Below are 126,081 nucleotides of genomic sequence, written 5' to 3' on the forward strand. Positions count from 1 at the left end.
TATACTGATTTGGATATATTACGTGTGACTGATTTTTATTTCAAGATGATAAAGGGGACTTTGCAAGATATTTGTCATATAAAAGGAAAGTTTTCTCGGGAAAGCTGATAGCCTGTGAAGCAGGGCATCACTGAAGATCCAGAATTCTGCAGTGCTTCTGCGTCTGACGTTGTTGTTTATATCTATTTGGATTAGGCTCATCTACCCTGAACAAAATACCCCAATACATGGTTTAAACAAGATAGAGTTCTGTTTCTCTCTCCCATAAAGGAAGTCCAAAGATAGGTGTCAGAAAACAAATGATGGGCTTCCCTGGGGGCGCAGTGGTTGAGAATCTGCCTGCTAATGCAGGGGACACGGGTTCGAGCCCTGGTCCGAGAAGATCCCACATGCCGCGGAGCAACTGGGCCCGTGAGCCACAATTACTGAGCCTGCGCGTCTGGAGCCTGTGCTCCGCAACAAGAGAGGCCGCGATAGTGAGAGGCCCACGCACCGCAATGAAGAGTGGCCCTCGCTTACCACAACTAGAGACAGCCCTCGTACAGAAACAAAGACCCAACACAGCCATAAATAAATAAATAAATAAAGCAAACTGTCAACAAGTAAAAATAAATAAACACTATTATATTTAAGGGCAGTCTGTTCCTTTAAAAAAAAAATGATTCATGACACTTGATCAAGACTGTAAGGAAGACTCTATTCAAGGGGAACCACTACAATGGGGTTTTGTAGCAGGGGACTGAGATCAGGCTCAACTCTGAATACAACAAAGACAAGTAGGGATTTATACCTAAGGAGCGGGGTAGGAGGTAAATGGATGAAAAACTACTAAAAGCAAACATCAGGGATGAAGGAGGATTCTGGCTAAGATGGCCTAACAGTATTCCTGCTGAAAGCAGGCCAGTGCAATCAGACATCACCTGGACGATGGTGGAGGATGAGGAAGCTGATCTGATATCGAGGGTGATCAGATATTGATGGCTGGGGCACTGTTCTGGCTAAACTACTTCAGCAGGATTCTTGCTAAAATTGAACAATGCAGAGATGAACACGGGAAGCTCAAAAGTCAGGGTCTAATTGAGAAGAGAGCTCAGGGGAGACTGACTAGAGTCTGATCAAGTAGAGAATCTTGGTCATAGGCAGTCCCACCTGGCATGGCAATTCCTCATCATCAGGGACCCGGGCTCCTTTTATCTTTTTGTTCCCTTATCCTTATGACAGGTTTCCATTCTCAGTGCTGTTTTATGATCCAAGATGACGTTGGAGCTCCAGTCATCCTGGCCACAGTGTAAGCAGGAAGCTAGGAAGGAGGAGGGCAATGGCTACCCAGCAGCTGTCTGTTCCCTTACAAGGAGCTTACCCAGAAGCCCCAGCCAACAACTTCTGCTTATATTTCATTGGTTACTCCCTAACTGCAAGGGAAGCTGGGAAATGTAGTCTTTCAGCTGTGCACATTTTTTTCCAGAGTTCATAATAAGAAAGAAAGGGAGAATGGATATTGGAGTGACATTTAGCAATTTCAGTTGCTGCTGCTAGTGTTTTTGATATTGTAAAAGCACCTCCCTCCCCAGGTGTAGGGGGCTTCGTTCTGATGAAGTCCAAGAGACTTGGGTCACACTGTAACCCATCCACTTACTTATTATGTGCTGACCTTAACCATGTGACCTAACCTCTTTGAGCCTCACTTTCCTTGTCTGTACAATGGGGATAGAAATGGTACTTAGCTCTTAGGGTGGATGTGCGCTTTAATTTGTTTGTGTAGGCCTTACCAAAAGCCCTTGGGAAGTCCACCTCTCCTCTCCCACACAGACACAATTACATACTTCGCAGTAGCACCACTGAGTCCTCCATGAGGAAACTTGTCACTCTTTGTCTGAGATATCAGCTTGGTGAGCAGAGGAAGCGGGTCTCCAGGAAAACCCTCGCCTCACACCTGTCAGCTCTTGGCCAGTTGCTCTGCGGGAAGGATGCGAAGACAGCTGGGCTTGGTTTTTCTGGGCTTTTCTCCATTGTCCTTTCCGGCAGGGCCAGCCAGAGGCCAAACTCTTGAAAGCAGTGAGGTTTCTTTGCAGCATCTGTCTCTCCTGGCGGCACCAGAAAAGATCTGACCAGCGATTGTGGGAACTGCTTGTCTGCTTCACTTCCACAGGAGGAGAGCTTTTAAAATGATTGTGTTCTTCACCATTGTAAAGCAGTTATACTCCAACAAAGACGTTTAATAAAAAAAAATTAATTAATTTTTAAAAAATGATTGTGTTCTTTTAAGCACCAAAAAGGAATCAGGGCTCCCTGGAAAAATGATTAACCCCAGGGCTGGGGCAGGATGTGGACAAGATAAGCCTGGGACATCTTGTGCCAGAAAACAAGGAAGCTCTCAGGACTCCCTGGGTCCTATGGAAAGGAGATAAATCCACTTGAAGGGACTCTCTGTGGCCAAAGATGAGACAGTTTGAGCATCAAAAAGAATAATGATCGTAATTTATTGAAATATCGTATATACTTTAAATCCTCTTTAAATGATACTTACTAAGAATGTATCGTGGGGTTTTTGTTTAAGTTTGGTAAGGAGTAAGTCATTATTCTGAAAACAGGTAAATAAAACAAAAAGAAACAAGCACTTATCCTGTCTTTACTGGATAGACTATATTTCAGAGTAATCAAAGAGTTGATGGGGAAAAGTTTATCTTTAGAGAAGAATCATGGTGAATAAAAGCAAGAAACATGATTTGATTAGAAAACCACTATTTTAGCAACCCCTTTTGAAATAATGGATCTAAGCCACAGTCATCATTGCTGCTAAAACCATGCAGTGAAAAGCAAGGGGACTTTATGATGGTTAATGAACCCCCTGATCCATTTTCTTTTTTTCTTTTTTTCTTTTTTTTTTTTGCGGTACGCGGGCCTCTCACTGTTGTGGCCTCTCCCATTGCGGAGCACAGGCTCCAGACGCGCAGGCTCAGCGGCCATGGCTCACGGGCCCAGCCGCTCCACGGCATGTGAGATCTTCCCGGACCAGGGCACGAAGCCGTGTCCCCTGAATCGGCAGGCAGACTGCCAACCACTGAGCCACCAGGGAAGCCCGTCCCCCCTGATTCATTTCAACATCACCCAAAGTGCAGCACCCAGATGTGATATGCCTCTGGGTGCAATGCCATGGAAAATACACAGCACTACTATGAAGTATCCCTAGCCCCCAAACTGACCCTGAATAGAACCACACTTCTAGATCTTCCTACAGAAAACGCAGGGGACGGAGGAACGTATTAAGAAGCAGAGGATACGATCAGCCAAGGCCAGAATGTGGGAAATTCTACAGGATAAATGACTCTGTTTCTCCAATAAATAAATGATGTAGGGTAAAGAATGAAAGAGGCTATTATTATAGATTAAAATAAATTAAAAAGATATTAAAACACATAAGCTGTATGCAAAAGGAACATAACGGGATTCTGATTTGGACAAACCAACTACAGAAAGACATTTTAGCACAGTTGGGGAAACACAAACATGGATTGGGTATTAGATGATCTTAGGAAATTACCATAATTTTGTTGAGTGTGATAATGGTATTGTGGTGATGTTCTTTTTAAATAAATTTATTTATTTATTTATTTTTGGCTGCGTTGGGTCTTCGTTGTGGTGCACGGGCTTCTCATTGCGGTGGCTACTCTTGTTGCAGATCATGGGCTCTAGGTGCGAGGGCTTCAGGAGTTGTGGCACACGGTCTCAGTAGTTGTGACACATGGGCTCTAGAGCACAGCCTCAGTAGTTGTGATTCACAGGCTTAGTTGCTCCACGGCATGTGGGATCTTCCCAGACCAGGGCTTGAACCCATGTCCCCTGCACTGGCAGGCGGATTCTTAACCACTGCGCCACCAGGGAAGTCCGGTAATGTTTTTTAAGTCCTTATATGAGGCTCAAATGACAAGGTGTCTAGAATTTACTTTAGTATGATCAAAAAAAAAAAAAAAGATGAGTGGATAATGGATAGAATAGCTGAAAGAAGAATGGCTAAAACTCAGTCACGTCTCCTGCTGACTGCAAGGGAGGCTGGGAGGTACATCTTCTCCTGTGCCCATCCTGTGCCCCCTGAGACCTGCCAATGGCTGATGACAATGGATCATGACTGAGGAATAGGATCAGCCCCATCATCTGAACTTGAGGTTAAAAAGATGAGAAGGGGAGCTGGGGAAGCAAAAGGAAATAGGCAGAAAAAGAAAACCAATGGGCTTAATCAAAATTGGGTATTGCTTTGCTCACATACATGAAAGCCTCAAGCAATGCCAGACTCAGAGGACCCTCGGACTGGGTCTCACTCTTCTCTTGGTCCTGCTCTATATGGTTCAGTCTCAGGAAGGTTCTTATTCCACAGAACGCCCCCAGTCCAACCAACCACCTGTCGTTTCTGCCATTCCAGAGGAGAGAGAGCTCCTCTTTCCCAAGAAGCCAGCAGAAGCCCCAGGACTGACCGAATCTCCTTGGCTGACTTGGGTCACATGCCCACCCCTGAGCCAATCGCTGTGTCCTACGGACTGAATTGGTGAGGGGCCCGGCTGGGTCAGGTGTGCATCCCGGGAGCCAGGCAGCCTCACCTGAGTCATAGTTGACTGTGAGGGGGACAAGGGTTGCTATTGCCCGAAGAATGGGGATGCAAGCATTGGCAGAGGAGACACGAGATACCCCTTCATCACAGCATCCTCTTCGGCCCCCATTCCTCACTTGTAAAATGGAGATGATCCTGCCTACGTGAGGAGTCGATGGGATCTGCAAAATCGTGGCGCACGGTAATATGATCAGTGTAACTATGCTCACCTCCACTCTCTCTAATGGTTCTATTTCTATTCCTTTTCATGCAGACAGAGCTTGTGCTACAGGCAGCCCTCGAGCCAGCACGTGTGTGCTGCATGACAGCTACCTCCTGGCACCACCCTTCCTGCTCGGTGGCACCAGGGAGCCCTGCAATTTGCCACCCCTCCCAGGAGTAGGGCTACCCAGCAACTGGTCAGGCCACCTCCAGATATTTGCAAAATGTGTTCAGTGGAGCCAGTGGTGGTTCAGACTGGTTGCGCTTCAGCATATCTGTGTGTGGTCAAAACTCTCTCTTTTTGAAAACAATGATTTTAGGGCTTCCCTGGTGGCGCAGTGGTTGAGAGTCCACCTGCCGATGCAGGGGACATGGGTTCGTGCCCCGGTCCGGGAAGATGCCACATGCGGCAGAGTGGCTGGGCCCGTGAGCCAAGGCCTCTGAGCCTGCGCGTCCGGAGCCTGTGCTCCGCAACGGGAAACGCCACAACAGTGAGAGGCCCGTGTACCGCAAAAAAAAAAAAAAAAAAAAAAAAAAGATTTTAAACATCTGAAAACACACATTTTATTGTGATATGAATATCTCTAGACAAGAAACTTGGTAGCTTGATTCGTTTGTCCCCATGGAGATATTGCCTGGCTTCTGATAACACCGGTTGAGGAATTTTTTTTTTTTTATAAATCTATTTATTTATTTAGTTTTGGCTGCATTGGGTCTTTGTTGCTGCTACTCTTGCATTGGGCTACTCTTCGTTGCAGTGCGCAGGCTTCTCACTGTGGTGGCTTCTCTTGCTGCAGAGCACAGGCTCTAGGCGGCGGGCTTCGCTAGTTATGGAGCATGGGGTTAGCTGCTCCGCGCCATGTGGGATCTTCCTGGACCAGGGCTCAAACCCGTGTCCCCTGTGTTGGCAGGCGGATTCTTAACCACTGCGCCACCAGGGAAGTCCCAGTGTTTTGTCTTTCTGACCAAGGTTAGAAGTCGTGCAAGAGGCCAAGAGCTCAATACGTACCTTAGGGAAAGAATCAAGTGAAGCAGATCAAGAACATTGGCCTTGGAAACAGACTGCTTGGTTTAAATCCTGACGTGTGACCTTGAACAAGCATTTCTTAGACCCAGTTTCCTCATCTGTAAAATGGGAGTTAGAATTTGGCTGTGACACTTAAACGGAGAAACTCTTTGGGTCCGGCCCAGGCAGGCCAGCACGCAGGGCAGCTTCCATCCCCCAGTGTCAGGATGGTCTGAGGCAGCAGGTGTGTGTGAGTGTGTGTGTGTGTGTGTGTGTGTGAGTGTGTATGTGTGTGTGTGTGGTGGGGGGCTTGGTGAGGACCGCCCTGGGGCCTTCGCCACCTTTGTCTGTCCCCTTTGTTCGCCATCTGTCTGGCCAGGGTGCTGCCTGCTGGCAGGGTCCCACCTGCTCCCCTCCCCCAGCCGGGAGCTGCCCGGGGCCTCCCTTAGAACAATGCAGGACGCCTTCCGGGGCCTGGGTCAGGCCCCTGCTTTGTGTCCGCCTGGAGACCTCTCTTCCTCCCAGCTAAGCCCAGCCCAGCCAAGCCCAGATGGGCGCATGGCCGAAGCCCTTGCAGGGGACGTCAAAGGGGGGCTTTGTGGATAGAATGTGGGGGACAGAAGACAGGGATGGCCTCAGGGCACCACAGCCTCCTGGACTCCCTGGCTGTTCACCCCAGCCCTCGGTTTCCTCAGCAGGGATGGTTCTGAGCTTGTGCGGGGACCAGGCAGGTCTAGAAGCACAGGTGTGTCTGGATTTATGAGAGCTTTATGCAAAGTTAATTCTGTCTCCTGGGAACTATTTTCCCCCCTTTTGGGCACCAACCCATTCCGTGTGTTCAGGTGGCATTCTTTAAGGTAATTCTCTCTCTCCTATAATTTTCTTGCAATGACTCTGTGGATTTTTTCTCTTCCAGTTTTATTACGATATTGACATATCACATGTAAGTTTAAGATATACAATGTGATGATTTGATACATGCATATATTGCAAAATGATTACCACAACAAGGTTAGTTAATACTTGCATTTTCTCACATAATTCCTTCTGCGTGTGTGTTTAACATTTAAGATCTATTCTCTTAACAACTATCAATTATGCAATACAGTATTGGTAACTATAGTCACCATGCCGTACACTATATTCCCAGAACTTATTCATCTTATAGCTGGAAGTTTGTAGCCTTTGACCAACATCTCCCCATTACCGCCACCTTCCAGGCCCTGGTAACCACCATTCTACTTTTTATTTCTGTGAGTTCAGCTTTTTTAGATTCTACATATAAGTGAGAACATACAGTTTTGTCTTTCTCTGTCTCACTTATTTCACTTACACAATGCCCTCAAGATCCATCCATGTTGTTGCAAATGGCAAGATTTCCATCTTTTTATGGCTAAATAGTATTCCATCTTCTTTATCCATTCACCTGTCAATGAACACTTATCTTGTTCCTATATCTCAGCTATGATTAATTACGTTGCAGTGAACACGGGGTTGCAGCTATCTCTTCAAGATAGTGATCTGTTTTCCTTTGGAGGTATACCCAGCAGTGGAACTGCTGGATCATATAGGAATTCTATTTTTAATTTTTGGAGGAACGTCCATACTGTTTTCCATAGTGGCTGCACCAGTTTACATTCCCAACAAACAGTGCACAAGGGTTCCCTTTACTTTGGTGGATTTTTTCTGAGTTAGACTCAAGCACAGGGAGAACTCATGGACTGCGGGTGTCTGATGATGTACAGAAGACCAGGGGGAGGGAATAGAGGAAGGTAAAACAGAGAAGGAAAAGAATAGTCTCAAATAATCAGTGCGACGGGGAGACAGTTCCATTTTAATTATATACATAACATGAGGCTTCGAATGTTTAGGTTTTTTTTTTTTTGGCTGCATTGGGTCTTCATTGCTGCACACAGGCTTCTCACTGCAGTGGCTTCTCTTGTTGCAGAGCACGGGCTCTAGGCACGTGGGCTTCAGTAGTTGTAGCATGCAGGCTCGGTAGTTGTGGTGCACAGGCTTAATTGGCCCGCGGCATGTGGGATCTTCCCGGACCAGGGATTGAACCCATGTCCCCTGCATTGGCAGGCAGATTCCCAACCACTGTGCCACCAGGGAAGTCCAGAATGTTTAGGTTTTAATATTTCAAAATAAAATGAGTGAGTAAAGACACTCCCAAAGGAAAAAATCACAAATAAGCAGATTTGTCTTCACAGAGAAAGAAATCAAATGAGTTCCTTGTAGAAGGTTTTTTTTCTTTATTTCTTTTTGAATTTTATTTTATTTATTTTTATACAGCAGGTTCTTATTAGTTATCCATTTTATGCATATTAGTGTATATATGTCAATCCCAATCTCCCAATTCATCCCACCACCACCCCTCCCCGCTGCTTTCCCCCCTTGGTGTCCATACATTTGTTCTCTACATCTGTGTCTCTATTTCTGCCCTGCAAACCGGTTCATCTGTACCATTTTTCTAGGTTCCACATATATGCGTTAATATACGATATTTGTTTTTCTCTTTCTGACTTACTTCACTCTGTGTGACAGTCTCTAGATCCATCCATGTCTCTACAAATGACCCAATTTTGTTCCTTTTTATGGCTGAGTAATATTCCATTGTATATATGTGCCACATCTTCTTTATCCATTCGTCTGTCAATGGGCATTTATGTTGCTTCCATGACCTGACTATTGTAAATAGAGCTGCAGTGAACACGGTGGTACATGTGTCCTTTTGAATTATGGTTTTCTCTGGGTATATGCCCAGTAGTGGGATTGCTGGGTCATATGGTAGTTCTATTTTTAGTTTTTTAAGGAACCTCCATACTGTTCTCCATAGTGGCTGTAACAATTTACATTCCCACCAACAGTGCAAGAGGGTTCCCTTTTCTCTACACCCTCTCCAGCATTTCTTGTTTGTAGATTTTCTGATGATGCCCATTCTAACTGGTGTGAGGTGATACCTCATTGTAGTTTTGATTTGCATTTCTCTAACGATTAGTGATGTTGAGAAGCTTTTCACATGCTTCTTGGCCGTCTGTATGTGAGTTCCTTGTAGAAGAATTTTACCTTCGTTGTGCATTTGATCATCATTAATAATCCTGGGAGGCAAGTAGTATTATTACAACAGAGCACAGAAATTGAAAGCTCAGAGAAAGTAAGTGACTTGCCTAAAGTCACACAGCTGGCAAGTGGAAGCCAACTCAGACCTGAGTTTCTCGCAGGTTCCAAAGTCTGCGCTGGTTTCAGCACTCCTGGTCTCCCATGAGACATCGGACATTCTGTGAGCAAGGTGCTTGCTCATTTTGATGGCAGTGAGGGGGGCCCTCTGGGCCAGAGTCTCCTTCCCTCTAAAGTGAGGATTTCTCATCCCACTGCTCAAGGCAGTCCTAAGGCTTAAGTGAGATAATAGATATGGAGGAATTTTTTTTTTTTGCTGTACACGGACCTCTCACTGCTGTGGCCTCTCCCGTTGCGGAGCACAGGCTCCGGACGCGCAGGCCCAGCGACCACGGCCCATGGGCCCAGCTGCTCCGTGGCACGCGGGACCCTCCCGGACCGGGGCATGAACCCGTGTCCCCTGCATCAACAGGCAGACCCTCAACCACTGCACCACCAGGGAAGCCCTGGAGGAATTCTTAAAAGTATTAAGAGCAGTTGTTCTCTGTACAGGTGCTGCTTTTTATCCCGGGAGCCCTGTTACTTCTTTTAATTTGTGGCATTCGCAGTCCAGCCATGCTCCACAGTGGCTCAGGCATCTCCCCCGACAGATAAGGGGAGAAATGCAGCAGCTCCGGCTAGAGAGCAGGCAGCTGATTGTGATGGCCTCGAGAAGGAAGCGATGAAGATGAGGAGGAAGGAGCAGCCCCGGCCAGGGCAGGAAGGATGATGAGCATCCTAGAGGCAAAGCCAGGGAGGAGGCCTGACAGCAGGAGGGGAAAATACACACACAAATGAAAGAAAGGAAGCCACAGGAAAGAAGCTATCTTAGCATCTTGACCTGCCAGCGACCCTGGATGCCCACAACACACACCCACACACACACGCACACATACACACACACACCCCACTGGGTACCCCATCCACCCTATGGCCTAGAGCGTTTCCCAGCCCACACCCCTAAATAACGAAGATTTCCAAGATACCACTTTATTTTCCCTTAAGTATAAAAAAGTGTAGTTTATACTTCTATTAACATTTGGTATTTGTGTACAGATACATATTTTATTGCCCATTTTAATTTTTTAAATAAATTTATTCATTTATTTAATTATTTTTGGCTGCATTGGGTCTTTGTTGCTGTGTGTGGGCTTTCTCTAGTTGCAGCGAGCGGGGGCTACTCTTCGTTGTGACGTGTGGGCTTCTCAGCACGTAGGCTTCTCATTGCGGAGTGCGGGCTCTAGGCCAGCGGACTTCAGTAGTTGCAGCATGCGGGCTCAGAAGTTGTGGCGCACAGGCTTAGTTGCTCTGCAGCATGTGGGATCTTCCCAGATCAGGGCTCGAACCCATGTCCCCTGCATTGACAGGTAGATTCTTAACCACTGCGCCACGAGGGTGTCCCTGCCCATTTTTGAAACTGACTTATTTGTTTTCTTATTATTGAGCTGTGCAAGTTCTTCATAAATTCTGGATATAAGTCCCTTATCAAATATGTGTTTGGCATGTATTTTCTGTGCATTGTAGCTTGCCTTCTCATAATCTTAACAGTCTTTCAAAGAACAGAAACTTTTCATTTTGAGGAAGTCAAATTGACCAATTTTTCTTGTAGGGTTCAGGATTTTTGTGTCCCCTTTAAGAAATCTTGGCCTAAATGTTAGGTCAGAAAGATTTTACATTAACTCTATGATTCATTTTGAATTAATTTTTGTGTATGGTGCAAGTTTAAGGTCAAGGTTCTTTTTTTTTTTTTGAAAGATGATGTAGAAACCATTGAATTACCTTAGCAATTTTGTTGAAGAATAATTGACTATATATGAATTAGTCTATTTCTCAGCTTTGTTTTGTTGCATTGATCTATATGTCTATGCGATCTATATGTGTGCCAGTTCCACGCTGTCTGGATCATCACAGCTTTATAGAAAGTTATGAAACCAGGTAATGTGAGTCCGTTAACTTATTCTTCCTTTTCAGATGGGTTAGCTATGACAGATTCATTGTTTTTCCATATGCATTTTAGAATCAGCTTGTCAATTTTAAAAAGTCTCCTGGATTATTGATTGGGATTGTACTAAGTCTATACATCAATTTGAGGGATTTGAATTTTAGTAATGAGTCTTCTAATTTATGAACATGGCATATCTTTCTGTTTATTTAAGTCCTCTTTAATCTCTCTCATACAAAGCTTGCACATACTTTAAACACTTTATCCCTATGTATTTTAAGATTTTTATGCTCTTATTAATGGCACCGTTTTAAAATTTTCAATGTACAATTAGTCATTAATAGTATGTAAAAATACAATTGATTTTTATATTATGACTGTGGTTTCTGATTTCACTTATGTCAGTTAATAGTCTTAATAGATTTTTTGTTGATTCTTTGGAATTTTTTTACCTAGATGATCATGTCGTTGGCAAATAGACAGTTTTGTTTCTTTCTTTCCTATTTAAATGCCTTTCACTTTTGTTTCTTGCCTCATTGCTCTTGCTAGGATTTCCAGTATGATGTTTGTAGGAGTGATGAGAGTGAACATTCTTTTTTTTTTTTTTCCAGCCCAAAGGAACAAATTTATTCTTTATTTTTTATTGCGAGTGAACATTCTTGTTCCCATTCTTGGGGGAAAGCCTTCAATCTTTACCAAGGGGTATGAGCTTAGCTGTAGGTTTTTAATAGATACTCTTTCTCAGGTTGAGGAATTTCCCTTTGTCACCTTCTAATTCTTAATTTGCTGAGAGTTTTTATCCTAAATAAAAAGCAAATTTTCAAATGCTTTTTTTGCATCTATTAAGATGATCACATAGTTTTCTTTTTAGCCTGTTGACATTATGAATTATATTGATTGACTTTTGCATGTTCAGCCAATCTTGCATTCCTGGGATAAACCGCATTTGGTCATGATGTAGTCTCTTCTTTAATAGACTGTTGGATTAAATTTGCTAAAATTTTAAAGGAATGTTTATATCTATGTTCTTATTGGTCTGTGGTTTTCTTTTCTTGCCATGTCTTGAGCTTTGGTATCAGGGTGATGCTGGCCTCATAAAATAAGTCGGGAAGTGTTCTCTTCTATTTCCTGGAAGAATTCGTGTAGAATTATAGTATAGAGTTATAATAGCTGCTTTAAAATCCTTACATGCTCACTTGAACATCTGAGTTATCTCAAGATGGTCTTTTTTAATTTTCTTTTTTTCTTCATGATGGGCTAAATTCTCCTGATCTTTGTATTTCAAATAAATTTGAATTGTATCCCCAACTTTGTGCATCTTATTTTGTAGAAACTCAAGATTCTGGTTTGTATATTTATTCATTTGTTTCTTAGTAGGCGATTACCTTTGTTGGATTCCGAATGCAAATTCTCTTTAGTAGCAGCTCAAATCTCACTTCATTTCTTTTCTCTTAATGAGGCTGTTCACAGTCTGCCCTGGGCATGCACGGGCCAGTGATTCCGGAGATGTGAGTGGAGCTTTTGTGCGGAATTTGGGACTTCCTCTCTCTGACTCTCTCCTTTACAGGATCCACCTTCACTTTTCAGTGGCTACAGTTGCCCTGAACTCTGTCTTCTTCTTTTTCAGGCCAAAAAGTGCAGGTTTTCTAGCAGAGGTTTACCGACCTTGTGTGGAGTTAACTTAGGCTTATTTTAAGTCTAAAACCCATAAATATGAGTAACTCACCCTGTGCCATTCATTTTTTTCCAAGTATAGACTCGTCCCCAGACTCTGCCTGCTTTGGTTCATTCTTCAGTGTCTTCAGGTCTTTTTTTTTCTTTAGTACATTGATCCAAACTTTTCATTGTTTTCTCTGGGAGGATCAGGTCCTTTGGCCATATTGGCAGTGGAAATATCCTTTACCTTTGTTTTGTCTATATCATGTTCCTTTTACATTTATTTTAAGCTTTTTAAACCTATGTCTGACAAAATATTGTCCAATATAAAATGGACTTTCATTTTGCCAAATTCTAACAGCCATGACATCAACAAAACGTAAGATTATTAAAAGGAAGCCCACTGACACCCCTTCAAGCTCTCCACAAGAAAGTGTTCATTCCTGTGTGTTCTAAGAGCACTGGGGGAAGCCCTTTGAGGAATGCTTTTTTGTGATGAAGGCAAAGTCCTTAGCTCATATTGTGGGGGTAGGAAGGACAGGAGAGGGGCCGTGCTGGGTAAACAATGCCGCACTTCCACAAGGGGAGAGACCCCCCAGCTCTGTAAGTGATTCATTTACTCGTTAAATATTTACAGAGCACATACTATGTGTCAGATAAGGTGCTGGGTGACAGGAATATGATTGTCAGTGATTTACTAAGGGAGCCAGGCACGAAACGACCCACAGGTGTAGGATTTGAAACTGTGACTCATGCCCTGCATTAAAAGCATAGACAAGAGTGAATAATGGGGAGCTGGGTCCAGCCTGAGAGGTCAGGGGAGGCCTCCTTAGGAGTGAGAGATCATGGGAAAGAGGAGTAAACGTTAATTAAGTGTGTGTGCTCGTGGGGGGTAATTCCAGGCAGAAGGAAAAGCATGTGTAAAGACTCAGAGATGGGAGTGGGGATTGGAAATGTGCAGAAGGGAGAGACACAGGCGAGCCAGAGCGTGGAGGCCCGGGAGGGCCCGGAGCACAAGATGAAGCCTTTCAGCATCACGAAAGTGCCTGATCACTCGAACTCTGTGGTCCAGTTTAGGAGTTTGTTTTTCCTTCTCCTCCCCTTCCCCATCCTCCTTCCGCTCTTATCCCTTTGTTAAATTGTTATGAAAATGACTCATGGGTTATAGTCAAAGAAAACTCAGTGCCCTCCCCGATCCATGCCCCATGCTATAGAGATAACCACTGTCAAGGTTTCTCATATGTGCTTTCAGAGTGATTTCACACACACACACACGTGATATATAGCTTTTTCTAAGAAACAGCTGGTGTGTGAGGGGAAGGGAGATGGAGTTCTACTTGCAGTGTTTCATACCTTCATTTGTTCCTCTTGACAACACATGCAGAGACTTTTCCACATTAGCGCTGTTGGATATACATCAGTTTTTTCCAAGGGCTGCACGGTACCCCAATGCACGGATGTGCCATTATGTATTTACTCAATCTCTGACTGATGGATATTTTAAGTTCTTACTATTTTTTATTGTTACAAACAATGTGACCTCTTTATAAGAGGAACAATCTTATAAAGACATTTTTGGGCACATGTGTGAATATACGTGTAGGATAAATTCACTTCAGTGGAATTTCTTGGTGAAAAGTATGCACCTCTATAATTTTGAGAGGCATTACCTAATTGTCCTCTGAAGATGTTTGTCCAGGGCCCTTTTACCATTAAAATGTTCTATAGGCATAGTTTAGCATCAGGGGCCTAGGGAAACGTCTGGGCACTGAACAGTATGGATTAGCTTCCTGACACAAAGGGAAACTGCAAATTCGAGACCAAGAAATATTTAATTAAATATCTCTACAATGTATTACTTGTAATGCTGTTATTCATACAAAGTTCATTATATCTGAAAACAATTTGTAGGTTATATATTTTGCTTATTTTGCAAGAATTCACAAGTACGTGTAGTGACTGTTGAGAAATAGGCTGTTATAAATTAAATAGCCTATTATAAATTCAACAGCTCATCATAAGAAGTACTTACAGCCAAGTAACTTCAAAAGCAAAATTATTAGAACCTTTTCAATATCAGCAAAAGTTGTACTTAATATCGGATATACATGTATTGTAGTGTATGATGTAGGGCATGGCTTCTGACAGTAAGAGTGCCTGAAATCTGTAAAGGTCTTAAAATGGCCTTGATTATACAAACCATGTAGGGAATTGCCTGAACCCTTATACCTTCATTAACATTTTGTATTTTCAAAACTTTCAATCTATGCCAAGCTGATAGGCAACTTTTTTGTTTGTTTCTTAGTTTCATTTTTATTTAACTGTGAGAGCAGTTGGGCACATTTTTTGTGTACTTCTATGTCATTTTTCTCTTTATTGTGAACTAAATTGTTGTGTTCTAGATCCATTTTGCTATTAGAGGTTGATCCTTTTCTTGTTGATTCATGAGGTCTTTTATATAAAGGAGGAATATAGCTCTTTGTCACTCAAATATTTGTTGCAAATATTTCCCTCCAATTTGTTCTTTGCTTTTAGCCTGCTTTATGATAATTTATATGTATTCTTTTTTGCCTCAGAGAGTTTGATACATTTTTCCTAGTTAAATTTAAAGTTTTCCTTTATGGCTTCCTGCAGGAAGTCCAAGAACAAAAGGAAGCCTCGAATTGTTTTTCAGCGGGATTCGATCTTATTTGTGTTCTAAATGTGGCTGCTGCCCAAGGAACTGGAGACGGAGTCTCAGGAAGGAGAGATGAAATCCAAAGAGAGTGGTTAGAAGGTGAGAGGTGATGGTGGCTTGGCTTGAAGGGGACAAATGGGAGAGCGATCAGGAGGCAAAACCAATGCAAATTATGATGGAGAATTTCCCAGATTTCTCGTTCTGATACTGAAATGCAACAGGGCAGCCACTCTCTAATATAGCAAGCACTAAAGGAGGGCTAGGGACAATAGATATATTTATTGTTTGTTTATTTTGATGGGGGGCTGGAGCTCAGGTTGGTGAGAACGTGAGTTAGGATTAGGACATGTTGAGCTGAAGTACCACTGAGATATCCAGGGGGGAAGTAGAAGAAGCAGTTGGATCCATGGCGATGGGGTGTAGAGGTGAGACATTTAGCAGGTGTGTTTCCAATTTATGAGTCTTGGTTTCCACATTAAGCATCAAAGTTCAACAAAGACATTTGTGGGTTTTTAAAATTTAATTTAATTTATTTATTTTTGGCTGCGTCAGGTCTTCACTGCTGTGCACGGGCTTTCTCTAGTTGTGGCGAGTGGGGGCTACTCTTCATTGAGGTGTGTAGGCTTCTCATTGCAGTGGCTTCTCTTGTTGTGGAGCACGGGCTCTAGGTGTGGCACGTGGGCTCAGTAGTTGTGGCTTGTGGGCTCTAGAGCGCAGGCTCAGTAGGTGTGACACACAGGGTTAGTTGCTCCGCGGCATGTGGGATCTTCCTGGACCAGGGCACGAACCTGTGTCCCCTGCATCGGCAGGCGGACTCTCAACCACTGAGCCACCAGGGAAGCCCGAGTTGGATGTCTTATAGCAGCTCAAGGCCCCTGGAGAAAGCTTTCGAAGTAGCCCAGGTAGAAAGTTCAAAGCTTCTCATGACATAATCAAGAAAGCCCCAGAGCATCAATTCCCCCACAATCTAGTGGTCTAACAAGTCACTAAGACCAGCTCAGATTTAAAGACAGGCATTAGTCTGTCTCCCAATCAGAAGAGTAACAATAAGTTTGTGACCATCTCTACTGTACCACGATTCACCAATTGTTATCTTGCCATATTTGTGTCATTATTCTTCTCTCTGAACTAGTTGAGAGTAAGCTGCATACATCATGCTCCTTTACCCCTAAATATTTCCTTATATATTTCCTAAAAACAAAGAATTCTTTGACATATCCACATTACAGTAGGGATTTTAACATTGAAAACCACTATTATCTAATCTATAGTCCATATTGTAATAGTCCAAATAATATAATTTATAGCAAATTTTTTTTCTGGCCCAGGATCCAATGCAGGGTCGTATATTACATTTAGTTATCAGGTCTCTTTAGCCTTCTTTAATCTGGAAGGATTCCTCATCCTTTCTTTTTCTTTTATAACTTTGACATTTTTAAGAGTCATGCCAATTGTTTTGTAGAATGTCCCTTAATTTAAGTTTGTCTGATATTTCCTTGTTATTAGTTTTAGGTTATGTATTATACTTTGGTCCAGAACACCACAGAAGTGATGTAAGTGTTCTCCTCAGTGCAACATATCAGGAGGCAGTGATGTTGATTTGTCCCATTATTGGTGGTATTGACTTTAAAAAAATTTTATAAATGTATTTATTTTTGGCTGCGTTGGGTCTTTGTTGCTGTGCATGGGCTTTCTTTTGTTTTTTGGTTGTGGCGAGCAGGGGCTACTCTGCGTTGTGGTGCGCAGGCCTCCCATTAAGGTGGTTTCTCTTGTTGCAGAGCACGGGCTCTATGTGTGCGGGCTTCAGTAGTTGTGGCTCGTGGGCTCAGTAGTTGTGGCTCGAGGGCTCAGTAGTTGTGGCTTGAGGGCTCTAGAGCACAGGCTCAGTAGCTGTGGCGCACGGGCTTAGTTGCTCTGCGGCCTGTGGGATCTTCCCAGACCAGGGCTCGAACCCGTGTCCCCTGCATTGGCAGGTGGACTCTCAACCATTGCATCACCAGGGAAGCCCGGTGATATTAACTTTGATCATTTTGTTAAAATGGTGCCTTCCAAGTTCCTATTTTTGCTTTTCTAATTAATAATTACTTTTGTGGAGAGATTCATTGAGACTGTAAATATCTTGTTCCTTGGTAGACTTTTCAACCACATGTTTTAACATCCCCTGATAATTTTTGCCTGGCTCTTTTACTAGGCCGGTAGCAAAATGGTGGTTTTCTAATACCGTCATTTCTTCTGCGTTTATTAGCTGGCATTCTACAATAAGGAAGAGGTGTCCTTTAGGTATGTGTGTACAGACTTGGATGAACTTATGGATTCTTATTATACTCAGTTGGTTATAACCCATAACTGTCATATATTTGGATGTTTACTGCCTTTGGGTGTCTCCTTGTACTTTTGATCTATTCCTACTATTTCTTATTTTCTGTCACAGTCTGATGCTCCAGACTCATCTTGTACTTGCCCTGCCCCAGTCCTTGAATCAGCCATTTCTTCAGGGATCCCTGGTTCCTTTTAACAAAAAATGCCTTTTAGAAACCAAAAACTGTGTGCTGTACTGTGCTCAGTGCCAGTCATGTCAACTCTTCTAGGCCCTTTCACTGGACAAAACTAGAAATACTGATATCTCCAATTCCCATCGAACTCTGTAGGGATTTGCTTGCTTTGCCCTGTTTCAGGCTTGTGTCACCTTTCTTCCACAGTGAGAACTCTGATTCCTGACAACATTAGTATATTCATTTATTTGTTCAGATCTCAAAATATAGAAAGTAGTTTCAGAATTCTTGTACTCATACTACTACAGAAAACCAAATCTATTAAGTAAAATACAAGACATTGATTTATGTATGTAGTTGCCAGGAATGGCTGAAACCCATCGAGATTCATCCCTGAGGCTGGATATATCGCTACTGGATTAAAACTATTGTTCTGGTAACGTAAAAGGTATAGGGGAGCCTTTTCAGTGGGCAGCCAATAATAATTGCCACAATCACTCTGGGTGTTATTTGGAGACCACTAGGAAGTGAGATGAGAGAGAGGAGTCTAAACTGCCAAGATCCAGGGGAGAGATGATGAAGGCCTGAACCAGCGAAGTCTACCAGGGGCATGTTGCCTGTGAAATCAGCTGAGCCCTTCTGGAATCTTCACACTCTAGTCTGTACCAAGTCCCTGGATAATACATTTCAAATGTACATCCTCCAGTGTCAGGAGAATACTAGCTGTGTGACCTTGGACGAGTTATTAACCTCTCTGAGCCTCACACAGGTCACGCTGGCTCTATCAGAAAGGGTGTGGGCTTGCCCATGATGTTGCACAGAGAATTTTTCCAGATTTACTTCTAATCAACGGTTTGGGCCAATAAGCACACTTTTCTTTAATCGGCAATTACATATTCCTTTTAACGCTGCAGGAATCCCAGGTCCTTTCAATAGCTGGCGCTGTAATTACAGTTTTCATCTTAAACCACTTTATTTTCAGAGGGAATGAGAGACTATGTCAAGGACGTAATGAGATAATTCAGTGAAAATAATGAAATGCTTGACTACCACACAGGTAATAGCTGATAAAAAAAAGTCACCAGGGACAATAGATCAGGTAGCGTGGAGCGGGTAACTTTTAGTTGTGTGGGTGGAATGTATTCTGAGTTATTAATTCCCCATTTGCTCAAGCCCACCCATCCTCAGGGATGGCTTGACCAGGCTTCCCCTCCACAGAGGGTGTGCTATCCGTGTCAGTAGTGAGGTGTAGAGGCCGCAGTCGGGGCTTTGGAGTCAGCCAGACCTGTATTCAGATTCCAGCTCTGTTATTTATTGCTGTCTGATACTGGGGTGTTAAATGGGGTTAAGAACCATGACCCTATAAGATATCATGTGCCTTTGCTGAGATAATAAATGATGAAAGCCCAGTAGAGAGACACATTGTAAGTGTGAGTTCTCTTCTACTGTACCTCTGCAACTTCATGGATTTACTTCTGTGCCCTGACAGAGCCCTCTTATCTATACATCCTCTCAGCCACACAATGGCCTCAGCCAGCTGTCAGGATTAGACCACCAAGGAATGAGCGCAGAGGGGAGCAATACTTCCTCCTACACCACACCCGGTATTTCTTCCAGGACTCAAGGAGCATTAAGTCACCTGCTTCTCTCTTTAGAAAGACATTTAATAACGTTTTTAAATACCTAACCAGTGCTCAGTCTCTGTATTGGATTTTTGCGGATGATACGAAGAAGTATAAGAAGTAGTCCTTGTTTTCCAGGAACATAAAATCCCACTAAGGGCCCAAAATAATTACAATGCAAAGCACACAGACCTGGGTTCAAATCCCAGCTCTGCCACTTACAAGCTATGTGACCTTGAACAGTCACTTAACCTCTCTGTACCTCTATTTCCTCACCTGTGAAACAGAGTCACCAATACCTACCTGGTCAGGTCATCATGAGGTTTAGAATAGCTGCTACGTGTAAGGGACCTGGCACAATGTAGGCCCTGAGAGAATCCGAGTTCCTTTGTCTTCACACCATGTGGTAGTTAAATAATGTAACAGGAGACCTGTTACAAAATTGCCTGTAAGTCATTCGCAAGTGAGATGCCCTGAAATAAAGGCTCTTGGCGTTCGGTGGAGGAGAGAACCGTTCAGGCAGAGGTGGGTGGAGTAGATTCTTACATGAAGAAGGGAAGTGACTGGCATCCTCCACGGATGGGCTGATTTTCTCAGATGCATCATGGGAGCTTTGTTTCCTGCACCAACGATAATGAATAAAGACTTGGATGCCTAAGATAGGACTGGCACACTGAAGACTGAAGAAAGTCATCAAGTTATCCACCCAATGCCCAGACCACTGATACTGTTTGTCCTTGAACTGCCAGTTCTCACCATCCATGTGTCTCAATGGCCTTTGGGCCCACTGTGAATGAATCGTTCCAACTCCTGCAGTCATCAGAGTCCTCTGGGCAATAACAAACCAAGTGGAGGACAGATATATACCCAAGATAAAGGAAATGCTAATGGACAGAGATGTGTTCACCCCAATACTCTTTACAAAGTATAGCTTTGAACAAAAACATACAGGGAAACTTACTTGCAGAAGATGTGAATGACAATCACCAGCTGTTGTAAATTATGTTTTGTTCCCAGTTATCAGCTCCCTCTTCTGTATGAGAATCATACATCCTTTCTCTGCCAGGACTCTCTGAGGATGGAGTATAGTGGTCTCCCATTGATTTTCAGGATGGCCAATGGAATATGAGAGCACGCAACAGGCACCACATCAAAGCAAAACCATTCAATGCATTTCAGTGATTTATTTGGTCTCATGCTGTTGCCTTCTCAGATGATCCTACTGTCAGTCTGGGTCCCAGAATGAGAAAGCCTGGTGCTCAAGGTGAGCTAAGCATGGCTGAGTCATGACAGATAAAGACCAATAAACCAGAACACCCATGAGCTAGAGGTGTTTGTTCTTGTAAGTCACTGAGGTGTGGAGGTTGTTTGTTGCCACAGCAAAGGCTGACAAATACATCACCATTAACTGAACACTTGTGCAGTGCTGGCCGTTGTCCTGAGCAATTATATGTGTTCTCTCATTTAATCTTCCCATTAATCTTGCAAGGTAGAGTTTCACCCAGTGTTCTCCATTGTAAACATCAGAAAATTACTCTGCCTGTGTACAAAGGGAAGTACAAAAGGAAGGCTTCTGCTTCCAGCCAAGATAGAAAAACACAGGCTAGATGTGCCCTCCCACCTGAAAGAACTAAAAAGTCAGTGAAATATATAAAACAATGTTTTTTTTAAACAATGGTTTTTAAGATATTGTATAATGGGCAGTGAAGGACAGTAAGCTCTGAGATATGGGAGTTTGCAAAAAAAAAGGGGAAGACTGGCAGAGCTTGGTATTCTCCTTGGTTTGGGAATATGGAGCTGAGAGCAAGGAGGTCAAGGCAACTAAAATTTGCAGGGCAGAATCCTGGAAAGGAAAAAGCTGCACAGAGAGAGGACCATGGAGATGTGCAAAGGGTCCCCCTAGAAGATTCAGCTGAGCACAGATCAGGACGTACACAAGAGGAAACTATCCAAGGCATGGAAAGTAACTACCAATAAACTAGAGGGAACAATCTCTGGGGCTCACCTAGGACTAGCAATAGCATCTCTCTCTACCAGCCACAGTGGACATCAGGCAAGAGAAGAAAAGGGTCTTGCTCCACAGTGGGAAAAAATTACCAGGCATGCAAAAAAGCAGGTACATGCAACCCAATGTGAGGAGAAAAATCAATCCATTGAAACTAACCCAGAAATGACCCAGATAATAAAATTAGTGGACAAGGACATTTTAAAAAGTACTATGACTGTATCCTATACATTTGAGATACTATTTGAGATACCAAATATGTTAAATAAATACATGGGAGATATAGAATAAAAAAGGCCCAAGTTGAATTTCTAGAAACAAATCTACAGTGTTTGAGATGAAATCCCACTGGGCAGGATTAATCACAGATTAGACATGGTAGAAGGAAGAGTTAGTGAAGTTGAGGACATAAAAATATAGAAACTGTTGAAAATGAAGCACAGAGAGGAAACAGATGAAAGACATGAACAGAATAACAGGAAGTTGTGTGACCACTTCAGGGAGTCTGGGCATGTGGAGTAGGGGTCCTTGAAGGAAATGGAGGAGCAGAAAAATATTTGAAGAAATCATAGCACCCAAATTTCCCAATATGAATAAAACTCTAAACCCACAGCTCTAAAAAGCTTAAAGAAACTCAAACACAAGGCACATAAAGAAAATGACACTGAGGCACAACAAATTGAATTGATTAAAACCACTCATAAAGAAAAACTGTTGGAAGTAGCTCGAGGAAAGGAGGAAACACATTACATACAGAGGAACAAGGAGGAGGACAGCAGATTTTTTGTCAGAAACAATTCAAGCTAAAAGACCATGAAGCAACATCTTTAAAGCAATGAAAGAAAAACAATCCATCAACCTAGAATTCTTTACCAAGAGGAAAAGCTTTCAAAAGTGAGGGCCAACAAGGCTTTTTCAGATATACAAAAGCTTCAAGAACTCATTACCATTAGACCTGCTCTATAAGACCCACATAGTTTAAAAGGACGGAAAAGATGCATTGTGCTAACACTAATTTTAAAAAGAAGTGAGAGCAGATATAGCAATATCAAACAAAACAGATTTCAGGGCAGTGAGTATTAGCAGGCACAAAGAGAGTCATTTCATAAAGGGATGTAACAACCCAAAGGTATATGCACCTAAAACAAAGCTTCAAAACACATGAAACAAAAAGTGATAGAACTGCAAGAAGCAGATAGCTCCACAGGTCTAGTCATACATCCTTCTCTTAACGACTGACAGAACAGATAGATAGAAAATCAGTAGGAATAGAGAAGACTTGAATAACACAACCAACCTGACCTCATTGGTATTTCCAGAACACTCCACCCAACAACAGCAGAATACACGTTCTTTTGAAGTGCACCCAAAACATTTAGAAAGTTCAACTATATGCTGAGCCATGAAATGTTTCAGTAAATTGAAAACTATTTAAGTTATACAAAGAATGTTCTCTGACCACAATAGAAATAAATTAGAAATCAATACTGGAACGATGTCTGGAAAATCTTCAAATATTTGGAAACAAAATAACACAATTCTAAGTAAGCTATGCATCAAAAAGAAAAAAAAATTACGTTACAAAGTATTTTGAACTGAACGTAAATGAAAATGCTACGTTGCAAAATTTGTGAGATGTGGTACTTAAAAGACAATTTATGGCACTGAAGGCTTATATTAGCCAGGAAAAATGGTCTAAAATCAATGATCTCAGCTTCCACCTTAAGAAACTAGTGAAAGAGTAAATGGATGCCAAAAGTAAGCAGAAGAAAGGAAATAGAGCTAAAAAATAAACAAACAAAAACAAAAAAAAATAGAGAAAATGAGTGAAATCAAAAGCTGATTATTTGAGACCATCAATAAAATTGATAAACTGCTAGCCTGACTGAACAGGCAAAATAAGAGAGAAAAGACCCAAGTTACCAGTATCAGAAACAAGAAAGGTGATATCACTACAGATTTTTCATGTAATAAAAGGACAATAAGGAAAAATTATGAACAACTTAATGTCAATATATACAATAATTAGATGAAATGACAAATGTCTTGAACGATATAAACTACTATAGTTCATTCAAAAAGAAACAGATAAACAGAATGACTCTATATCTATTTTAAAGTCATTGAATTTCTATTTAAAACTCTCCCCATAAAGAAAGCTCCAGGAATTTCCCTGGTGGTCCAGTGGTAGAGAATCCACCTTCCAATGCCAGGGACACAGGTTTGATCCCTGGTCAGGGAACTAAGATCCCACAGGCTGCAGGGCAACTAAGCCCATGTGCCACAACTACTGAGCCCATGCACCCTGGAACCCACGCGCCACAACTAGAGAGAGAACCTGCACACCACAGCTAGAGAGAAGCCCGGGCGCCACAACAAAGTCTCAACGCAGGCAAAAACATAATAATAATAAAATAAAAAATAAAAAGGAAAACTCCAGGGCCAGATCACTTCACTGGTGAATTCTATGAAACATTCAAGGAGGAAATAATACCAATTCTATATAAACTCTTCTTTTTTCTTAGAAGAAAAAGGAACATTGTTAACTCATTCTTGAAAGCCAGCATTAGTTTGGTGCCAAAGCCAGGCAAAAGACATTACAAGAAAAGAAAAGCACAGACTGTATTCCTCATGAACATATATGCTAATGGAATCCAACAATGTATTAAAAGGATAATATATCGTGGCCAAGTAGGATTTATTCCAGGAATGCAAAGTTAGTTCCACATTCAAAACTCAATCACTGTAATTCACTGTATGACTAGATTTAAAAAGAAGGGAAATTGGGAAATCACAGAATGCCTGGGAAGGCTGGAGAGCAAGATCCAGGAAAAAAACAGGCAGGAGCAGCAACAACAATAAAATCAGCAACAAATGCCAGGCAGCAGAAATACATCTGGAATCACACCCCAAACCCAAACTACTGAGCTGCCATTCCCAGCACTGATCACTGGACACAGGAGTGGGTACGAGTGCTAATGGCATCCCTGGGATCTGGATGTTGCTGCTGCCAATGCCTCCATCAGAATGAATTCTCCACCATCTTTGCTTTTTTGGAATAGCTGATTCCAGCTTTGAAAACCCAGGAGGGAGGTTCTGATTGGCCAAGCTGTCAGGAAGACTGGAAAAGGGAGGGCAACAGAAGGGGTTCTTAGTTGCCAACAGTAGAATCCACTCCACCTACTTCATGCAGGTGGGACTTAGTAAAACAGATTAAATAGCTTATGGAATCATTCAGATTGTTGAAAATTAGGCTCTGGACCAAGCTTTCTGGAAAATATTTGTCTACACTGCAGAACAGCCCTGGTAAGGGAGCTTCTGCCACAGCTGAGATGAAGCTGCCACTCTTACCCTGATCCCAGAAAAAAGTTGCCTCTACTTCCCCAGAAGTACCAGCCAGAACTAACGCCGTAGTCCTAGAGAATTTCCTGAAGTAGCGAACTTCTGAATTTGACTGGTGTATTTGTCTGGTAGAATCCAGATCACACCCCCATCCAGGGAAAGGGAGGCTAGGACATGAAGGAGTTTTTGTTTTTGGTTTTTGTTTTTATAAATTTATTTATTTATTTTTGGCTGCCTTGGGTCTTTGCTGCTGTGTGCATGCTTTCTCTAGTTGCAGCGAGCAGGGGCTACTCTTCGTTGCGATGCATGGGCTCTAGGCACATGGGCTTCAGTAGTTGTGGCACGTGGGCTCATTAGTTATGTCTTGCAGGCTCTAAAGCACAGGCTCAGTAGCTGTGGCGCACAGGCTTAGCTGCTCCGCGGCATGTGGGATCTTCCAGGACTGGGGGACAAACCCGCGTCCCCTGCATCGGCAGGCAGACTCTCAACCACTGCGCCATCAGGGAAGCCCGAGAGTTCATTTCTTTTTAGTCCTGAATAATATTGTATGGATGTACACAGTTTATTTATCCATTCACCTACGAAGGACATCTTGGTTGCTTCCAAATTTGGGCACTTATGAATTAAAGCTGCTATAAACATCCATGTGCAGGTTTTTGTGTAAACATAGGTTTTCAACTCCTCTAGGAGTCTGCCAAACTGTCTTCCAAAGTGGCTGCACAATTTTGCATTCCCACCAGCAACGTATGAGAGTTCCTGTTGCTCCACATCCGCATCAGTGTTTGATACTGTCAGTATTCCGGATTTTGCCCATTCTAACAGGTGCGTAGTGGTATCTCGTTGTTTTGATTTGCATTTCCCTGATGCCTTTTGTTGTGGAGGGTTGAAACAGTTTTTAGCATATCTTTGGATAGGCTGACCCAGGCTAGACAGTGAATCAACAAGTCCACTCCTACGAATAGGCCCAAGAAAACATGAGCACAGATGCAGTAGGGAACCTGTTCAAGAATGTTCATAGCGGCACTGTTCATAATAGCCCCAAACTAGAATCAATCCCAACACTCCTTGAAAGGACCATGGAAAAATAAACTGCTGGCAAAGACTCTTTCTTCTAACCAAACTTTAATGTTTCCTCTGCTCATCCAGGCCTGACCTTGGGCTTCCCTCTCTGTTCCCCTAGAATCCAGTTTGAGTAGGAATCCTGCTAAGTCAGTTTAGCAAAACTCTCCCACCCTTTGGTATCTGACCACCCTCAACATCTGATCAAATCTCTCATCCCTCATGCTGGCCTGCCTTCAGCTAGGACCCTGTTGAGTCAGTCTAGCAAGAATCCTCCTTACCCCTGTGTTTGCTCTTAGTAATTTTCCATCCCCTGACCCCCAACCTTGATCCTTGGCTATAAATCCCCACTTGTCTTGTTGTATTCAGAGTTGAACCAGATCACTCTCCCCTGCACCTCACCACCCTGCCCCCATGGAAGAGTTTTCCTTACCATCTTTAACAAATGTCAGGAATAACTTTTTAACATTGTGTTTGTTCACCCAATAAGCTATTATAGCCATGAAAATGAATGAGCTACCGTTGCGTGCATCAATATGGATGAATCTTGTTGAGTCCAAAGAGCAAGTCCTAGAAAACTACATATAGTATAACATCTTTTAATAAAGTTTAAAAAACAAGTGAAACTAAATAAAATAATGTTTAAACATATATATTGTGTATATATATATGTGTGTGTATATATATATACACACATGCAAAAACACACACACAGTTGACCCTTGGGTTTGAACCACACGAGTCTACTTACATACGGATGGCTTTCAAGAAATATGTCCTACGGTTCTACAAAATCTGTGGTTGGTTGAATCCCTGGATGTAGAACCTCGGATACAGAGGGTCAGAGGGCCAACTATAAAGTTATACAAGGATTTTAAACTGCGTGGGGATTGGCACCCCCATTTTCTGGGGTTGTTCAAGAGTCAACTGTATAGATATTTGAAAAAAAATAATCTAAGGAAATGATAAATCTTAACAATCAAGAGAGTGGTTTTATGTGATGGAGAGGCAACATGATGGGCTAGAAAAGGAGCACATGGGAGATGTAGGTGCCTTGGGTTGGATGGTGGACTCATAGGTGTTTACTATATTATGAATAAATACATAACTATATAAGGGCGTTGCATAGGTTGCTGACAGTGTGTCATGAACCAAGGACTATGATTAATCCAATTCTCAACATCGATGTCAGAAGGGAGGGAGGGAGGGGGTAATGGGGATAGATTTTCTTCCTCCCAACCTTTGTCTTTCCTTCCTTCTGCCCTGACTTCAGTCATTTATTCCATGACCTTTTATTGGCTGTCTACTGCGTACCTGGCCCTAGGTTGGGTGCCGGGAGCACTGAGGTGAAACAGACGCAGTTGTGCCCTTAAAAGAGCCGCTGTCTGCTGCGGGAGTCTGACAGTTCCCAAAGGGTTTGCGATGTGCTGTGACAGAGGTAAGACAACAAGCTGCTGTTGGGCTCCCTAATCCACCTGGGGCTGCTGGGGAGGGCTGTAGAGCTTAGAGAAATCAGTGAGTTGGAAATGGAGGTGGGAGTGCAAAAGCTGTAAAGAAGAAAAAGACAGCTCAGCCCTGGAAGTGCTCACGTCTTGTGCGAGGGGAGGATGGCAAGAAAAGAAGCAGCAGCAACCGTGGAACTGGGGCCCTGAGAGAGGGCACAGGTCAGAGGGCACAGGCCAGAGGGCACAGGCCAGAGGGCACACACAGGAAAGACTAGGCTTTCAGGAAGGCTTCCTGGAGGAGAGGGCATGCATACAGGCAGAGAATGGGCAAAGTCTGTGCCAGGGAGAAAGGTCAGTGTGTGTGAAGGCTGGTGTCAGGGAGGAAGCTTGGTTCCCTGGAGTTGCTCAGAGGTGGCCTGGCCCAGAGCAAGGGTGCAGAAAGGTGCGACTAGCACGCAGGAGCCAGATTCAGCTAAGAAGCGGGAAAACCACCCTGTGGGCCATCCTCTGAAGGGGGCGTCAGGGCGGACTTTCACTTTGAGAAGCCAGCTCTGGCCGTGGAGCACAAGTAAGGAGGCGCTGCAGCAGTTGGGGATAGAGATGGCGGTGCGTGAGCTGTAGAGAGGACCAGAGAGGAGGGCCCCTTATGGGCACCCCCACACTGTAGGCTGGGCTCACATGGGGTTTCCTCTGAGGGAGGGCAGAAGATGGGCTGACAGCACACACCACCCGTCTCCTCCCTGGCATGCATCTCCTCGGAGCAAGCCTCAAGCGCCAGAATTTCTCAGGACTGATGGTTTTTCCCCACCTTCTCTTAAACTACAGTTGATACTTTTGGAAGACTGAGAAGGAGACCAAGGTTGCTGAAACCTGGTAAGTAGATTCTAAGCCTCTTGGGACAAGAGGCAAGCAAATGGTGGGGTTCACAGCTTTGCATTACAAACAGAGGCTCTGGACCCCTGACTGTAGCAGCCCCCCAGTGGACCTTCTGCTCTAGGCATGACTTTGCCTTAGCCCGAGAACTCACAAGAATGCTGCAGGTCTTCGCCTACTGCTCAGAAGTAGAAGAAAAAGACTTACTGAGCAGCTACTATGTATGTAACATGCTACAACACATAACCATACTCAGGAAATCCTTTTGTCCCCATTTTACAATGAGAGAGCTAAGACCCAAAGAGTCTGAACTGAAATGAAACCCAACGGCTGCCTGGCCATACCCATGAAATATTGTGTTTACTTTGGAGTGAGACTGCCTAGTTCTTTGAGGGTTTATTTTTTGAATCAACCTTGGACAGTTAAGAACATCTTGCATGAGTTATCTATTGCTGCACAAGAAATTACCCCCCAAATGAGCAGCTCAATACAATAAACATTTATTCTTTTACAGTTTCTGTGGTCAGGAATCTGGGCACAGTGTAGCTGAATGTCTCTGATTCAAGGTTTCTCATGAACTTGCAGTCAAGGTGTCAGACAAAGGCTGCAGTCTCATAAGAAGGCTCAGCGGGGACTGGGGGGTGAGATCTGCTCCTAAGTTCGCTCACTTAGAAGTTGAAGTGAGTTGTTGGCAGGCCTCTGTCCCCACCACGTGGGCCTCTCCACAAGGCTGCTTCAGCATATAGCAGCTGGCTTTTCCCAGAGAGCTAATTCAAAAGCAAGTTAGAGAGAGAGAGAGAGAGAGAGAGAGAGAGAGAAAGAGAATGCTCAAAGTAGAAGCCACAGTCTTTTTATAACCTAATCTTAGATGGGTCATCCATCACTTCCACATTATTCTCTTGGTGAGAAGCAAGTTCATGAGGCCAGCCCGCACCTAAGCAGAGGGGTTACACAAGGGTGTGAAACCAAGAGGCAGAGACTGCTGGAGACATCTTAGAGGCTGCTTACCTCAATGTGAAGAGTTTTAATAGCCAGGTTATTCTGGTTTCTACCAAAATGACAAATTGCTTCACCTGGTATCCAGGGGCTGGAGTATTTTAGGGCCTGCAGGGACACTTGGGGGGCTCTTGTGGCCACTCCTTTGGGCCTAAGGCATATTTGGAAGAGTCAGTATGGTGAACCTATCTGGAGCCCCCAAGGGAGAGGGAAGTTTGTTTCTCAAATTGTGGCTATTTCTCCTTCCCCATCTTGTCCTTGAAGCTGTTGTCATGCTTCCAGCAAAGAGGGCAAGTGATGGCATCCTCCTCCTCCACCCCGTCAGCCAGATTAGGTTCAGGTGGAGAAACCACTGAAAGTCTTCTTTCAATTCCCCTTTGCTTCTATATCTTTTTTCCCCAGATTTTCTTTTCTTGCCACCCACCTGTGTCCATAGCCCCCTCAGTAACTTGCAGAGTAGGTGCTCCAAGAGTTCCCTGATGGGGGGATAGAAAGGCCTGCTGTGGAGACCCCCAAAGTACAGTAAGTGTGAATGTACATCAGAACTGCCACTCAGATCAGTTCAAATCACATTTACTCAATGTCTGTTCTGTGCTGGGTACAGGGAATCCAGAGATGTATAAAATGTATTCTTGCCCTTTGAAGGGGTTCACAGCCTTAGGAGAGAGACAGACATACAAACAGGCAAAGACAAAACAATAGGATAAGTGCAACAAATACTTGATCAATACACCCTTTGGCCATCCCACCACGGCTACCCTGGTTTATGAGGCATCATCTTTTGCTTGGACTATTTCAGTAGCTTCCAAGCTGATTTCCTCCATCCACCCACTCTGCTACTGAGACATCTTTATAGAATGCAAATCTGACAAAATATTACCCTGGCTAAAGGCCTCCACTAATCTTGGGGGAACGGTCAAACTCTTTGGATGGCTCCCAAGACCCTAGCCACTGTCCATCCCTCCAGCTACATCTTACCTTCTTGTTTACATTCCAGTCATACCATAGGCTCTGTGCTGTGATAGGAACCTAGCCAGGTGACCATCCCGTCCCTCTGCCTCCAGGAGCTAATTCCAGACGGCCCTTCCCAGTCTGGGAAAGGAGCCCCAGAGCCGCCATCAAAACATTTCTCGCACTAGGTTGGATTGCCTTTACTTGCCTGTGTCCCAGGTGCATGGGCGCTCTGCATCGAGGCTCTTTGGTACCTGGCACAGAGAGGGCTGGGGTCAGACCAAATGACCGTGGAATGAACTGAGGTCAACTCTGGGAGCAGAGACGAAGGCACCCAGACCAGTAACTTTCAATGTCCCCAAGGAAGCACTGATGCTACAAGCACTCGCTTGGCCTCCGCTCTGGCCACGCCCTCTTCCTTATCTCTCTGCGCCTGCTGGCAAAGAGGCTGCCCACCTTCAGCGCTGGTAGCAGGCAGAGTAGAGAGACCCACCTACTTGCGCCTCGGGTGGGCGGGGAAGGCTCCGTGAAGCAGGTGCGGTATGAAATTGGACTTTAGAAGATGAGTTGGATCCTGATCTTAAAAAATTAAGTGTAGACACGTGTCTGAGGAAGAGGTTATTAAACCATGCCCTTTCCCCGGCTGCTATTTCCCACATGCATTGCGTAAAGACAGCAAAGCTGCCGAGTGACTGTGTGTGCCCCCTCCAGCTCAGGGGTACCCACCCCGGCGCTCCCGGAGCTCTTGAATGAATAGGGAGGGGCGCACATGAATGAGTGCGTGAGTGAGGGAGTGCGCGGGCTAGCGGGCTGGTGAATGGCGACCGCGCCGACTCGGCACGGGGACGCGGGCGCGGGCTCCACTTCCCTCTCCCGCCAGCTGGTGGCCTCGGGAAGGTGGCGGCGCCGGCAGCGGCCCGAGCTGGGACGGGCCGGGGCGCGGGATGGTGGGGGAAGGGGCGTTCCCGGCGGCCGCGCCTTCCGCGGCTATTGGATTAGTGGCCTTCAGGGATGAGCTCAGCCGGATCGGCTTTCAGCTGCAGCCTCCGGGCCGGCCGGGAAGGCGGGGAGCGGGCGGCGGCGGAGAAAGAGGGGGGAGGCGGCGGCGGCTGCAGCATCCAGAGCTGGCCGCGGCGGCCGACGCGCCCCGCGCACAAAGGCGCCCAGCCCCTGGGGAGGACGATGAGCGCACCGTAGCCCGGGCCCGGGCCCCAGCTCCAACCACCAGTGCGTGCGACCAGGGCGCGGGGGAAGTCGCAGGGCGCGCCAGGGGCCGGAGGCCGAGGCGCGGCCCGTGCGCCCCGAGCTCGGGACTCGCCGCCCTCCGGGTCTGGCGCGGAGCTTAGGAACCGCTGGAGCGCGGGCCTTGGCGCGCCCCCGGGATCCGCGCAGAAAGGCGCTTCCCCACTCCCACCCGGCCTCCTGCACCCTCCCGCCGCGCCGGAGCGCCAACTTCCCAAGAACGCTCCAACTCCAGGCCACCCTGCTGGGCAGAGGGCGCGCTGCTCCTGGGCACGGGCCGTGAGGACGCGCCCCTGGCCCCAGGGAGCCAGCCGGCATCTTCGGGGTCGCTCGGGCGCCCCTGAGTGGGCGGCAGCGGCGGCAGACGCCTCTCCCGGCAGTCCAGGACCTGCCAGCGCTGGCGATTCCTCCAGGGCAGGCGCTTGCCCTCTCTTTTATGGTGAGTATTCTCCATCTTCTGGTGAGGGGCACGCGGGAGCCGAGATCTGGCCGCGCGGACCTCGTGCGGGCCGGCACTCGCCACAGCCGACGCTCCTGGCGTGGGTCCCGTCCAGGTCCTCGGGTATTCCTCTCTTCGGGCTGTGGCAGTCCGACCTGGTTGGTTTGCGCGCAGCCTTGGGGCGTTGAGGGCCGGGCCCTGGTGCCATAGGTTCGAAGCCCGCTGCTTTTCTTCGTAATGGAAACACCACAAAAAACTACCCCCTCCCCCCAGTCACCCTGCCTGGGTTTGGGTCCATGATCTGTCATTCACTGGCTGGGTGACCTTGGGTAAGGCGCCAAACCTCGATTTCCTCATCCATAGGATGGGGATGATAATGGTACCCTTTTAATAGGGCTATTGGTAGGATCTATGGGGTGGTCCTCGTAATGTACGTGGACCTGTGCCTGGCACATAGGATCAAATGTTAGCCAGCATTATTATTAGCTGTGTGAGCCCAAGCGTGTTATCCAACTTTCCAGAGCTGCAGCAGCTCGCTCGTGTATGTACTGGGGACAGTAATTTCCAGGGGTCTGTTCATCTGGGTTGGTGGTGGGGGGTGTTCGGAGCGGGGGAAATCAAGCGCCCGGCACGCAGTGGGCGCCGGTGAAGTGGTGGCTGTTACCGTTTACTCTTGACGCTGGATAGTGAGGCTTGTCGCCCGGTCCGGGCGCTGCTTGGGGCCAGTTCCTGGCCTTGCTTGGAGACAAACTTGGCGATGCTTAGGAAGGGAGGGGGTCGCGTGCTTCGTGAGTCACGGGCAGGGGGTGGGGGTGGGGTCTGGGAAGGAGGGAGGAGGCCAGAGCTTGGAGCGCGGTGAATGTGTCCGCCTGGGTAGCGCAAGACGCGCCACGGGCTCGGAGCCAGGAGGGGACGCGAGCCCAGGACCTCTCCCTGGCGGGAGAAGCGTGGGGGGAGTGGCTGCTCCTGCCTCCCGGATGGCGGAGCGTGGGCTGTTGCGGACTGGAAAGGAGAGGAGGGCACTTCTGGGCCGCCAGCGCTAGGAGGTGGGGAGCTCTCGGCTCTGGAGTAAGGCTTGAGTTCGAATTCCGCCTCCACCACCGGCCCGCGGTGTGACCTTGGGCAAGTAGTCTCATCTCTCCCAGCTCAGTTTCCTCGTCTGCCCCATCCTCCCGCTGGGGGAGTTTGGGGAGTGAAGGTAGGAGTTCTCTCCTCTCTAGGAATCTGAGCCTCCCTCCTCCATGCACCTTCTGTTCCCCTGCAATCGATGAGCATAAATCAGGAAGGCGTGCCTGAGCCTCCGAAAAACGCTATTAAAAGGAGAATCCAGGAGCTGCCCGTCCCCGCTTCCAGGAGGTCATCGCACCGAGGGAAGAAGCATCAGTGCACTACGTCTCTCCCCTCTCCCGTCTCTCCCTCTGTTTTCCCACCTTGGTGCCTCTATCCTCCAACAAAATCCTGCAGCCTCTGTCGCTGAGGCTGATGGGGGAATCCCTCCTCACCTCCCACACCTTCATTTTTCAAAAAGTGCTACTGATGAATGGAGTTTGTAGAAAGACGGTGTCAGTAGCATGATATGAACATGCTTGACACAAGGGCATAATCCTCTTGAGATACATACCCTCTGACTGATTCCATTTTTTAAACTTCCTTTAGAAGTACTAATAAAAGGAATTTAAGCCACTTTTGGCAAACAGCAAACAAAATTCAACTTGCTGGCCATTCCACTCAAATATCTCTCCAGTCTGTATTTCTATTTTATTTCAGAGACTGATAAACTCAATTATATAAAAAGAAAATCTACAGGGACATCACCAGAAACAGTTAAAAGACATATGACAAAAGACATATGACAAACTGGGGAGAGAATCGTCACTCCTGTCACAAAGGGCTCATCTCTTTAATGTGTAAAAATGTTCTCAAGTCAAGAAGAAAAAGAGCAAAAACAGACAAAGACCATTAACAGTTCACATGCACAAAATAAAATTGAAATAACAAACATAAGACAAGCTGGTCTACCTCACTCAGTAAGAAAAATGTAAGTTAAAACTACAATAAGATACACTTTTTCACATATCAGATTAGCAAATAATAATAATTTATCAGAAACATCTTTTAAAAATATAAAATAGATCAAATCCCTCCCAGTCTTAGAACGTCCTCGTGGTTGCCAGGGTGTAAAATCTAGGTGCCCCCAGGGCCCTCCGGGTCTGGTTACTGCTCCCTTCACCCCTTTCTCACTGTTTGCCTCTCTCATTACCCTCCACCCCCTGGCCTTTTTGGTTTTGCTCCAACACTCCAAGGACTTTTTCCGTTGGCTTTTTTTTTGTTTGTTTTTGTTTTTGTTTTTTGCGGTACGCGGGCCTCTCACTGTTGTGGTCTCTCCCGTTGTGGAGCACAGGCTCCGGACGCGCAGGCTCAGCGGCCATGGCTCACGGGCCCAGCCGCTCCGCGGCATATGGGATCTTCCCGGACCGGGGCACAAACCCGTGTCCCCTGCATCAGCAGGCGGACTCTCAACCACTGCGCCACCGGGGAAGCCCTCCCTCCCTTGGCTTTTTTAAGACTGGCTCCTTCTCCTCATTTAGACAGGCCTGTCCTTGGGAGGCTTCGCTTCTACCCCAGAAAGTGGCCAAGACCTGGCCCAGTGCAGAGTTCCCCATCCCTCTGGGAAAAGACCTAGTACCATTCACCATATGGGGGCTAATTGATTCTCCCCGAGTTGCCTGACCTGTTGTAACATAGCCAGGTTCTTGAAAGGCCCCTTCTCTATTGGTACAGGAATGAAGGGTCTCAGGCAGCCCGGCAGGTAGAACAGGCCACTCGGTGCAGAAAATCAGGGAGTGTGAAGGTACCTGGAGCAAAGCTACCAGGAGTCTCGGCCTGAGTCATTTAAAAAAATAAGTACATAAATACATGCACTTAACTTATGTGAACATAACCAAACATACTTGGCAAGAAAGATCAACAATAAAAAAATTAAATTAAACAGCCACACATTTTATTTTGGTTTTTTTTTTTTTGGCCGTGCCGCGCGGCATGCGGGATCTTAGTTCCCCGCGACCTGGGAACGAACCCACGCCCCCTGCAGTGGAAGTGCAGAGTCTTAACCACTGGACCATCAGGGAAGTCTCCATTTTAAATAAAATATTTTAAATAAAACATGGTCCCTAAATAAGTCTCACTGGCTGTATCCATTCTGAAGCTGGAGGAAAAACAGTTGTCTGCTGAACCCCTTGGGAAAGAGGATGGCAGACCCAAATTGGGTATCATGAACCTTCTTCAGAAGAACTTTCCAGGGCAGTGTTGATTGCATGTGATTTTTTGCTACACATATTGAGTTAACCCCCATTTAAAATGTTATGAAAGAAAAATGAAAGAAAAGTTACAAAAGAAAAATGTTTGTTGTTAAAAACGCAAACTATACAAGAGGTGTGGAGTGGGAGTTTCTTCTTCAGTCTGAGAAGTGCTTTCTGATGCAGACGGAGGTAGCAGATGCTGTATGGTGCTGGTAGGAGATAGAGGCTGGCTGGGTGCCGGCCTCGCCAGCAAGAAATGTAGCACGGGGTGCAGAAGACAGCTGTGGATGCAGGACGAGGTCCAAGGGGGATGGAGGGACACCACAGAGGGTGCCCGGTCCCACTTGCGGGTGGGAGGAGAATTGAATGACTGTCAGCCAGGCAAGGGAAGGTGGGAAGGCCCCCGGAGGCCAAGGTATGCGCAGGATGTGGTCTCTCAGGGGAGTCTGCTATGACTGGTCTGATGGGGGCCGTGCTGGGAGACTAGGCGCGGGAGAAGTAAGCAAGAACAGGTCTTAAGGACTCTTATATGCCAAGCTAAGGGGTGTGGCTTCTCCCTGGAGAAGCCACCTGGAGAGTTGAACAAAAGGTGTGTGTGTGCCTTGGTCAGATTTACCCTGTGGCAGCATGGGGGGTAGCTTGGGGGCCACAGACTGGAGTCAGGGAGCCCCACTGGGAGACCATTGTAATAATCCAGGCAAAATCTGAATTGAGGGAGAGCTGAAGGCCTTGAGGGAGACTGAGAGACAGGGGGATCCATGGCAGAAATGGGGACGAGAGAAGAACCTGGTTTGCCGGAGAGGGAAGAGGCTGCTTTCAGTCCTGGGCATGTAGATTCTGAGGGGCCAGTGGCCCCCGAAACCCCAGGTCTGATATCTAGAGTGGGTGGGCGTGTCCTAGGGGAAAGAGACCAGCTGGCTTTACAAGGTCGTTTGAAGGAGCCCCTAGTCTGGTGTGGTCAGAGGCCTTGGGATAGGTGGGTCTGGTGCTGAGGAGAGAAAGCGGGGCTGGAGACTCAGTTTGGGAGGATCCACAGAGGGCTGGAAATGCCAGTCGTAAGAGAAGATGCATGCAGAGAGGGAGCAGCAGACACTGAAGATGCGACAGTGGGTGTGCCCCATTCATGAGGCCAGCCAGGTGGACCTCAGAGCCGAGAGGTGGCAGGAGACTGCCCCCAGCTCTACACCTCCATGTGCTGGTGTGTGCAGAGGGAGAGGCCCAGAGCAGTTCCCAAGTACCCCACCTGGCTTTCAGTGCTGTGAAAAGTCACTTACGAGTGAGCCTGGAGCTCTGACTTCTCCAGAAACTAGTGGGGCTGAGTCCGCAGAGACCTCTCACCTGTCAGCCACATTCTGTGAGATGCACAAGTCACACAGATTCCCGCAGGTCACACAGATTCCCGGGGCCAGAGTGGCTCTCTGCTCCCTGGGGCTCCCTCCCTCTCTTCTCTCTCTCTGGGTTTCCCTGTCTCCCCACTTCCTCTCCATCCCTTCTTCCTCTCCAACAATGCCCCCCCCACCCCACCCCCATCTCAAAAATGCTCCCAGAGACAGCTGAAGCTTAACAGAGGGACCTTCAGAAATCCCAGCAGGTTCCTACTATGATCTCCTAGACCAAGCCTGAGTTTCCCTTTTCATTCAGGCATCCCGAGTTTTCAGACAACCAGTTATACTAAGTGGGCAAAGTTCGGCTTATGAGATAAATGATGGGCCAGACATGAAGATCATTGTGCTTTCTTCATAGAAGTTGATCCAAGAGGGTCCCGTTATGCAGCACCCACCCTGTCCCCTTTCTCCTAGCCCTGCTCCAGCCTGAGCCATGCTGGGTCTCACAGAGGCCAGCTGTCCTGCAGAAATTTACTCACGTGTGCTTAGGGCACAGGGGCAGCTGGAGCGATGAGCAGACCCGCCAGGAATGCACGTGGAAATAGGGCCTCTGGCCTTCCTGCCTTGGAGGTGTGTCTCTTTCAAATGACCTGGCAGAGCGCGCTGGCTTGGTCACCGCCCGGCAAACCTTCATCCCATCCCCTGCGTTCCTTGCTGGCTGACAGCCTGAGTTTCCGCCCTGGGGGCTCCTGGCTCAGTCACCCATGGGAAGATTCTCACGGAAACCCCACAAGAAGGAGAGGCACGGGGAAGCCTCATTGATTCACAGTCCAGGAAGATGGGCGTGAGATGGTTCCACCTGGAGCTGCACAGATGGCTCTCCTGGGGAGAAAGGGCCTGCCCAGCCCAGTGTCACATGAGCTCCATGCACGTGTACAGAGAGAAAAGTTAATGGACGCCTGTGAATAAAAGCTTGGAGTTTCTTTAGCTCGTTCACCATTGGCAGGTTCATTCTGAATCAGCATCTTTTAATAGAATAGCCTCTCTACTTAATATTTGTACTAAGAAAATCTTAGAAACATCCCAGCCTAACCAGGTCCGAGTGGGTACCATTGGCACCATTGCACAGAGGTGAAAATTGAGGGCTGAAAATGTAAATGACTTGCCCGAGCTCAGGGAGCTCTGGTCTCCCAGTCGTGCCTCGGTGGAGGTTCCTTCTAAAGCGGCAGGTTGTTTTTATTTCTTTGCTCGTGCTTGTGCATCCACCACTTTCTCTGAGCCAGAGCCCTGCAGAGTCCTGGAGACTCCAGTGAGGAGACCCAGCCCCTGCTCTTGCATTGTCCCCCGTCTGGTGGGAGGGAGGCAGCTGAGGAGATGTTAGGGCCCCTCGTGATATGTCTGTGATGGAGACAGGTGCAGGGGCTCTGAGGGCACGGGATGGGGAGCTCCCCAGGGGCACTGATCCCCAAGTAGAATGAATTCCCCAGGTGTGTGTATGTGGAGGGGTGTGCAAGGGAGGGGGAAGGGGTGAAGGCAGCAGAGGGTCAGGACACACAGGTTAGTGGGGATGCCGTGAAGGGCTTCACAGAGGGAGATGGGCCAGGGAAGCATCAGGGAGCATTTGGGGAGGGTTAGGGCTAGGAGTTTGTACTTTATCCTGAAAGCTGTGGAGAGCCTGTGGAGGACTTTAAGCAGGAAGCGTGATTAGATCAGCTTTGCATTTTTACAAATGGTGTCGTATATATTTGAAACCAACATGCAGTCTCTTATAGGAATTCAAGTGGTATCAAAGTGCACTGCTTTTTTACAGTCCTTGTCATTATTCAGACCTGTCACTGGGTCTGACCCCTTTGGCGTGAGCTCCCCCAGGAGAGAGGTGATCGGATCTTACACTTTCCTGTAGCCTCAGATCCCCAGGGAGGCATCATTACTGCTGGTTAAATGAAGGAATGAAATCCGCCCCCAACCCCTACCCCAGCAAGTCCAAAGCCATAGGCCGCATTGAGGGGAAGGCACTTAACCAGCCATTATCAATCCTGCGGCAGTCCTGCCTCCTGGCAGACCCCATGCCTGGCTGAGTCCAGCAGACAAGACTTCGAGAATGGGATTTTGGGTCCTGGGCCTCTGAAGACTGAGGGCCACACCTTGCAAACGGTTGAGGCTCCTTAAGAAGTGCGACATCCACGCTTCGTGTCTCCTCATTTCCCCTGTCAGGTTGCAATACCCACCAGGGTCCTGGGAAGGGCAATTGGCAATTTGAGTTTTTGTTTTCTTGCTCAGCCATCACTGAAGCCCTGGGGCGGATCGTTCCGGATAATGTCGTTAAGCATCCACATCCAAGCATGGCCTAAGAAATTAAGTTTGGTTTGAGGCAATGTGATGGAGGCATTGTTCAGTATGCTCTCTGCTTGCTGGGTTGAGAGACAGTGTTATTCCTACGAGGAACTTAGACTCTGTGGTATCTCCTCTGTGCCTGGCCCAGCGCCACGAGCTATGGTGGAGACAAGAGGAGAAAGGTGACCAGTACCCGCTCCCTCTGTCTGGAGAGAGAGGGCAGGGGCCGAGCCTGACTTGGCCACTGCTGCGTGTCCCTAGCTCTCGGCCTCACAGAGCCTGGCACATGACAGCCATCCACCAAGTGTGTTTTTTGTTGTTGTTGTTTGTTTTTTTTTGCGGTACGCAGGCCTCTCACTGTTGTGGCCTCTCCCGTTGCGGAGTACAGGCTCCGGACGCGCAGGCTCAGCGGCCATGGCTCATGGGCCCAGCCGCTCCGCGGCATGTGGGATCTTCCCGGACCGGGGCACGAACCCGTGTCCCCTGCAGCGGCAGGCAGACTCTCAACCACTGTACCACCAGGGAAGCCCCACCAAGTGTTTGTTGAAAGAATAAATGAGGCTGGGAGCAGGAAGGCTGCACAGCAGTATATAACAAGGGGCAGACTGGATACAGCCCAGGGTCAGTGGCTCAGAGGCAGTGACTGTGATAGTGGAGAACTAGGCCCCGTGCTCTCATCTCCTGACTCCAGCCCTGGCCCTTTCCCTGCTGAATCCTCTAGAGACAGCAGAACGTGAGAACCTGCTGAGGCCCAGAATCTCCTCTTCACGCCCATACATGTATTCTGCCCTCTCTTCCAAAGCACCCTGCTTGTTTGTATATGTGCTAGGCGGGGTTGGATGGGAGGTGGTGAAGAAGCCCAGGGGAGAGCTTCCTGTCCCCAGAGGAATGCCCCTCAAGGTAGAAAAATGCAGATCAGTGGACCAGAAAGTCGTGGCTGGCTCAGGGGTGATGGAAGTGTGGGGCAGGCACCTAGAGGCCCTGGGGGGATCAGGGCGGGCTTCCAGGAGGAGGTGGGGCTCTCAGGCTGGATTGGGGAGGTAAGGAAGGAAGGACTGGGGGTCCCAACTGCCTGGACAAAGACATGAAGATTGACCTGTGACCCCGGTTTAGGAGTTGGGAATCTGCATTCGTAACTTCCTGTCTCCCAGGCCTGGCTTCTGATCCTGACCACTGCCTTTGACAGGTTCCATGGGGACTAAAACCAAGTTACTTAGCCCGTCTTTTATTCATTTGTTAGTTCAGTTACAACTGCAGCAGACAGTAGGAGCTGGAACTTCTCCGGGGCGAGGACTGCAGAGGCAACGTCCCAGCTGGGTGCAGGGGAAGTACGGGCAGAGTAGATCTGGCTGCAAGCTGGGGACCCCATGAAAAAGTTATAGCCCCCTATTGTGAGCATTTACATTGATCTCCACAGTTTGGTTCTATGAACCACCCTGCCCTTTGCTTCTGTAGCTGAATCCTAGTGCACGCCCTGGTGTTTCTTTAGGATGCATTCAGGTGGTGAAATGGCAATGTCGCAGGACATACACAGTTTAAAGGAGCACTTAACATTTACTGAGTGCCTCCCAGGTGCCCTGTGCCATTTCAGACTTTACAGATGTCTCCCCTGATCCTTGCGAAGACAGGGAAGCTTAGCACATAGAGCACTTTTCAGATGAGTCTCAGAGAGACTTGCCAGGGCCCAATGGACAGGAAGGGATTCAAACCCTGCCCCTCGTTATATTGTGCTATCACTAATTTTCCTTAGTGGATGGCCTTTAATGGACATGAGCACTTCCCTCTGGGTCCTGTCTTGGGGGGAGTAGCAAAGGGCTGCTGTGTGTCCACTCCACCATCGCCAGGGTGGGCAGCTTTTGAGGCCCCTGCCTGCCACTGATGGGGCACAGGCCTCGAGGCCAGAAAGGAAAGCACTGTGCCCTCCATGACCCAACACGGTCTCCTCTGGGGCTGCTGCTTGGCCGCTGCTTTCAAATATGTTAAAGGTGTCTTTCAACAGCTCCAAAGTTGGCATGGTGTGCACAAGGATAAAGCAATTTCCCTAAGAAATGTCCCGTGTGGGCCACAGAGCTGCTTACAGTTGGCACCGTGAGAGGCCCTGTTCTGTTTTTTGATTAGATCTTTTTTGTTGTTTTGAAGTCTATTAATTTATTGAGTAAAAACATCATTGTCAGACATATTAAATTCAGTTTGGTTCAAATTTGGCTGATGTCTATTTGCAGCAGAGATGAATGGAGGAGAAGAGAAGACACCGTGATGCTGGTAAGGGGACACTGAACAAAACCATCTTCCGTTAATTATAAAAGCGGGCATCACACAGCCAGCATGAGTCGGTTAGCTAACGAGCAGGGATAAAACCAAAGTAGTCGAGAACTTTCAAGAAAAGAGAGGCCAGAGCTTTCAGAGGACAAGATGCAGCAGGGGCTCGCTGGAGAGCAGTGTTGGGTGCAGAGATGCCGGCTCACTTAGGGAACACAGTGCCCACATCATAGCCCTCGGGTGGAGTGACCCGCTCCCGGGCATGCTTTTCACAGTAGAGCTGATCCTCCACAAAGAAACGGCCCTTCTGTCTCAGGTTGTTGCCACAGTCGGCGCACACATAACACTCAGGGTGGCGGTGACGGTCCCGCCACTTCACAAACATGGCGACAATGCTGATGCCACACTTGTCACACGTGGGCAGCTTCTGGGCATTTCCAGTCTATGCAGCCATTGGTGACTGGAGCCCTAACTCTTCTGAATCCTGAGGGCTTGTTGGGATCCCCTTTCTCCTCAGACTCCAGGATTTCCTGCAAAACCAGGAATGAAGTGGACTGTTTTGGAGGCTCACTTAACTCTTGTTTCTCCTGCGGCATCTTGTAAACTTCAGATTCTTTATCCATGACGAGTCCGCTTGGAAGCTGAGAATGGTCTAATGCTCTGCCATTCGTCTCCCGCCCACTGGCTGCCGTCTTTGACTCCAAGGCACTGCTGAAGTTGGAGATGTTTTTAGAGAAGTAGAGGCCAGCTGGGTTGTTGTACTGGTTTGTGATGACCCTGGGGCAGAAGTGGAGGCAGGTGAGGTGGTAAGGGGCACACGGCGCTCTAGCTGTGGGCGCTTCCTATGTGTAGGACCTCTTGCGGTTCGGAGGCTAAATTCATCTTGTATGGATGATGTTTCCCTTCCTCTGTCACCAGAAGAGACCAGATTTTCTGTTCAGATCTGGTTACTGTGAGAGTCAAATTGTCTGTGCAGCCCTTGATTTTGTCCTGAGCTTCCAAGTGCGTCATGTGGCTGGTATTTTCCCCATCGATGGCTGTGATTACATCTCCAACACATAAATTAGCTATAGCAGCCTTGCTTCCGGGAGTGACCCGGGAGATGGTGAGAGGCTGCTCGAAGTCCTTGCCCCCCACAAGGCAGAAGCCCCACGGTCCCGGGCCCTGGAGGACTAGTTGCTGGGTGGTCATGGCATGGTGATGGTGGGCAGCGACTCCAGGGGACAGACGGGGCAGGACGCGGAGTGGCGCGTTGGGCTCCCCGGCAGCTGTGCTGATTAGATCTTTCATTTTTTAATTTTATTATGCTTAATTTGTATACTTTCACTCTTTTTCATTTACTAATATAAGTACACCAGCCATGACTTCCTCTGAGCTCTACTTTAACGGGATCCCACAGGTTCCGATATACGGAATGTTTTTTGATATTCTTGTTTTCTAGATATTCTACAATTTCTATATAGGTCTCCTTTTTGATCCGAGTTGTTTAAAAGAGAGTTTTCAAAAACGTCCAAGTGGTAGGATTTTGTGATCCATAACTTTGTGATTAATTTCTAGTTTTTCTTCTGCGTTACCAGGTTCTGTATTATGTCTGCTTTTTTGGTGAGGTTTTATTTGTGGCCTAATGTATGGGCAATTTTTAGAAATATGTATACATCAATTCAATGTCATTATGCAATTTTGGTTTTTCTATGTCTTTACTTAATTTAGTCCATTGATCTGTCATGAGCTGAAAGAGGTGAATTAAAATCATCTGGCTCTACTGCGTATCTGTCTGACCTTTCTTGTATTTCCTGTAGCTTTTGCTTTAAATTTTGGTGCTGTTATTTGGTGTGTTCGATCTTCAATTGTGGATTATATTCTTTATTGTTATAAAGTGTTCTTTGTCTCACTTAATATCGTTTGCCCTGAATTCAACCTTACTTGCCTCATATTAAGGTTACTGTACCTGCTTAGTTTGATGTAGCCCTTACTTGATATGTATTTACCTTTCCTATTTTTTCAACATTGTTGAATTACTTTGCTTTGGGGATACCTCTTAAATATGCCATACGGTGGGAGTTTTGTCTTGTTCCCCAACCTTACAATCTTTTCTTTTTAGTAGTTCACTATGGCCATTTCTTAACATAGCTAGTATTTTTTTGTGTGTGTGTGGTACGTGGGCCTCTCACTGTTGTGGTCTCTCCCGTTGTGGAGCACAGGCTCTGGACGTGCAGGCTCAGTGGCCATGGCTCACGGGCCCAGCTGCTCCATGGCATGTGGGATCCTCCTGGACCGGGGCATGAACCCGTGTCCCCTGCATCAGCAGGCAGGCTCCCAACCACTGACCCATCAGGGAAGCCCCATAGCTAGTATTTTGGTCATAATTTTACTATTGTATTTTATATCTCTGTGTTTTTGTTTCTATTGCTTTTTTTAAATTTTTTTATACAGCAGGTTCTTATTAGTCATCAATTTTATACAATCAGTGTATACATGTCAATCCCAATTCATCACACACACACCCCCACCCCCCTGCCGCTTTCCCCCCTTGGTGTCCATACGTTTGTTCTCTACATCTGTGTCTCTATTTCTGCCCTGCAAACCAGTTCACCTGTACCATTTTTCTAGGTTCCACATACATGCATTAATATACGATATTTGTTTTTCTCTTTCTGACTCACTTCACTCTGTATGACAGTCTCTAGATCCATCCACATCTCAACAAGTGACCCAATTTCGTTCCTTTTTATGGCTGAGTAATATTCCATTGTATATATGTACCACAACTTCTTTATCCATTCGTCTGTCAGTGGGCATTTAGGTTGCTTCCGTGACCTGGCTATTGTAAATAGTGCTGCAATGAACATTGGGGTGCATGTGTCTTTTTGTGTGTGTGTGTGTGGTACGCGGGCCTCTCACTGTTGTGGCCTCTCCTGTTGCGGAGCACAGGCTCCGGACACGCAGGCTCAGCAGCCATGGCTCACGGGCCCAGCCGCTCCACGGCATGTGGGATCTTTCTGGTCTGGGGCACGAACCCTTGTCCCCTGCATCGGCAGGCGGACTCTCAACCACTGCGCCACTAGGAAAGGCCTGCATGTGTCTTTTTGAATTATGGTTTTCTCTGGGTATATGCCCAGTAGTGGGATTGCTGGGTCATATGGTGATTCTATTTTTAGTTTTTTAAGGAACCTCCATACTGTTCCCCATAGTGGCTGCACCAATTTACATTCCCACCAACAGTGTAAGAGGGTTCCCTTTTCTCCACACCCTCTCCAGCATTTGTTGTCCGTAGATTTTCTGAAGATGCCCATTCTAACTGGTGTGAGGGGATACCTCATTGTAGTTTTGATTTGCATTTCTCTAATAATTAGTGATGTTAAACAGTTTTGCATGTGCTTCTTGGCCATCTTTATGTCTTCTTTGGAGAAATGTCTATTTAGGTCTTCTGCCCATTTTTGGATTGGGTTGTTTGTTTCTTTAATATTGAGCTGCATGAGCTGTTTATATATTTTGGAGATTAATCCTTTGTCCGTTGACTCATTTGCAAATATTTTCTCCCATTCTTAGGGTTGTCTTTTCATCTTGTTTATGGTCTCCTTTGCTGTGCAAAAGCTTTTAAGTTTCATTAAGTCCCATTTGTTTATTTTTGTTTTTATTTCCATTACTCTAGGAGGTGGATCAAAAAAGATCTTGCTGTGATTTATGTCAAAGAGTGTTCTTCCTATGTTTTCCTCTAAGAGTTTTACAGTGTCTATTCTTAAATTTAGGTCTTCAATCTATTTTGAGTTTATTTTTGTGTATGTTGTTAGGGAGTGTTCCAATTTCATTCCTTTACATGTAACTGTCAAGTTTTCCCAGCAACACTTACTGAAGAGACTGTCTTTTCTCCATTGTATATCCTTGGCTCCTTTGTCATAGATTAATTGACCATAGGTGTGTGGGTTTATCTCTGGGCTTTCTATCTTGTTCCATTGATCTATGTTTCTGTTTTTGTGCCAGTACCATATTGTCTTGATTACTGTAGCTTTGTAGTATAGTCTGAAGTCAGGGAGTCTGATTCCTCCTGCTCCATTTTTTCTCTCAAGACTGCTTTGGCTATTCGGGGTCTTTTGTGTCTCCATACAAATGTTAAGATTTTTTGTTCTAGTTCTGTAAAAAATGTCATTGGTAATTTGATAGGGATTGCATTGAATCTGTAGATTGCTTTGGGTAGTATAGTCATTTTCACAATATTGATTCTTCCAATCCAAGAACATGGTATATCTCTCCATCTGTTGGTATCATCTTTAATTTCTTTCATCGGTGCCTTATAGTTTTCTGCATACAGGTCTTTTGTCTCCTTAGGTAGGTTTATTCCTAGGTATTTTATTCTTTTTGTTGCAATGGTAAATGGGAGTGTTTCCTTAATTTCTCTTTCAGATTTTTCATCATTAGTGTATAGGAATGCAAGTGATTTCTGTGCATTAATTTTGTATCCTGCTACTTTACCAAATTCATTGATTAGCTCTAGTAGTTTTCTGGTGGCATTTTTAGGATTCTCTATGTATAGTATCATGTCATCTGCAAACAATGACAGTTTTACTTCTTCTTTTCCAATTTGTATTCCTTTATTTCTTTTCCTTCTCTGATTGCCATGGCTAGGACTTCCAAAACTATGTTGAATAATAGTGGTGAGAGTGGACATTCTTGTCTTGTTCCTGATCTTAGAGGAAATGCTTTCAGTTTTTCACCATTGAGAATGATGTTTTGCTGTGGGTTTGTTGTATATGGCCTTTATTATGTTGAGGTAGGCTCCCTGTCTGCCCACCTTCTGGAGAATTTTTGTCATAAATGGGTGTTGAATTTTGTCAAAAGCTTTTTCTGCATCTATTGAGATGATCATATGGTTTTTCTTCTTCAAGTTGTTAATATGGTGCATCACATTGATTGATTTGCGTATAATGAAGAATCCTTGCATCCCTGGGATAAATCCCACTTGATCATGGTGTATGATCCTTTTAAAGTGTTACTGGATTCTGTTTGCTAGTATTTTGTTGAGGATTTTTGCATCTATATTCATCAGTGATATTGGTCTGTAATTTTCTTTTTTTGTAGTATCTTTGTCTGGTTTTGGTATCAGGGTGATGGTGGCCTCATAGAATGAGTTTGGGAGTGTTCCTTCCTCTGCAATTTTTTGGAAGCATCTGAGAAGGATGGGTGTTAGATCTTCTCTAAGTGTTTGATAGAATTCACCTGTGAAGGCATCTGGTCCTGGAATTTTGTTTGTTGGAAGATTTTTCATCACAGTTTTAATTTCATTACTTGTGATTGGTCTGTTCATATTTTCTCTTTCTTCCTGGTTCAGTCTTGGAAGGTTATACCTTTCTAAGAATTTGTCCATTTCTTCCAGGTTGTCCATTTTATTGGCATAGAGTTGCCTGTAGTACTCTCTTAGGATGCTTTGTATTTCTGTGGTGTCTGTTGTAACTTCTCCTGTTTCATTTCTAATTTTATTGATTTGAGTCCTCTCTCTCTTTTTCTTGATGGGTCTGGCTAATGGTTTATCAATTTTGTTTATCTTCTCAAAGAACCAGCTTTTACTTTTATTGATCTTTGCTATTGTTTTCTTTGTTTCTATTTCATGTATTTCTGCTCTGATCTTTATGATTTCCTTCCTTCTGCTAACTTTGGGTTTTGTTTGTTCTTCTTCCTCTAGTTCCTTTAGGTGTAAGGTTAGATTGTTTATTTGAGATTTTTCTTGTTTCTTGAGGTAGGTTTGTAGAGCTATAAAGTTCCCTCTTAAAACTGCTTTTGCTGCATCCCATAGGTTTTGGATCATCGTGTTTTCATTGCCATTTGTCTCTAGGTATTTCTTGATTTCCTCTTTGATTTCTTCAGTGACCTCTTGGTTATTTAGTAATGTATTGTTTAGCCTCCATGTGTTTGTGTTTTTACGTTTTTTTCCCTGTAATTCATTTTTAATCTCATAGCGTTTTAGTCAGAAAAGATGCTTGATATGATTTCAGTTTTCTCAGATTTACTGAGGCTTGATTTGTGACCCAAGATGTGATGTATCCTAGAGAATGTTCCGTGCGCACTTTAGAAGAAAGTGTAAAATGTTGTTTTTGGATGGAATGTCCTATAAATATCAATTAAATCTATCTGGTCTATTGTGTCATTGAAAGCTTCTGTTTCCTTATTTATTTTCATTTTGGATTATCTGTTCTTTGGTGTAAGTGAGGTGTTAAAGTCCCCCACTAGTATTGTGTTACTGTCGATTTCCTCTTTTATAGCTGTTAGCAGTTGCCTTATGTATTGAGGTGCTCCTATGTTGGGTGCATATATATTTATAATTGTTATATCTTCTTCTTGGGTTGATCCCTTGATCATTATGTAGTGTCCTTCCTTGTCTCTTGTAACATTTTTGTTTTAAAGTCTATTTTATCTGATATGAGTATTGCTACTCCAGCTTTCTTTTGATTTCCATTTGCATGGAATATCTTTTTCCATCCCCTCACTTTCAGTCTGTATGTGTCCCTAGGTCTGAAGTGGGTCTCTTGTAGCCAGCATGTATATGGGTCTTGTGTTTGTATCCATTCAGCAAGCTGTGCCTTTTGGTTGGAGCATTTAGTCCATTCACGTTTAAGGTAATTATTGATATGTATGTTCCTATGACCATTTTCATAATTGTTTTGGGTTTGCTTTTGTAGGTACTTTTCTTCTCCTGTGTTTCCACTTAGAGAAGTTCCTTTAGCATTTGTTGTAGAGCTGGTTTGGTGGTGCTGAATTTTCTTAGCTTTTTCTTGTCTGTAAAGCTTCTGATTTCTCCATTGAATCCGAATGAGATCCTTGCAGGGTAGAGTAATCTTGGTTGTAGGTTCTTCCCTTTCATCACTTTAAGTATAGCATGCCACTCCCTTCTGGCTTGTAGAGTTTCTGCTGAGAAATCAGCTGCTAACCCTACTGGAGTTCCCTTGTATGTTATTTGCCTTTTTTCCCTTGCTGCTTTCAATAAATTTTCTTTGTCTTTAATTTTTGCCAATTTGATTACTATGTGTCTCGGTGTGTTTCTCCTTGGGTTTATCCTGTATGGAACTCCCTGTGCTTCCTGGACTTGAGTGGCTATTTCCTTTCCCATCTTAGGGAAGTTTTTGACTATAATCTCTTCAAATATTTTCTCGGGTCCTTTCTCTCTCTCTTCTCCTTCTGGGACCCCTATAATATGAATGTTGTTCTGTTTAATGTTGTCCCAGAGGTCTCTTAGGCTGTCTTCATTTCTTTCATTCTTTTTTCTTTATTCTGTTCCACAGCAGTGAATTCCACCATTCTGTCTTCCAGGTCACTTATCCGTTCTTCTGCCTCAGTTATTCTGCCATTGATTCCTTCTGGTGTAGTTTTCATTTCAGTTATTGTATTGTTCATCTCTGTTTGTTTTTTCTTTAATTCTTCTAGGTCTTTGTTAAACATTTCTTGCATCTTCTCGATCTTTGCCTCCATTCTTTTTCCGAGGTCTTGAATCATCTTCACTATCATTATTCTGAATTCTTTTTCTGGAGGTTGCCTATCTCCACTTCATTTAGTTGTTTTTCTGTGGTTTTATCTTGTTCCTTCATCTGGTACATAGCTCTCTGCCTTTTCATCTTGTCTATCTTTCTGTGAATGTGGTTTTTGTTCCACAGGCTGCAGGATTGTAGTTCTTCTTGCTTCTGCTGTCTGCCCTCTGGTGGATGAGGCTATCTAAGAGGCTTGTGTAAGTTTCCTGATGGGAGGGACTGGTGGTGGGTAGAGCTGACTGTTGCTCTGGTGGGCAGAGCTCAGTAAAACTTTAATCTGCTTGACTGCTGATGGGTGGGGCTGGGTTCCCTCCCTGTTGGTTGTTTGGCCTGAGGCAAACCAACACTGGAGCTTACCTGGGCTCTTTGGAGGGGCTAATGACAGACTCTGGGAGGGCTCATGCCAAGGAGTACTTCCAGAACTTCTGCTGCCAGTGTCCTTGTCCCCACTGTGAGCCACAGCCACCCCCCACCTCTGCAGGAGACCCTCCAACACTAGCAGGTAGGTCTGGGTCAGTCTCCCCTGGGGTCACTGCCCCTTCCCCTGGGTCCCGATATGCACACTACTTTGTGCATGCCCTCCAAGAGTGGAGTCTCTGTTTCCCCCAGTGCTGTCGAAGTCTTGCAATCAAATCCCACTAGCCTTCAAAGTCTGATTCTCTTGGAATTCCTCCTCCCATTGCCGGACCCCCAGGTTGGGAAGCCTGACATGGGGCTGAGAACCTTCACTCCAGTGGGTGGACTTCTGTGGTATAACTGTTCTCCAGTCTGTGAGTCACCCACCCAGCAGTTATGGGATTTGATTTTACTGTGATTGCGCCCCTCCTACCATCTCATTGTGGCTTCTCCTTTGTCTTTGGAAGTGGGGTATCTTTTTTGGTGAGTTCAGTGTCTTCCTGTTGATGATTGTCCAGCAGCTAGTTGTGATTCTGGTGTTCTCGCAAGAGGGAGTGAGAGCACATCCTTCTACTCCGCCATCTTGGTTCCTAGTCTCTATTGCTTCCTAAAGCAAAATCTTTCAGTATGGTGTTTTATTTTGTGTTCTTTTTGACAGTTTGGAAGATCTGTATTTTATTCTTCTGGAGTTCTTCTGGAGGTTTCCTTTGTAACTATGTAAAAAAGTATTTAATCTTTTTTTTTTTTTTAGGCTGTACTAGTTGTCTCCCTTCTGAAATAAGTGATCACAAAATTAGTTTACAAATTTGCTAACAATTTTTATCTGCTTTGTGACAGCTTTTTCTTCTGGTGAGTTTTCTTGGCTTACCATATTTTTTTCCTGTTCTGTTCCTCCTCTATTTCTTTTCCAGCATCTTTGACTACATCATGTGCTGGCTCCTAGTTGGAAGAGGCGGACCTTCCTGGATCAGCATTTTGCAGGGCATGTGTGTAGAGGAGATGCCAGTAGGTATTTTAGGAGAGCAGGATTGCTCCCTGGTTCCTGGTAACTGTTCACAGGACTGTGGCAGTGATTTCTTTTAGCTTCTACCCAGTCAGCAGAGATCTGCAGCCCTGGGCTTCCCCCAGTTCAGGCCCTTCTCCCACTCTGCCTCAGCAGCACACTTCTTCCTATGAAGATGGCAGACCTGTAAAGTTTTCTCTGTTAGCCCTGCCCTCCTCTTTCCCCACAGTGTCAGCGGCAGCTCCCACTGCTGGACCGCATACCCTGTTCCCATTGTTCCTGATTAGGAACCATTGATTTTCTCCTTCAGGGAGTGCCAGCTACTGGCTGGCTCTGCCATCTTCAACTGAGATCTGCAGCCACAGGTGTCTTCTGTAGGTGTTTTCTCACACCTCGTTTGATCTTCACTGGTTTTGGCAACCCTTGACCATTTTTTTGGCAGCCTTTCTTTATAAGTTGTGGTTGGATTACAAATGTGTTCTAGTTTCGCTGAAGATAAAATTTGCATTCCTCTTTCTCTTTCTCCTTTATTTTGGGTGATTTTGGATATGAAAAGGAGTAACTATTCTGCTATCTTAGAACTGTCTAGTGTTGTACATTTTTATGTATTCTGGTATTTCCTTAAACATTAGCCAGAACTCTCTGGATAGGGTCAGCATGAGCTGAAGCTGGGGTCTGACAGTAGAAAGGAAAGAAAATGGGAGTCGAGAATAAAGTTGGAGGGTTAAAAAAGCAATGCATATTATTGCTGCCTGTGCTGTATGGCCCTTTGCCTGGGATTGTGCCACTGTTTGGGTGGGAGGTCATGGCCAGGCAGAACGGGGCATGAAAAACATCTGCCTCCTGATCTAGCTCAAGGAAAGCCTAGGAGCTCTCAGACCAGGGAGGGGAGGAGACACACCTCTGCTCTGGACAGTTTGCAGGGCTCAGCTCTCCATCTCTTCCCACACTCGGGGCCCATCCAAACAGCCCAAGCACCCTGGATTCTGGCTAGTCTCTTAGTGATGGTGGCCAAGTCCTGAAAGCCAGGATCTTGTCTCAGCAGAGGTTGCCCAGTGTCAATGCTGTTAACTATGTTTATATGCCTAAAGAAAGAGCTAGCCCATCCAAAGGGAAGGTGTATATGCAGGATGCCCAGAAGACAGAGCCAGAGAGGAAAACCTGCCCGCAGAATCTCAGGCTTGACTTTTGATATTGTCCCTTACCTTCCCACACCACCTGGAGGGAGCATTTTACCCCCATTCAACAAATGAGGAAACTGGAGCCTTAGAGAGGCTAAGGGACCTTCCTGTGGACACACAGCTAAGAGATGGAGAGAGGGATTTGCATATACTTCTCGCTGGCTCCAGAGTCTGGACATCAACTCTCTCATCCCCCTGCCTCCAACTCACCTTCCCATGGAGAGCCCCCCCCATCCTCAGATGGTTATCTTATGTCCATGTCCACGTCCCTGGGTGCCCTTGGTGGATCCTTGCTCAGTGTCTGGCTTCTCAAGCCTGGCTGCACTTTAAATGCTGTTTAGGCTCCCCAGGGCAGCCCGGGATGGGAACCAATGGGCCACACCCTAAACATCTTTGACCCCCTGTCTTGGGCACTCTATCCCCCCAACCTTGGCACAGGGCTCGTTTCTTGGGACCAAATGCATTGGGGTTCTCTATGTTCTGTGATCTTGAGCAAATCACAACTTCTCTGGGCTCAGTCCTTATTTCTAAAATAAAATTGCCTGTGACCGCTCTGAGAGCCGAACACAGACTCTGAAGCCAGATGGCCTCAGTATGAATCTGGGCTCAGCCCCTTATTAACTGTGGGGACGTTGGTTAATTACTTATCTCCTCTATGCTCTTTACTTTTCTCATCTATAAAATGGGAGTGATAATGAATGTCTTATAGGGAGGTCTTAAGGATTAAATGAGCTAATAAATATGAATCACTTAAAACAGAGTCTCGCATATGGCCAGTTCTAGATAAGTGCCAGATATCATTCGATTCATTAGTTATTATTATCAATGCATGCCCAGGGCCCAGCCAAGGCATGGGCATAAGTGGCTGTCGAGGCTGCTGTAATAACCCGCGTCCTTTGCTTCCTTCCAGGAGCTTGGGCCCCTGCCCCAGCCCCGCAGAGGCTGTGGACGTGTACGGTCCGGAAGCCTGGTTTCCAGCCCCGTGGCCCGTCCCTGGCTGCGGGGAGCGGAAGCTCCCACGAGGTAGCGGTGGCCCGCAGCGGCCCCGTCCCAGCAGCGAGCCATGGGCCAGAAGCTCTCGGGGAGCCTCAAGTCGGTGGAGGTGCGAGAGCCGGCGCTGCGGCCGGCCAAGCACGAGCTGCGGGGAGCGGAGCCGGGGCGGCCGGCGCGGCTGGACCAGCTGCTGGACATGCCGGCAGCGGGGCTGGCGGTGCAGCTGCGCCACGCGTGGAACCCCGAGGACCGCTCGCTCAACGTCTTCGTCAAGGATGACGATCGGCTCACCTTCCACCGGCACCCGGTGGCGCAGAGCACGGACGGCATCCGCGGCAAGGTGGGCCACGCCCGCGGCCTGCACGCCTGGCAGATCCACTGGCCGGCGCGGCAGCGGGGCACACACGCTGTGGTGGGCGTGGCCACGGCGCGGGCCCCGCTGCACTCGGTGGGCTACACGGCCCTGGTGGGCAGCGACGCCGAGTCCTGGGGCTGGGACCTGGGCCGCAGCCGCCTCTACCACGACGGCAAGAACCGGCCCGGCGTGGCCTACCCCGCCTTCCTGGGGCCCGATGAGGCCTTCGCGCTGCCCGACTCGCTGCTCGTGGTGCTGGACATGGACGAGGGCACACTCAGCTTCGTCGTGGACGGCCAGTACCTGGGCGTGGCCTTCCGTGGCCTCAAGGGCAAGAAGCTTTACCCGGTGGTGAGTGCCGTGTGGGGCCACTGCGAAGTCACCATGCGCTACATCAATGGCCTTGACCGTAAGTGCAGCCTGCTGAGGGGGGAAGGGGTGGGCAGGGGTGGGTCCAGAGGCTGCCTGTCCCAGGCAGAACTGGGGGCGGGGAGGCGGGGGGAAAGCATCCTCCTGAGGCCCCATCCTCCATCAGCACTTGGGATAATCCTGCGGTGTGAACTCGTGGTGAGGACGTGGACTCTGAGGCCAGGCTCCTGGGTTTGGACCTTGACTCTTTTTTGCTCGCTGGGTGATCTTGGCGTGTGCCTCAGTTTCCCTTTCTGCAAAAGTGGCTCAATGATAGTAATCTAGCTCCGGGTTGTTGTGAGAAATCAAATAAGATAATAATATATATGAAGTGCTTAGGACAGTGCTTAGAACTGGCGCCTAATAAGTGATTTGGGTGTTGATGCTAATTACAAACGTTTCAGTCTCTGTAAGGGTTGTGCAAAACGATGTCTCCTGTGTTTCTGGCTTCAAGTTCACAGTGGGAGGAGAGTGACAAGTAGAAGACACAGTCCCTGCACTTGAATCCCATGCACTCGAGTTACGGATAAGTAATAAGTAGTGATAAGTATCATTTATTGAACACCTACTGTATGCAGGGGCTGAACACTCAAATCTAGGTCTTCCTGCTGAGCCCTCTGTTAAAGGGGGCATCTAGATGATTATTGCCTCATGGGAATGAGAGCCACAAGTTGTGGAATCTTCTGATTTCTTTCAAGAGGACCTAGATATCTAGATTTTGTGTGAACGATTCCAATTTTTAACACTGGCAGCTGCTTAAGACACCATGTGGACACACAAAACACCCTCGCAGGTTGCACAGAAGCCCACAGGCTGCTGTGTTTGACTGCTGACAACTCTAAGGCCTCCTCTCATTTAATATACACAGCCATCCTGTGAGGCAGCTTAAAAATCCTAGTAACGAAAATAGTTCTTGGTTTTAGGAGGGAGTCACTTAGGGAGGCAGTGTGGCCTCTGGCCAGAGGTGCATGTGGTCGCCTGTCCCGTGTTGAATGAATCCCAGCCGAGTGGGGCCTGGAGTCAGTCACCTGTGAGCTTGCACACACCTCATCCAAGCAGACTTCCTGCCACACCCCTGACGAAGCTCCCAGTGCTGGGCGCTTAAAGCCAGAATTCCAGCTTATTCATCTTAAATGAGAGATAATTGCCCCGCTTCAGAGAAGAGAAACTCAAGAGCAGAGCTATGGAGAACCAGAACCAGAACCTCCCCTGGTCTGTCAGCCTCCGAAGCCCACTCTTTTCCCATGCTCCCCCCTTTAGCTGAGGGGCTGAGAGCGACACTCCAGAAAAGAGGTCAAGAACAAGATTTTACTCAAGTAAAAATTGACATTGACTCAGGTTAGCGTGGGTTGACCATTTTCAAGGGTGACAGACCACCAGAGAGTGGCTGGTGTGCTCCACTCTGTGGTATAATTGGCGACACTTTTGCTCATATTTCATTTCCATGGTTGTTGGACTCAGGTTGCCATTGAATGGCAAAGTGGCCTGTTTTCTCTGATTAACTGGTTAAGTAAAGAGAGGTTGAGTGTGTCCTGAACCGGGCTAGCTTAGTCACCGCAGTGCCTTGTGGAGAATGTTGAGAACCCTCCAAGACATGATGACCAGGCAAACCCCAGTGTTTAGAAAACCAACAGCAACAACAAACACTCTTTTTAAATGGAATTGGAAAGTCTACTTGCCAGAACTGACCACTGGACTACAAGGATGGCCTTGGTGTACCAAGGCTCCGGGGTCTGACATGCCTCATTTCCCACTGCATCCCCAATGTCCAGTGGTTTTGAGTCTTTGGTGAGTCTCTCTAATTCTTTGGAAAGTCTACTTGCCAGAACTGACCACTGGACTACAAGGATGGCCTTGGTGTACCAAGGCTCCGGGGTCTGACATGCCTCATTTCCCACTGCATCCCCAATGTCCAGTGGTTTTGAGTCTTTGGTGAGTCTCTCTAATTCTTTAGGGCTCATTTCACTCATCTGTAAAATGGGACAGTATCAGGTCCCTTTCACAGCTGCTGTGAGATCTTGTGTGACGGCACCAATAATATGGTAGCTGGGATTAAAGGCTGGCACTGATACCCAGAGGAATTACCTGAGCCAACCATTGGGCCCCCAAGGTGGGTTTCCTCTTGGGTATTGACTCACACTTGGATTATTGTCTGTTGCTTGGTTTACTGGCACAAAACTAAGGTGCTAACAAGGTTGCAGCCAGTGCCTCCCCCACGAAGGATAGGATCAAGAGCATTCAAGCCATGGTGTTCTGCTTGGTGTGCTGCTGAGGGTAGAGACTGGGTGGGGGAGGACAGTTGTGATCAGGGCATTTTGAGCTCTTGGATCCTTCAGGTGGCTGGAGATTCTTGGTGAGACTGAAACTTGGAGCAGTCTATCCTCCCTGTTGGCAGTGATTTTTTTCAGGTTCGCTGAGGCTAGAAAGCCCATCCAGGAGGCAGGGGGAGACAAGGCCAAGATGTCATATGATGCAAGCCTGTGGCATCTCCTGTTGGGTGACAGGATTGGCTTGAGTGCTATGGTGCTGACCCCTTCTCCAGATAGGAGTGACGTTCTCTATCTTGGGCAGGGTGTGATTGCAGAAAGGGGGAGCTCAGCTTTTTTGAACAAGCCCTGACTACAGGGTGAGCCACCAAAGAACAGGCTGAGGGGAGTCTGACGGGCTGGTTGGGAAGGGACTGTGTGATGCCTATAGCTAGTGACCTGGGCTGAAGTCCAGTGGATCCCTGGACACCGAGAAGGGTTTGGCCCTAGGGAGTCCCTGGGCAGGTAGGGTGACCCAAGGTAGAATTCTGTGCATGAAAAGAATTCGGAGCCAATTGGTTGTGGACACGAAGGTGGGTCCCCAAATTCAGACCCAACAAGGGGGTTAGGTGACCCCAGTTAGAGATAGGCTCTAGGGCAGAAAGGCAGGGCCGCTCTCTGGGGTTGCTTCCCCACAAGGCCATGGCGGGTAGAACTGACGGGGTTAGAGTCTGGTCCCAGGACTCACCAGGAGGCCCTGGATGATGATTACCTCCTCGCTCTGGACCTCAGTGTTCTCCTTTGTAAAACAGGCATGATAAAGCTCCCCAGCACAGAGCAGGCCCACAGCGACCGGTGCTCGCTGCTTTGACTAACTAGGTGAGCTGGGCCAGGTCCGGGGCTTCACCTATGGATAAAAAACAAAAGTGGCCTCAATAAGAGGCTTCCCTTCTAATGTGTAGGAAGGAAGCTAATGGGCATGATTTTCTCAATTTTTGATTTTTATGACTATGAAAGCAAGACTTAGAAAGAGCTAACTGCCCATAAGTCTGAAGTATGAGTTTGTGGAGGACAAGAGCTCCCGGAAGTGCCTTTTCCTATTAGAAATGTGTTCTTCGGCTACACCATGGGACGAGAGAGCTCAGCATCTTGGGGGCTTTACAGTAGAGAGCTGCAGGACGCCCAGGGGCTCTGCCATCTGAGTGAGCTGGGAAGTGCAGAACCAAGGCCAGGCAAGCAGGCCAGCTGGCTCCGGATGACTGGGTCCAGGGTCAAATCATAAGAGCAATAACAGCGTCACACTCACTAAAGTCACACTCACTAACGCTCCTCTGATACTTAGTCTGTGCTGGGCTAGATTCTAAGCACTTTACAAATGTTAATTCACTTAATCCTTGTAACAACTCTTTGAGCTAATCCCTTTATTAGCATCTTCATTTTCCGATGAAGAAGGTGAAGCCCAGAGAGCTTGAGTCATTTGCTCAAGGTCACACAGCTAATAACTGGATCAAACTGAGGCACACTGGCGTAGTGGGTCCCTCGTGGAGATGTTTACAGACAAGGCAGGAAGAGAAGGAATAGGAGACACTGCTCCACCGGGCTGGGTGGCCGCTCAGCAAAGGACTGGACCCTTTCCTTCAGCGGTGAGTTTGGAGGAGTTCCTGAGATGCTGTCCCTCCCCCCGGTTTCACCTCCAGCCCACAAAGCTCTTGGCTGAGCACAGCACTCCACGGGCCGTTCTGAAAAGCTAGTTGCGTATAGACAGCCCCAGCGGTGGCTGTGAATCAGGCATCCTTTGGTCGCTAACAGGAGAATGTCACTGAAAATGTCCCAACTGCTGTGAGGGTGGCCCGTGGGGTGGGCCAGGCCTTTGGAATCTGCTCCGGGCTGGTTTCTGGAATTGCCCTCCAGCCCCTGGCACCTCCTTCCACATGCTGGCGGCCAGGAGGACTGGCAGAACGGCTTTGTCTTCCATCTTGGAGGTCTTGTGGTAGTGAGTAGTACGCGAGTGACACAGGAGGGGGAGAGGGGACCCCGGACGGAGCAGCTTTGATTTGAAGGTCCTAATAATTATACGTTTGGGGGAATCCACCCAAGTTCTGTGCCCTGGGCCAAGTGTTTTACTCATTTTCTTTTTTTTTCAGCCCACGCAATAAACCTTGAGGCAGTGTCATTGTTATTAAACCCATCTTATAGACGAGGAAACTGAGTCTTGGAGAGGTGAAGAGTTAGCCCAAGGCCGCACGGCTAGCCAGTGGCAGAGCTGCCCTGGAACCCAGGTGGTCGCGACCACTCCCGTGCCTCCGGCTACCTGGGCCGGCCTTGCTGCCTCCACGCTGCCCGCCGATTCCACAGAGCAGGTGTCCGAGCCCAGGGCTGACTAAGCGGGGATGGGGAGCGGGACCCCAGGATCTCAGGCCCAGTGGGCAGGGAAGCCTTGTCCACCCGCTTCGAGCCAGGGAAACTGTCATTCCAGACGTCATTCCTAGATGGTTTAATTGATCTGCCAACAAGCATCTATTGGCACATCAGCTCAGCAGAGGAGGCTGGCGTCCAGCCAAGCCTTCTGGTACTGATGAAGGCCAGAGCGAGTTTTCTACCGGGATGGCTGCAAGGACACCGTCCCGTTGCCAGAGCTTCCTGCCCAGCTCCCCTGTGTCTCCTGGGTGGCACCATCCTCTGGATTCTGCTCCTCCCTCGTCCTCAGCCAGGTCCAGGCCTGGTCTCCCCTTGGCCCCGCACCCTATCATTCTGCCCTGACTCCAGCTCACCACAGCCCTCAACCCAGGGCTCTGTCCCCTGCACCCCCAATTCAAGGCTGAGTCCTCCTCCCATCCCCCCCACCCCCATCCCTGCTTTGCCCCAGTCATTTTCCACATGTGTATGCCTTCTTTCCCCAGGTGGGTGTGAAGTTCCCCAGGGCACAGCTGGTCAGCCAGGAGGCATGTGTGGGGAAGCGGGCACACTGGGGACTTTAACATACTTTTGAAAGGTAAAGGATGCATGTGGCAACAAATTTCAACGCTACAAAAGCGTGCCTGGTGAAATACCTCCGCCCCGAAGCTCCCCAGCCTCTCTTCCTGCTGGTAACCACCATGATCACTTTCTCCTAGGTCCTTCCAGAATTTTATGCCAGAGAAGTTTCACGCAAATGTGCTCATACTGTGAACACTGCTCTGCATCTCGTTTTCCCCCTTAATAGATCTTGGTGATTGTTTCATATGATTAGTGTAGAGCTGCCTCATTCCTTATTAACAGCCGCGTGGGTTTCCATGGTATGGTTGTATCATAATTGGATTATCCAGACCCTTATTTTTGGACATTTAGGCAGTTTCCAGTCTTTGAGAATAAACGTTTGATCCTGATTTGAATTTTATTTCTGCCCCCTGCTGGCTAATTGACATCCTCAAGCCTTTGTTTTGCCATCTGTGCAGTGGGAATAATGATATGTACCTTGCAGAGTTGGTGAGTATTAAGATTGCTGCAGAAACGCAGCGTGGTCCAGTGTGTGGCTCACGTGAGGTGCGGGCTGGAGGGGAGCTGTTGATATCACACACTGAGCCTGCATTATTGATTGTGCTGTGCCAGTGCTGAGCTCGTCTTGGGCACCCGATGAATGCTTGTGAAAGATTTGGTTTCTGATTTAAAATACGGTGCGATCACATTAATTTGCAATTAAGACGGCTTCAGACTCGTTGTTGGAGTATGATCATTTGAGAGATACAATTCAGTCAGTCCTTACGTGGGGTGTATGTCTGCACAGTGAGACCCCTGGACCCCTTACACGCACAGAGCAGGTTCATAAGAGGTGTGTTTTGCTGTTTTGTTATTGCTGCTGCTGAGAGTGGCAGTTCTTTGAGGCGGGACTGCATCCTAGCCGCCTCAGCCACCCTCATAGCGGAGTACATAGTAAGTGCTCAATAAGTGCATGTTTTCTCCATCGCAGCGGGACTGGAGTCATAGTTGCCTGGAACGAATTGAGGCTGGCTCTGAGCTGTCACCCCCTTGAAGGCTGACCCCGGAGTGATCCACTTCCACCCCTCATTGTGCACCGGGCACAGCACATCTGTCCCCACACCCGGGCCAAGCAGAGGCTGCATGATGGCCCAGCAATTCAATTCAGGATCTCCGCATTCAGAAACTGGCCCCTACCCTTTGTTTCCCACTAAAAAGGAACAGACTTTCAGCTGAAAAAAGGTTTCACTCAGACGCTGTGGCCCTGCTTTGAGGGTTTTTTCCCACATTTAACACAGTCACGAGTAGGTTCAGTCCAGCAAGTCCTGCCTGCAGAAGGGAGCTTGGAAACGCAGGCCCGTTTGGGACAGGTGTCACCGTGGGCCACTGCAGAGCTGTTGCCATCTTCCTCTGAGGCTCACAGCCTGGTGTCATGGGAAAAACTGCGGCTCAGGGATCTCCCAGCCCCGGGCCCAGTCCTGACTTGGCTGCTAGTTAGCTGTGACCTTGAGTGAGTCACTTCACCCCTGAGCCGGTTTCCTCATCTGTAATAGTAATAGAAATTTACTTTGCCACGAACCATCAGGATCGTGGGTCATATATGGAAAGTGACTAGGCTGGTGCCTGGCACATAGAAGGTACTGAAAAAGGTAGGTTTAAAAACTGCTGGTTGTAACTATTACAGCTCCCATAGGCTGTTAAAGTTGCTTCGTGTTATTAGATATGGAAATAATTATTGTTATTAAATTTGGGTCCACACTGTGAACTCTGAGGGATTCCACACAAGGGAATACATGGGTCTGGGGAGGTTTTTGACTCTTTTCTCTTTAGGATACATGAAGGAAATGCCACCTGAGGTTCAGAGGCCACTGTGAGTCTGTCACAAGTGAGCTGGGAGTGCTCAGCCTTCCCTGCGAACAGTCTTAAAGGCTTCCAGCTAAATGTCTGGCTCAAGCACTCTGTAGCTCCCGGTGGTGACTTGCCTGGTGAGCATGTGTTCAGCGCGGACGTCCAAACAAGTGGTGTCCTCGCCAGCTGTGCCCACATGTGTGTTCAGCAGGGATGGGCTGTGAGGTGGTGGGCCTGAGGACCAGCATCTGCCTCTGAACAGATGGTTGATAGGCCTGGCTGCGGGCTGGCCGCTCGGGGACCATGGAGGAAAGGGAGTGAGGAGGAGACAGCCGGTCTCCACCTTTCTGGGACCAACAGGGCTTGAAGGCAGGCCCCAGGCTTTAGGGCTGGAACAGACCATTCAGCAGCCTGTGCAAGACCCACATTTTACAGGTGGGAGCTGAATGGACTAGAGAGCTGGGAGGACTTGCCCAAGGTCACCCGCTAATGAGCGGCAGAACCAGACTAAAACCCAGACCTCCAATCCCACCTTGCCAGAAACAAGAGAGTAAGACTTCAGTGCAGTTTATGAGTCCCTATTGAAAAGCCCGACGTAGGTGAAGGAAGACGTAGGAGTTCAGGAGGAGAATGATGGGTGAGGGTGGAAGGGCCTTTGGAGCTTGGGTGGAATTTAGAATAGGTGCTCCGCACTCCCACATCCACACAGAGGAAGACCCTCCGAGGCCTCTCAGTGCCTCCCACATGTCAGATGCCCCCCTCCTGCTCAGACCACAGAACTAGGGGGTTTCAGCGCCATCAGGACCAGACATAACTGATCGCTCCATGTACTACCTGGATGCCCTGGGCATAGGTTTCCTAACTTCTCTGTCCTGTACAGTGGGTGTGATGCTGGGACTTCGCCATAGACTTGTTGTCGGCTGCGCACCTCAAACTTTCATGTGCCACTCACGTCCGCTGGGGATCTTGTTAAAAGCAGGTTCTGACTCATCAGGTCTGGGTAGGGCCCCAGACTGCATTTCTGACAAGTTCCTGACGATGCTGATGATGCGGCCTGTTGAGGCATCAGGCAGTCTGTTTAGCAGAGGGTTTCCCGAAGCTGGTGTCGGCAGCTGCCCCTGCCACTGCATGGAAACACCCTTAAATACAGCACAGCCGGACCATTCGTTCTCACCCCTGCCGCTGGGCGTGGGTGGGACTGGCGTGGGTGCCGCTGGGAGGGGGCATAGGGCAAGGCCTCCACGACAGCCCGTCGCCAAGTGAATCCATACTCGTATCCATGAATTTTCCACGAGGGCGACTTCGTTTGGGGAGGGATTACCGCAAATAGAAACAGCTCTGTGTCAAACAGTCGTCGCGTGAGCACTTAACAAGAGGCCAGGCGCTCCTCAGCACGGCGCATGCGCCGTCTGATTGAAACGGCCACAGGCCCACGCAAACGCCAGTGAGCGTTCTGTGCGTGTTATCTCGTTCCATCCACGGATGACAAGGCACTGCTCTCCCACTTCACTCGTGAGGAGACTGAGGCTGAGGGGGGACGAAGAGCCCGCTCATGGCAGGAGCTTGGCAGGCAGCCATCCATCCGGCTACCTTGAACCCACGCCTCTCACCTCCATGCCGCTCGGGGTCATGTGAGTCTGCCGTGGCTCTGTGGGTGGTCCCAGGCCTCGGCTTTCCTGTGCTCCGCAGAAGGGCTTCCCGATGCTGGTGCCGGCAGCTCCCGCTGCCATGGCCTGTGGACACCCTTCAATACCGCACGGCCACATCATCCATCCTCACCCCTGCCCGTGGGAGTGGGTGCTGCGGGGAAGGCAATGCACAGAGCAAAGCACATTTGCAGGAGGGTGTTCAGACCGCTGGGAGAGCAGACAGCCTGCTGGGCTATGCCTGCGGCCAGGGAGCCGGCTGATTCTCCCCGTCTCCTCACTTGGTTAAGACCAGGGGGCGGTTAGCATGAGTTATGGCCTAGCCCAGACACTAATAAGACTGCTTGTCTGAGGCCTTCCATAATTCAAGTAAAGGCTGGGCCGTTTAATGGCCCTTCATCAGATCTTCCAGGACTCGGTGCCTCCTTAATGATTTATTTGCTTGGGATGAAATTAAGCCGAGACAGCGTGAGCTTGGAAAATACAGCCGAGCCGGTTCTCCCCAGTTCTTCATCCTCCGCAGCAGCTGCTTTCTATAAATAGAGCTGCGAGCCCCGCTTCGTGACCTGCCTGCTGGGAACCCCAACGGGTACAGGCTGCCCCATCCTGGGGCCCCACTTGACGAGGCACCTGAGGTCCCCATCTCTCACACCTCCTCCAAGGCCCATGACCTCACCAGGGAGCACTGAGGGCCAGAGCTGCCAGCAGAGACATGGTCGTCCTGGCTTTGGAGTCATTTAAGTAGAAGCGTCGACCCATTTGGATCCATTTGAGTCAATCCATTTGGAGCCACAGTGGCATTCCGGATCTTGTCCCATTTGTTGAGGTTTCTCCCTCAAAATGCATCCATGATGGTACCCCAGGGTGAGGGCAGTTTTTTGCCCTAGTGTTTACTGAGGTGGACAGTAGCTCTCTGCTTGTTGTCTGGGCCCTGTTGGGGGTGCTATGTGGGATCCTGGTCTTCTCCCTGAGGGTGGCTACCTCTGGGGTGAGGGGCCAAAATCACAGCCCAGGGCCACTCACAAAGCTCACCCAGGGGCCAAGCATCGAGAAAAGGGGAGGGACGTTTAGTTGAGGCTCCCTTGGAAATCCAGACCCCAGGAGATCCAAGTTGCCTGAGGGAAGTGGTGAGCGTAAGGTAGCACGTGTAGCGGGTGGGCCCAGGAATGGGTTGCTCTCAGGCACCCCACCGCTGCCTCCACTGCACGTCTGCCCCAGACCCCCTCCCGTCCACCTGTGCCCCACCTCTCCTTTGTCATCTCTGTTCCCTCATAATTTGGGTATCTCTTGGGGTTAGCTCACCAGGACCCTGACCCCTCCTTTGTCCCTGACAGCTTCCGCCTCCCTGTTAGCTGACACGTTATTTTCCCAGGTCTTTGTTTAAAGTCCTGAGCGTCTCTGATGGGTCAGCGCTTCTCAGGTGCAGACACAGGTTCCCACCAGCCCTCTGATGGGTGCCTCTGGGTCGGGTCCCACCTGCTGGTCCCTTAGTTGTGGGGAATCCTGGAGCTGGTCACTTGGCACACTTGCCTAGACCTCGGCGACCCTCAGGGAGAGTGGGAGAAACACAGATTCTGGCTGTCTCTGAATCCATGGGCCCTGGAAAGTGTGTGTGTGGATTATAAGCTTCCCAGTTGATCACGGCATCAACCCAGCACTGGCTGGAAGTCAGCTCCTTGAGACGCCTGGCTGGAAGGAGGCTGCTGGAGTGTGTAGGGGTGCAGGGTCATGTAGTGAGGGGGTGCTGGTGGCTAAGCAGAGATGTCCCAGGTTTACAGGTACTAGTTGTGGGGAGGTGCTTGGAAAAGGTTGGGGGGGATAGGTCCTAGAAGGAGCACTGCACGGGAAGCCAGGAAACCTGGCTGGGCCCCTGCAGCTTGGCAACTGGCTGTGTGACCCTGGGCGAATCACCTCCCCTCTCCGTGCCTCTGTTTCTCCATCACAGGAAGGAAGGGATTAGACAAGATGGCCTGGAAGAGTCCATAATTCATTGGTATCTAATATCCAGAGGCTGTCTGCATGTCTGATCTTTTGGATGACAAACTTTATACAGCTGTGCTGTGCAATACAGTAGCCACTAGCCACGTGTGGCTATTTACATTTAAGTTTAATGAAAATAAAATTAAAAATCCAGTTTTTCGGGCTTCCCTGGTGACGCAGTGGTTGAGAGTCCGCCTGCCGATGCAGGGGACACGGGTTCGTGCCCCGGTCCGGGAAGATCCCACATGCCGTGGAGCGGCTGGGCCCGTGAGCCATGGCCACTGAGCCTGTGCGTCCGGAGCCTGTGCTCCGCAACGGGAGAGGCCACAACAGTGAGAGGCCCGCGTACCGCAAAAAAAAAAAAATCCAGTGTTTCAGTTGCAGTAGCCACATTCGACTACTCCATAGCCACATGTGGCTGGTGACTACCATATTGGACAGGGCAGGTGTGGAACATTTCCATCATCACCCCAAACTCTAGTGGACAGTGCTGCTTTAGAGCCACCAGGAGGACGGGGGAGCCTCATGGAGAGGGCATTGGCCACCGTTTCCGTCATGGGGCTATTTCCATCTGGGGCTGCAAGGAGGTTCAGCTCTCCCATGAGTTAGTTATTCTAGGGCCCAGCTCAAGGATGGTGGGTCAGGAAGAAGATTCAGCACAGGTGGCTGCCCAAGGAGAGTTGGGCAGCAACGCTACCAGGAATACTTGGAGGACGTTGAAGGTCCTGGGTGGGGAGAGCCAGGAGGGGGGCAAGGACAGGAGGTATGCCAAGAATGCGAGGAGGAGGGCCTGGGGGACAGCAGGGGTCAGGAGCCCTGGTGGGGGGGCGGGGCAGCTGCACCAGAGAAGCAAGAGCTCAGGTGCACCCAGCCGAAGGTCGGGGGAGCAGCGGGGCCCCTCGCTAGTCTGTGTCCTTGGGAGCATCTCTGAGCCCGCGGAGCCTCCACCTACTTGTGGGAGAGGAATGAGAAAGAGGCTTCTTACAGAGATGAAATAGAACCAGACCCTTGAGAGCCCTTCGTAAATGGTGGCCCGGATCGCGGTAGAGCCTGCTTCACAAGGCACGGTTGAGTGTCCGTTTTGACTTGTAATCGTAGCTGCCCTCAGTGGTGATCTTAAGGTTCTGGGGTGTCCGTCCTGTCTGTCCGTCTGGGCAGTGGGCTCTTTGGAGAAGGGGTGGGTGTGTTCTTCCCACGTCCCTGCAGCCCTGAGCACGCAGGCGGCTCCCGTCCATTCTGTCCCACTGCAGCTGAACAGAACGGCACTGGTGGCCACCACGCGGGGGCCGCTGGCTCTTTCCTCCTTCCTCCTGACCTGGTGGCCCTTCGCCGGCATGTACTCATGCCCCGGGAGTGGTCCAACACTTTCCTTGTCCCTGACACATGTGTGTGTCTGCCTGGGTCTGGTTGTCATTTTCTGACCCCAGCCCCGCCGTGTATAAACAAACCAAGGGCAGAGGTCAGAGGCCAGAGCGGGGCTTTGCTGGCATCTCGCAAGGGGTGCACTTGGCAGGAAGTAGCCTGGTGTCTAGTTTCATGATGAAATGGGCTTTCATCTGCATTCCTCGCTGGGAGGTGACTTGACTGGCTGACTGTGGATGATGGATTGCCAGCCCTGGATGGGTTCATGGCTCAGGTCTGGCTCTGGCTTTTCATGAAGTCCCTACCAGGACACGCAGAACATAGAAAGGGGAGTTGAACCCCACCAGAGCCACCTGTCCCGCCATATGGTTGGTGGGCTTCCCCACAGAAGTGGCTGTGAAGATAAGTCAAAGTAACCGTTTGCTAAACACTTCCCTGCCCCAAACTAAGTGCTTTAAATATATGCAATTCCATTAAATCCTTTTTGGTGAGTCATGTTAACATCCCCATTTCTTGGATAGGGAAACTGAGGCTGTGAGAGGCCAAATGGTCACAGGGTCAGAACTGGAATGTGGACCCTAGTCTGTCTGATTCCCATTTCAGGTTCAAATGTCCTGAAAGTCTCCTTCTTGCCTCTGGTATCTTCCATCTGATCACAGTGAGGTTTTTCAACACCTGAAATGCTCCCTGCCCTCATTGTTGAACTTTTCTAGGTGTGGGCTTAGGGCCAGGTTTTGCAGAGCTGTGTGACCTGGATCAGCCACAGAACCCCTCTGAGCCCCAGGTGCCCTCACTAGACAGTGGGGGCACCTCACATATCCAAGGAACTGAAGTGGTGGGGTGCCAGGTACATGGAGGGGCCCAGGGGAACTGTGCTCCGTGGTTTCTGAGGAGACAGTCACTGCTGTCCCCATGCTACCCACCCTCACCAGCCCCGGTAGGATCCTGGTGGTGCCTCTCTTGATCCCAGGACGTGTCCAGCAGAGGACATGGGAAAGGCGTCAGCCCCGCGTGGGCCCCATGTTCTCGGCCTTCTGAGAGCACAGCTGACTCTGCCCTGGGAAGTGAGGGCCATAGTTGCACCCCTTTCTCGGGGCAGACCCAAGGAGATGGACCTCGTATGTGGCCTCCCTCACCAGAGCCGACTTCTTAGCACTTCTGTCTCAAGAGTGGGCCCCCAGGGCCCAGGCCAGCATTCACATCTCACCAGGCAGATTTCACCTCCGCTTTTGCCTGTGTTGTGCCTCCTGCCTGGATGCCATCTTCTCCATCTGCATCTGCCCAGAGCTATCCTTTCTCAAGGCTCAGAGAGATGCCAACTTCGTTTGTAAAGTGCTCCCCAATGACCTCAGTCCATACTGACAGCTCTGCTCTGTGCTGCTGGAGCACACTTGGGTGGATGGAGCGTGTGCGGGGCTTTACAACTCAGAAAAGTTGAAGGCACGACTGCATTCTTAGTGACCAGCCCTCCGACGCCTCTCTCCGTGGCTCGCCTTCCTTAGACTCTCGCCCCCCGCTTACCTCTCCTCCTCTGAACTCTGGGATCCTCTGGGGGCCCTGCAGAGTAGAGGGAAAGGCTCTGAAGTCAGGCAGAAAGCCCGGGTTTGAATCCTAGCTCCGCCATTCCAGGCTGCGGCCTCTCTGTGCTTTCCCTTTGGTGTCATCACCTGCAAAGGGCGGCTAACGATGGCCGTGCTGCAGGGTGGCAGAGAGAGGTCAGGGGATCTGTCAGCTTGGCAAGCCCAGCTCAGCGCTGGAGGGGGGCTGCCCTGGATGGCGCTCACGTGGATTCCCTTCCTCTCCCAGATAGGAACAGCCTGAGATACAGCCCTGAGTAGACAGTGGGCACACAGTGAAGACTTCTTGGCTCTTCCCATACTTTCTTTTGCAATGTTTCTCTATTAAAAGCAACCTGAGGTGCTCGAGGCTGAGAGCAGAAGCATGGTGCTCGCTCAGCCTCTGAGGGCAACCCTGCCTGGCCCTTCCCTCCTCCTCCTCCCCCCACCCCTGCCCTGGCCTCCCTGTGCCCTCCCTCCATGCCCCCCGGGCGGCTGCACCGGCCTATAAATCAAACCTGTCCCTGGAGACCTCTGACCCAAACCAGATGGCTGTACAATGCCAGCACAGAGTAGGCTCAGCTTCCAACAATGCCTGACCCACCCCCTGCCTGCCCTGGGGCCCTGGAGATTCTTTAGGCAGCTGCCCTGTCAATCACTACCAATTGGTGATCCAGGCCTGGCAGCAGCTGGGGGCCATGACCTCACAGAGCCGCTTAAGAGACAGTCTTGGAGGGCCTCCCTGGTGGCGCAGTGGTTGAGAGTCCGCCTGCCGATGCAGGGGATACGGGTTCGTGCCCCGGTCTGGGAGGATCCCATATGCCGCGGAGCGGCTGGGCCCGTGAGCCATGGCCGCTGAGCCTGCGCGTCCGGAGCCTGTGCTCCACAACGGGAGAGGCCACAACAGTGAGAGGCCCGCGTACAGCAAAAAAAAAAAAAAAAAAAAAAAAAAAAAAAAAAAAAAAAAAGAGACAGTCTTGGAGACATTCCATTAAGCCATATATAAAGATCTCTTGAGGGTTTGTGGTGTCTGCTTTCTGTGCCACAGGCAGTAGCCTGACCCAATAGCCTGAGCTGGTATGCTCTGTGCCACTGTCTGCCTCCTCCTCCAGGAAGTCTTCCCTGGCTAGCGCCACTGCTGGAGCTTCTGTAGCAGAGCCTGTCTGACCCTCCAGGCACTCATTCAGACACTGTTCATTCTGTCTACAGCCTTTCACTGTGCTTCCTTGCCTGGGCCCATGGGGACGCTTGGACATTGCCTTGCTACCAGGAGCCCCCTGAGACAGCTATAGATAATTACAGGACAGGGTGAGCAGGGGACCCAGAGCACCATAAGAACTCAGAAGGTGGATACACTATAACCTGGGAATCCAGGACAGCTTCTCTAGGAGGAGCACTTGAGCTGTCTTGAAGGATGAGTTGGAGTTTGCCAACTAGAGGAGGGGGGGAGTGTGTTTCAGACAGAAGAACGGCATGCAGCAGGTACTGGCTCGGGGTGCAAAGCAGCTTACTAGATTCAGGGGCCTGCAAATTGGAGAGCATGCCAGAAGTACACCTGGAGGATGATTGAGGGTTAGAGGTATATCAGTCTGAATTAGGTTGGATTGTGTACAACCCCAAAAACCTAATGATAGGCTTAAAATCGAGTAGAGGTTCATTTCGCTCTCACTTAAGAGAAGTCTGGAAACAGGCAATCCAAGGATACTGTGGGGCTCCAGGAGGTGATCAGTGCCTCAGGCTCCACCTGCCTGCTGCTGTACCTTCCCGGCTTGTGATTTTCGTTCTCTAAGGTACCTCATGGTCTCAAATGGCTGCCAAACCTCCAGCCTTGGCACCTACATTCCAGGAAGCAGGATGGAAAAAGAGCTGGAGGGCACACTGTCTCTCTTTAAAAGGATGTCTCAGAAATACCCTACTCTGCTTCTGCTTATAGCTCAGTGGTTAAAACATCACATACCACTCTTAGCTGCAAGGAAGCCGAGAAAGGTAGTTCTGGTCATTAGGTGCTGACTAGAACATTGTTCCGCAAAGGATCCAGAGGCCCTACCTTGCCTCTGTGGGAAAGAACACTGCTCGATTAATGATGTCTCCCTTCATTGTGGGCATGGAGCCAACAAGATGCATCCCAGTGTTTGTCTTGCTGGTCTGCCGCCAGAAGGTCCTCTCCCCAGGGATTCCCACGGTGTTTGGTGCAATTCCTGCAAACAGAGCCAGGCACATGGCCAGCCACTCTCCAAAGCCCCAGAGCTGAGCAGAATTCCGGGTGAAGGGTTTCTTGGTGCTTTGCAGTCTGATTTTGTGTCTGATCTACAGCGTCCTTAAGGCATCCATTGCACTTCAGCAAGCCTAGAGTTTGCAGAATGGGCCATGCCATTAGAGCATGGACTTGGAAGACAAGAAAGGAATACAGTGTCACTAAGGTGACAGCCTCATCCCCCAGTGAGAGCTTTTCCAGAAGGTAATAATAGAGAAAGAATTGGAGGAAAGTTCTGAGCCATTTTTCTTCACAGCTGGAAATGCATTGTCTCCTGGTTTAATTTCACACCTGCTGTGTGTCAGAGCCTCAGTTTCCTTAGCTGTGAAATGGGGTTAATACTACCTGTCTTCAGGGGTTGCTGGAAGGATCACATGTAACAAAGGAAGGCAAAGCAGGGAAGAGACACAGAAGGTAGCAGTTAGGAGCACAGGCTCTGGCCTCAGACTGCCTGGGTTTCAATTCTGGCCTTGCTGCTGGTATATGTTACTTAACCTCGTGTAACCTTGTGTATGATAACTTAGCCTCTCAGTTCCTTTGTCTCCTTATCTGTGAAATAGCGATGATGATGATGATGATGATAATAGTACCTACCTCAAAGGGCTGTTGTAAGGCCCATACGTGTCATAATATACACGTAAAGGGCTTACACATCTGGCACACTGTATGTGCACGTAAGAGGTAACGGCTCTGAAGATCACAGTCTTTGTGACCAGGCAGGTGTGGGCTAGGATTCTGGGTCAGTTACTCCTTTGGGTCTTAGTTTCCTCATTTGTAAAACAAGGCTAATAGGACCTGCCTTGCAGAGTGAGGATTAGTGACAGAATAGCTGTAAAGTGACACATAGGACACACTCAACAAGTCAGCACTATGGTGACAATTATAATAATGAGACCGTGTCCCAGCCTCTGTTATCAGCATCTTTTCCTTCTAAGAACACTAGACAGCTAGGTTGCTAGTGACATTCCTCCTCGGGAAAGTGAGGCCCAGGGACTTGCCCAGGGTCACACAGCTGGTGAAAAATGAAGCTGAGCTTTGACCTCCCGGGTCAGCTGACCCACAGCCCGTGCTGTCTTACGTGGGAACGTTGGTCCTGAAGAGGAACAAGCCTTGGGTTTAAGGGGGGAAGGGCTGGGCATGGAGGTTGCCCAGAGCTTCAGGGACAGCTGCCCCAGAGGTGCCATGCGACACAGAGGACCAGGGCTTCTGAGCCCTTGTAGTCAAATTCGCCTGCAGGACCCTGACCCTTGCTCGGAGCACGAGCTCTCTGGGCCTGTCTCGAAGAAGGGCTGTCCTCGTGGGACTCCCGTGGCTGGCAGTGTGGATGGCGGTGGGGCAGCAGGTGTGCGGCTCGCTCCCTCAGAGCTGAGATCCGCAGGTACACAGTGGGAGGCGAGGGAGGGGCTGGAGGAGCATGTGAAAGCCAGGTGTCCAGAAGATTCCACGTTAGCAGAGTTGAGGGGGGCGGTATTGTGGACGGGGGGTCAGACAGGACGCGAGCAGATGGTGGAGGGAGGTAGGCCACGTAGGGAGGTGGGCCCAGGGGAGGGACCCAGCAGGAGGCGAAAAGTCCAGGGTGTGCCCTTGAGGCCCCCAGTTTGGGTGTCCCAACCATGTCAGGCACCGTGGCGGCTGCTTCACATCCATGTTCTTGTTTGGTCCTCAAATTGTCCTGGGGAGCAGGTGTGACGTACCCATTTTCCAGGTAAGGAAGCAGAGGCTCCAGAGGCCAAGGGGCTTGCCTGGGCTGGCCGGGGGCAGCAGAGCTGGACCTGGGCCCAGAGCCGAGCGCCAAGCCCACCTGCCGAGGCTGGCGGCGGGAGGGGAGGGATGGTGAGTGTCTCCAGCCACCTCCTTGAGGAGTCCCTGCCTTGTCTGTGGCGGGGATCCAGGTGCTGGGATACTTCTGTGCTTACAACCTTAAAGGATAGACTTTTCTTTAGGAAGCAAAAGTTTGGTCGTGCTCAGTGAGCAGGAAAATGGAAGTGACCCCAGGGCAGAGATTTAAGGCCCTGCTGGCCCCTTGGGCAGCACCGTGTTTAATAGCTGGGACGGAGGCGGCGGTGTCAGCGATAAATCCACTCTGTGCCATGGGGTGGGGGGCCGCCCTCCCCCTCTGAGTTCCATCTGGACCTCAAACTCCTTCCCAAGCCTGGCTTGGAAGTGGGCCGGTGGCCGCCCATCCCCCTCCCCTGGACAGCTGAGCTGTTAGCAGCAGCTCCAAGGGGAGGTGTCACCCGTGCTACATGGGGACACACAAAGAGGGCACAAAGTACAGGGACCGCATTGACGCACACTATAAAAAATAATGCTGGAAGGCTGTGCTCCAGGCAGGTTATCTAGGTGGCAGGAGAAGAGGTGAATTTCCTGCTTCTCTGTGCTTACAAAAGGATAGAACTGTGGAAAGTCTAACGCTTTCTAACCACCCCCATTTCCTATCTGATTCCTGGGGTGCCCACCCCCCATCCCCTCCACCCCACAGTGGCGGGCAGTCCCAGGGCTGGTGCTTCCTGAAAGGCAGCATCCATGCCCTCTGCTCTCCCCGAAGCTGCAGGTGGCCACTCAGCTGGACACAGCTACAACCTTGAGGGCACCCCTCAACCATTGGGAGCGCAGGGGTCAGTGGATAAGTGTCCCTGGCTCCCCAGCCTCCAGTGGGACAGCTCTGAGGCGCATTCTACACAGCCGCTCAGAGGGTCCAAGCACGAGCCCCCGGCTATGTCCACTCATTAACACACCCTCTCTAGTCTTCCTCCCTTTCCTGTTTCACTCTCCCCTCTCCCTCATTTTTATTTCCTGAGATTGCCTTCCCCCAAAACTACCGGCACCCAAAGCCTCGTCTCAGGGGAACCCCAACTAAGACAGGCCCACTCTGACCATTTTCTTGTAGAGCATCTCAGATGTGTTCTAGGCATACACAGGTGCATCTGTACCCGTATCCAAATACTGGTTTCCAGATTCCTATCTTGTTCTCTTGACGCTTATTCCATCTACTCAATAAATTTACTGAATAAACTAAAAAAAAAGTCCACAAATGGGACCATTCTGCAACATTGTTCCTTCGTGACTGGATGAGACACTCAGGGGGATTTCAGGCGCCGGTCGGTGCACCCAGGAGCCCTTCCTGGCCGCCTCGATCCTGTTTATGGGGGCACCCACATCCCCCAAGAGTGGGACCAACCCCAGCTAGAGGTTACTGGTCCTCAAGGGAAGCGAGTGTGGGACAAATCCTCCCCTTCGCCCAGCCGGTCGCTATGCACTGTCCAAACGCTGGCTGAGCCTTCTCTACCTCCGCCAGCAGGCCAGACCTGGGCTGGGGCCTTGCAGCTGCAAAGATGGGCTGACATGGTCCAGTCTGTATGTCCAGCAAGAGTAGAACAGTCTAGTCGGAGCCCCAGGTTCCCACAGTCCTCAGACAGGGACAGAGGGCACACAGGGGGCACAGATATGCAATCAGGGAGGGCTGTGCAGAGGAAGGGACTTCTGCCAGGTTGGGTAGAGCCTGAGGAGCAAGGCAGGCCGTGGGGGCTGCTGGAGCGAAGGTGTGGAGGTGTGAAAGACAGACGGGGTGGAGGCAGGGAGGGAGACTAGGACGGTGAGCACATGGGGTGTTTCTAACAACTGACCCTATCGTTTTCTTCGACTGCGATGAATTCTTTGTTTTTTTTTTTGTTTTTTTTTTTGTTTTTTTTTGCGGTACGCGGGCCTCTCACTGCTGTGGCCTCTCCCATTGCGGAGCACAGGCTCTGGATGCGCAGGCTCAGCAGCCATGGCTCACGGGCCCAGCCGCTCCGCGGCATGTGGGATCTTCCCGGACCGGGGCACGAACCCGCGTCCCCTGCATCGGCAGGCGGACTCTCCACCACTGCGCCACCAGGGAAGCCCCAGCAATGAATTCTTTACGCAGACTTTCACAAGCAGGTCTGTGTGTGCCAGCGGCCTCAGGGTCAGGAACCAGATGAGATGATGAATGCTCTTGGACAGAAGCCCGTACCTTATTCTGTAGGGAATTTGTCCAAAGCCAGTTATCTCTGAAAAACCAATTTTCAGGGATTTCACAGAAACCTTTTCAGAATTTGTGGATGTTGATTGTTCTGCCACTAATCAGCTGGGTGACCTGGGGAAAGTCACGTTAGAGCCTGCTTGGAACTGTTCTTTTTGTTTCTTCAAAGCAGCAAGTGAGATGTAGGTATATCCACTGTGGGAGGGACGGGGACACTCATGAACACCAGTCTTGGGTGATGCTGGCCACCCACCCCATTTTTCTGCTCCTGCCGCCCTTCCAGTCTGTTTATAAATTGAGGGGAATAATAAGCAGAACACCTCCCTCTCTCTCTCTCTCTCTCTCTCTCTCTCTCTCTCTCTCTCTCTCTCTCTTTCCCTCTCCCCCTCCACTGCCTCCCAGATTGGGAATATACATAGGGTCAGCCCAGAATTTAGACCCCAGTTCTACTACCATGTGACCCTGGGCACGTAATTTTTTTTTTTTTTTTGCGGTACGCGGGCCTCTCACTGTCGTGGCCTCTCCCGTTGCAGAGCACAGGCTCCGGACGCGCAGTCCCAGCGGCCACGGCTCATGGGCCCAGCCGCTCCGCGGCATGTGGGATCCTCCCAGACCGGGGCATGAACCCGTGTCCCCTGCATCGGCAGGCGGACTCTCAACCACTGCGCTACCAGGGAAGCCCAATTTTTTAAAAATTCATTCTGCACATATTAATTGAGCACCTCCTACTATCCCATGCACTGGGGATACAGAACTGCAGGGACAAAACAGACAAAAATCCGTGTCCTTATGAAGCGTATATTTTAGTAGGTGGAGATAGACAATCAGCCAATAAGTGAATCGTAAACTGTTAGCTGGTGATATGTGCTATGGAGAAAAATAAAGCAGGGACGGGGCTAGGGTGTGTTGGGGGAAGTTGGAGTTTGCGATTTTTAAATAAGGTGGCTGAGGAAGGCCTTGTTGAGAAAGTGACATTTGAGCAAAGAACTTGAAAGAGGAGCGGGAATGAGCCATGTGGGTGTATCTGGGAAGAGCTCTCCAGGCAGAAGTAACAGCAGGTGCAAAGGCCCTGAGTCACATGGTCACATGTGCCGGAACTGAAAGGTGAAAGGAAGAGGCACAGGGGGTGAGGCCAGGGAGGAACCAGGTGGTGGGGGGAGGCAGACCAGGTATGACCTTCAGTTTTCTCTCTGAACGAGATGGGGAGTCACTACAGAGTTCGGGGAAGAGGAGTGACCTGATTTGCCTTAGGTTTCAGCCATCACTTTAATTGCAGTCTTGGAAATAAGTTTTTTTGGGGGGGTGAGGGTAAAAGCAGGGAGGCCAGTTAGGAGGGTGTTTCAATACAAATGAGAGATGCTAGTGGCTTCGATCAGGATGGTAATGGTGTAGGTGATGAAAGGTAGCTGATGCTGGATGTATTCTGAAAGTGGGACCAACACTTTCTCTCTTTTTTTTTTTTCTCTAGAAAAACACAAAGTGTTTATTGATTTTTTTTTACATCTTTATTGGAGTATAATTGCTTTACAATGGTGTGTTAGTTTCTGCTTTATAACAAAGTGAATCAGTTATACATGTACATATGTTCCCATATCTCTTCCCTCTTGCGTCTCCCTCCCTCCCATCCCAACACTTTCTCTTTTTGAGAGAAAGAGAAAAGTCAAAGAGTCAAGGATGATCCCCAGGTTTGGGGCCCAGGCAACTAGAAGGATGAAGGTGCCTTTATCCAAGATGTACGACTGCAGGTTGGGGGTGGTCGTCAGGAGCTGGACCTGGGACATGTAAGGGTTGAGATGCGCACCGGGCATCCAAGAAGAGGTGCTGTATAGGCAGTTGGATATGGAGTGCAGGGGAGAGGTCCAGCATATAGATGGTTTTTGTAACCATGACACTGTGAAATCCCTGGGGTAATGGATGTAGCTACTAAAGAGAAGAGGTCTCAGGACCAAGCCCTGGGGCACCGTAATGCTTAGAAACCAAGCCTCAATTTCTCCTTCTGTAAAACAGTGATGAAAACCATAACTACCTCCTAGGGGCTGTTGTGGAGATTATGTGAGATGGTGCATGTAAAGTCTCTAATGATAAATGGCATAGAGTAGGAGTACCATAAACAAGCGTTGTTATTAATGATAGAAATTATTGTCTCAGAAAGCATAATGCCTCTTACAGGTGCTTTTCAACTTTTAAATCCACTTTCTATGGTTTTTGACCCTCCAAAATGTCCTGAGCAATAAGGCAGGACATACTTAGCCCCATCTGGCAAGTGAGAAGCCTGGGGTTCAGAGAGTCTTAAGGGAGGTGCTCAGCTTTCACCTGCATGTTAGTGACAGAGCCAGGGCTCGAGTGCAGACCCCAGACTCCTGCTTCTCTGATCTTTCTGCCACAGCCTGTTAATGCTGACAAACGACTTAATTAAGCAGAGCAGGTGCTGCTTGCCCTTGAGAATGGGGATGCCAGCTCTGCTTGGGACAAGCTCCCATGGCAGTGCTCACCGCAGGTAGTGCCCGCGGCCCAGGTTCATGCTGAAAGGCCCGGGGACACAGGCTGAAACCTACAGCGATAGTGACAGGGCAGGGCAACCTCCTTTTGTTGGAAAACTTCCTTTTTAAAAGCAGCTGCCGAGGTAGGGCTCATTCAGCCAAACTGGCATTCACTGGAGCCGGCCCGCCCAGCTGCTGCTTGCCTTAGTGGTCAGTGTGTCGTCCGACCCAGCAGGAAACAAACTTTGCAAGAAGCCATGAACCCAGAGTTAGCAGTACGGGGTGGAGGAGCCTGGGGTGGCTTTGAGTCAAGCTGAGCAGGATTCACATCTCAGCTTCCTTTGTCCCCAGCTGGGAGCCCTGGTGCAGGGTATTTCACCTCTTTGAGCTTCAGCTTCTTTTTCTGCAAGGTGGGAAGGGGGGCTTGACTCTTAGCATCGTTCACGAACTGGAAGTAAAGTATGTGGTGCAAAACAGGACTGGATAAATAGTAGATGATATCATTATGGGCAGACAAAAGGAAGACTTCCAGGGTGAAATCAACCTGTGCCCAACCAAGACCTGCTCCCTCACTAACCACATCTTCCGTGCTCGACCATCACGGAGGGGTGATTAGGACATACCGCGCTGAAGGCCTTCATCACCATTACAGTGAGCACCGCTGTGGGCCCCTGTGCACCAGGAGCAAGGCTTGAGGCTGGGACGCAGCAAGACTCTGCTGGAGCAGCCCGGGCAGCTGCTGGCTTTGCCATGCATTGCCCGTGAGTTGGTCCTCTGGAGGAATGGCTGGCAAGGGGGCTCAGTTCCCTGCTGTGGGGTTCGCAGCATCTCCAGTGGCTTCCCAAGCTTGCTGACTTGCTGACTCAGCCCGGCACTGACCCAAGTCAGGGAGAGAGAGAGGAGACAGTGCCCCCTCCACCGGAGGGAGCCCCTCCCTGTGTCAGCATACACTGGCTATCTTATCACCTCCTTCACCCCTGCTCCACGGCAGGGAGGGGCTGCTCTGCCTGTATTAAGAGGCTCCGAGAGGTAAAGCCTCTCGCCCGAGCTATTTCCAGGACAGACCTATGCTCGGGCTTGGGATCTTGCTACCCCGTCTCCCTCCCTCGGCGCTGCTCAGCAGGCCCTGCTCTGAGCAGAGGGGTGGCGTGGGGTGCTGAGCCTGACCTGCCTGGAGATGAAAGGTGCCAGGACCCCCACTCAGAGGCGGGAGAGGAGGTCAGGAGGCTGGGCAGCCCCGCGGATGCGGGAACATTTGCAGAGGTCATGCAGGGAGATGAAGCTGTTCCTTTTCATAATAGAGTCTATAGGGAGAAATCAAGGCTTCTTGGAACTTAAAGCTAAAAATGCCAGCTGGACATAATGACAGCAACAATAATAATAAAATATGTAGCCCTGCCATATATTGTGGTAAGCACTTTTCATATTATAAGTCTTCCCAGCAATCTGCTGAGCAGATGTTACTTCCTTTTCTACTTTGTAAATGAGGTAATTGGGCTCGGAGAGGTCACTTAGCTCGCCCAAGGTCACCCAGCCAATAAGTGGCGGAGCCAGGATCGAAACCAGAGTCTCTCTCGTTCCCAAAACATGCTTATTCTGCTACACTAACTGAGGTGTAATTTAATTCATCAGAAGGTTCCACCTTAGGTGACAAAGAGGAGGCCCAGAGAGGTTTACCTGCGCTCGAGGCCCCAGTGGATTAGCCACACCTGGGGAAGCTTCCGGATCTCCAGAGCCACCTTGCCGCCCTGCAGTGCTGGAGGAGAGCTGTGTGCCAGCTGCCAGGCCCAGCTGCGCCCTCCCCTCCCCCCGCCTCCCACACACATCGATCACACACACACATGAAGCAGCTCAACCTCTGCAAGAGGCCCAGACAGGAAGCCAAGGGTCCTTACCAGCTGGGTGTGAAGAGCCATGTGCCTACTTCCTCGGCCATCCAGAGCCTGAGCCACACCTTGCTGAACTCGGGCCAAACAGCCCCTTCCCCTAATACCACATAAACCTCCTGTGGGACCTTGGGCAGTCTTGGCCATGTTCTGGGCCTCAGTTTCCTCTTCTGGGAAGTGGGGGGTAGTGGCACCTCCCCCCTGGGATGTCTGGGGGCTTTAGTGTGGTGGTGTCTATAAAAAAAGGCAGCCAAGCGTCCGGCATGCTGTGGACGTTGAACAAATGCCACCCGGCCTGGCCCGGTTCCCTCTAGTTACTGGTAGCTGGGCGTGCTCATGCCGTTTCTAGAGCAGTGTTTGCAGCAGCCTGGCTGCCCGGGGCCCTTTGGAGTCCAGTGGGCACCCTCTGCAGCTGACACAGCTCATGCCCATCTTCCTCCTCTTCTGGTGCCTCCCACCGGCAGCCCCTGTTGTCCCGCCCAGGCCTCCCCACGCTGACTGGGCGCCATCCACCCCTCTCTCCACCGCAGCGCTGCACACAGTAGGTGCTTGGGAACTTGGTGAATCACGGAATTTGCGCTCTGGCCCCGGGCAGGTCTGTGCTGGCTCTCACAGGGCATCCTGAGAAGCGACTCTGCCGGCCCTCCCCAGGCCAACGTGGCCGGCGGGGCAGTGGAGCCACCCAGCTGCCCCCTGGCCCTTCCTCATCTTGTGAGAGTCCCTCTGGCCACAGTGCCAGAGCAGATGTGGCATTATTAGAGATCTTGAGTTCAGACTGGTGGGCAGCCAGGAGACCCTTACAAGCAAGTGCGGGCTGAGTCTGCGCCTGGATTCGGGGAGCCTCCTCGGAGGCGGTGGAGCTGCACAGGTGCTCCTTGCACACACTCTGTGCCCTGAGCCCAGGGAAGGGCGAGCAGAGCAGGGCAGGCTTCTCAGAGGAGGCAATTTTTGAGTCGGCCTGAGGAGAACACGGGGTGGATCTTGCGCTTGCTCCTGGCCTTTTGTTTAGCCCACCTCAAAAGTCCTGCAACAAACACGTGGAAACCACTCGCCTGGTAGGGCTGAGACTGGAGGAGGCCCCATCACTCTCGGCCGACCCTCCTCGCCCCGTGGCCTGACCTCTGCGCCTGCCCCACCGCTGAAACCTTCCTCTGGCCGTGGGCCCCGGCTGGGCCACCCACTGCCCTGGAGCAGCTGCAGTCACTCTCTAGAGGGGGGCTGTGAACGCCCCAGTTCCCTCGCCCCTCAGGTGGGGTCACCCTGAGTGTGGCTATGCTCACGGCAGTAGCTGCAGTAAGGACACTCCCCTCCTGGTGTCACCTCCACCCTCCTGCCCGTGACTCTCTTGTCCCCGACCCGACACCTTTTCTCTGCAGCTGCACTTTCCTTCTCAGAGAACAGGGGGGATCGAGCAGCATCCTCACAGGGCACCAGGGAAGCATTTTATGAGAAAGTGTGTCAGATAAAGCCTTGACTATCTAACTATATATTCTTGCTCCCCGACAGGGCGTGACCAGCCTGTCCCCACTTGAAGAGCGCTCCCGGCCCCTGCCTTGGGCCTGCCTGGACGTGGCAGCGGGGACGGGAGGCCCGGGCAGGCGGGGACCGCTGCATGGAGTGATGCTAGGTGTGAGGGCAAGGCTGCAGCCCCTGCAGTGCCCCAGGAGGGGCCTGCTCCACGGCTGAGACTGCACAGGGCATGTTCAGGAAGGGATTTCCGGGCTACTCTGAGGCGGAAAATTTGAGACTGTAAGCTCCTCAACAGCTGTGTCCTCTGTATTGTTTGGGCTGCTGCCTGGAGCACCATGGCTACAGGATGAATACAAATGCATAATGGACGAGGCTGTCCTGGGGCTCAGAACAGACTTTTTCATTCCTCACTCCCCCAGCTGCTCCCTTCCCGGCTCCCCTGAGACTTTGCTGGGACTTGATGTTGTCAAAACTCATATAAATCCTAATGTCATCTGGCTCTGCTGACTGCAAGGCCCCAGACATCAGGAGGAAGGAGGGAATTTTCACTTTTCTCTGTGAGGGGAGTGACTGGGGAGGGCCCGTGCCTACCCAGACTTCCTGGGAAGCAGCTGGGACCTGGCATGCTGGAATGGCATGGAACCCTCAGTGCCCTGGAACATTTTAGGTAATCTGCCCCAGTGCTTTCAGCTTAGAAGGCTGGGCGGGGCCGGGTGGGAGTGCGTAACCCAGGGCTGGCACTGTGGGCAGAGGAACTCTCACAGGATGAGGAAGGACCAGAGAGCAGATGTGGCATTATTAGAGATCTTGAGTTCAAACTGGTGGGCAGCCAGGAGACCCCTGCAAGCAAGTCTGGGCTGAGTCTGTGCCTGGATTCAGGAATCTATAAGAAGAGCATCGATGGGGTAGAAATAATACCCAAGGCAGAAGAACTGGAGGCCTCTTCTGCCTCAGTCAGAAGCTTCTTATATGCTTTCCTCTGGAAGAGGAAAACCTAGGATGTGATGACCACCCAGGGCCAGAGGTGGAAGCAGCTAAATAGGTTAATAAGACAGCAAGTGAGTTTAGTGACCAAAGGAGGTAGAAGGTATGATATAGTCAGGGCCTCTCCAACCCCATTTATAGTGGGACCTTGCCTCCTTTCATTTGGACCTCATACTTCTTTTTTTTTTTTTTTTTTTTTTGCGGTACATGGGCCTCTCACTCTTGTGGCCTCTCCTGTCGCAGAGCACAGGCTCCGGATGCACAGGCTCAGCAGCCATGGCTCACAGGCCCAGCCGCTCTACGGCATGTGGGATCTTCCTGGACCGGGGCACGAACCCGTGTCCCCCGCCTCGGCAGGCGGACTCTCAACCACTGCGCCACCAGGGAAGCCCTAACCTCATACTTCTTTTGATGTGGTCTCTGTTAGTCTCAGCTAACTGAGCAGGCGGCTCTCATTTTTGTCCAGTCTCAGGGAGCTTGTGACTCTCTTTCGCAGAATATTATGTCACAGAATAATATTGTCACAGAATAATATTGTCACAGAATATTATTGTCACAGAATAATATGTCCTGCCAGCCAGATTTACTTCCAAGGCCTAAAAGCAGGACTTTATAGGAATCCCTGATAGGTTCTATCCTATTGCACTATGCCAGATTTCCTAGACTATGGAGGGCATTTGGGTTTCTAATTCCCTGCTCAGTATTATCTATCATTTCCAGCCTGCACTGCTTTCACAGGTGGTAACATCATCATAACAAACATGTTAAAAATGTACAACATCCTACATTAAGTATAATGAAGGTGTAACTGTCAGCTGAGTTGCACTTGACTTCTTGACACGATGCTTTTTTTGGGTAAATATTTAATTAACATGTATTAATTTTAATTTTGCAACTTTCTTTCAGTAGCTTTTGAATCAACACATTCACCCTAGTTCTCAAACATTTTTTAAGGCCCTTGAAAAATTTGTGGTCCAGAGCCTTGTGCCTGACGTGCCCCATGGTTGAACCAGGCCCACTGTCTTCTCCCCTCTCTCCTGGTCAGCTGCATCAGTGTCCTGGCTGACCTTCCTGTCTCTGGGTCCCCTGTCCTCAACCTGGTGTCTTTGGTACATGGCTTCCAGCTTGTCACCCTGAAATACCATTTCTTTTTGTTCCATTCTGTCTTGAAAGTCTGTGTTGGTGGCCAGAGCAAGGCCAGACCCCCTCAGCCTGCAGGGGGGACTCTGCATCACTAGCTCCCAGCGCCTGTGTGACCCAGTGACCCTGCCCTAACGCAGGCCATCCCTGAAGTCAGGCCAGGGCCTTCGTCGACTCCTGGGCCCACGATGCCGATTCCTCCATCTCCTCCGCTACTGCCGCCCTCACCCACCCTGAGAAGTGGAAGAGCTTCAATGATACCGTCCTGGGCCTGTGACCAAGGCTTTTAAACAAGAGAGACTGTGTTTCCGAGGCGGACCACCATCTCTCGGAAGACTCACATTTCCCAAAGTCCTGATCCTTTCTTGGGAGCATCTCTTAAGGTCTCTTCATTTGGACTTTCTGCTTGTCTCCCATGAAGGACGGGGACTGGCCTCTCTCTGTTAGGCGAGGAGGGATGGGTTGGGGATCTGCAGGCAGCTCTGTGGGGAGCTGGGGTGTGGCTGGTGCCACAGAACACAAGGCCAGGGGGCCTCTGATTGGGTGGCAGAGTGGTAATATTCAATAGTTAAATTAATTTTGCTTTTTTTTTTGGCTGCATTGGGTCTTCGTTGCTGCGCGTGGGCTTTCTCTAGTTGCGGCGAGCAGGGGCGTGGACTTTCTCTAGTTGCGGCGAGCAAGGGGGCAGGCTTTCTCTAGTTGCAGCGAGCAGGGGTTATTCTTCATTGCGGTGCACGGGCTTCTTACTGCGATGGCTTCTCTTGTTGCGGAGCACAGGCTCTAGGCACGCGGGCTTCAGTAGTTGCAGCACGCAGGCTCAGTAGTTGCAGCACGTGGGCTGTAGGGTGCACGGGCTTCCGTAGTTGTGGCACACAGGCTCAGTATTTGTGGCTCGCAGGCTCTGGAGCACAGGCTCAGTAGTTGTGGCACAGGGGCTTAGCTGCTCCGCGGCATGTGGGATCTTCCCGGACCAGGGCTCGAACCCATGTCCCTTGCATTGGCAGGCGGATTCTTAACCACTGAGCCACCAGGGAAGTCCTCAATTAATTTTAAAATAAAAATACTATTGATAATAAATTATTGATAGTAATAGTGACCTTTCAGTGAGTACATTTGAGACCCTGTTCTGAGTACTTTACATACATAACCTTCTTAAGTTCTCACGATACTCACATGAAACAAAAACAGGCTCAGGACAGAAGCCACAGGCGTCCAAGGCCACACAGGCTGGGAGGACAGCCCAGGTCTGTCTGGCTCTCAAATCCGTGCCTTTCCTTCTCTACCAGACCACTTTCTTACAAGCAGCAGCTTTTTGCCGATTCTTGGAGAAATGCAGCATTCCATTGATCCATCCGTCTAGGCCTTCACCAGGACCACATGGTTTTAATTCCTGTAGCGCTACGATTAAAAATCTTTTAATAGCCCGTAGGACTGCTTCTGCCTCATTATTCTTTATGTTAGTGTTTTTCTGTTTCTTCTTTTGTGTTTACTTTTCCAGGCAAACCTTAGTTAATCATTTTGGTAAGGTCCCCCAAAACCTGAAGGTATTTTAATTGAGATCATACTGCATTTATGGATTATTTTAGGGGATAATCGGCGTTTTTGAGTTATTGAGTACTCCTCTGCAAACATAAAATGCCTTTCCATTTATTCAAGTTTTCTGTCCTGTCCTTTAGTCTGATTTAAATTTTTATTCTTACAAGCCTTACACATATCTTGTTATGTTTAGCCCTAGGTATTTCATCTTTTTTGTAGTTATTATGGAAGGAATCCTATCTTCCGTTATATTTCCTAGCTGGCTCTGTGTCTAGTGGGAAGCTGCTGATTTTTGATTACCAGTGATTTTCTGCTTCACTGAATTCGTATTTCTCTAGTAGGTTCCCTTCTGAACCTCTTGGGTACGCTAGGTATACAAGCATATTGTCTGCAGATAATGACAATTTTTCTTTCTTTCTCTTACTAATTATTTGGCCAGTACTTCTAGAAGAGTGCTAAGTAGTGGTGGTGATGGTGGGATAATGTAATTGTTAATGACTAAATAATATGTCACCATTTGGTTATATCGTCATGTAATTAACCGTCCTCACTTCTGTACATTTAGGTTGTTTCCAATTTTTCCCTTTTATACATAATGCTTCAGTGAATGCTTCTGCTTATACTTGCTGTCCTTTTTATTTCTATCAGCATGGTAGATTGTTAGGAGTAAAAATAATGGCTCGTTTTTGAGATTGCTGATACTGAGTGCCGACTGATTTTCCAGGAAAGGATTCTCTAATTAATTAAACTAACATGTGTATTTTGAAGCTTCAAACTTGTAGTGCCTCGCAGAGTCTCAGGACCCGGACCAGGGGTTGGGGGGTGGGCACCATTTCCTTAGAGGGAATTTATGTTAAGTGAGCTTGGTTGTTAGTCCTGTCGGGAAGGCATTTTATTGTGAACTCAGATTTCGTTAAGAACAAGAGATTGGGGCATCAGAATAGGCTGGTGCTGAGGTTGTCCGGCCTCCTGGGGCCCCCTGACCTAAAGCCCAGCATGGCTTATGTTTACCTTCTGAGAATCCCCTCTGTTCGGCTGTCGTAGACTGTGCAGCCCTCAGACACGTGCTGCAGCGTTGTCTTGACTGGTCTTGCCCTGGCCTGCCTGGGCAGCCACGGGTCTGCGGCAGTGGTTGTTATGGCCCCGCGGCAGCCACGTGGCCCCCTGCTCTGGCTGCCGTGGCTGTGCCCACCCTGTGCTGCCTTCTGCACAAAAGGTCTCACTTTCTTTCGTGGCTCTCCAGTGGTGTTCTGGGGGCTCTTGTCAACCCAGCTACGCTATAGTCAGCTGCTGGGCTGCATCATTCTTCCCTATCACCCTGGCCTCCCCTTGCATAAAGTAAACAGAGTGTTATGGGTTGAACTGTGTCCCCCTAAAATTCATATGCTGAAGTCCTAACTCCCAGTACCTCAGAAGGTGACCTCACTTGGAAATAAGATGTAATACGTTAAGATGGGGTCACAAGAGTGGGCCCCAATCTAACACGACCGGTGTCCTTATAAAAAGGGGAAATTTGGACACAGAGACACAGCTGCTGGGAGAATGCCACATGAACATGAAGGCAGAGATCAGTGTGATGTGTCTACAAGCCAAGGACCACCAGAGATAGCCGGCACACCACCAGAAGCTCGGGGAGGGGCCTGGAACAGACTCTGTCTCTCAGCCTCCGAAGGAACCAACCCTGCTGACACCTGGATCTTGGACTTCCTGCCTCCGGAACTGTGAGACAATACATTTCTGTGGCACTTTGTAGCGGCAGTCCTAGCTAACTAGTACAGAGGGTAAAGCCTCATCTGCTCAACACAGGTCTCCATTTGCTCAGGAATGATGCCTCAGGATGGCTTGAACAAGTGGAGAGGGATGGAGGGGACTAGAGCCTGTATAGGGGACACCTTGCCTCCCAGGACTTGGCTGCCCTGGGCCTGAGCCTGGAACCTAGAGAGAGAAGGCAAGGGTGCCCTCGGTGCCCAGAGAGTTAACCACACAGTAGCTCTCTGGGGAATGTTTCTTGCATGAACCTGACAAGGAGTTCCTGTGAGTGGCTCAGAGGCCCCCCGTTTCCAGGGCCCAAGCCAACTAGCTGCTCCTCTGGTGGTGGAGATACATGGTGACCACGCAGGGATGTAACTTCCAGGAGGCCGAGGACGGGCGTTATGGGACCTGCAGCTCTGCAGTTACAGAAGGACAGGTGGGAGGTGAATGGGGCTGCCCTTAATCACGCCCCCAGACTGCCCAAGGCCGGCAATGGAGGAGGTCCCTGTGGAGAAGGACGGGGACCTTAGAGCCCAACTGCCATCCCCTCGGACACTGCCACCACCACCCCACCACAGGCTGTCCCCATGTGCCCTAGTGGCCTGGCCCAAGTGGCCTGAGGGCTTCCCTTCCCCTCCTCCCTGGCCACTGCAGACCCCCAGGCTGGGAGGCTGGGGGAGACCTGGTTAAAGACTCGGGAAGCAGACCTGGCAGGGCTGGAAGCTGGGAACCTTGTTTCCATGGCAGCACTTCACCTTCAGCTTGGGAGACGCCTGCCCGGAGACCCCTGACCAGCACCTCGCTCTGTAGCGGGGGCAGAGACTTGGGCTTCCAGCTGCTTGGGGTAAAGCCCACCTCTGCCACAGCGAGTTCTGTAACCTTGGCCAAGTTACTCAACCTCTCCGGACCTCCATCTTCTCATCTGCAACACGGATATAACTCCCACCTTTCAAAGTTCTCTTGAGGATTCAATAATATAAGGCATACAAACTGCCTAGCACAGTCCTGGCATGCTGACGTGATCACTGCCAGGTAGCTCTTATTACTACCTGCATAATGTTCTCCAGATGACAGACACCTAGGCTCTTTCCACCTTATGAATGTTTTCCCCTTCCTTAAGCTGAACAACAGACAGCACACTAGGTTCAAGATGCACTGATGACGCACGCCCATCTCAATTCATCATAGTAGGTTCCACGCTATTCATGTCCACTCACCAGCCCTTGCTCACCAGAGACTTTTTAGGATTTCCCAGAAGCATTTTAGAAGGAGGCTTGTGCGTTCGCTGAGCTTTGTTGTGGGCAGTACTTGCGCTCAAGGGCCTTTTCCTCTAGGAATACTTCTCTTGCCACGCATTCGGTGCCTTTTCAGTAGAGTGGAGGGCCTCAGAGAATTATAGATTCTCTGACATTCTGATAGTTTGTTTATTGGTTCATGCTTTCCTTGATTTATTCATTCCCTCATCAAAGAGCAGGAACTACTTAGGCAAGAAAGGTGTATCCAGGCAGAAAGAGCAAGAAATTAGAGTTATGAGAGGGCTTGGGGTCTGGGGACAGCCCGGCATGGCTTGAGTTGGAGTGAAGTGTGTGGGCATTGATTAATAGCAAGTATTTACTGACTGTGAACTATGTGCCAGGCCCTGTGCTAGGTGCTGGACATAAGGCCATGAACAGGCAGCCGGGGACCCCACCACCATGGAACTTATAAGTCCACAGGCAGACATGTCACAGCCAAGTACAGAGATTATCCTGTGGTTCTTATTGTGTTAGGCGTCGCACTGGGGAAGCAGAGGGTGCTGAGAGAGTGTGTGAGGGGCCTGGTCTGTCTTGGGCATCAGAGAAGGCCCATCTAGGGACCCTGTAAGCTCAGAGGAAAAATTAACAAACTAGTAAAGTGTCTGCTATGGGGTGAGAGTGAAGAAAAGGGTGTTCCAGGCAGAAGGAGCAGCATGTGCAAAGGCCCTGGGGCAGGAAGGAGCCTGGTACAGTTTAGGAATGGAGATGGCAGGTGGCACACGTGGAGCATGGCAGGAAACAGAGCTGGCAGTGGGGGGCAGGCAGGGTCTCACAAAGATTAAAGGAAGTTGGGACTTCCCTGGCGGTCCAGCGGTTAAGAATCCATGCTTCCACTGCAGGGGGCATGGGTTCAATCCCTGGTTGTGGAACTAAGATCCTGCATGCTGGGCAGTGCAGCCAAAAATAGAAAAAAAGGTCAAAGGAAGCAAGCAGGAAGTAAAAGCTTTGTGTATCTAAGAATTTTGAGTGAGGATAATTTGGGGTATGGGCGAGATTACAAGCTCACTAACAGTGCCCAAGCCCAGGTGGCCAAGTGGTACCTTCGAGATGCCTCGTGGTCAAAGTAGCCACTCGTGGAAAGCAACATCGCCAGGGAGGGGCACGCTGCCCGGCAGAGCTCATCAACCTCAGGGCAGCAGGGCCACCCTACCTGGAGGAGAGAGGCCACATCTCTGCCTCCACACCCAACCTGGAGTCTCCAGGGCCCTCTTAGGCCCTTTGTTCCCCCGTCCCTGGATCCTGACACTGCAGTGTAGTCACTGTACCCAGCTTGCGCTTTGTGCAGCCCCTCTGTTGCCAGGTCTTAAAAGAGGATTTACTACAGCCCGAACCAGCTGTGGGAACTTACAAGAAACCAGGTGGTTCCTAAGTGCCCATGCCTGTCTTGTGTGCTGCATAAAGCTGTTGGACATCTCTGTTTTCCCAAGAACCACAGATCAGATGCAGCGATTGTTTGCAACAAGGCTTTAGAAATCTTTACCCGTCCCAAAGCCACACCCTTTGGAGACGGCAGCCGCCAGCGACCTGAAGCCACAGCCCCTGGGAGCCCGTGATGAGGCTGAGCCAGCTCCACCTGCAGGCCCAGCTTCCCTTTTAGGATGCAATTGATTCTAAAGTAAGAGCTGATGATGGAGCTCTGGGATGAGCCACATCCAGGTCACACATCCCAAAGCAAGTCAGCTGGGCCCTGTCTCTGAGCTACCCTGGCTCAGGCTCTGTATGGGCACAGGGGACCCCACTCATCACCCCACGGATGCATCAGCATAGGAACAATGCCCTTATGCGGCACCCTCAGCTCTACACAACCCCAACCCTGAGAGCGAACGGGAAGACTCACTTGGGGCCTTGAAAGGAACCCTTCTCAGATACTGTTTGCTGTTCATCCACATCCTACTGGCATGGACGCACGCTTTGTTATCTGCGTCCCCCTCCCTTCACAGAATAGAAACAGCAGATGGGAGCATAGGGGGTTGGTGAGGCCAGAGGCAAGCACACCAACTTCATCCCCCGCAGCATGGACCACCTACCCACGTGGAGGGACACAGAACAGTGACAGACAGCAAGCATGCGCTCCCAAAGCATAGCCATCTGGGGCCAGTCAGCAAAGGGGCACACAGCCCTCAACTCGGGAGCCGAACAGAGCAAGGTCACGGTACCAGAAGTGGCATTTTCTTTTCTAATTCTGCATCCTCAAAAATGGATTCCGTTCCATCTAGGGATAATTCATTTAAGAGGAGGACATAATACCCTTTTGCTGTATATGCATATATCAGATTACTGCGGTACACCTCAAACTTATACAGTGTCATGTATCAATTATGTCTCAGTAAAACGGAAAAAATAAAATTTAAAAAGAATGAAGGCATCATGCATTTTAGAAAAATTCCCACCCAAAGAGATCAAGCTGAAAGTAAGTTGGTATTTACAAGGATAATTTGTCAGAAAAACTCACTGATGTTGAAACAGCTCTTTCCCTAAGTTTCAAATAAATGAGGTGTCAGTGAAATAAATAATCCCAGCGTTAAATAAGAAGAGGCACCCCAAGAAGGGTGTGATTCATTATCTCATGAGAGGCCCAGGCAGTGAGTGCTGTCAGCTTGTGCAAAGGAACAGTCCCTGTGGGCCCAGAGTGACAGGATGGAGGATGCTCTGCAGGGCTGGGGAGGGGTGGGTGGAGAGCACAGGGAGATGTGGTCCAGGCAGGGGGGATGGCGGGAGTGAAAGCAGGGAGGCTGGGAAGCACAAGGGTGGATTCCTTGAGGGGAGCCCTCCTGGGGCCAGACCATGACCCAGACACACTGCACACCTCTCCTGGGTGGCTGCCACTGACCAGTCCACAGAAGCCTCTTTGAGGGCCTCCCTGCCCCCCGAGGATCCCCCCTGCAGGGCCGATGGCTGGTGTTGTTTTTGGCAGCTCAGGGTCTGGAAGGGTGTGGGAGGTGGGAGGAGATGGCCCGGCGGGGCTGAGAGGCTGCCAGGCCTCGTGGCCTGCACGCAGGGGGCCGGTGTCAAGCGAGCAGTGGTTGTCTGCGGACCTCGCTGCCCAGACCTGGGCAGGGCCACCCATCACAAGTGAGCCTTTGTGGCCCCAGCTTACAAAACCAGCCACGTATTTTCCCGGTCACTTTATGCGGTGCTAGCTCTGCCCGTTCAACCTGGGAAAAATAAAGTGTCACATAATTTGCTCCTTGAGAGTCGAGAAGGTTTGAAGTTACGCGAATTCTGTGCCCCTGGGAAGGCCAGTCAGCCCGAGGCGGAGGGGTGTTCCCTCTGGAGGGGACGTGGGCACCAGCCAAGCCAGCTGCAGGTTTTGCAGAGGGAGAGAATGAGGCCCTGAGCCTGGGAAGTCAGCCCTCGAGCCAGCGTTAGATAAGGAGACCCCGTTCCCCGAGAATCTTCTTTAACACCGTGCTTTGGGGACCGTTAGCGCCCTGCCCACAGGTGAGGCCAGGGAGCTCACGGAGAGAGTTGAATGGGGATTGTCCTGCAGACCCTCCTCTCGAGGCAGCGAGGATTCTAGAAGGGTTTCAGAGCCGAGGTGCACGGTGAGGGGGGATGATGTGCACTGCGGTTGAAAAGCATCAACCTTATGCCGTAAGCTCGTGGGCAGCCACGGACACACTGTGATTTCTGGCCTCCGGTGAGTTCTCACATCCCCTACAAACCCCCCTCCCCTTTTTTTTTAACTGCCCATGGCCTGTAATTGCACTGGTAGACCTGCTTCCTTTCTGCCTCTGATAAGAAGTGTCATTTATAGAGTACTTGCTGTATTATGCAGAACACTTCAGTAGGTGCGGCATTCATTGCTTCAGCTGAGACCTAATCAGCACGTGCTGTATGCTAGCCCTGGGGATGCAACAAGGAAGTTCTCCTTCATGGCAGCCCTGTCCAGAGTAGTAGTGAAGCCATTGTTACAGATGGATGGACGTGTGGAGCTCAAAGAGGAGTGACTTTCGAAGACATACAGCTAAGACACATACAGCTAAGACACAACTAAGCAGAGCTGGGTTTCACAGCCAGGCCAGTCTGACTTCAAAGCCTGGCTTCTCTCCACTCCCTCCTCAGCAGGGCTAGAAAGAGGCAAGTAATTAGTAAAGAAGAGACAATGTGTGTAATCCTGTTTTAATCTTCTGGTTTGTCCTCGAGGTTTTATTCAAATTAATCATAGCTTTATATGCCAATTATCTTTTGAGATGAATAAAGATACATTTTTATGTAAAAGCAAATCTGTGAGGCTCACTGAATTCCACGCCTAACGCGGTAACTCCATATTGCCACCTGGTGGCAGAGTCTTGCCTACATAGCAGGGGAGAGAGATTTAAAAGAGAAGAGCAAAGACTTAACCAGGGTAAGCTGGGACAAAGCGAGAGAGAGGCATGGACATATATACCCTACCAAACGTAAAATAGATAGCTAGTGGGAAGCAGCCGCTCGGTGCTTTGTGACCGCCTGGAGGGGTGGGATAGGGAGGATGGGAGGGAGGGAGACGCAAGAGGGAAGAGATATGGGAACATATGTATATGTATAACTGATTCACTTTGTTATAAAGCAGAAACTAACACACCATTGTAAAGCAATTATACTCCAATAAAGATGTTAAAAAAAAAAAAGAAAAGACTTAACCAGACAGCAGCTGTGGCCAGTGGGAGGGACTCTGTGTTGGAAGTGAGAACCCAGGGGCTCCAGTCTGTGCCCTGCCCTAGACCCACCCCGCTGGCCCTGAGTCAGCCGCTTCAGCTCTCTGGACAGCAGATCCTTGATTGTGCAGCTCCGGCATGGACCAGTATTCTTCCTGGAGATCCCTTCTAACAGACATTCCCTGACCCTTCGTTGTCTCTCTTACGTTGCATTGAACCTGGGGGAATTGTGCAGGTAGATTTTGAGGCACCACAGGGGGAAGTGGGGTTGGGCAAGTAGGGCTTTCCGGAGCCCTCAGGCCACTGTGTGAAGGTAACACCTTCTCCTGCAAGTGGGCGGCTTGGCCCACTGTGGGTTCTCACTCTTTCTCTGGGATTCTCTCAGACTCCAGGCGCTTAAGGTCAGTTCTCGCCCCCTGCCTTTCTTCAGGGGACCAGAGATCCTCTTCCACACACTAGGGTGTTTCCGCCAGGAATGACCTCTGATCGTAGTCCAAGGACTTAAGTTCAGGATCTAGCGAAGACTTAGCACAGTGGGGGAGGTTATTAGTTGTATTCACTTGTAAGGAACCGGAAACCTGACCCGAACTGCCTTACGTTGATAAAGGGAATGTATGTGCTTTTTAGTTCTGGGGTAAATCTGGCTTCAACTTCACCTGTATCCAGGGTTCAGACACCGTGGCCAGGATCTAGATCTGGTTTCTCTCTATTTCTCAGCCCTTCTTCCTTCAAGCCTAGTGGTGCCTTGGGGGTGTCTTATGGGGCTTTAGGTCCTCATACTCGCAACCTACATGAAAAGACACAATCTAAGTAAAGACAGTGATTCCACACTGATTCCTAGATCTCCCATGCCACAGAGCACCATCCCTAAGCGCCTCCAACACACACACATTCTGGATGGAGGCCCCATGGTTGGGGTCTTCTTCTTTCTAGCGTCCCAAAATGACTGCAGGAGCCCCTGGGGGCACCCCTTCCCTCCTTATCCAGCAGGAGCCAGCACGCTTGCGCCAGCTTTGCCTAGCACAGATCCTGGAGTGCATTCTGATTGGTCCCATTTGGGTCACATTCCCCGCCCCCCACCCTCCCTAACCAATCACCGTGGCCACTGGATTGGAATGTGCTGACTGGCTTAGCCCCTGTCACAGGCTCCACCCCTCAAGGTGGGAGGGGGCAAAGTCTCGAAACAAACACACTCCACAGGGAATCCAAAGATGTTTTACTAAAAAAGGAAGCAGAGGATGCTGGAAGGCAAAACCATCAGGAATCCATTAGTAACTAACATAAGGGTTAGTAGAATGGAAGTTTATAAATGACTGATCTTTCAGTTACATCAGGGTGATAAGGCCATCCTTCTGATAGCGTCACTTCATTGCCCCTGGGAAGTTTCATTTGGTAGCAACCTTATTCTGTCCTCCCATGCTACCATCCACAGAGGACAGTCATGCTGAGGACACATTTCAATGGTGACTTCCGGGCTTCCCTGGTAGCGCAGTGGTTGAGCGTCCGCCTGCCGATGCAGGAGACACGGGTTCGTGCCCCGGTCCGGGAAGATCCCACATGCCGCGGAGCGGCTGGGCCCGTGAGCCATAGCCACTGAGCCTGCGCGTCTGGAGCCTGTGCTCCACAACGGGAGAGGCTGCGACAGTGAGAGGCCCGCGTACCGCAAAAAAAAAAAAAAAAAATTCCAGATAGAGTTCCAAATAGGAAGGGCCTTAGGGACCTGCTCCAAGCCCCCTCCAAGGTATAGATGGGAACCAGAGAGGGTCAGAGGGACCCTGGTCCAAGCCCCGCAGTCAGTGGATGGGATGAGTGAGGGTGAGGGCCTTGCTGAGCTCCTCCAGCCAGTTAGATTGCAGAGCCAAGACGCTCTGCCTGGCAGCCCCTTCTCCGGGGGTGCCTCGTTACCACGGGATCCCTGAGCCGGCAGGCAGGAAGGCAGCCGAGGTGAAGGCCCAGACGACATCTTTGCCGTGAATAATCCACAAAAATCAGTGATCCCCAGTCAGGCCCCTCACCGTGGCATTGCTGGCACCTCTATTGCAAGTACTTGTTGCTACAGGGCATCCCTTCCTAATTGTATTTTGCTCGGGCCAATGTTACACATTAACGTTCCCAGCACATTCAGATGAGGCCAAGGGAGGAGGTGGTGTGAGAGCAGAGACTTGATTTTCTGCAGATAAACCACAAGGGGATCATCGGAAATGTATGCTCTGCGTGTGTGCGTGAGTCCTCAGAGACCCAGAGTGTTGTACTGAGGGGCACTCTGTGCCAGGTCCCAGTATACACCCTAGAATCAGACCTGGGCCCCGCTGAGAAAGGCATTTCACGGGTGGGCACAGCATGCGCAAAGGCACAGAAGCTTAAAACTCACAGCCAAGTTGAGGAGCACATGAAGCAGAGAGTAGTAGCGAAGAGACTAGTTCATGGAAAGAGGCCCCACTGGTCTAGTTTGTCATTTATTCCTTCATTGAAACCTGGGCCTTCTGAAGTCCTGTATTTTTTAAATTTAGATTTTATTTACACTAAATACATTCATAAGGTTTATTTAAAATAACAGTTTTAAGTTCCCTGCCTACCCCTGTTTCCAGCCACCCTCCCAGAAGCAACGAGTGCTGTCAGATTCTCCTGTTTTCCTCTAAGACACCTTTTGAAAATACACGAACAGCAGTATTCCCCTCCCTGCTGACGCGCACCCTTCGTTCTTCTTTTTTTTTAAATTAATTAATTAATTAATTTTTGGCTGCGTTGGGTCTTTGTTGCTGCACGCGGGCTTTCTCTAGTTGTGGCGAGCGGGAGTTACTCTTCATTACGGTGCGTGGGCTTCTCACTGCGGTGGCTTCTTTCGTTGCGGAGTATGGGCTCTAGGCACGTGGGCTTCAGTAGTTGTGGCGCACAAGCTCAGTAGTTGTGGCGCACAGGCTTCGTTGCTCCGCAGCATGTGGGATCCTCCCGGACCAGGGCTCGAACCCGTGTCCCCTGCATTGGCGGCTGGATTCTTAACCACTGCGCCACCAGGAAGTCCCACACCCTTCTTTCTCTGCTTCACGGACCTTGGAGGTGACTCAGCACACGATGGGCTTCTTCCTTCTTCTTGACGCTGGTGGGAGTTCCGCGGTAGCGCCCCAGGCTGAGCATCTAGAGTTTAGAGACCTCTCATGCCGGCCTCGTGTTGCAGTGGAGGAGTCCAGAGACCCAGAGAAAGTGGGGAGCCCCCCACCCAGGTCTCCCAGCTGTCCAGTGACTGAGCCAGGACCGAAACGCTAGTCTTCTGCCCTCACATCGACCCACTTCCCTGCCTTGGTGGCCCTCATTTGTCAGACCAGCAGGTGGCAAAGGTGAGGGGAGAGGCTGCCCTTTTGGGTGGTCATTGCAGGCCGTCAGCTGATGTAGCACCGCCTCTTGTGCTGTGGCTCCAGACCTCCACAGTCACCTTCAGACGTGTGCCCTCCCCTCCCCTTCCTCTCTCCTCTTTCCCACCTTTGCAGCAGCAGCCCTGTGTCCAGCCTCCGCCCCATCCCTAGCCCAGCAGCTGGTCCCTATGACAACACGGGCCTTCCATCCAGAAGCGGCATCCCAGGTATTTTATTCTGAGCCCCAATTAAGCAGGGCAGGCTGCTGGCTGGGAGCGATGCAGGGAAGTATGCTTTATGGCCTGTGAAAGAGCTCAGGTGCTATTTATAGCTCCTTAATCGGTGTTGCTAAATGGGGTCTTACTGCAAGTCCCCTGGCAACTGCGCATTCTCATCACAGAGAATATCCTCCACGCAGCCTCCTCCCTGCATCTGGCGCCCCTCTCGGAGGACGTGGTGCCTCCCCCGTGCTCAGCAGCTGTCAGCAGGCTGCCTGGCCCTCCTAACCTCCTCCTGACACAAGCGGGCCCTTTGCAGTCCCGCCTTTGGGGATATTTGGTCCACAGCTGTCACTTCCATCAGGAACCTGAAGTCCTCGGGCAGCTGTTTGTCTCAGGGCTGACATTCTGTCCCCAACCTCCCTCCACCTCCACCCAGCCTCTCCGTCAATGCCCGGGTGGGATGAGGGACACATAGGACTCAATACATGGGTAAACATCCACAAAATCCTTTCCATGAATACCTCATGGGTTAACAGTAGTTTCAGTTATTTAAACGGAGCAACGTAACTATTACCCCCTTCATCCACTCTCCCTCCCCCACCCTTCTTTACAGCTGGGGAATTCAGGCTGAGCATGGGAAAGGGAATCAACTAATGCCATTGGTCGGGCACTCTCCTGGAACTTCACATGTGCCACTTAATTCAGTCTTCACACCAGCTACTTTATAGAGAAAGAGCCTGTATCAGTCAGGATGGGCCAGGTCTTGCTGCAGTAATAGACAAGCCCCAAGTCACACTGACTTCAAACAACCAAGATTTGTCTATGCCCTTGGTGCATGCTCATCACTAGTCCCCTGGAGGCTCTATTCTGCAAAGTTTGCGTCCTCACTTCAGGTCCGGGGTCACTAGGAGCAGCCCCTAATGGTCACTAATGGAAAAGAGAAGGCAGCAATGCCCTGACCAGCTAACTGCTAAAGCTTCCAGTTGGAAGTGACACACAGCACTTCCACTCATTGGCCAAGGCAAGACTTATGGCCGCACCTAACTTCAGTGAGTAGGAAAGGGCAAGGTGATTCTGTGCCCGGAGGGTGAGAGCTGGAATATTTGAGAATAGTCCTAACAACCTCCACAGGAGCCGAGGGTCCCAGGGTGAAGACAGATCCCACAGCTCCGAAGTGGAAGAGCAGGGATTCGAACACTCTGTTGTTTCTCCCAGATATCTGTGCTCTTTTCCCATGTTTAGACATGGGCTCTCAAGTCAGACTTCTGGCTTGAATCCTACCTCCAGTACCCACCTGTTGCGTTACCCTCACTAGGCAAGCCACTCCACCTCTTAGAGCCTCATTTCTTCGTCAGATGAAGATGTTAGCACAAGACTATGTTCTGAAACTCAAAACTTCATTCTTAAGTTTGGGGCGAACTCCTTTGGCAGCCAGATCAGCCTGAACTGGTGTGAGGCTATTTTGAGTCGTTTCTTATTTCACTCAGTGTGAATATTCATAGGTTTCGCTATAGAAATATCAACGTGTGTGATTGCAGACGCTGCCCCAGACCCCTGGGATGTAAGGCAAAACGTGGCATATGCAACCTAATTACTAAACTCTGGAACTCTGAATTCCCAAACAGTCTGCCCCGGGGTTTTGGATAAGGGACCACAGACCTGTCTCACCTCCCTCAAGGGGTTGTAGTGAGGATGAAAGGAGATGATGTGTCAGAAGTTCTGAGCACGTGGGCTTCCCTGGTGGCGCAGTGGTTAAGAATCCGCCTGCCAATGCTGGGGACACGGGTTCGAGCCCTGGTCTGGGAAGATCCCACATGCCGCGGAGCAACTAAGCCCGTGCGCCACAACTACTGAGCCTGCACTCTAGTGCCCTCAAGCCACAACTACTGAGCCCACATGCCATAACTACTGAAGCCCGTGGGCCTAGAGCCCATGCTCCACAACAAGAGAAGCCACCGCAATGAGAAGCCCACGCATTGCAACGAAAAGTAGCCCCCGCTTGCTGCAACTAGAGAAAAGCAACGAAGCAGCAACAAAGACCCAACGCAGCCAGAAACAATAAATAAATAAAATAAAATAATGAAATAAATAAATTTATTTAAAAAAAAAAAAAGAAGTTCTGAGCACAGGCCCAGCACATAGTAAGTGCACAGACATTGGTGGTGATTCTGGGTCCCTAGGTTGGACGGATGAGGCAGGAAAGAGGCCCCACAAGAGCTGAAACGAAAGCAGGAAAACAGTGGGGCTGCTCCAGTTGGCACGTGATTGAAATCAGCACATCTCCCTCGTTCCTGAGTACTGTATCCTAGTCAATAAAGGTTCTTTAGGACCTCATAAATCCTTGAATGTGTTTTGGAATGGTTCACTCTGACAGCAAATAGGATGTTTGTGCAGGTCCTTGGAAAAGACTTTGTAAATCTAAGATATTGTTCTCACACATTAAATTTAAAAGCAAAAGGCTGTGCCCTTGCCTGCCATTGGTCGTGTCCGAGATTTTGTCTTCTCACTCACTTCTCAGTTTCTCACTCAGAATCGTGGAATTTGCAAGAGGGTTCTAAAACCCTCTTCCTCCGAAGTCCCCAAGGCCCCACCTTAAGATGGGAAACTGGGACCCCATCCTTCCAGCAGCTTCCCTTCTATCTGCTAAATAGACTGGGGTTGTACTTAAAATTTCATCTGGCAAAGGGGTTCTCCTGCTTTGGCAAAGAGACTTGCCCTTCCTCGTCACATAGGCTGAGAACTGTTGCCATGTGTGCCCCTTAGACCTGTGTTAAGAATGCCTGGGTTGGAATCTCAGATCACTAGCTGTGTGACCTTGGCCAATTATGATCCCCCCGTGACTCACTTTCCTCATCTGTAAAGAAAGATGTTGATGGTTGTGGGGATTAAATAAGTTAATTTATGGAAGTTCTTAAAACAGTGCCTGGTGCAGTAAACTCACTTGAAATGCTAACTGTCATTATTATTATTAATCAATATATATGTTATTATGTTATTACTATCACAATGAATTTGTGGCAGAGCCAGACCTGTGTCTTCTGTCTCTCACTTCAAGAATCTTATCCAACTAGAGTCAAGTATTTGAAAATAAGAAATGGTGAGGGTATGGACAAATTGCTGGTGGGAATGTACAATGATGCAGCTGCTGTGGAAAGCAGTCTGGCAGGTTCCTCAAAAAACTAAACATGGAATCGACATGACCCAGCAATTCCACTCCTAGGTGTACACCCGAGAGAAATGAAAACAGGTTCTCAAACAGATACTTATACACTAATATTCATAGAAGCACTAATCACAATAGCCAAAAGGGGAATACACCCCAAAATGTCCATCGGTGGCTGAAAGGATAAACAAAATGTGACATATCAATACAATGGAGTATTACTTAGCCATTAAAAGAAACGAAATTCTGATACATGCTACAGCACAGATGAACCTGGAAGACATGCTGAGTGCAGAAGGCCAGATACAAAGGTCATGTATTGTATGATCCCATTTATATGGAATATCCAGAATAGATCAGTTCATAGAGACAGAAAGCAGATAAGCAGTTGCTGAAGGAATGGGGAGGAACTGCTGAATGGATACAGGGTTTCCTTTGTGGGTGATGAGAATGGTTTGGAACTTGACAGAGGTGATGGTTGCCCAACACTGTGAATGTGCCAAATGCCACTGAATCACGCATTTTAAAACAGTCCCTTTTATGTTAGGCAAACTTCACCTCAATTAAAAAATAAAATTCAGGGCTTCCCTGGTGGCGCAGTGGTTGAGGGTCCGCCTGCTGATGCAGGGGACGCGGGTCCATGCCCCGGTCCGGGAGGATCCCACCCACATGCCACGGAGCAGCTGGGCCCGTGAGCCGAGGCCACTGGGCCTGCGCTTCCGGAGCCTGTGCTCCGCGGCGGGAGGGGCCACAGCGGTGAGAGGCCCGCGTACCACAAAAAAGATAAAATAAAAATAAAATAGAATAAAATAAAATTCAGTGCAAGGAAGTTGTCTCCAGACTTCAATCAACAGGGCAACTATGTGCATGCAGGAAATATCTGAGGGGTGAACTGAGTCACTCTGAGCATGGCACGGGGTAAGCACCCTTCACCTCCCAGCCCCCTCAGGAAGCTGTGTGCTTCTCAAATTGAGGGTGTCTGACTTTTGTGATTCTCCAGCGCCTGGCCTAGCACACAGCGGATCCTCAAGAAATATGGGACTCCTGGTGGTAAAAACATAGCGAATACACATTGGGTCGGCCCGCCCCTCACCCTCTATGTAGTATTGTGCCAGCAGCCCAGCCTTGATGCTTGATTTCCCCACTGCGAAATAACACGGGACATGGTGCTGTGTCTACACTCACTGTGTTGGCCCAGTGAGATGATGCATCTAAGCCCCCTGTGGCCGGGCTTGGCCTAGAGGCAGAGGGCAGCTGCTACTTGTCTTAGGTTATTAGTATTGTTATTTCAATTGTGAAATAAGCCTTTTATTTCTGCAGCTTTATTGAGATACAGTTGACATATAACCTTGTGTAAGTTTAAGGGACAAAACGTGTTGATCTGATACACTTATATATCACAAAATGATTGCCGCCGTAGTGTCAGCCGACACCTCTGTCATCTCACATAATCACCATTTCTTATTTGTGGTGGGAACATTTAAGATCTACTCTCCTAGCAACTTGCAAGTATATAATACAGTATTAGTCGGTTATTATTACTGTTATCCAAGGTCAAGGGGATTCTCAAGCTACGTTCCTTTAGGAAACTGGTTTTGCCACATCCTGAACTAAGGGATTTTTCTGCATTTTCTTAACTCCCACAATCAAAAAAGTTGATTTTGTCTGTCATTTTTCTCTGCTAATATGTTTCTGTCCATAAACCTCTACCATCTGCCACCCCTTGTCCAGAGTAAAATAAGAAATAAGAAGATACCTGATTTTATGGGAAGATAGATGTTATAGGCACCTTACACCAAATACAGAAATGTTCTGGGCATTGAGGGGTGTCTTGTGAGGAACACAGACTCTGGAGCCCACGGCTGTGCCATTTCTCGAAAGCCCCTCTCTGCGCCTGAGCCTCCTTGTCTCTAAAGTGAGGGCACACGAGGCCTGCGCAGAGGCGCTGTGAGGACTGACCAGCTGCCCAAGGGCAGTGCTCACCCAGCACCTGCCCGGGCGACCTCCGCATTTGCTGCAGAGGGTGGTGCCACTACCATCCCCCCGTGGGGATCTCTGCGGTGCCCTCTCCTCCAGTGTTCTCACCCTTGCACACTCACGGAGAACTGGTGGGGGGAAGGAGTGGGTGTGTCTGGTGACCGGGCGAGTGACATTTGCTCAATCTGGACTCTCAGGATCCACGCGGAGACCAAAGGGAGAAAATGGGTTTTCGTGAAGCTCTGGTTTTCACATGCATTTGTGGATAATTATGGCTGTGGAAGGACGGGGGGCAAACTCGTGGATCCCCTGGAGTTTGTGCCTCTGTGGTTGGTTCAGACCCTCTGGCAGTTCATGGGGGATGGGCTGCCCCCCGTGTGGGGTGGGCAGGTTCTGACTTCCCATCAAGGTGGTAGATAAGCTTCAGTCTGAGTAGAGGTGACACTGTCAGCCCAGGGCTGTGTCTGGGCCTAGAAATGTCAATATTTCGTTTGGCCATACCAAATTAAAGTAACTCAGAAATGTCACATAAAAAAATCTGGATTCTTGGCTTTTTTGGGAGGCAGAGAATCTGGTAACAGGGGCCCACATTCCTGCTTGGAGCTGAGGCGAGAGCTGAATGATGACCCCTGGCATGTGTCTCCAGTGTCCATGGACCCCACCACCCTCCCGCTGCCCGCTGCTTTCATCTGCTCTGCACTGGTCACTTAGGGTACCTGCCTGGCCCCTAGGCACTGGAGCTTGCAGCCTCTGGTCTAAAACCCAACCATACGTGTGATACTAGAAGTGGTTTCATTCATGCACTGATCACTAACTTCTTGAAAAGTTATTTTAAAACAAGAAATCATTTGCCTTGAGACTAGAAGTGGAAATAGAGCAGGTCATTGCTAAATATACTAACGATTATCCTTTATCAGGGCTCTCGACACACTGAAAATATTTATCTGCAGACCTCATCATTTACCACTTCTTTTTTTTTTTTTTTTTTGCGGTACGCAGGCCTCTCACTATTGTGGCCTCTCCCGTTGCAGAGCACAGGCTCCGGTCGCGCAGGCTCAGCGGCCATGGCTCACGGGCCTAGCCACTCCGCGGCATGTGGGATCTTCCCGGACCGGGGCACGAACCCGTGTCCCCTGCATCGGCAGGCGGACTCTCAACCACTGCGCCACCAGGGAAGCCCCCACTTCTTAGTAGACACAGTTTTCCTCTTCCAGAGCTATCCCGTAAACACGGGTTCCTCTTGAGTCTAATTGGATCTTGTAACTAAGGGAGGCGGGGAGCCAGGGTGAGAAAACTCAGCAGACTCCATCCAAGAATTCAGTTTACTCATCAGTTTTCCTTTAGCTTAAGAAAAACAAGCTTCTGCCATCCTCCTCTGGGCCTGTTTCTGGGCTCACACTGGGAAAGGTCAAATAAACACAATAAATCCATTAGAAGGCCTTCATATTAAACCCCTGGGCCTGGTGCTATTTAGCAAGAGGCTAGAGTGATGCCGTTTCCCAAGTGGAAGTTGGCCTGACCTTGGCAATTTGCTAGAAAACAAGAGTCAACTGTGCCAGTTGGCCTTAGTGGTTGCAAGGAACACAGCCCCCAGGGCTGCTTCGGGAAGGGATGGGTGATTCTGGTGGTTGGCCCTGGAGAGGAGAAGACCCCTCACGTGGTCTGCACCTGCTTCCTTCTCCTCTCCTCTCCTGAAGATTTGGTCTTCAGGCCAAATCCCAGACAGAACCAGGTGGATTGAACAACCCGTTAGTAGCTATCCCCATAGACAGTGTCCTTCATCGAGGCCACCTCATAGCTTACCTGCCAGCCAGGGCTGGGCTTTGTTGGGTCGGGGGCCCACCTCCAGTCCATTCAGGGGCCTCTAGTGCACAGACAGCGATCTAGCACTACCACATGGGGGCACTGTCACTGAGTGACAGAATCAGTAGGGCTGCATTTCCTTTGCAGTGACTGTCCCCCTACCTTCCCAGGAGAGTTTGGCAACAGAATGCGCCCCAAACCGCACTGCCTGAATTCCACTCCCATTTTTCACTACTTAACTGTGGCTTTCGGTGAGTTACTCTGTGCCTTGGTTTCCTCAGTCTATAAATGGGCTTTCATGATAGTAACTACCTCCTTGGGTCATAGTGAAGTATAAGTACAGTGAGGCATAAACTGCTTAGAACATCTCACGACGTACGATGTGCTAGGTAAGTCCTTGCTGTGACCATTCACATCATTATCATTATCATCGCCAGCAATCCAGCCAAAGAGCCCAGAACACCAAGATGGGCTTTGAAAATCTACCAGCGCTCGTGAGTGTCCTTGTGCTTCTGCTTCTGATGAAAGATCGGAAGGAGCATCCCCCGGAGTAGAATAGGCTGAAGGATAGGGCTGGATCAGGGTCCCACAGGGCTGGGGTGGGACCCCAGCTCCTGGCCTGCTCAGACCTCTGGTGGGAATTATCTGTGGTTGTCGACATGCAGGCATCCCACACAGGGCGTCAGGTGCTCAGCTCACCACACCAGCTGCCTCTTTTTTTTTGCACTTTGTCCTAAAGGACTAGCTGCTCTGAAAACAAAATAGCTGTCATTTGACGATGGCCCACGTGTGCCAGGGCTTACGCCGGGTACCTATCCTCCGCCCCCGTCTCGTCCTGCCCCTGCTCCCCGTGAGGCGGGGCTTGTCCCCCTGCTCCAGAGGAAGCAGCTGCCCTGTGAGACCAGAACTGGCTCTATGCCTTTTCACCCCAGGCCTGGGCTTCTCCCTCCCAGTGACGCCTTCCCCGCGGCTATGCTAAGTTCTCGACAGACAAGAGCGTTACTACCCATTAACTAGAATTTAACTGTGATTCATCTTCTAGCCAAGCTCTCATTGAGCCAGATTAAGGCCAACTCATGACTCTTCTCATTCGCTTTTGCCCTTTCTCTTTTTTTTTTTTTTTTTTTTTTTGTGGTACGCGGGCCTCTCCCTGTTGTGGCCTCTCCCGTTGCGGAGCACAGGCTCCGGACGCGCAGGCTCAGTGGCCATGGCTCACGGGCCCAGCCGCTCCGCGGCCTGTGGGATCTTCCCAGACCGGGGCACGAACCCGTGTCCCCTGCATCGGCAGGCGGACTCTCAACCACTGCGCCACCAGGGAAGCCCTCTTTTTTTGTTTTTAACTGATACACAGAATTGGATGAAACAGAATCGTTGGTTGTAATACACTGTCATCATTGGTTCCATGCATAGCCCTCTTTTATTCTGCTTTGCTGATTCCTATATTTATTTCTTACTAATTTAATGCCACCATGAATCCGTCATCCAACCCAAGGACTAGAAAATTGACAACCGGGCGCTTCTGTGCCTCCACGGTCTAGCCTTGCCAACCCCCATCCCCTCTGCCTCAAGGCAACCACTCCTCTGAATTCTGTGTTTCCTGTTCCTTTTTAGACACCTATAGTATGTGTCTAAATAATGCCTTGCTTAGTTTAGTTCTCGAACTTTCGAGTGTGCCTCTTCCTTTCCCAATACCACACTGTGTTCATTACCATGGCTTTAAGTAAGTCCTGCTCTCCAGCTGGCAAGTTCTGCTATCCCCACGCTCATTTTTCTTCTTTGGAAGGGGACACACCATGAGGAATGGGGGTCCCATCCCTGAGGGCCCCAACCTTGCCCGGGATGGGATGAGTACCACCCTACTCCCCTCCCTGGTCTCCCTATTTTGGACGTGCTTCTTTCAGTGTCTGGAGGGGCAGCCAGGTTGTTCCCATGGCTGCAGCAGCAGAGGTAACTTCTAGGGGGTGTTGGGATGATCCGTGGTGCAGGGTACATGCCAGCCAGGCCCTCCCCAACTGAGGCTCTCCCCACGTGACCAGAGGCTGTCCTCGGCCAGGGCCAGGGTGTCCAGCCATTGTGCAGCTCCCTGGGGCGGGCTCCAGATCATAAACAGTCAGATTTTCTGGGAAAGTTTTCAGCTGAGTCAGGAGCATCCCTCCAGCAGACCCGCGGAGCCGGCACAGTGTATTGCTAATTCTGTCAGCCTGCAGGAACCTTGCTGGAGGGTTCTTTAGCGGACTTAGGGCAGTAGGAAAGGGCTACTTTTAAAATTCATTCCCTGCACCAGAAGAGCTGGGCCATAGTTTGCTTTGTAGAGATGAAGGCTCATTGCAGCTGTCTCCCCTCCCCCAGATACCCTCCCACTGGCCCAGCACCCACGATGTCCAAAGCAGAGCCACGGGGCTGCGCAGCAAGGACAAGAGCCAGTCCCTGCCTGTGGGAGCCACAGTCTGCACTGACTTTTTTTTTTTTTTTAACAGACTAGACTTTCACCAACAATTGATTATTGTTTCCTCAAAGTGTCTTCTGGGAAAACTGTGAACTTTTCCCAATGTTACACAAAAGAGATTTCTTTGAACGCATCTTAGAGATATGCCTTCAGAGCCAACAGACATCCTTCTCAGCCCTCAGTAGAGATAACTCTTATTCATCCTCTAAAACTTCTCTTAGTTGCAGCCTCCTCCAGGAAGCCATCCTGGACACCCCCTGGCTGGGTTAGGCGTCCCTCTTCCTGGCTCCTTCCGCTCCCCCTACAATTCCTTCTCTTAAGCACAGACCCCTCTGTGCTTTTTTCAGTCTCCCTGTCCTGTCTGTAGCCCTGTGAGCCTCTGTGTGCCTGGCTGTCTACTCAGGACCTGCAAAGCACGTTTGTAAGTAGAAGTCGGATGAATACACGTCTGTGTGATGAGCATCACAAGTTGGACAAGACTTTATCCTCTGAGTCCACAAAATGCCATTAGGACTCTGATACACCCCCAAACCCTTCTTGAGAAGCCTTTAATCAAAACAGTGATGTTCTTTGTGCCTTGATTTTTCCATCTGCAGAATGCACCCATCATCCTACATGGTTCAAGTTTGCTGCTGAAACAGACTGGCCTTGGCCTTGTACTAGGGTGGAGGCTGAGCTCGGAGTCCTATCCAGCACAGCTCCCTACACCCCAGCCAGGATCTCAGAGGCTGGGCAGGTGATGGGACCCTCTTTCCTCTCCCCACTCCTTCCCAACCCAAGCACACAGAGGTTCCTCCAGGCTGCATCTGATTGGAGGTTGAGAAGGCCCCATAGAGGCCAAGGCCACAAACCACCCAGGAGGGGAGTCCCCAGTGCCCACCTGGAGCCATTCATTCAGCCTCAGAGCTGGGAGAGGGCAACAGGTAACACCCCCCTGGCTTCAGTGGGGCCAGGCATGGCTGCAAGGTGGGTGGACAGGCAGCTCCAGCCCTGCCGAGATCTTGGCCAGTGGGGCAGAGAGTACTGGTGGATGGAAGGCCCTCAGACAGGGGGTTCAGGTCACCGGATCCCTCGTTCTTTTGACAATGCTGTGGCTAAAATGTGCCTCATCTGGTAAAGCTGAGGAGAGCCTCTGAGCAGCCAGCTTTGCTTTTGATATAATAGCAGATTGTAACCAGCTAGCCCCCTGGACCTGGCTCAGCACCACCTCCCCCAGGAAGCCTGCCTGGCTTATGCCAGCAGCTTGGGAGCCACGGCCCTGGATTACCAAGGCTCATCCTCTAACATGTATTTCACAGGCATCCCTGGCCTTGCCATTCACTTTTTCTTGTGTGTTGAAACCTGATTTGATTGGGTGCAGTCAGAGTCCTTCCACTGCCAGGATTAAAGGTGACTTCTATTCTGTCAAGTGTCAGCTGGTAGAAAGGACCCCCAGCCTTCTTGCCAAGCCACTTGCCGCACTGGTAGAGGCTGAGGCCCCAAGGAGGTTGGGGAGGCCGCTCTGGCAGACGGTGGCCGAGGCTGGCCAGAGCCCAGGGCTGCCAGCTGCTCAGCCACTTCCCAGTCAGCTGTGAGGCCAGGTTGGGGAGAAGAAGCCCTGAAGTGGCACTGAACACAGATGACCTGAATGCCAGAGGCTTCTTTTCCCCAATTCATTGTCCAGCCCCCAACCTGGTGTCCCCACAGCTACTCACCGCATCCCCCCACGTCCTGCCTGCCTTGCCCCCGTATGCTTTGTCCCTGAGAATAGCGAACTGATCAGCTGGGTGAGGAGGGAGGTGAAGAAAGGCAATGCTGATGGGCTGAGCAAAAGAGAGCGGGAAGTAATGGTCGAAGTGGGGGTGGCTGATTCAGCATCCCTGGGGTCCTGGAAGGGCCATTTAGGAGCGATGCTGCAGTCCGTGGTGTGGCCCAGGATGTGGGTAGCTGGGTGGAGGGGCATGGCCTCCAGCCCCAGGAGGCTGCGTGATGAGAGGGTCGTGCCTGGGGAGGATTCTGTCACCGGGGAGGTGGCAGGTATGGGTTGAGAAGGGACCGGGGAGGCCAAGCCAGAGCCCTTAACAAGGACCAGAAGAGGACCCGGCCAAGTGGTGTGAGCCACGGAGGAGCTGGAACTTCTCATAGCAGATGGAGTCTGCAGAGCTTTGTATGTGGCAAAGGAGCGAGGGGTCCTGCCCACCTCCTGGCCCTGAGACACCAACGGCGCCCAGGGAAGGCTGAAGAGCAGTGGTGTCCTGGGAGAGGAAGCTGGGTTCAGTTAGGGCGGGAGGTGGAGGGGGCTCTCAGAAAAGAAGTTGGGTTGCAGTTTTCTGTGTGGAGTGGCACTGCCAGAGGGCACAATGGGAGCTCTGAGGGTGGGGAAGCCAAGCGCTGGGGTCAGAGTTCGGGAGGCACGGGGCTTTGTGGGTGTGGCACTTTAGAGACACCACGGGCACTGGCAGGAGGCTCTTCCAAGCATCACCATCTAATGGACCTTCGGATCACTCATTCTACCTTCCTTTGCTTCTGTGTTCCATTTACTCCCCCCACCCTTTCCTGGAAGCTTGTGCCATCCTGTTTCTTGGATTCCTTTTTCATTTTGCTGGAATAACTCCTTAAGTAACTTTCAGGCTGAGTGGTTAGAGGCTCTTCTTTTAGAGCCACTGAACACATCTAAAAATGCAGCTGCTGTTCACTCCACAGCCATGTAGCTCCCCTTTGCCTGGGAGCACCGCAGAGTCTTTAGGTGAGAATATCTTGCTGTCTAGTACTGAGTCGGGGAGCTGGTGGACAGGCCAGCCCCTCGGGTACTTCCTCCGGTGGAAGTGTCTGTGCCCATGATGCTTGCTGGCACCAAGTTCATCTGAAGATGCTGCTTTTGTCCCGGCTGTAGTCATACCCTTTTTGTGGGAGAAACAGTGAAGCTTGCTAAGAGAAACCTCCAGATTCCAGGGGCTTTCTAGATGTGAGCTGAGGTCTCTGTTGGCCATGATGGGGCCAATTGGTAGAGGTATGGCATATTTTAGAAGTGAGCAGGTAATGACACATTTGTGTAGTTAGCTAAGTGGGTTGACACTTGACAGGTGCAGACCCAGAAGGTGGGGGAGCCATGTCATTGGGGAGGAGGTGACACTTGATTTGGGTCCTGAAAGAGGAGACAGGCTTCTGGCAGGCAGTACAGGGGAGGATGTTCTAGCTGAAGGAATAGCATGAGGGGAGGCCCAGAGACATGCAGACAATTCTCTGAGTCTTTGGACATCAAAACCATGGTCTGCAGAAAGTGATTAGTACAGTGTCTGACACAAAGAGTGTGTGTGCTTGCCCACATGCATGTCTTCTCCTTTTTTTTCCCCCCAAAACCATGTCTACTTAAGTTCAGATTTCAGGGCTGTCACTGAAAGCTTCCCCCATCTGCTGACCATTGTCTAAACTGTTCCAAAAGAATTTCACCTCTTGACCTTAAAAATGTTGATCTTCTTTTTTTTTCAAAATATGAATGCAGGAATGGGGGTAGGGTGATGACTCGCATCTTGGCATCTCCTCGCCATCAGCAGAGGAGACTTAAAGGGGCCCAGAGAAGAAGCTTAAGGCACAAAGTGCCTAGCTCTCCACTGTTTCATCACAGACATAGACCATCAAAACCAGATGAGCTATCACCCCCATTTTATTGACAGCAAAACAGAGTCCCTGAGCAGTTCTGTGGCTTACTAAGGGTCATATAGGGGGTGAGTGGTGGAGAATTATGGAAAATTCAGCTCCCTGGAGAACTTTGGAAATGATTGCCTTGCGATATTTTTAGCACAGAACAAGACATCCAGCCCTGGCTCCAGTAAGTCTTCAAGTCTTCATCAAGAGCAGAGCATTGTTGTCAATTAGGATGATGTACCGGGACAGTTTTAGGACCACAATAAGTAAAGTATTACTAATTTTTTTTTTTTTTTTTTTTTTTTTTTTTTTTGCGGTACGTGGGCCTCTCACTGTTGTGGCCTCTCCCGTTGCGGAGCACAGGTTCCAGACGCGCAGGCTCAGCGGCCGTGGCTCACGGGCCCAGCTGCTCCACGGCATGTGGGATCTTCCCGGACTGGGGCACGAACCCGTGTCCCCTGCATCGGCAGGCGGACCCCCAACCGCTGCGCCACCAGGGAAGCCCTGGATCATTTTCTTTTAATAAATGTTTACTGCATTCCTTTTTCTTTTGGCCTTGCCACGTGGCATGCAGGATCTTAGTTCCCCAACCAGGGATCAAACCCGGCCCCCCTGCAGTGGAACCATGGAGTCTTAACCACGGGACCACCAGGGAATCCCATGGGAGCAGAAGCTGGGATTCCAAACTAGTCCCTTCCCCCCACTTTGTCTGTTGGGACAGGTGGGAAGGTGCCTGGCTTGTGTCATATCCACACCCACCCACCAGGGAGCCAGGGCACTCCTAACTCAGTCAGTGACTGATTTTTTTTAATGTAAACTTGTTTTTGAAGTATGACATATATGCTGAAAGTGTACAAATCTCAGGTGATTAAGCCTGATGATTTTTACAAACTGACCACACTGGTATTGCCAGAGCTCAAATCAAGGAGCAGAACAATACCCACCCCCCAGTCACTGCTCCCCACTAACGTCACCACTACCCTAACTTCATCATCCTGCTATACAGATGAGGTTACACAAAATGTACTTCTTTCACTCAAAATTATGGTTGAGTGACTCATCCATGGTTTTTTTTGCATGTAATTGTGGTTCCTTCATTCTCACGGCTGATTAGTATTCTACTATAAGAAGAGACACCGTTTGTGTGTGCATTCCACTGATGGCGGAGAGTAGAATTCTTGTTTCCATTTGGGCACTTCTCTAAGCATCCGTGTACGTGCATTTTGGTGAGCATGTGTACACCAGGGGGAGACTGTGGGCCCGAGGTTCAGTCTTAGTAGATGCTCCCAGTTTTCCAAAATGGTTGTGCCAGTTTACACGCCCACCCGAAACCATATGAGAGTTCCAGTTGCTCCACATCCTCACCAGCACTTTCTACTGTCTTATTTTCATTTTAGCCATTCTTGTTGGCATATAGCAAGAGTCACATTATGGTGTTAATTTGCATTTTTCTGATGGTTCTTGAAGTTGAGCACTTTTTCATATATTTATTGGTTATTTGGATATTCACTTTTACAAAAATGATTCCTTTTTAAGTTTATCTTTGTCAGAAAATATTTCTAAGAATGGCTTCCAGGCTGAAAGATGCTGTGTTTCTCTTCCCACCTGGGTGATCATTTCTAAACCTTGACACTTGGCAGTTCTAAAGCCAAAGGGAGTTAGAAAGAGGAGTTGGGGGATGACCCAGGCCACACGGGGCATCCTTGGAGCTCTGGAAGTCACTTTCTCTGTGCACTTTGGTGTTACTGTGAAGTCGTCAGTTAAAGTTCCCTCAGAAATTAGGAGAGTTTTTTTTTTTTAAACAGTTGCAAGATCTTCTTTTTTAATTAATTAATTTATTTGTTTATCTTTGGCTGTGTTGGGTCTTCGTTGCGGTGCGTGGGCTTCTCATGGCGGCGGCTTCTCATTGCACTGACTCTAGTCTCACAGGCTTCAGTAGTTGTGGCACGTGGGCTCAGTAGTTGTGTCTCGTGGGCTCTAGAGTGCAGGCTCAGTAGTTGTGGCGCACGGGCTTAGTTGCTCCGCAGCATGTGGGATCTTCCCAGACCAGGGATCATACCCGTGTCCCCTGCATTGGCAGGCGGATTCTTAACCACTGTGCCACCAGGGAAGCCCCGGGAGAGATGGTTTATATTTCACATTTAGAGCTAAAGGTGTGCTCTGAACTCTGGCCCCTCCCCCCTCCCTCGCTTCTTTTGGAGTTTGGGCTCTGGAGTGATTTCAGTGACTGCAGAGGAATGAATAGAAACATACCTCTTTCCTTCTCTTCAGCACCTAACTGGGCAGAGAACACACAGGGAACTGAGTCTGCTGACCAGGCTTAGCATTTTGGACATCGAGGACCTAGTATGTGCCTAGAGCTTTAAAGTGATTACAGAAGTTCTTAAGCCCTGGCAATGATTCTCAAACGTTAACAGCTCAAAATTTTCCTGATGCAGAATGCGAGCCCATCTCCCGACATTCAGAGAAGGAACTGCTGGCCTCCTAGCAGAGCCCGCCTCATTAACAGCCCTGCCCAAGCTCATCCTCACAAAGGGTGACCAAACAAATGCCTGGATGGGGACGAGATAGCTAGACGTGCTGAATGTCGGACACCTGCTATGTGCTGGTCACTGTGCCAAGTGCTTTCTACTCTAACTCCTTTAACCCTCACCACAAGCCTCCTGTCAATTAAGACCTGCCCTGTTCTCAGGGGGTTTACAGGAGAGTGGGAACTCAAGACAGCAGCCTTGTCAGGTAAGAGCAATTTATTTCAATAGCTTGAAACAGCTGTAGGAGACACGCCCCAAAGAAGCAAGTCAATTCGTTCATTTAACAGATGGTTTCTGGGCCATCCCCCTGTGACAGGCCCAGGCTGGGGATTGTTGGTCCATTTTACAAATGAAGAAACAAGCGCTCAGAGTACCCTTCACAAAGGCACAAACTTGCAGTTGGCAGAGCTGGAGCTGGAAATCAGGGACTCCAGATTTCTGAAGATCCCTGAGATGTGCCAGAGGAGAGGGGTCTGATGGCCGTGAAGAAAGGGAAAGTGGCTGACCGGGTCCACGTTGAAATGGGTGGGCATGAGAGCAGAAAAGGCATCTTGGTGGCAGGGCGGCCCGTTTAGGTGGGTGCAGAACTCACGCAGGAGAGGTGGGCACCGGTGAACTGGAAAGCGGTCGGAGCCAGAGTAAGAGCCTGTGGACTGTGTGAGCCTGGGAGACAGGTGACCCTCCCCTTCGCTTCAGACCTTAAAGCGATCTTCCATTATTGCATGGTGTTTAAGGGAGGCACCGTGAAGCTCCACCTGTAGGCTTTTGGGCTGTGTGATTCTGGACAAGCCCCTTCACCTCTGAGCCTCAGTTTCCTTTTCTCTGAAGTAGGCATCTCTAAATGAGATACAGTAAGTCCCCTACATACAGTCATCTCTAAATGAGATACAGTAAGTCCCCTACATACGAACCTTCAAGTTGCGAACTTTCAAAGATGCGAACATTCATTCGCATGTCCAGTCACGTAAGTTAGTCCACGTGTCTGGCGTACATTGTCACGTGCGTGCATCCTCTACAAATGGTTGTGCTTTTGTGTACAGTACTGTATACAGTACAGCAGTACAGTATCTTTATTTCAAGCCCAGGATGTCCAGAAGCAAGCGTAAAAATGGCGGTGTTGTAGATGGTACTGCTACGAAGGGCCAAGCGATAACGATGGAAACAAAAGTGAAAATAATTGAGAGAGTGGAGTGAGGCAGAAAGATGGTTAGATGTTGCTTGTTCTTATAACATGAATTGTTCAACCATCAGCACGATTCTAAAGAATAAGTACAAGATCATGGAGCATGTGAAGTCTGCTGTGCTGATGATGTCGACAGTGATATTGAAGAAGTGTGGAAAAGTGATGGAGGAGATGAAAAACTCCTCAGCGTGTAGATGCAGCATCAGCATCAGAGCTGAGTCCTGCTCAGCTTAATGCTGATTCAAGAGAAAGCTAAAAGCTTTTGTGAAGACTTGAAGAAGAAACACGGCAAAGAATCAGAGGGTGCGTCTTTTAATGCCAACCATGGCTGGTTTTATCGGTTCAAGGCTAGAGACAGCCTTCACAAGGTAAAAGTAAGTGGCAAGGCAGCGAGTGCAGATATGGTGGCTGCCCGGGAATTTCTTGAATTCTCTTCATCCCAGAGAAAGGACTAAGAGAGACAAGAGGAAGAAAAAGTAACTGAAGAACCGAAGAGATTCACGATGCAGTAATGGCAAGGGGATATTCTTTATTTGAGGAGGCACTGTTAGTCTCTGAGGCACAGGACCCGAATGTAGAACGGGACGCAAAGGTTGCAGCAGCCGTTCAGAATGCAATCCAGTGCCACCGGGTCACCTATGACGAGAAAAAAAGAGCTACTACCCAGATATCACTGGACCAGTTTTTCAAGAGGGTAGATGGAATTGAATCCAGCGAGGAACCAGAGCCTGCGCCTTCAACGTCAAACGTGAGTGAAAGTGCAGCTTGCCCTCCGTCTCCTATGGCTGACGATCCTTCAGCTCTACCGTCTCCCTCCTCCTCTCCCTCCTCCAGTCAGTAACTCTTCTTGCCTGTTCACTCGATGCCAGCCCCTGGATGCCAGCTGTTGTACTGGACTACTGTACTTTTCACGCTACCATACTGTAAGATTAAACATGTTTTCTTTATTTTTTTGTTTGTTTTTCATGTATTATTTCTGTGAAAAGTATTATGAACCTATTACAGTACAGTACTATATAGCCGATTGTGCTAGTTGGGTACCTAGGCTAACTTTGTTGGACTTAGGATCAAATTGGACTTATGAACACACTCTTGGAACAGAACTTGTTCACATGTAGGGGACTTAACTGTAAACCTAATGTAGCAAAGGGACAGAACAGATGCTCAATAAATGTGGTTAAATACAAGACAGTTTCCAGTTTCCAGCTGCCTGGGTCCAACTCCCAGCTTTGCCATTTACCAGCTGTGTGTCCTTGGGCAAGTGACTTACCCACTCTGTGTTTCTGTTTCTTCCTCCTTAAAATGGGGATAATAATACTAGTTCCTACCCTAAGAGGAAATATATATTTTTTTACTGTATTACCTTTTTATTTTTATATGTTTTACATCTTGATTGGAGTATAATTGCTTTACAATGTTGTGTTAGTTTCTGCTATACAACAAAGTGAATCAGCTACATGTATACATATATCCCCATATCCCCTCCCTCTTGAGCCTCCCTCCCACCCCCCCATCCCACCCCTCTAGGTGGTCACAGAGCACAGAACTGATCTCCCTGTGCTATGCGGCTGCTTCCCACTAGCTATCCATTTTACATTTGGTAGTGTGTATATGTCAACGTTACTCTCTCACTTCGTCCCAGCTTCCCCTGCCCACCCCCACCGTGTCCTCAAGTCCGTTCTCTATGTCTGCATCTTTATTCCTGCCCTGCCACTAGGTTCATCAGTACCGTATTTTTAGATTCCATATATATGCATTAGCATATGGTACTTGTTTTTCTCTTTCTGACTGACTTCATGCTGTATGACAGACTCTAGGTCCATCCACCCCTAAGAGGTAACTGTGATATGAGTTTGATACATACATTCACATGAGTTGGTACAGATAAAGAGCTTAGCACAGCACCTGGCCACATGATATGTCTTCAATAAACAGTAGCTACAATTATATTTCATCTCTCATGTTGCTTGGTAAATAAGTAGCAGTTGATCATTAAATAAGGCTTTTAAAGGTTTTTTCTCCCCAACGTCCAGTGGCACAGGCGGCAAGCATTGGAACTAAAAGGAGATCATGGGAACTTGCGGTGGGCAGGTCAAGATGTCAAGGATGGGAAGATTTGGGTGGGGAGGCAGGGAAAGGGGTTCACAGAGGCATAATTTGGGGAACTGTGCAAAGCTTGGATGAGAACTGGGTGGGAGACAGTGAGAGGAGAGCTGGGTGCAGGGGCATTGCTAGGGGAGAGATGGGGACACCTCGAGGCGGGTGTCAGGTGTTGGCCTAGGCATGGTGACCACGTGACCACAAGACTCGGAGTGAGTAATCTGCTTTCTAGAGATGGGAAAGAGGGGGTGCCCAGGTCTCCCTAGCTAACTTCAAGGGTTTGTATGAGGATCAAAAGAAGATACAGAGATGGGAGTGTTTAAAACCACCAACACTCCACGAGGATATGCAGCCTCGCCCCACGTGAAGGAGGGCTGGGTACGCTCTTGTGCATGGCTTCCATCACACCAGCCAAGTCTGGGTTTGATTTTAATGACTCTCCTCATTAACTCTGCATCTCCAGTAAATGAAAATTCCTATAAAACACACTCTCAACAACCTTCCCATTCCTTCCATTCCCTTGTGATATTATTCCTCCCACAACTCTTGTGTTAGTGTTTACCACTTACAGTTTTATTGTATCTTAGCACGTTATAGAATGCTTTTAAAACATCACTTGTTCTGTTGACAAAAAAAAACAAGTGCTAAGATGCAGCATCAGGCCTCTAGCATGTTCCTGTGGGTTTGGGGGAACTAGGGCTGCAGAAGCCACATGAAACAGCATGTGACCACCACCCTCTTCCTTCCAGATCCAGCTGATCAGCACCATTCCTCTCCCTCCAGACCTCCCCGCCTGTCCTGTCTTATGCCTCCATGCTTTTACCTGTTCTCTCTGCCTAGAACACCCTCCCCAACCTCACATCACATAAAACTCCTATTCACCCTTCAAAACCCCTTCCCAGTATCCTCTCCTGGAAGCTTTCAAACGACTCTTCCATATAGGAACTGCTCAGTTTCTGTCCTTGTGCATTTAAGAATTATTGCATATGTTACACTCTGCTACAATTATTCACATATTTCAACTTCCAGACCTCGAGCCTTCCTTCACACCCAGGGCTGCCATTGGCCTTGGCTTAGTGATCTCTGTATCCCCAGGGTCCAATTAGAGAGCCCAGAAGAGAATAAGAGCTTCATAAGTATGTCTGCAATAAATCTAACTAAACCTCGGTCCTATGTCCAGAGGTGCCATGGCTTATGATTTCTAATTCATGAATTTTTTCTAGAACTGGACATTTGAAGAAAATGCATTCCTCCACTCACCATCCAAAGAGGCTAGAGGAGAAGTTTGAGGGTTCAAGGGCATTTCAAACAGCCCCCGCCACCTCACCTGTTTCTAAGAGGAAGCCCCCTGCAGATCCACCCTAGGTCAGCGTCTCTCATTTTATCACGACCTGCAGTGAAAAGTATTTTTTACATTGAGACACACTGAACACTTACATCAGAGACAGAGCTTTCGTGGAGCCGTATTCACCCCTTGCTGTGGCATCGCTCTCTGTTTCTGCTTTCTTTCCTTTTCTTTCTTTTTTTTTTTTCTTTAATCGCTGGTCACCACCTAAGGAATTGATTCCATGTGTCTTTAGTCGGGTTGGTTGCACCCCACAATTTGAAAGACACTGCTCTAAGCCTTCAGCTACTATAACCAGAGCAGGCTTCTCTGAGGAACCTGGGGCCCTGAAGGGGGCAGCTCAGGAGCAGGCGGGCAGGGGGTGAGCAGGGGGTGGGTAAGGGTGAGAGGTGTAGGGACAGCTCTGGTGAGACTTAACTCTCTTCCCTCTCGTTGTAGCCGAGCCCCTGCCGTTGATGGACCTGTGCCGGAGATGCATCCGCCTGGCCCTGGGCCGCCAGCGCCTACGGGACATCGACTCCCTGCCCCTGCCTCAATCTCTCAAAAACTATCTGCAGTACCAGTGAGCCGGGGACGGAGGGGCAGCGGAGGACACCCACAGACCCAGGCCTGTTGCTTCACGGTCACACTGTACATCAGGAAGGAGTCTCCCTCCTCACCCTGGCTCCCCAGGACATTCACTTCTTTGAAAGGCCAGGACATCTTCCCAACTTTGAAAAGGAAATGTCTGTTGCCAACAGTATTTGCTGCCTTGGAAGCAGCCCTCCCAAGTCAAACACCTCCTTGGAAGCCGGAAAGAGCCCGAAGCCTGCGCTGGGTGGAGATCCTGCCCGCTGAGCAGGACACAGCAGCCAAGCAGCCACCGGCATTGATCCGAGAGCCTGTTTCCTTATTCAAGAGAATGAATAAAACATTTGGGCAAGACACTTTCTGTTGTGTGCCCTGCTGCAGACAGGGCCAGGGGAAAATTGGCCAGCTCCGGGAGAACATTGCCTCTGAATAATGCATGGTGAAAGCAGCTTGATGCCTGTGCCCCTCTGGGTCCCCACCCTTCCCAGGGCAGCAGGATTGTCATGACACTTTAGGACTTTGTGCCCCTTTGAGAGACTGTTAACCTAGGGATGCCCAGCTGCCGAATTGGCAAGTGGACAAAGCAGTGTTGAGACACCTCCCAGCTTACCTCTCTGAACGTTGTTTACTTCCCCTCTCACTCGCCGTCCTTCCCCACCCGGACCCCCAGTCTCTGGATGCCCAGGGCACCTCTATTCAGGGAAGCTGAGTCTGACAGATTCACCCCAGGGAATGAGTGTATCCTTTATTATTATTGTTTTAAGTAGCGTTGCATTTTAGAAGAGTGTGGTGAGGGCAGTACTTAGTCCAAAGGTGCTAATGGGGGAATTGGAGGCCTTGTGACACCCACGGGGGTGATGTCCACTGGCTGGGGAGCCTTCCTGGGGGACTGAGGGTCTCCAGGCAACCGTCCATTCAGGATGCAGCCTGGCTGCCACAAAGCTTTATTTGAGCGAATTATTTTTTCACTTGAGGAGACTTGTACGACTTTGTTTCTGTTTCACGTGTGTGTGTGTGTGTGTGTGTGTGTGTGTGATGTGCTGTTTATTTATCAGCTTGGGGCCATGGGGGCAGCTCTGTAACTGGAAGGGTGGATGTGAGGCATCTTGTCCACCCGCCCCAGCCTGTCCCCCCCCCCCCCGGGAACAATGCCGCCGCCGCCGCCACCACCAGGCATCTCTCGCGTTTCCAACACTCTCTGCCCAGACTGATTTTTAACTGGAAATTGTCACAGCAGCGGGACACCAGAGCCCCAGACGGCACTGCCCCCTGCCACTTTAATGTGAATTCGACGAATGAAGAGCGTTTCTAATAAAGTTTGTCATTCAGTCCTTCAGTTTGTTCAGTGCTCTTTGGGAAGGGACTGGGAGGGTGTCTCCTATCAACCTGGCTGCCAAACCTTCAGGAGGCAGGACTGTGCATCCCTCTCCAGGCACTTCCCGTCTCTTCTGTCTGGTTGTCCCCATGTAATCCCAGACTCTAGTCATTTTACAAAGGCCTGCCCCGGCGGAGAGAATGGGCCTGGGGCCTGGGGCCTGGAGCCATATAATGCTAGCTTCCATGGTGGAAAAACAGGCCAGATTATTGATGCCAGGGCTGTGATGTGCACAGGGTGGCTCTGTAGGGGGCAGAGGGTCAAGCAGGGTAAACCCTAAGGGCTAACAAAGTGACCCAGAGGTGGGGCTGGATGCGACTTTGGAAGTGCATGGTGTCACCAAGAAGCAGTGCAAGTTGCTGAAGGGTGAGTGTGTGAGGTCAGGAGCCAGTTCAGGCTGGGGTCTAGGTCAGGACTAGTGCAGTATCCACTCAGTAGTACAGGCCACCGACACACACCGTGCCAACCTCTGAGGACCCAGAGCTCAGGCAGATCTATCCCATCCCCAGCGGAGACATTTACAGCACAGCCTAATAAAGTGAGAGGGAGCTCACGAAGGGGTTGGGCAAGATAGGGCCTGAAGGGAGGGCTTCCTGGAGGAAGAAGCACTCTTCACACTTGATTTTAAGGGAAGACAACCTTGGTGAGAACAGACCAAAAGAACCAGACATGCTGCACCTGCCCCCAGGGGGCTGTGTCCTCCACCACTTTGACCTCTGACCTGGGCTCCGCCTCAGGCAGGTTTGGGCTGTAGAAGGGAAGCTTCCCGCATAGGCGCGGGCTCAGGCTTCAGGGTCAGGAGGCCTGGGTTTGAGTCCCAGCTTTATCTATGCTGTGACCTTGGATAAGTCACCTCCTCCTCCACACAGTGTAGGGGACCAGGTGGCCAGTGGATGAGGACCCTCCCTCACCCAGCTCATAGGGTCCCAGGCTCAGCACCAGCTTTCCAGCTTGGCTGCATCCGCCTTGCTTGTGCACTTGCCTCCCCACAGCAGTGCCCTCCCGGTCCTCACTCCACCCTCCTCCAGGAAGCCCTCCCTAACCACCCACCAAACTCTGCCCATTCTGAGAGCCAGCTCCACGCCTCCTGGGCTGATGGCACCTCTCCTGGCACCCAGGACCCTCACCCAGACACTTGGAATGGAGCCCCTCTTTGCCCTGTGGCCTCCTCTGCTCAGTAGGCTGTGAGCCTTGGGACAGTAGGACCTGTGCCCGTTCTCCCCACACAGCCCTGGGGCCAGACACATGGACTCAGCGAAGGCCTGGCGGCGGCAGGGAATGAGAAGATGCCCCCTTCATAGCTGGGGTGCCCATGAAACCTGCAAGGAAAATCCTGGGGGCAGAGAGGAATTCCTGCTGGATCCTCCGGGGCACCACATCTCTGACTCCCTGGCTGTTCCACGGGTATTGTTGGGCATTTGCATGCGCCCAGCGCCGCCTGGGGACAAGAGGGAGGTGTGGCCCTGCCCTTCTGGAGCTCACGTTCTGAGGGGGAGACGATGATGCAGAAGAAAAGCAACTGTGAGATGACGTCACAGGGAAGAGATGAGCTGGGCCGGGGGCTAAGAGCAGGAAGCAGAAGGACCCCATGACTGAGGGTGATCAAGGAAGGCCTCTGGGGAGATGCAGAGTTCTGAAAAAACAAGAGGGAGCAAAACACATGAGAGGCAGTGGTGGGGGGCTCTCTCAGTAGGAGGAACTTCCGGCTGTCCCATCCTGCTCAAAGCGGGGAGTTCTGTGCCCCGCTGAGCTGAGCTGAGGTCAGAAGCCCTGCGCTGCACTCTGCCCAGGCTCCCGTTCAGTTTGCCTGTGTACGTGCAACGTACGTCCAGGGTTCCTTGTGTATCAGTACCCTCACACACACACACACACTGATGGCCTTTCCCTGGCAGACATCCTGGACCCCTCATGACCCTCCAGGGCCAGTGCCCATCATCACCCAGCCCCAGACCCTCCCATCCCCGGCATGTTCTCTGAGGTTCCTGACAGCGGCACCAGCTGAAACAGTCCTGCTAATCGCTTTTTAATGGTCTGCAGAAGAGGATATGGTGAGCTCGGTTCCCCACAGATCTGAGCCCTGCTGAGTCCCCCCGTTCACACTTTACCCCAATGTCACAATCCCACCTTCTGGATCAAAGCCATCCCTCTTTCCCTGGCTTTCTCCCCATCACGCATGCCATGCCGCTGGCTACTTTAGGGGGCTGTCTTTCACCAAGAAACAGATTTCATCACCTCACGATGTTACAGCCAAAAGGGCAGCAGGTGGCAAGTAGCACAGTTACGTGGCAACTGATCTGTGCCAGGACAGCTGTGCCCGCTCCCCGGGACCTGGCTGCAACAGAAGGCACATTTGTGCCTCGGCAAACAGACAGGAGATTCTGTGGCATTGCTCTTCAGGTCCTTGACAAGGAGTGGAAATCTCCACTTTTAATCCAAAACACGAGGAGTTGGTCTGCTGTTCCCTCTAGTTCTGAGGGCCTGGGTCCCATCCCAGTCTGCAGATGTGTTTTGTTGTCCTACTTAGAGTGTGTGTGTGTGTGTGTGTGTGTGTGTGTGTGTGTTTTAATAAAATTGAGCTCAACTCAGAAAAGTCAAGTAATTGAACAGAAAATCCAGATTTCTGACTCCCCTTGAAAATTAGGGAGGTGTGGTAAGACCAAGCACACATTCCTTGATGGTGATGCTGGCAGAGGCTGAGCAGTGGCAGCCCCTTGAGAAGGGGCCTCTGTTCTGTGACCCACCCCTGGGTCCACCCCTCTCAAGTCACATCAGGCGTTAACTGTCTGGGCGTTAACTGTTTCCCTCCTGGCGTTAACTGTCTGGGTCTGGATCAAAACTTCTGCATTCGCCTCTCTGGACTATTACCAGGACATACATCAGCTGGTAAACACACACACGCACACACACACACACACACATGCATACCCCAACCAAGGGAGGCTTCAGGAGGGGAGTCTGCTAATTCCGGACTTGACTTTGAAATATCTCACATGCTCAGCCACTGACATCCAAGGAGCTCATAGACACCCAGGATCTCTGCCCAGACACCAAAGATACCCTGTGGTTAGACGGTGACCTCGAGAACGAAGACAAGAATTCTTGGGTCCTCCTGTTAAAGAGCTGGATGATATGATTAGACAAGCCCGGCTGCACCTTAGAATCCCTTTGAGGAACTTTGTAAAATGTCCCAGGGCCCAGGTCCTTCCCCAGACCAATTAAATCAAGACCTCTGGGGGTTGGGGTCCCTGCTTGGATAGTTTTTAAAGCTCTCCAGGTCAGTCCAATGTGCAGCCAGGGTTGAGCTCCCCTAGATAAGGTGTGAATTACGTCATCTCAGTGAAGACATGGTTGATGTTAGAATGTACAGCCGTCCCTCGGTATTCACGAGGGATCGGTTCCAGGATGCCCCAGGGATACCAAAATCCTCAGATGCTCAAGTTCCTTATAGTATAAAATGGCATAGTGTGGTTGGCCCTCGGTATCCACAGGTTCCACATCTGCGGATTCAAGCAACCGCAGATCGATCTGGCTGGTTGAATCGGAGGATGCAGAGGTAGTGAATACGAACGGCCAACTGTATATCATAGACTAGAGAAAGCTGCCCCAGCCCACCCAGAATTCTCAAAGAGGAGAAGATTTTGAATGGTGCTTGTCACCAATGTGATTAAGTCCAAAGGCAGGGAGTCCTTCCCAATCCTCTTCCTTCCTTTAGTGATGTTGACCTGGTTGCTCTCCAGAACCGGGGAGGAAGGACCAGCCACTTCTGCCCTGATGCTGCACAATTCATGATAGATTGATTCTAGCCCCACCCACTCCTGTCCTGTGGGGCTGGAGGTGTGTGGAGAATTTCTCAGAGAGCATTGCCATGATCCAGCAGAATAACTGTAGAATAAAAGGTATGGGACAGACTGAAGATGATACATTTGGCCCATAAAAATGATGACCCCTCCACTTTCTTGATGGGTTTTGGGAGTAAATAAGCCAGTGACAAGCCAACTCTGGCGTGGCGACTGTGTCCTTACCTGCTTTGTCTATGTAACAAATAAGACTCTTTTCCTGAGGAGCCCTGGCATTGGTTGAGTGCCCAGCCCACCAGCCTGTGTGGGAGAATCAGGGTGAGTGCTGTTTCTTCCAACTGGCACAGAGGCCTCAGTTATACTGGCCCCATGCCTGGAGATTTTTCCATCCAGCAGAGATAATATGCTAATGATTTGCTGCACAGGGTTGGCATTTGAAGGAAAAAGTTGCCATTCAGTCATCACTTTGAGTCAACAACTGGCTGTGTGCCAGGCTTTGTGCCAGCCCCAAGGGGTGTCTTGCTCATGCCGCCAGGGGCACCCCACACCCCAGCAGAGGGACTGACATGCAAACTGGTGGGTGCAAAGACCAGCGCCTGCTGACGGTGTGAGCAAGGGGCCCAGAGGGGAGAAGGTCCAGCAGAAGCAATGTGTGGAGGTGGGAAAGGGCTCAGAACGTGGTAGGGAATGCCCAGGTGATGGAAGACGAGCTGTGTGGAGGCAGGGTGCAGTGATGCAGAATGAGGGCTTGGAAGTCACACTCAGGGATAAGGGCTTGGAAGGGGTCAGGGTTCCAGGACACGGCCAGCACAGTCAAAAGGGAGGCTGAGGAGAGTTAAAGGGCTGCATATACAGATGTGGGCAGGGCTCGGGGAATCCAACCTTTGAGAGTGAAGCACCCTGCATCAGTGGAAGGGGAAAGTTGTTACGTCACTAGGTTCAGAGGGCTAAAAGAGGGGAACAGTAACTGGAAAAAGGGGACCTGCAGCTGTAAGAGAGCTATGGCCTTAGATGGAGGGACACAGCCTGTGCCAACCACGGTCTGGCAAGGAGGGAGCCGGGGCATCAATACTCTGACCCATCTCTTGTCCCTCCTCCCATCTCCATCCATGCCTCCCCATTGGTTGAAACCCCAGGGAGCACAGCAGGCAAGGGACCCTGATTGGTGTTGTCCTTAGAAGTCCTACAGAGCAGGGCAGAGAAGGAAGAATGTGGATCTACGGGTGTCAAGAGAACAGTCCATAGAATTTATGCTAGAGATCTGCAAAATTCTTTTTTCAAACACAGTTTCAAAGATCCAAAACTTTAGTGAAATAGATAAAAGCCAATGTGTTCCAGATGTGTGTGTTGGGGATGCTTTTGAAGCCCACCCCTCTGCCTCTCCCACTTGAACATCAGAGGACAAACAGCTGAAGCATCTCCAAGGAGCCTTAGGCTACCGTCAAAATGATATCCTTCTGAGTAACAAGAAGCAGCAGGTGCAGGGCCTGGACTAGATTTCTTAAATGCTGTTGCAGGAATCACAGCAGGCTTGAGGCAGGAATGATGAGCGTTAGTTTGTGTCTTTGTACAGCCTCCCTGGAGGGTCTGTGGAAGGGGACTTAGCACGCAGGTGAAAGTAGAGGTGGGGAAATCGAGGGCAAGGCTGTTGGTCCCAGGGACCCTTGGGAGTAGGGGCCGGGGAAGAGAGAGCCAGTGCAGAAGGCCCACATCCTTGGGGCTTGATGACTGGGCGCCTGCAGCAGTTAGGCAGGGGTAGATGGGAGGACACTCGCCATCCATTCATTCACTCATCCATTCGTTCATTCATTCAACAGCTGTGTATCGAGGCCTGCCATGTGCCAGGCACTGTGGGTGGTGTTAAGGATACTATAGTGAAGAAAACAAACAAAACTCTCCACCCTCATGGAATTTATCTTCTAGTAGGAAAAGTACACAACCAAGTAAGCTAATAAATATAGAGTACGCTGGATGTTGCCAAACAGGGAAAAGACATAGGGAGCAGATGGAGAAGTTGCTACAGTAGTGGGTTTGCAAAAGTTTAACAACCAGCTCTCTGGGGAAAAATTAAAAACCCTGATTTGTAGTGTTTGCTGTTTTCCATAGTGTAGATACTCCCACCATGGCTGATTTCAAGCTCCAATGTGATGGCACTAAATACAGAGTTGGGAAAAGATGATCAGTGGCCAATCCTTTGTAGTATTTCCACCATATATATACAATAAATGTAAATTACCCATAGGACAAAGATGATAGCAATATAATTAAAAGTGATGAGTTGAGGGTATTTATTACCTTCTCAAAATATGACTTACTTAATTGCAAGTTTATATAATTTATTTTATTTTTATTTTTTATTTTTTTGCCGTACGCGGGCCTCTCACTGTTGTGGCCTCTCTCGTTGTGGAGCACAGGCTCCGGACGCGCAGGCTGAGCGGCCATGGCTCACCGGCCCAGCCGCTCCATTGCATGTGGGACCTTCCCGGACCGGGGCACGAACCCGTGTCCCCTGCATCGGCAGGTGGACTCTCAACAACTGCGCCACCAGGGAAGCCCTATATAATTTATTTTTAATAATTGTTGTAATCAATAGCCAGCTTTCAAAATTCCTGAAATTTTAACCATCAGCTGTTGCAAGCCACTATGAGCCAGCTCCAGGATGCCACCAGACTGCTGGGATTGGAATTACCCCAGTGCCATTCTGATCCACCAAATGTGAGCACATTTTGACTGGCCTAAGATTAAAATGGTCTTTTTCCTGAAGTGTCCCTTGCAGAGTGATGAGGTTAGAGTATACAGGAGTGAAGTTTAGAGTAGACAGGAGTGAGGAAACCACGCCTGGATGAAGCCCTTCCAGCAATGACCCAGAGTCTGACCCAGGCACAATCAGAAGTTTATGCCACTCCTGAGCACCCATGATGCACGTAACATTTCCAGGTACTACTCAAAATATAAATGCAAGATCTTAAAGAAAATGCAAAGCAAATCCAGGGGTATATAAAAAGGCTTATCATGATCAAAGTCAGTTTGTTTCACAGGTTGATTTAAAAATCAAAAAATGATGCAATTCATCATACTGACCAAGTAAAAGAGAAAAAACATTATCATCTCAGATGTGGTAAAAGCATTTGCTAAAATGCAACACTTGTTTGTGATTTTTAAAAAAACTTTCAGAAAAGTAGGAAGAGGGGAACATTCTTAATCTAGTAAAGGAAATCTACAAAACACCTGTAGCTAGTATCACATTTAATGATAAATTATTGAATGCTTTCCTCTTAGCTGACAAACAAGAAAGATTGCCCACTCTCACTATTTCTATGCAACATTATATTGGAAATCTAGGCAGTTCAATAAGACAAGAACAAGAAATTACAAGGTATTAAAAATTGGAAGAGAAGAAATGAAACCAACATTATTTGCAGATGACATCATTGTATACATAGAAATGAATCTACAGAAGATTTGAGAATTAATAAAAGAATTTAGAAAGGTCACTGGATGCAAGGTCAATTTTTAAAAATTGTATGTCTACATACTAGCAACAATTAGAAAATGAAGTATAAAACAGTGCCATTTATAGTAACAAAAATAAGAAAATCTAATAAAGGATGTGCAGGACCTCTACACTGAAAACTATAAAACATTGTCAAGAGACACTGAAGAAGGTCTAAATAAATGGAGAGATATACCATGTCCATTGAAAGGGTCAAGAGTGTTAAGATGTCAATTCTCCCCCAAATATCTATAACAATAAAATTTTTCTGAGTTGTGTTGTGGAAATTGACAAGTTGATTCTAAATTCATTTGGAAACACAAAGGACTTGAAGGACTTAAACATAAAGGACTTAAAATAATTATAAACAATCTAAAAAAAGAAAAGCAAAGTAGGAGAACTTATTATTACCAGATACTGAGACTTACTCTAAAGATATAATAATTAAGATAGTTTGATTTGCATATGGATAAACAAATAGACGAATGAACAGACTAGACTAGACTAGACTAATAGAATAGAATAGACCACACTTACATCGTCAATGAATTGTGTTACTGGAATTCAGTGGGAGAAAGATCGTCTTTTCAACGAGTATTGCTGTGTCAATTGTATATCCAGGTGGAAAAATACAAATCTTCCCCCATCTCATGTTACAGACAAAAATTAAATTGAAAATGATTATAGACCTAAACACAAAATGTAAAACAACAACAACAAAAAAATCTTCTAGAAGAAAACATAGGAAAAAATCTTCATGTCCTTGGGGTAAGCAAGGCTTCTTTAGCAGCGCACACAATGCAGTAACCATAAAGAAAAAGCTAAATATATTGAACTTCATTAAAATTAATAACTTCTTCAGCAAAAGACACATTAGAAAGTGAAAAGGCAAGGGCATAGTCTGGGGGAAGATGGTTACCATACACATAACTGACCAGGGTGTGCATTACTATTCTTAACAGGCCCAAACTGGAAACAACCCAAATATCCATCAACAGGGGAATAGATATATACATTGGGGCAATATTCATACAATGGAATAGTACATAATAATTTTATTTTGAAGAGGAATGAACTACTGCTACACACAGTATGGATGAATCTCATGACAATGTTGACCATAACAAGCTAGACATAAGAGAATACATAACTCCATTTAGGTGAGTTCAAGAACAGACAAAACCGAGCTCTGATTGCAGAAGTCAGAAGAGTGTTACTTTGGAGGGGGCAGGGGGTGTGTTATTGATCTTGGGAATATACATGAGGAAGCTTTCTGGGGTCCTAGAAAAGTTCCACATTTGTATCCAGGTGATGGCTACATGAATACATACATATGTAAAAACCCAGCAAGCTACGTGCTAAGGATTCATGTACTTCTTTTATGAATAACATACCTAAATGAAAAAAAAAAGGGAAGAAGCTGTAGCCCTAATATTTCTGTTTTCAAAGTTATTTCCTTCCCACTAGAAATACTTTGGATTCAAGGCAGTATCTCCCTTGGCAGCAATTAGTAGAACTATTGCATCTGAGAAGGGAGATGGTTCCACAGCAGAAAAAAAAAAAAGAGAGAGAGAGAGAAAGAAAAAAGAAAAGGGGGCTGAGAGATTTGAAGGTTTTGAAATACAAAGAATCTCATTGTCTTTTGACATCATCTCCAGGGAGCTGATGTCTCAGAAGAACTCGCAGGAGCACAACATCTGTTTGGTGATTTCCCATATCAAGTAGCCTCCTGTAAAGCAAGTGTGGACGCCCTTAGAAGCCTCATTGACCACAGGGAATATGTTCTAGAATTTCACATTTCCATCTAAAAATGCACACTCCTTTCCTGGATAATGGTCACATTACACAACAGCTCCTGGGATTTTCACATAGAGTCTAATAGGATGTCACTGCCTGCTAGCTACAGAAAAGGCAACTTTTTTTTCCTTTTTATTTTGTAAACAGAGAAGATAAATCTTTTATTTTTTAATTTTCTTAAGAAAAATCCTGGGCTTCCCTGGTGACGCAGTGGTTAAGAATCCGCCTGCCAATGCAGGGGACACGGGTTCGAGCCCTGGTCCGGGAAGATCCCACATGCCGCGGAGCAACTAAGCCCGTGTGTCACAGCTACAGAGCCTGTGCTCTAGAGCCCGCGAGCCACAACTACTGAGCCCGCATGCCTAGAGCCCATGCTCCGCAACAAGAGATGCGCCTCAATGAGAAGCCCGCACACCGCAACGAAGAGTAACCCCTGCTCGACGCAACTAAAGAAAGCCTGCACGCAGCAACGAAGACCCAATGCAGCCATAAATAAATAAATACATAAATGAATTTATTTTTAAAAAAAAGAAAAGAAAAATCTCTTGGCAGGTTAATCAATGTGATCAATATTCCTCCCCAACCCCTCCAAGATTTTCAGATGAAGTTGCCAGCACTCGTTCTGAATTACTAGAAATCTGAAACAGAGACTGAAAATAATCCTCTTCTTGTAGGAACACAAACAAATATTTCCAGATGAAATAGCATGATGTTGGGGGCTGCAGGCACAGGGAGTGGGTGGGGACATATAGATGAAACAGGATAGGTGATGAGTTGAAAATTTTTGAAGCTGAGTAATGGGAACATGAGAGTTTATTATACTGTTCATTCTATTCATTGTTTAAAATTGTCCGTAATAATAAAAAGAACGGATTCTCTGCAGGTGAACTGATTTGGAAGGATGGACATTTACATCTGATCACATGAGTTAATAATCAGGGAGATTCTGATTGTTGAAATCAACTTGCCATTTCTCATCAACATTTGAAAATGAAAATAAAATCCCCTCATTTGATCTCCAGGTCACTAATCATTTCCTATCATCAGTGTCTTCTTCACTGACTGGAGTCTAAACTTGGAGTTTAATAGCTTGTTATTTTCATTTTCTGATCACTAATGAACATATTTGATTTTTATGTGCTCTTTTTTTTAATCTAGGTTCTTTCATTTAGGATAATTATTTTATGAAACATCCATATCTTTATGTGCTGCCATAGTTCATTCCTTTTTACTGTTGGGTAGCATTCCATTGGATAGATACACCACTATTTGTTTATCCATTCACCACTGATGGAATTTGAGTCGCTTCTAGATTGGGGTTATTACAAATAAAGCTGCTATGAATATTCATGTATGGGCATGTGCTTTCTTTTCTCTTGGGTAAATACCTACGAGTAGAATGCTGGATCATATGGTAGGTGTATGTTTAACTTTTTAAGAAATTGCCATATTGTTTCCAAAGTTGTGTCATTTTACTTTCCCAGTATGTAAGAGTTCTA

At 49.0% G+C, this 126,081-nt stretch overlaps 1 protein-coding gene and 1 pseudogene across 2 annotated transcripts; one reads left to right on the forward strand and one right to left on the reverse strand.

Annotated features, from left to right (window-relative positions):
- Positions 1-41,104: 41,104 nt before the first annotated feature.
- On the reverse strand, positions 41,105-42,122 carry LOC309807033 (PDZ and LIM domain protein 1-like; annotated as a pseudogene). Its single transcript has one exon. The product of its transcript is annotated as a PDZ and LIM domain protein 1-like (transcript).
- Positions 42,123-51,900: 9,778 nt separating this feature from the next.
- SPSB4 (splA/ryanodine receptor domain and SOCS box containing 4) lies at positions 51,901-114,254 on the forward strand. The gene is made up of 2 exons (XM_082624190.1): positions 51,901-52,778; positions 113,989-114,254. Exons 1-2 carry the CDS (start codon positions 52,085-52,087, stop codon positions 114,114-114,116), a joined length of 822 nt encoding a protein of 273 aa, XP_082480316.1. The 5' UTR covers positions 51,901-52,084; the 3' UTR covers positions 114,117-114,254.
- The last annotated feature ends 11,827 nt before the right edge of the window (positions 114,255-126,081 follow it).

Source organism: Mesoplodon mirus (assembly GCF_964341445.2).
Source record: "Mesoplodon mirus genome assembly, chromosome: 6".
NCBI classification, from domain to species: Eukaryota; Metazoa; Chordata; class Mammalia; order Artiodactyla; family Ziphiidae; genus Mesoplodon; species Mesoplodon mirus.

Coding starts and splice junctions, on each gene's coding strand:
- SPSB4 (XM_082624190.1), top strand. CDS start 52,085: ATGGGCCAGAAGCTCTCGGGGAGCCTCAAGTCGGTGGAGGTGCGAGAG. Junction 52,779..113,988: donor CTACATCAATGGCCTTGACC/GTAAGTGCAGCC, acceptor CTCTCGTTGTAG/CCGAGCCCCTGCCGTTGATG.